Source organism: Periophthalmus magnuspinnatus, chromosome 13, assembly GCF_009829125.3.
Source record: "Periophthalmus magnuspinnatus isolate fPerMag1 chromosome 13, fPerMag1.2.pri, whole genome shotgun sequence".
Taxonomy (NCBI): Eukaryota; Metazoa; Chordata; class Actinopteri; order Gobiiformes; family Gobiidae; genus Periophthalmus; species Periophthalmus magnuspinnatus.
In genome coordinates, this window is record NC_047138.1 from 26,510,625 (window position 1) to 26,653,835 (window position 143,211).

General features: G+C 37.1%; 7 protein-coding genes across 7 annotated transcripts; 4 read left to right on the forward strand and 3 right to left on the reverse strand.

Moving 5' to 3' along the window:
* Positions 1-9,560: 9,560 nt before the first annotated feature.
* On the forward strand, positions 9,561-15,531 carry dmac2 (distal membrane arm assembly component 2). Its single transcript, XM_033977300.2, has 6 exons — positions 9,561-9,619; positions 10,779-10,966; positions 12,180-12,260; positions 13,535-13,665; positions 13,748-13,910; positions 14,921-15,531. Exons 1-6 carry the CDS (start codon positions 9,602-9,604, stop codon positions 15,090-15,092), a joined length of 753 nt encoding a protein of 250 aa, XP_033833191.1. The 5' UTR covers positions 9,561-9,601; the 3' UTR covers positions 15,093-15,531.
* A 497-nt stretch (positions 15,532-16,028) lies between these two features.
* On the forward strand, positions 16,029-21,042 carry sirt2 (sirtuin 2 (silent mating type information regulation 2, homolog) 2 (S. cerevisiae)). Its single transcript, XM_033977292.2, has 16 exons — positions 16,029-16,191; positions 16,332-16,381; positions 16,664-16,709; positions 16,799-16,915; positions 17,013-17,054; positions 17,138-17,244; positions 17,327-17,383; positions 17,471-17,539; positions 17,621-17,750; positions 17,837-17,896; positions 18,245-18,300; positions 18,367-18,443; positions 18,549-18,600; positions 18,689-18,756; positions 19,070-19,136; positions 20,849-21,042. The coding sequence occupies exons 1-16, from the start codon at positions 16,176-16,178 to the stop codon at positions 20,984-20,986; spliced, it is 1,152 nt and encodes a 383-aa protein (XP_033833183.1). The 5' UTR covers positions 16,029-16,175; the 3' UTR covers positions 20,987-21,042.
* Positions 21,043-27,537: 6,495 nt separating this feature from the next.
* Positions 27,538-44,139, forward strand: rinl (Ras and Rab interactor-like). The gene is made up of 11 exons (XM_033976571.2): positions 27,538-27,714; positions 28,258-28,423; positions 34,015-34,126; positions 35,790-35,862; positions 37,110-37,195; positions 37,279-37,361; positions 38,627-38,861; positions 40,384-41,034; positions 41,620-41,940; positions 42,713-42,844; positions 43,702-44,139. Coding segments are annotated over exons 1-11 (2,271 nt in total). The 5' UTR covers positions 27,538-27,712; the 3' UTR covers positions 44,112-44,139.
* A 12,941-nt stretch (positions 44,140-57,080) lies between these two features.
* Positions 57,081-79,677, reverse strand: meis3 (myeloid ecotropic viral integration site 3). The gene is made up of 13 exons (XM_033977305.2): positions 79,300-79,677; positions 78,870-78,972; positions 73,109-73,248; positions 69,755-69,932; positions 69,613-69,663; positions 69,480-69,530; positions 68,807-68,956; positions 67,388-67,496; positions 65,523-65,668; positions 61,876-61,952; positions 59,834-59,892; positions 59,498-59,584; positions 57,081-57,513 (listed from the first exon to the last, which is right to left on the reverse strand). Exons 2-13 carry the CDS (start codon positions 78,879-78,881, stop codon positions 57,314-57,316), a joined length of 1,260 nt encoding a protein of 419 aa, XP_033833196.1. The 5' UTR covers positions 78,882-78,972; positions 79,300-79,677; the 3' UTR covers positions 57,081-57,313.
* Positions 79,678-107,290: 27,613 nt separating this feature from the next.
* Positions 107,291-116,795, reverse strand: itm2ca (integral membrane protein 2Ca). The gene is made up of 6 exons (XM_033977298.2): positions 116,406-116,795; positions 113,053-113,196; positions 111,639-111,827; positions 110,928-111,038; positions 110,528-110,678; positions 107,291-109,305 (listed from the first exon to the last, which is right to left on the reverse strand). The coding sequence occupies exons 1-6, from the start codon at positions 116,496-116,498 to the stop codon at positions 109,214-109,216; spliced, it is 780 nt and encodes a 259-aa protein (XP_033833189.1). The 5' UTR covers positions 116,499-116,795; the 3' UTR covers positions 107,291-109,213.
* Positions 116,796-116,967: 172 nt separating this feature from the next.
* cab39 (calcium binding protein 39) lies at positions 116,968-137,925 on the reverse strand. The gene is made up of 9 exons (XM_033977294.2): positions 137,722-137,925; positions 131,707-131,867; positions 129,977-130,141; positions 127,299-127,417; positions 125,971-126,139; positions 123,868-123,927; positions 122,093-122,158; positions 121,063-121,206; positions 116,968-120,106 (listed from the first exon to the last, which is right to left on the reverse strand). Exons 2-9 carry the CDS (start codon positions 131,818-131,820, stop codon positions 119,918-119,920), a joined length of 1,026 nt encoding a protein of 341 aa, XP_033833185.1. The 5' UTR covers positions 131,821-131,867; positions 137,722-137,925; the 3' UTR covers positions 116,968-119,917.
* Positions 137,926-139,303: 1,378 nt separating this feature from the next.
* Positions 139,304-141,414, forward strand: her8.2 (hairy-related 8.2). Its single transcript, XM_033977307.2, has 4 exons — positions 139,304-139,639; positions 139,741-139,836; positions 139,918-139,996; positions 140,807-141,414. The coding sequence occupies exons 1-4, from the start codon at positions 139,577-139,579 to the stop codon at positions 141,142-141,144; spliced, it is 576 nt and encodes a 191-aa protein (XP_033833198.1). The 5' UTR covers positions 139,304-139,576; the 3' UTR covers positions 141,145-141,414.
* Positions 141,415-143,211: the final 1,797 nt, after the last annotated feature.

Below are 143,211 nucleotides of genomic sequence, written 5' to 3' on the forward strand. Positions count from 1 at the left end.
TTTATAAACTAGACTAGATGGGGCGAGATCTTATAACAATCTGTAAACATTATACTAAAATCGTACCATTGTTTCTTGTGGAAATGCATTAAAAAAGATTTGTGAAATAATTACATGGTGGACCCTTTCACAAGAAATTTACATGCTCATCACACCAGATTTGTGAAATTTCAGTGTATTGTTTTTGTTGTTGTTCTGTTTCTGTATATTTATGGATTGCATATTTATGGATTACGCATTGTTGTGCAGGAGCATGAGTGACATAGGTTTGTAGATGGAGCGTTGCACAGAATTGTACTGCTAATTGTAAGGACGGTTCAAACAGAGCCCAGGTGAGATCGCTAAATTACTCAAACATTCATGGATGACATCTAAAACCTCTTCAGGCATGTTTTTGATGAGAGAATAATGTTTGAACATGGTAGAAAGCTCTAAAAGGTAAATTTTGCTTAATACCCCCCTTTAATGAAAATTATTAATGAAAAATAAATTGCAAACAAGCATGTTGAATAAAATGTAAGAGGATGATTCATGTGATTTATTTAGTATGAAGCTTTCCCCACCACCCTTAATACATTTTTATAAATCTCATTTGATATAAGTGGCAATTCTTGACAATGTGTGATCTGATCGTAGACTGTGTAAAGAAGTGAACTAAGAGAGTGTGACGTCACCCATAGTGGCTTCAGTCAAATGAATCTCATCGAGGGTAGCAGTTGAATTTGGTGCTGAATTCCATATTAAGAATTCCAACTGCGAGTATCATGGCAACCAAAGAACCAATCTGAACCAAGGCTGTTGAAGGTAACGTCCCTTCACTCCTGCACTACTGGTTTAGCATGGAGCAGGCGCTTAGCAATGCTGTCAATCAGACCTGTTGCTAATGCTAGTTGGAGTGACCTCGGGAAAATAAGACACCTGATTTGACTGTTATTCATGATCATATCTTGATTTTTATGGACGAGCCTGACTTCAGCAGTTAAGGAGAGAGGGGTGTCAGTTTTTCAAAAGAAAGTGAATTGGAGCCAGAGTCGATGGAGCCAGAAGAGCTACCATGGTTATGATTATAATTGCCTTCAAATGAGTTACAGATTAGTCACATGGCAGACACAATATGAATGAAAGGCATTTGTGGACGATGAGAGAAAGAGGAGAGAACATCGAGACTATTATTTAGCTAATGGCTAACCACCCATCTAATGTTTAATGGATCTTTCACGTTTTCTTAATGAAACTAATTACAAAAGGTCATAGATACATTGTTTTAAGAGACATCCTTTGTACTTTCTGAGTCTTGTATTATTCATTTCAAGTTTTAATTTATGTAACACATGCATTATCCCATCTTACGCGAGTCACTGTGAATGTAAAGAATTGATTGTTCATTAATATTTGCTTTTCCCTTCAGCGTTCAAGTCCATCATTGTCCCCTTGTGGGAACTAAGCAACTGGTCCACCACTGTACCACTAATAGCTATGGTGCCAAGATAGAGAGGAGATTTACACACATTTCTATTGGGAATCGGTTAAAACAAAACAAGGCTGACAGTGCTAAGGGACTGTGAATGTAGCAGTGCATTTATGTGTGTGTGGACGGGTACTTGTCACTTTCTGGGGATTCAAAACTGTACACACACTCACATTATGGGGACCTACCTCACATATGGAGACAAAAACCAGGTCCCCATAATGTAACTTCTTTATTATTAGATCAACAACATGATTTAAAGTTCAGATATGGCTTAAAAAGGTCCTATATTACACAAACTCTACTCTTGTGAGCTTTAAGTCATGTTGTAATGTTGTCAAAAACATACCTGGAGTTGTGTTTTGCTTCATTCACTCATGTTTGAATAATCCTTTATTATTAGACCCCAAAGCCCAAAATGCTCTGTTCCACCTTGTGATATCATGAAGCTGTAGTTTTCAAATTAACAGCTATCTTTTTAATTCCAAGGTTGAAATGCTGTTACTCTTATGCTGCACTGTTACTCTTATGCTGCACTGTTACTCTTATGCTGCACTGTTACTCTTTTGTACATAATAAGAAACAGTGTGTTACATTAGAGTCTATTTTTAGCTTATTTTTAAATTATTTTAAGATATCATCTATTATCTTGTTTTATTGCATGTTACCATTTTCCTGCTGTTCTTGAACTGTGCGGTTCAATACTGGAATTTCCGCACTGTGGGACAAATAAAATCATATCTTATCTTAAATCGTCCAAATGATACTAGTGGATCACACCCTGTATTATTACATGACATCACAAGGTGGAACAGAGTGTTTTTAATTTGAAAGAAGAACACAGCCTAAACATGCAGGGTTTTGTGTTAAACGTGTTGATGAAACAAAACACGAATTCAAGTATGTTTTTGATGAGGAACATAGATCAGAAAATAGAGCAATATGGGCCCTTTAAAGTTAGGTTTTAGGTTAAGTTTAGGGAAGTAATGACTACGGTTAATGTTTAGATCAGTCTCTATGAAATGAATGTAAGTCAATAGAATCCTCAAATTGCATGGACACCGAACATGTGTGAGTGGACCAGTGAAAAGTAGTGGAGGAGGGAGAGGAAAGAGTGGCTAATGGCTCTCCCAATGGGCCATCACTTACCACAAATCACACTATAAGAGGTGAGAAGTCTCAGGAGACCAAGGGCTGTGACAAAACTGCATGAGTGGGTCTTGGATAAGGGTCTGCAATTGTCAATTAGGAAATGGGATTGGATCCCATGTATTCATTGGTTTCAGCATCCTGTTTAATGGTGCCATTTTGAGGACTACTGGCCATTCAAAGGATACATTGTGTTTGGAATTGTTAATCGCTATAGGAACCATGTAGTTTTCATCATTCTAAAACCCTATGAATACATTTTTTGTATAGCTAAGGCCAGTGGTGGAAGAAGTAGTCATTTAGTTAGTTAAGTAAAATACAGATAATGGATTAAAAAAAATACTCAAGTCAAACTAAAAGTATCAAATGAAAAAAATCTACTCACATAAAAGTATTAGTGCTCTTTTAAAAATGTAATTAAATAGTAAAAAGTAAAAGTGTTTTGCACAGATTTTGAGGTCCTATAAAGCTTCAAATGTAGTGATTTTGATAAAGATTTGTGCTGAATTTTGTTCAGAAACAGAAACAACTGAATCAATTTTTTTAGCTGTTTTAGTTTGTATGTTTTGTACGTTCAAACTACGAACATGTGAAAAATAAACCCTCAACCTTTTCAGGAGGTCTTAAACAATAAAAAAAAAAAAAAAAAACAACAACAACAAACTTTTACATATTAGCCCAGTTCTCAAATGTAGTGAGGTAAAAGCAAAAAGTATATTGAAGGGGTATTTTGAATTAACCACCACATATAAATTGTGAAATGTCAAGATAACTCTGACAGGGATGAAGGCATTCCATTGGGACTTGGTGAGAACCATGCAGAAAATCTTACACAATAGTTATGATGGTTCACTTTCATATGTTAGATTGGATTCATTTTCGTATCTAAACATTGTTAGTTTATATCAAAATTAAAAATTAAATTACTGTGGCCCTGATCTCTATTTAAATCACACGCAGATATCTCCAATCTGATTTGAAGAACAAGTTGAAATTTACATAAGGATTAGTTGATAATTCCTACCTCCATTCTCACTCAATTCAAATTTACTCAAAAAGGCATCTCTGTCACACCATATAATTCATCAGTATTATCAGTTTAATTCAATAATGTACCACTTTTGCTCTGGAAGCATCATTTTACTTCAGTGAAATATGAAACTTACCTTGCTGTTGTTTGTGGAGGGCTCTGGCAGGAGGTAATCAATGAAAATCCACTTAGCAGGTGTGGGATGGCAGAGGTAACAGCACAGGTCCAGTAGGTAATGAGAAGATCCTATCACTCTTCTCCAAACAAACAGGATTTAGAGCAGCTCCTGACCTTTGACCTCAGAGCAAAATGGCTGATTCAATTGTTCAATCTGGATCAAATCTATCCAAGACATTTTCTCTTTCCATTCCACTGGATTTGTGATTTTTCTTCTCTGTAACGCCCCCTTGAGATGAGGTTGATATTGAACAAAAAATGTATGTGTTTTTTTGTCTTGTTCCTTTTAGCATTTAGCAGCATTAGCAACAATGTATAATCTGCATGTTAGGCTATTTTTTTATTTATTTTTTTTAGTGGTGCAAATTGTGCAACTATGGGAACATCTGTATTGAAATTCTAGTATTTGACCCATTCTTGTAACTGGGTAAACTGGTCTATATATAATTTTAATGTGGTGGTGCTGGAAACCAGTGGAAAGACTATATTCGTTTGTAGGGCACCGTGTCTTGTCTTGAGGTGACACTGTCATCCACTTTGCCACTTTGTCGTCAAGGTGATGATTAAATTTTAACATTACAGTAGGAGCCCATCACGTATAAAGTGTACTCCAGTGTGCATGGTGGCAGTGTTAATGTTGTCTACTAAAACGTTTTAGCAGACAACATTAACACATTTTCACCAGTGTCATATTTTTGCTGACAAAAACTAAATAAAAAACGAAATTAAGGCAAACTATCATTGAAAGTAGCTATATTTATTGATTAGTATTTATTTTTTATTTTTTTTCAAATGATAAATACTCAACATTAATGAATGAATGAAAAGAGTAGCACTTTTCAATCCTAGAGCCCCAAACCAGACAAAAAACCCTGTACATCCAATTGTGGTTCGAATCCCGCTCTTGACATAAACATTGGTTGAACGGTCAGACCCACTCCACTGACCCACGGGCTGTGTGTGCAATTCCAGCTCCCACAGATGAATACTATCATTGTGTCCTTGGGCAAGACACTTGACCCCTTCACCCTCAGTGTCTGTGTACACTGGTGTAATAGGTGTGTGTGAATGGGTGAGTGGTTCCTTGCTGTAAAGCACTGTGATTGCCTTGAAGGTGGAAAAGTGCTATATAAACATATGACCATTTACCTTTTACCAGTGTCTTTAAAATATTCCATAGCCATGAAGCAATGAAACCTAACAGTTTATTACAGTAAAAAAAAAAGATTTTCTGGTTGACTAAAATAATTAGTCAACTACATTAGCTAAACTAAAACTATACAAAATTATTTGATTATTTGATAAATTTTGATAAAAATAAGTAAATAAATAAATCAACTAAAACAAAATCGCTTTCTTCTCAACATTAACATTGCAGCATAGATGTAACATTATTCCATAGCATGATTTTTCAACCAATCAGATGAGACCTCATGACCTGCGATGCCTTGAAGTATGCCCGGGGCTCATCACCACTTCAAAACCAGCAGATCTTTGCCAGAGTTTCATGGGTCCATGTTTTGAGATGACCCAGCTTTTCAAAATAAAAGTGAACATATATGACATACTGGGACTTTGAAACTCCATCAATAAAACAACAAGGCTATGGTTCAAAGAGAGGTACATTTGATATATTCACAGGGGAAGGGCACTCACTGGTTTAGAGGCGGTCTGATCAGAGCAACATAAAGAATATTAATGAAGGATAAACATGGAGATGAGAGGGACACGCTTGTAATGTCCCCCTTCTGCCATATCTAGTGACTTTCATACAAGCGCATATCAGGCCTGAATAATGGATAAGGTGACATTGAAAATATTGAACTGAAGTAAATTATGTCAGTAGTTTGAATCAATATTATTACGTTTAATCTTCTGCTTCATTCATTATACTCATGTAATAGTGATGTAATATGCAAACATGAGATGCATTTTTACTGCAGATGCCCTAACACATCTGATCTCCTTACAGTCTAGTAGTAGTAGTGGTAGCAGTAGTAAGTACAGATGAGGGAGCCAAAAATACTCAAGTAAAAATAAAAGTATCATATGAAAGTAGAGTAATGTAAAAAGTAAGTAGTAAAAAGTATTAAAACACCCCTTCCAAAAGAACAAAAATTAGAAGTATTCCATGCAGATTTTAAGGTCTCAAATGTAGTGATTTTGATAAAGATCTGTGTTGAAACAAATTACGAACATGTTAAAAATAAACCCATCAGACTTTTCAGCAGGTAATAAAACTACAAAGTATCCACTTTAAAATGCACTGTGAATTACAGATACCTAAAATGTTTACTTAAGTATGGTATTTTACTCCAATAGGGTAAAGTTACAATAGGTTCCTTTTAGATATTGACTCCATAGGATTTTTTCTTTACTGTTTATTAAGACTAGATATAGCAGGAAACTGGCTGTGTCTTTGGGCCGATTTTTTTCATTTTTTGGAACTTTTTCTGTAAAGTGTCACTGTGCACCAAGCCCTGAATAAGAAAAGTGTAAGGGAAACAATGTATAGCTGTGTTTTTGACATCCTGTTTCTCACAAACTTAAGCTTTGTGTGTTTTATTTAGACAGGTGGCAAGTTGGCATATGCTGCAACTTCAACAGTGCATATGATATAGATCCAGTAATTACCATGACAAAATATCTGCAGTTTGACAGTTAAAGACAAATTCTGTTCTTCGGACAGACACAATTTGGACAGGTCTGAGACAAAACTAAACAAGCAGAACTAAACTAGATTCAAAGGTCTTATCAAATGTACCATATTGCCCATTTTCATTCATGCCTGATATCATCCACTGATGTTCTGCTCCAGTGATTTTCTTCTCCAGTGATGCACCTCTGTCTTTCATTCAATCACTCGAGTTTTCCTTTGCTCTCACTTCACCAGGACTAAACCAGGTCTAAAACAGGACTAAAACAGGATTAAACCAGGTCTAAAACAGGATTAAAACAGGACTAAACCAGGAGTGAAACAGGACTAAACCAGGTCTAAACCAGGTCAGGTCTGAAGTGGTGCACCTCCATCTACCATCCAATCACTTCATTCATCCCTGGCCTTCATTCTCACTTCACCAAGACTACGCCAGGTCTGAAGCAGGACTAAACCTGGTCTAAAGCAGGACTAAACCCGGTCTAAAGCAGGACTAAACCAGCTCTTAAACAGGACTAAACCAGGTCTAAAGTGGTGTGCCTCCTTCTATAGCGTCCAATCACTCCATTCATCCCTGGCCTCTCACTTCATTGGACCATATCACTTCACTGAGACAAGCCCATGCCTCTAATGTGGTTTTCTGCACACAGGCTGCACACATCTCTGCTTTTCTATCAATCCCTCCATCAAAGACCAGCTGTTATGAAAGATTAAGTGAGTAGGTTTGGTTGCACAGTATTTTTTTTTTCATTTCATTTATTTTTATTTGAGCAAGTGGTTACACACTGTAAGAGAAACATTAATATTAGCCTATCACAACCCTATTATGAAGGGTAATAATAAGTGCATTATAATCCAGTAACTTGTAGAATTTGAAGCAGGAGGAGCACTGCCGTTAAACATTTGAACTGAATAACTAAAAAAAAAAGTAAAAAGTAAGTTGTAAATGTATCCAGGTATATGATTTACAGGAATTTGCCGAAATATTCCAATAGTTATCTGGCAACAAAAGTATGTCATATGATAAATGTGAAATCTACAGGAAATTTGTTATATTGTTTGCTTTCTTCTTTGCCTGGGATCCAGAACACATACGCCTTCAATGCTTTATGAAGATTTGAGTCTGGTCCATTGAATCTCCCCGCTTTCAGATTGGCATGATTGACAGGTGGATTCATGGTCCATCCTTATCAGAAAAAAGAAAGGAGAAAAATATCCCAAGGATCTGAAAAACATTGTAGATTTCTGCAGAATCAATGAGACAAGCACTAAACTTTGTTGATTTGAGGTGAGATCAATTTTATTTTATTTCTAAATCATAAGTGACCAATGAGCTCCTTCGTTTCACATGTCACTGAAAAAAAACTGGTCTGATTGGATAATTGCATTTCACCGGGCTATGAGGATATGGAGACTGATATCAATATGTCCAAAAAATACAGAGAGATATCATTTTGGATTTGCCAGGCAACTTTCTTGTATAAAATTATTGACTAGACAACTGTTTTAGGAGTCAAAAGTCAAAAGCACAACCCTATTTATTCTTGTATTTTTCAAATATTAGAACAAGAGGGATAACCACCTCATTCCCAATCGTTGCACAGAAAGAAAAATATTTGAAGTGGAAGAAACCATTATTTCAATAAAACAGGAACATCTTTTTTCTTCTCAAAACAATAGAAGCGCATTTGTCGTAATCGTGTTAGCAGGTGTAGCCGTCTGTCACCATCCCCTGAGCCTCTTGGGGATACGTGTAAACTTGTCAGAGCATACTCACAGGACAATTATAAATGTGATGTTGCTGTGTTTGTTTTTCAGCGACGCATCTGCCAGATGAGCCCTCTCTCCCATAGGCATTAAACAGTAAATCCATGTGGAAGATATTGGCAATTATAGGCCTATTGAGAGAGGATGACCACTTTAGATTGTAGAAAAAGAAGGATAAGTTGTTGACATGAAGGAACTAGGCTGACTAGACGTCTTTATTTTACCCTGGACAGTCCCAGTTTTCTACAAGAAATTTCCCATTTTGACCAGTCTGATCTCCAGCAACAGTAAAGAAGGGAATATAATGTAATTTGTTTAGCAAAAATATAAAAACGCATGCTTGAAAATGAGCATAAGGCAAAAAAAAAAAAAAAACAGTCCCGAAGATTATGACTGACCCATAAGTGTGTGTGTGTGTGTGGGGGTGTGTGTGGGGGTGTGTAGGGGTGTGTGTGGGTGTGTTTGTGTGTGTGGACACTGTTAGAGCTATTTCCACAGTTTAATTTATACCAAACATCCCAACCCGGGTGTGTCCCAGTTTTGAATTTTGAAAATCTGGTCACCCTAGGAGGGACTGATTTAAGTTCAGATGATAGCTTAAATAACATCATATGATTTTCAGTTTTTATCACTTACTGCAATCAGTAGGTGCCAAAATATAACAACCCTCAATGCCAGTACACTCATTAGGTCTTGATTTCATTCCAAATACTTCTAAAAACTTTATATAATTCATGCACCAATGAAAAATTAAGATCTTTTCTAAATAAGTGGGACCAGGGATATGGGACCAAATGGTTGTGCAGGACAACAAAAAGAGGAACATGTGAATGTGATGTACAAACATGAAATGCATTTTTACATCAGATGCCCTGACAACACTGGAAAAATGTTAATCTGTTCTCAAGTTTTTCTCTCATTCAAATAAAACCAAAACCAGGCTAACTGTCTTGTTGCAATAGTTTCCTTTTAGAGATTACCTAATATATTTCATACTGACTGATTTTCTCAAGAGCAGTTTGCCAATATTTTCAGGTCACTATGTTGGACCAAATTTGATGTATCAGACTTGTATTATATGGAGATGGAATTATAATGTAGGCTAGTGCAGATATTCCAATGGCCCGAAGCGTTACTGGTTTGAATATGTGTGATACTGTATTTAGCTTTTCCCTTTTGTTTCTAAAAATACCCCATTGTGGCTATTTTAAGGTTCTGAGGGCTGACCGAGTTCGTTGATAAACAGATGAATACGGAGTGCCCCCTTGTGGTGTTTAGGATGAATAACTTTTAAAAACCAAAAAAGGGAAAGCGCCTAGTTTGTCCCTCACGACGCTCCGTCACGGACAGCAAAATGGCAGCTCCCTTGTTGGTGAGTTAACCTTATTTAAACGATGAAAATAACATGTATTTATGAAGATTTGATTCTTACTATTAATTAATTCATTTAAAATAAGTAGTGACTAGCCATCCGTGCTGTGAAGTCTCTCATTTCTGTCTCAGATGCTGCTAGTCCGTGGTGCATGGCTAACTTGTTTATTGCTCTTTCAGTCAGACATGTTACTATTTTTATTTTTGTTATTTTTTTTATTTTTTTGTATAATTTCAATACCACTTTTTTTATTAATTCGTATCTGGATGTTTTTATGAGAATCCTCTAGCTGTTAGCCTCACCGTCTATACCAATGTATACACCAGCTTTATTATTTTTATTTATATTTTATTTTATGTATTATTATTATTATTATTATTTTTATTTTTATTTTTTTATTTTTTAACCAGAAACAATTAAAGATGCACTATGTAACTTTTCTGGTAGAGTCTGCAACCTTCTTGACTCCATAGAGGTATTGCTTAGCCTGGTAAGTTCCACAGTATTGCATTTAAGCTATCTATTTCTATGGTAATAAGCAGGTGACAAGCCCAGGCAAAGTTAGGTTGGTCTGACCTAACTTTGCGGTGGTGAGCCAAGGTGTTTTTTTTTTAGCAATGGGTGGTTTTCAGATTCTAGAATGTGATGATATCATACTCCCAGATGCAAGATAGATACATTTAATGCCATATTGGAGATTTCAGGAAAAGCAATAGAAAAGTTACATAACATCTTTAATGGGTAACACTGCTCCTCCTAGTGTCAAGATACTAAGAAGTACATTTTCAATACCAATGCAATGCCGATTCCAATACCACAATGATAATAAAAAACTCTTTTTATTTAGATAATGCAATTTTCAACAGTAAACCATAGTATTTTCTTTGATATTATCATGTGGCCTTATATCTGTGCAATCTCTCAGTCATCCAGGTAGGTTCCATAGTGTTCCACAGGCGTATGCTTGTCTATGTGGTGTTATACTTGTTCTGATACAGCTCAAGATCATTCTAAAGCTATATAGGAACTGTTCATTTCTGTCTGTGAATGTGTTTTTTAGTAGCGATGCCTGCTCAAATTTAGCATTTAGTATTGATTAGTATCTAACTTTTGATACTTTTGACAACCGTAGTTCCTTCTTATCTGTGTTTGTCTCCAGTCATTGTCCAGATGTTGCAGGCATCCTGTTCTTCTTCTCTCGAGATGCCTTTTGAGTTCAAGCACTGTGTCCAAAGCTCCGCTTCACACCCGCCTCCTTCTGTACCTCACCAAACGCTTCTACGATGTGGAGGCGCTACTCACATGGACATCCATGTTCAAAAAGAGAGGAGTCCGCAAGAAAAATGCGTAAGAAATAATACTGCAAATTATGACAACTGTGATAGTGTGTCATAGCTGTGGTTGGGTTTAGAAACACTCTGTCAACTAAAGGCATGTCCTGCTGATCCAGTAGTCCACTAACAGGGGAACTTGGCAAAAACTAAACTGCACTTACAAGACTACACCTGCACGGGAGTTCATGCAAAATCAAGTATTTAGGCATGAAAAATACTAGTAAACCATGTGTTTATATAAAGACAGATTAAACTGCTGAATTATAACTTTAATCTGCCTTTTTACATGTTAATACCCAAAACTATCAAATCTTCAGCCAACTCACTCAATAACTTCTCTTTTCTGCTTTTGTTCATATAAATCCATACTATCTAAATATAATGATTAGTTGCCTTAATACAAACCTTGGTCAACGAAGACAGAATCAACTAAATATGCATTAAATTACTTAATAGAATACTGATTAACACATAGAGCAGCAATAAACCCTGTATTAATATTCTAAACTTACCAAAGGCTTAACCACAAAACCACAAATAGAAAAGCAAGGGCGACAGATGTGGGCAGTACTATACTGGTGAGCAATGACTTATTGATATTATCAAAAAAGTGACATTTCAAAATATATAAGTAGACGGTCTCCCACACAGTTCATGCTTTGCCCAGAATGTTCTTCACTATAGTAGTATACTTCTATATCAATCTCCATGGAGACAAGCAACTGACCTCCACCAAGCCTTACAGGTCAGATCTGTGGAGAAGCACACAGTTTTCATGGTATGTTTAAGCAATTGAAACACCTGTATTTGCAAGATAGATTATTCATTGTGATACTGTGTAATATTCTAGGTGAAGCACTATTTTTTTAAAGACAAGAAGGTGGCAGACGCATCACCAGAAAAGTTACATGGTGCATCTTTAATTTCAAGTAACCCACAGCGCAGATGGATTTGTACTAATATTTGCTAGGCAAAAATATCTGAACTACTTACTCATATCTATACTTACTGAATATCATTATTGCAATACATTTGGCTTATTGCCAGATAGGACCATATTGCGTTTCCTGGTACAGAGATGACAAGATCAATGTATTATTTGTGTTGCTCTTGTGATAAATAATTCTCTTTTCATTTCATTGTATTTCATCATTTGCAGTATTATTGTCTGTGCTATTTTAAGCTGGGTTTGCCCTTCTCTGACATTTTCCCATTGCCTTTTGCAGTTACTATGGTTACACTGGAAGTTTTCATGGACCACATGTTGCAGCTGCATATTTTATCCTAAATCTAAAAGGAGGATTTAGGTAAGTATCAAAGTTTGCTTGTTTTTTGTTGTTGTTGTTATGCTAATTCATGATTTTACCATTGTTTTAAGGTACACTTTGTAACTTTTCTGGTGGAGGCATAGTCACTTTCTTTTTTCCATGTAGATGCTATTGCTTTAACTGGAAAGAACCGCACTATGGTATTAACATTATATGTAACAATAACGTGTGAATGTAGTTTCTGTTAGACTATATAGAGGAGTTTCAATATAGGGACAACATTTTAAAATATATATAATAGTATCAAGTCTTGTTTTGGAAAAGTTACATCAGAGTGTTTTTCTCATTAGCCACCTTTATTTTTTATTTTATTTATTTATTATTTAGTTATTTGAAGTAGATTAATGAACAGAAGAAGTCAATATACATGTATCCAGTATACTTAATATTTTTCATATTTACGCTCAAAAAGAAGTGGGAAAAAGAAAGGTTTTTTACGTTTAAGTATATGTATTTATACAAGGAGAGCCCAATGAGAGCACTCAGACTCTTCTTTTTATGGCTGCCCTGTTCAAATACAGAAAAATACAAATGAAACGAATAAGTATATAAGTCCATTTAAAACATTAAAAACAGATGCAAGTGTGAGTATAAGTCAGGGGTGGACAAACTACAGCCCGGGGGCCACATATGGCCCATTTTTCTTATTTAATCTGGCCCGCCGAGCATGACCAAATTATGGCGCAGCTACATCAACCTTGTATTACTCTCTTATTCTCTCATTAGCTCTTTTGCAAAAATGTGTTTATCAAAGAAAAGAAAAGTGGATAGTGAGCGCTGAGTGTGTAATACAGAGTAGACAACAAAATATTTTTTCACCGAAGTCTGATCAAAATACCAAGGTAAGTTTTTTGCTGGCATTAGCAAAATTAGCAAAAGCTAGCAAGCCTTTTTCTGAAGGCGAGTTTTTAAAAGAATGCATTTGGAAAACAATTTGTACAATGAACCTCACATAGTCATGCTTTGCTACATGTTACAGGCCAAATCTCTAATGTAATATATACATATATATATATCCTGGCCTGGCCCCTCTGTCAGATTTTAGAACCCATTGTGGCCCGTGTCTTAAAAACTTTACCCACCCCTGGTATAAGTGCTTGTTACCAGATCATTAAATTGCGTTTGTGGCACCAAAATATATACATTTACTTGTCCTTGAAATATATTCCATTTTTGTGAAGCAAAATAAGCTGTTGCATTAATTTATTGCACAATTTGTACAATTAACTTCAAATGCATCTTGACTTTATCAGATATCGTGGCCGCTCAGACTGGTTCCATGCGGAAAAGTTCGATTGGGACTTCATTAATCACAAAGACTGCCCTCTAGAGGAGATAGACTTGAGCTACACAGTGATCAACTGTGATGGACTTGGAAATTTCGGTAGCAAATATTTATTTACTAATACTATTTTGTTTTAAATGATCTATGCAGTTTTATTAATTACCTTTTTTACCTTTTACAGATGAGGAGAAATCATTGCGGACTCTCTCTTTAAAGGCGTGTCCTGAAGTTGACGATTGGTTTCTATCCAGACTTCATGTTTTTCAAGATTCTTTAGAGGAATTGGACATCTCTCAGTGTCCAAGGATCACAATAGGAGGATTAGCCGCTCTCAGAAATCTCAAGTATGACAACTGTTCACTATTAATACTCCTTGTTACAATTAATCTATTATAGGTCCATTGCTTTTGGTACATAAATAATTGTGTTATAAAAAAGCACTCTTTATTGGGGAAATCGTGAACTCAGCCAATGTTATAATTATGCATAGTTATTAAAAATGCTCACATCAACCATCTATCCATTTTCTTACGCTTATCTGGGTCGGGGTCATAGGGGCAGGGGCGCAGCCGTTCAAGTGGAACTCCCAGACTTCCCCTCACCCCAGACACTTCCTCCAGCTACCCTGCTGGGACTCCAGAGTATTCCCAGGCCAGCTGAGAGACATAGTCCCTCCACCATGCCCTGGGTTTCCCGCGGGACCTCCTCCCGGGTCATTTAGTACATAAATATTTGTCTTATTAAAAAAACTCTTTAATGGGGAAATCATGAAATCAGCCAATGCTATAATAATGCATAATTATCAAAAAGGCTCACATCAGCATTAACTCAAGTTTATTACATACAAGTCATTCAACTTTTTAGTAGACTCCCACAACTACTTACAGTACTGTGGGAATGTTTTACTCAGGTTCGAAATAGCTAAGAATCCAATATGTAATGTTAAAAGGGAATGTTTAAAATGGAACTAAAAGGAAAGTATATTTTTGCTAGGATTAGATCAGAGTTTTAGATCAGCTGAATCCCATAGTACTTCATTAAAGAGATCATGGACTATTATTACATATTACCAGATTTATTAATATGAAATAAGTTTACCGGTAATTTGTTTTTTATAGAGAATGTTTATTCTTGAACTAAAAGAAGATCAAGTTTAAGTCAAGTCTATCTGATTGCAAGCTTGGGCTAAAATGTTTGCTATTAAAATCAAACATATACATTATACCCATCTTATTTTTCAGCCTTTAAAGCTGTCAATAGACCTCTTCAGACTTCCACAGCACTATGCAATATATTTCCCAAAACCATTGCACTTGTTATCATGCAAATCTAATGCATTTTTGTATGTTTTTAGGGGGTTGAAGCGGTTAGATGTGTCTTCACTTCCTCGCATTGCTAACCCTGGGTTGGTGGTCATTCTGCTCGAGGAGATGTTGCCAAAGTGCCACGTAATAGCCGACGGATATGAATTTGATGCTCCACCAAAAGAGGAAGAAAGTGGCCACAGGGAGGAGATGCATAGGTAGGGAAAGGGGAAATACAAGAAGAGATAGTGACTGTATTGATACACAAAATTAAGATGCCAAAGAGTGCATGACTACATACTATTTATAATTATGTCCAACTAATAAATAAATTAACAGATAATTGGCGTAGTAGATAAGTGGAAAAGCCAGAGACAACCAAAATCCAGATGCAATAAATGTGGAATATACTAAATCAACACTATATTATCACAGATGCACATCTTTGTATTTGCTCAATATCAGGTCAAAGTCAGTAGTATAATTCAAAGTGAGCATTATTATAAACAAAGTATGCATACAGTGAGCTCTGAACGTGTATAACATTTTGTGCGTGTTTGTGTATTTACGAGAGACATACGAGAGACATTTTAAATTAAATATGTAAATATGATAGCAATTGTGATATTCTAAACTGTAACTATGAATAAATGTGTTATTCAAATATACGTTTTTGCTTGTTTGTTTAATAAATTATAATAGTTTCCATAGTAAGTGTCTGGCTATGTATCTGTAATCTTGAAGAGTGTGAAATCTTCTTTGAGCCATAATCCATTGTGAGCCTGGAGTATACTGTTGCTGTGTCAAGACTGTTGTTGCTAAAACAACGCAAAAAAAAAGGAACAACTTATGCTTTGGTATGTATTTCATTTATTTAAATGTGTAGGCCTACTGAATATATAATAACCAAGTGAGCATTTTTACAAAATGGTCTGAAGCCATAGATTATAATTAAAAAATGTATTTCCAAAGAAAAAACTTTTGTAACGTTTAGAATTCCCAAGTATCAGTTTTCAGATAATCATCTTTATCATTATTTTAGCTCTATTATCATATTTTTAAAGAACTGTAGTGAATTTTTAAATGGTAAAACAGACTTAGGAACCAAATTTTTGTGTGAACTAGGTCGCGACAACGCTCCGGACGTTTTTTTCTGACGGACCACAACACCACCGATCAGCTGAGCGCTTGTGCTTGTGTATGTGGATTATTTGTTAATAAAAAAAAAAAAAAATCAAAAACCCTCCAAAAACAGCATTAATATCCCCCGGACTCTTGTGATTTAAGGGTCCTATAGACGAATAAATGTCTGATGCACAAGGTAAAATTTTTGTCCCGTTTAAATTTAGACCATTTTCATAATTTGGTTTTCATTCCTAGCGCTGTCACGTTAGCCTCGCTGCTAATCATAGTTTTTGTAAGATTTGACATACATTTACTTATTCAAATTTGCGCTTCTAGAGCCCTCTAAAAGTAAAGAAGAGGAGGAGGGAGACCAACCACAAGAAGAGGTAAATTAAATAGAAAATTATATTGTAGTACAGTTATTTTGAGACAGCATTTTTTAGTGGGCGGGGTTTGTTGAGTTGGCCTTTAAACACTTCAGGCAAAACAACTTGGCAGACGGAATGGGGTGACAAGGATTGATTAAGATTAGATTGAAATCAGAATTTTATTAACTATTAAAAAATAAGGGAAGGGAGGGAGAAGGGAGCTGTCTGGTTACTTGCATATGAAACCTGCATTAAATGTACAAAAATATGTGACTGCTGATCAAATTCTTATTTTTGTAGGAAGACTCAGAGGACGACAGCAGTGAGGAGGAGGCACCTGGAGAAAGTTAGTTACAAAATAGTAAATACAGAACATTTTCACACAAATTGTTTTATATTTATATAAAGTACAACTGTTTTTGTTGTTTTTTTTAGTGGAATTCCTGCGTAACCTCTTCTCCAGCGCCTTGGGCCTCGGGTCAGGTACTGGAGAGAAAGTCCTGGATGAGTTAACGCTAGATGGAGTGGCAAAATACATGCTGAGTGGAAAATGTAAGCTTTCATTTAATACTTACATTTAATACTTATTGCATTTTTGATTACTGTTGTTTCCAAAAGTGCTCATTTTAAACTTATTTTCATGGTTTAGGTAAAAATATTATTTGCATGGTTGGAGCAGGAATATCCACATGTAAGTATAAGTACCGTATATCTTTTCTTTTACCTAATTGATTTGAATAATTGTTCATATTGTTGTTGTTTCTTTGTTGACAGCGGCTGGAATTCCTGATTTCCGTTCTCCAGGAACAGGATTGTACGCCAATCTGCAGAAATACAACCTGCCTTACCCAGAAGCAATTTTCCAGATTGACTATTTTAAGGTTTGGCTGAAGTGTTTGACAAGTGCAGTACATTTGTTTATTCTTTAAATAAATTTGACACTTTTTATTTTTATATTTTTAGCAACATCCAGAACCATTTTTTGCTTTGGCCAGAGAGCTGTATCCCGGACAGTTTAAGGTACATCAATTATTTATAACTTTTTAACTATAAAGGTTCTGGAAAATAAATGTTCTAACTTTACTTTGTTCATCCATTTGACAACAGCCAACCATCTGCCACTACTTCATGAAGCTGCTCAAGGACAAAGGACTTTTAAAGCGCTGCTACACACAGGTAACTACTTTTGCCTATCTGCACTACATTTTCACACAGTACCTTTTAATGCATTTTATTGAACATGTTTTTTTCTCATAGAACATAGACACATTGGAACGTGTGGCTGGTCTGGAGGGAGATGACCTGATTGAGGCCCATGGCACTTTCTACACATCGCACTGTGTGAGCTTCTGCTGTCGGAAAGAATACAACCTTGACTGGATGAAAGGTGGGATACGGAGGTCACATTTTCCACTTAAAATGCTAATTATAATTATTACAGGTGCAGCTTTCATGATCTTATTTTTCTTATAGAGAAAATCTTCGCAGATGACATTCCCAAATGTGAAAAGTGCAACAGTTTAGTGAAGCCAGGTCAGTTTTATGCTCATGTTTTCATTCAAATGAAGTTACTTGCAACTTTTATGGTAAAGCTAGTCCACCAACTACCTGTCTCCATGGAGATGGTATTGCTTTGCCCAGAATACTCCACATTATGGCATTAAACATCTCTGTCTCTGTTTTTATGGAGACTGAGTGGTGATGCTAAACTCTGCTCACAGTAAGAATTTGATATTTAATAAAATACCTGTATTGAATAAAGTTTAACACCATACAAAAGCAGGTGGCCCACCCTCCACCAGAAAAGTTACATGTTTCACCTTTAAAATGGATTATAACTATTGTGTTCCCTGCAATAATATGTTTTCCTTCTTTTTTTAGATATTGTCTTCTTTGGAGAGAATCTGCCTGTCCGGTTCTTCACCTCTATGAAGATGGTAGTCATTTATACACTCTAATGATTTTTTAAATTAATTTGAGTCCTAATAACATCTTTTCATCAGGACTTTCCTCGTTGTGATCTTTTAATTGTCATGGGAACATCTCTGCAAGTGCAGCCATTCGCAAGTCTAGTCAGCAAGTAATGTTATATTTGTATCTGCACTATATTTATAGTTGGTTGTTTACTTCTTGATTTACTTGATTTGTTGACATTCACATTTTGTTTTTCTTTTCCTATATCCAGAGTTTCAAGAAACTGCCCCAGATTGCTCATTAACATGGAGAAAACAGGCCAGGTAAACCTAATTGCATTCTTGAACATCTGTTATTTATCTTTTTTAAAAGCCTCATAAGTTATAATATATTTTAATATTTCTACTGCAGATGGATCCCATGTTAGGAATGCTTGGTTTTGGAGGAGGAATGGATTTTGATACTGATAAAGCTTACAGGTAAAACATAACTAATATTAACTTATGTTTATTTTAATATTGGAAAACTAACTACTTGTTGTTAATAATCTAACTGCATTCTGGAGTATTGTGATTATAATGGAGTTAAAGAAAGTACTTATTACTGGGACATGCCAATAGTATTGTGTCATCTGTAAATCTGAACTCATACCCTCATTGTGTAAGACATTAATGGTGGTTATGACAGAAAGAGCAATTAATGTAATGATTGGTACATCACCATATATCTGTGACCCCTTATGACAAAAGAAGCTGTAAGCTAAGTAAGTATTTTCTGTTGTGTTTCTTCCAGAGATGTAGCTCATATCAGCACCTGTGATGACGGCTGTCTGGCTCTAGCAGATCTGCTCGGGTGGAAGGTGAGATCATATGTTCTTTCACAAATACTTACAGATGTTAAAACAAACCAAAATAATTTAACATCTACAAATCCATATTTATCTCAATATTAAAAAAAAAAAATGTCCTCAGACTTGAGAGACTTTTTATTGTATTACCCGTATATCTATGCAACTTTTCTGGTGAAGTGAACTTCTCTCTATAGAGATGTTGTTGCCTTACCTGTAATGCTACACAGTGTGACATTACTCATAGATTTCTCCATTTAGACAAGCGTATGCCATACTCTGAAACATTTCAGTACAAAGCAATAACATCTCCACAGTAGACAAATATGTATTTGACGTTAGCAAGCAACCAAGCAAAGTATATTTATATAGCCACTTTTATAGACAAGAAAGTTAGACATTTCTTTAAAGTTAAAATACAGAAGTTATGTATTTTCCAAGAAAATATAACACATTATTACTATAGGCTACATATGGCAGTAATAGCAGCCCCTGAAATTGCTGTAAATTGACCAAGTAAGAGAGTTGTGAGTTGAGTACAGACACAGTTGTGTTGTTACACATCTTGACTTGAGACAAGGGAGTTTCTAAAGCACACTGAAAACTATTTATAATTTTCCTGTGTTAAACTGTTGCTGTGGCAAAAGTCTTCACTATGAAAAGATGTGTGCAGAAATGTCTTATTTAAGGCCTTGAGACTATGAAGAGCTTGATGATAAATCTAGCTAAAAACTATTCATTGGCAATTGGTTATTTTATTGATTCACTTCTCTCACAATTTTCTCTAAATAATCACAGAATTTCGGTTCAACAATAAAACATGATTAAAGCCTAGGTAGGTCATTTAGCCAAAAGATAAACAAATAATGCTTTTATTTGAGTCTTTCTTCATTTTGGTTGTGTTTATTGCACTGACAAAACTTACTGTGAGCAGGCTTTTGATTTCCATGTAGTTATGTGTTACCTCCAGAAAGTTACGTACTTGACCTTTAAGTGCATAGAATAATACACTTAGCACTTTAGAACTTGTGCAATACACTTAGCACTTTAGAACTCATGCAATACACTTAGCACTTTATGTGCAATACACTTAGCACTTTAGAACTCATGCAATACACTTAGCACTTTAGAACTCGTGCAATACACTTAGCACTTTAGGACTTGTGCAATACACACAGCACTTTAGGACTTGTGCAATACACACAGCACTTTAAAAGTTGTAGTAACCCTCCTGAGTTTATGTTTTTGACTTGGCTTCTGTCCTGCCCTGTATGTATTTGACTGTATTTTTTGTATGTGGTGTTTTATGTTAAATGTGACCATCAACCTGTCCAGGGACAACAGATGGAAACTAGCCTGTGGCTAAAATCTGGCATATTTACATATGTATCTTATGTTCATTAATATGCACTGTCCCTTTTCTAAATAAATAAATACATAAAATAAATAAAATATAAGTGAAAAAAGATATATCAAAATAAATATTACAAATATCTCTCTACATGTCCAAATATTGAAAAAGAAAATCCCCCTGTGTTGCATTCCCAATGTCTTGCTCTCTTAAAACTATTTTTGTTTTGCATAATGTCAAAATACAATTCTCTACTCATTTTTCCCACTTAAATTGTCTATTTTCGAATACATGCTGTCGTAGTTAGAGTCATCAACTTTTATTTTATGTTTTCTTAATGTGGTTTTAATGTGATATTGTTTTGTTCTTTTAGGCCGAGTTGGAGGAGCTGGTGAAGAAGGAGCATGCCCGGATTGACGGTGACGACAAGCGGAAAACAGAGAGTGAGAGCAAAGGGGCCAGTGCCAGTGCAAAGGCAAGCCCCACCCCAGAAACTAAAAAGGAAGAATAGTTAAAAACAAATACATAATAATTTTACTTTATCGGAGTGATTTTAGTCCTACTGGAGACATGTATTTCATATTCATTATTGGGCATGCAGATGGGTCTCGTTATGCCAGGCAGGTTTTTTAGGCCCGAGCCCCTACAGGGCGTAGGGCCTATTGCTTCCGCAACGATGAGTGCGAAGCACTCATCGTTGCAGACTGTCTTCACGAAGTTGCGCGCGAAGCGCGCAACTTCGTGGCAGCACCGCGACCTTGCACAGACTCCTGTGTCCTAGCAACCCATGCCGTAGGCATGGGTTTTCATATTTGTTGTTGCTAGCATGTCAGCGTCAACATCGAGTCAATGGGCGAAGCCCATTGACTCGATGTTGACGCTGACATGCGTTAACAGGAGTCAATAGGAGGAGTCGTCCCCCATCGCCCCCTGCACAGACTCCTGTGTCCTAGCAACCCATGCCGTAGGCATGGGACATACATATTTGTTCTTGCTAGCATGTCAGCGTCAACATTGAGTCAATGGGCGAAGCCCATTGACTCAATGTTGACGCTGACGCAGCGCGAAGCGCTCATGTCCCCAAACACACTCCTGACATCGAGCCCTATCCAAGCCCCCATGCCGCAGGCATGGGCCATACTTATAACTGCTAAAATGAATGGAAGTCAATGGGAGGTCAATGGCGGACCCCGACGTCATGGCGAATGACGAGCGCGTCAGCGCTCGTCATTCGCCATTGACCCCACGGTGACGTGGGAAAAGTCAAGAGCTTTCAAAAAACGTATAATATGTCATTCTAATGTTATCGGATATATTGTTTTTGCTAAAAATATTATTATTTTTTTTTTTTTTTTTTTTTATTCTTTCTTCTGCACTTTTAGCAGGAATTTGACCCCCTGAACATTTTCAAAAACTCACCAAATTTTGCCCAAAATTCAGGTCTGGCGAAAAATTTATTTTTTTATGGGGTGCATCATTGGGCATAAAAAAATGGCGCGACAGCGCCCCCTGCAAAAGTCAAAATACATTGCGTCAATGGGAGACGTCCCGACGTCAACTTTGCCGTAGAGCCACGAAATTCGGTACACGCATTCTTCAAGTGATGCCAAACAAAAAATGTTATTATGGCCACGCCCTCTGACGCACCGGAAGTCGGCCATCTTGGATTGAAAATTCCAAAATGCCGAGTCAGCGTTTTCGCTGACCTCGCATTTTCGTCAACTCCTCTGAAGGCGCTTCACCTGCAGGGCTGAAATTCACTGTACATCATCTAGACAAGTGGGGCATCAAAAGTTATCCAATTTATGATGATCCCTTTTGCGGTTTCCGTGCGGCGAAGCCGCAAATTTCCATCGGAATTTTTGCAATTTTCAAAAGTCAAAATTTGCTCCCGTTTGCGCATGCAAAGTCTGATTTGGCTCAAATTCGAATCAGTTGTAAAACTTTTGGGCCTAAAGCTACTCATTATGATAGAAACTAAATTGGCGCGATAGCGCCCCCTACAGAACATCTAATACATTTGTATGGAAGGCTGAAAATTTAGTTTTCCCAAATGTTACCAAATTTGACACAAAGTTCCTTTGGGTCATCCCAATCAATAAAGCCAATCAGACCTATGTCGTCTTTTGCACCGTGTTGCCATGGCGATGCGCCAAACTGCCAATGTTATCCTAATGGGAAACCTCCCAATTTTTCCCATTCATGGGAAAAATATTAGTTTCATGGAATAATGTGAAATTTGGCACCATGACTCTTCATGTCATCCTGATTAAAAAAGTCAATCAGACCCATGTCATATTTTTCACTGGGTTGCCATGGCGATGCGCGAGAGCGCCCATGTTATCCTAATGGGAAAATTTCCAAATTGTCGTCCATTTCAAAGTCTTATAACGACTTATTACCGTCAAAGACGGACATAAAATTTGGCACAGTGATTCTTCAGGTCGTCCCCGACAAAAAAGTCCAGGGGGCCAAGTTTGTATTTTGCACGGTGTTGCCATGGCGATGCCTGGAAAAACCCAAATTTAGCCATTTTGTGCATCAGCACTTCCAGTGTGTTTTGACTTGTTTGGTGACAAGTGCAGCCCAAAGCCGCAATAAAAAAGGGACAAGTGGCGCGTCAGCGCCACCCACAAGGAGTGCGGGGCCGGCCTAGTGCGAAGCACGGCCCGCGAGGGCCGTTCGATGCCGCTTGCGGCTTTAATTTTTTTTTTTTTCCATAAGAGCACTTTATTAATTTTGCTAATTAACATTCGCATTTGCATTTGACCAAATTGTATGGGTCAGATTGATCTTTTGTGTTGTGCAGAAGAACACAACTTGTCCCTGATTACACTACCATAAATTCACTAAGATTTGTATTATTTCTCCATTATAATTATCCATATGTTTTTTGCATAGACATTACTATGCATCCATACAGTCATAGCATTATAATTATGTCTACAATGACCCTAGGAAATAAGGAAATAAAGGTGGAGGCAATACATTTTCTTCAAGTCAATGCATTTGCAAATTATTCTTTCTATATTTTTAAATTGTAAAACCTTTCAACTATTATATTAACTTAATTTTTTAAGCATTATCACATTTTCTAATTGAGTTCTTCGTCTATACTACGTTTTGCTGTGGAAGTAAAGGAGCTAATAAACGGTTGTGCAAGGAAATATCACTGTGTTAAAAAAACAAGAAAATAGATTGATCTTCATAACTCATGCAATAAATGTATGTTTTTAATGCATATAACCTTTTGTTTGTTTATCATTTTTTATCAATACATTTAAACATCAGGCATAGAATTACAAGTACGTCATAACATCACCACTATTCCTTCCTTGGACTCATTTTATGGCAGGTCAGTAGCACCCCACGATCTACAGTTTTGGGTACTCTTGAAAATGTAGTTGTCAGATGTAGCCATTGGTTTTCACATGCACACCAAGATCTGATTTCTAGAGGTTTAAAATTACTTAGTAGGAATGTAAGCTGCGCAATATGATACAGGTAATTAGAGCGACCATGATTACAAAGAATTGAGAACATTTAGTATTTTAGTATAGATTTTTTGTGGGGATGTGTTAGTTTATCAATGGATTTTACATTTCATTTTAAGTCAAGGCAAGAGAAGTTTATTTGTATAGCACAATTTATAAACCATGTAAGTGAAAGTGCTTTACAGAATAAGAAAGACATCACAATACAAACAAATCAAACAAATCAAAACATAAATAATCATCAAAGAGATTGCACAGCTAAACTGAATCATTTTGAGCCTGATTTAATCATTGTCAAAGTAGAGGCTTGTGTCATCTTCAGAAAGACTGTTCCAGGTTTTAGCTGCATAAAACTGAAATGCTGATTCCCTAAAGAGTGCGAGATAGTTCATATGGCACTAAAATGGGCAGATGTAGTTGGTGCTAGGCCTTAAATGCAGAGCTGCCTTAAAGTCTATTCTGTGAGACATAGGAATCTAGTGCAGAGACCTGAGCACAAGAGTTATGTCTTCATACTTCCTGGTTCTAGTCAGGACCTGAGCAGCAGTGTTTTGGATGTACTGAATCTTTTAGCTAAAAAAAAATCTATACTACAATCCTAATAATGCACAGATTTTGAGTGTGCATGTAACCACAGCAATTGTTTTCATTGCATGGCCAGTAAACATCAGATGGAACTAGTATCAGCAGAGAACCCAATAGTTTGATCTGATTCTTGGTGTGTATTTACATTTTCAAAAGGCATAAATAATCTGACACCTGGGGATGTGTCCGTTTATCAATGGATTTTAGACTGTTGCATTTGTAAGACAAAGTACAAGTCATTTTAAAATAACTCCATATTTAACATTTGGTTTTAATTTTTGTCCTTGCCACATTAGTTTTCTCTTATTGCATAATTTCTCTTGAGTAAACCTGCCTGGGTGTGAACAGTCAGAATGAAATCAGGTCACTGTCATAAGATGTAACTGTTCACATGACAACAATCAGATACCCCTAGAAATCAGATAAGGATCAGATTTTTGGTGTGAGCATAAACATAAACACTGTGTCTTACCACATGCTAATTCTTTACTTGTGAGGTCATGTGGTAATACAGGAAGTGCTCTACTGTGTTTTTAAATTCCCTACACCTTCACTAGAATCATTTCGATTATTTAAGCCCTAGAATTGCCACTCTGTACTGAACAAAAGGTAAAATGACTAAATCACATCACAAGGTAGAACAGAGCATTTTGATCTTTGGAGATGTAATAAAGGGTTACTCAAACATATGTGAATGAAACACAAACACAACTCCAGGTATGTTTTTGATGATGGAACACTGTTGTAACATGGCTTAAGGTTCATAAGAGTCAGTTCTGTGTAATATAGGACCTTTAAACATGTCCATGACAACACACCATAAACAGTGACCAACTTTGGTGATAATAAGTATTAAAGTACCAGATCAATGCAAATTGCACTCTGCTCAAAGCCCACACTTTAACCTGAGCTGCTTACCACTTTCATTTTCTTTAGAGAACAGTAAAGCTAGAAGAGAGTGTTTCATGCATTGACTTGTGTTGCTGGTGAAAGATGACCACTTACCAACACCTCTTGCAGTGGTTTCCGTCAAACATTTGAAAGTCCAAAAAACCCATGTAAGAAATTACAAGCTCACAGTTTTATATGATGCATTGATATAATGAAAATAAAGGGAGACTATTCAGGCAAAACTCATTTTCTTCAGTTCTTAGTTTTTTGGTTAGTTTGGTCTCTTTGCATATAAACTTTAATGTGGAAACAACAATATTATCCACTCTGCTCTGAAAGATGTCCAAGTCTAATTTATTCAAGTTTTAACTCCAAAAGATTAGGTGAAATTTTAAATTTTCAGGTAAATTTTCAGTTGGATCTAGTTTGCTCAAATATTAAATAAGATATCCAAAATCCCCCCTATATATTTTTAGTATTAGATATGTCAAAAAAAAAGACACAAGTTGTTCAAACCTGGCTCTTTTCATGTTTCTGTTTTAAATGTGCAAAAATGGGCAATTTTGGCTGTTTTTACACATAAACTGCCTTATTTTATATGAAAACATTACATGATGAAAAACAAGTAAAACATTTTGTTTTTACATTTATGTGAGTGAACTACGAAGAAGTTTCAAATTGACATCTTTAAATTTAAGATTTTTTTCCTATTCACCTGCAATGTCTTGCTTAAACTTTAATCTTGTCAAGTAAGAATTAAAATTAGTCACAAATTTAGTCTTGGTTTAGTTCTTAGTTTAGACTTTTTTAGTCCTTGTTTAGACCCTTGTTTATACCTAGTTATTAAGTACCGTAATTGGGATATATATTGTGTTAATTTAATTTAATTTCATTTGCTCCATATTCAAATGCTGGATACTGATTAGTTTTGACTTTCTTCTTAAAGATACTCTTGTCTACATGGGGATGCTACTACTTTGCCTGGAATGTTCCACAGTATGGCATAAAACTTTTGTAAGTATCTCTATGGAGACAAGCAGGGGGCCAGCAGGCTTTTTAAGGTGTGAGCATAACTACATAACTAACTGAACCAATGCAAGATAGGTAAGTTAATACTATACTGTGCAACATTCCAGGTAATGCAATAACATCTCCTTGGAGACAAGCAGGTACAAAAGTTACATTGCGTACCTTTAACATTTCAAGTCTTTTGCCAATGTTCCCTATTAAAGGGCCCATATTACGGCATTTTCAGATCTATGTTATAATGTTTCCTCATCAGAAACATAGCTGGAGTTGTGTTTTGTTTCATCCACACATGTTTAACATAACAACCCAGAAGACTTAATTTTATATATATATATATATATATATATATATATATATATATATATATATATATATATATATATATATATATATATATATATATATATATATATATATATATATATATTTAGGCTGTATTCTTCTCTCAAATGGAAAACACTCTGTTCCACCTTGTGATGTCATGTGGTAATACAGGAAGTGCTCCACTGTGTTTTTAAACTCCATACACCTTCACTAGAATCATTTGGATAATTTCAGCCCTGGAATTTTGCATCCCTACTGAGCTAAAAGTAAAAGTTAGCTATTAACATGGAAACTACCACAACATGACATCACAAGGTGGAACAGAGCATTTTGAGCTTTGGAGATGTTGACAGACTAATAGTGCAGGATTATTCAAACATTTGTGAATGAAACAAAACACACCCCAGGTATGTTTTTGAGTAGGTAACAACATTGTAACATGGTTAAAAGCTCAGTATAGTAATTTTTGCATAATGTTGGACTTTTAACCACAATTTTTGAGATCTCCAGTATGATCCAGTGCAAAAAAGATGAGTTAACAATAGAAGATGCAAGTATCTAATCTAGAAAGGCTTTCTTCGTGCAGACACATAGAAACAGGGTTAACCGCAGCCGTCTTGAGGGGAGATGGTGACTACATTGCGCCAAACGTAGGTGGGCTACTCAAAGAACCGAAAGTGCATTAAATGTCACCAGAATACGAACATGACCAATGCACTTTTGTTTGTCTGCAACAATCTACTACAGTTGATATGAGGAAATGACTTGCACATGCAGAATGGGAGCTTCCTACTTTAGAGCTGTTTGCATTTAAAGCATTTAGCAACTTCAGAGCTGTGGCAGTTAGTGACATTACGACACATGGGGAAGCGTGCGTCTCTTGGAGAGGATACGAGAGGCTGACGTGGAGTAGAATGTAAGTATTCAGCTATGTTTTAATACGATGACGCATACTGTTTTGATCTTGACTTGGTTCACAGAAAATTGTACTAGATATTTATTCAACTATTTCAACTATAACCTCTTATTGGAATTTGACCTCCCATGCCAATTTTCTCACTTGCATCATTGTTACTGAATCACTACTATTACTGTTCAAGGCATGCTGTAGTCCTGTTTTAGACCTGGTTTAGATCTGGTATAGTTCTGAGTTATACCTGGTTTAGACCTGGTATAGTCCTGTGTTAGACCTGGTTTAGATCTAGTATAGTCCTGTGTTAGATCTATATCTGGTGGTACTCAGAAGATCAAATTTTTGTGATAATTTAAATGATTTTTTCAAGATTTATGCATCCCCTTAAAATTTTTCATCCATTATCCCATGACAAAAAACATGGGTGGTTCTATATACTTTGCTCATATTACCTCTTCTAATCTATTGAAATTCTCATTTAAATCTGTTACAGATGCTTTCTTTCAAAACGTACTGTGTCTAAATGTGTTCCATCTATGTGTGCAGGGCAGTTCACAGTTCAGTTAACGGGACCACAGCAATCCCATGGAGAACCAGCAGGAAAAGGCTGACCCTCCTGGAGAGGCTGAGGGGGTGTGAGGAGGCCTGGTTTCTCAAAGAACCATGGACCAGAGAGGAGGCAAAAGGGGCAATCAGCGGGACACCAGCAGGGGTAAGAACACGAGTCCATCTTAGATATGATTGGGCTTCTGCATTCTGTATAAGCAACATTTGAAGATAACATTTTCCCATTCAAAAGATGCAATATATTGTTTTAAAAATTGCCATGGCAACAGTCCTATTTTCATTCATTATTCATTATCATTCTGAACAAATGCAAGATACTTAAGTTCATACTATACTGTGCAACATTCCAGGCAAAGCAATAACATCTCCATGGAGACAAGTAGGTACAAAACTTACACTGTGTACCTTTAACAGTTTAAGTCTTCTGGCAATTTTACCATATTATGCCATACTCTGATCTATATTTTAATGTTATTTCCTCATCAAAAACATAGCTGGAGTTGTGTTTTGTTTCATTCACACATGTTTAACATAATAATCCTGCATATTTAGGCTTGTGTGTCTGAAAAACTTCAGAAAATTTTCAGACAGTAAGAAACTCCGGTCTATTTCAAGCCTGCAAACACTTTAAGACAGAAACTGGTTCACCAAAAGGACAAAACCCTGAGCCATAAACAAAGTAATGTAGTTTACTCCATTCAGTGTAGTGAAGAGTGCAGTGAGCATTATATTGGAGAAACAAAACAGCCACTCCATAAAAGGATGTACCAACACCGTTGTGAGAGCTCCTCTGGTCCCCATTCTGCTGTTTCGTCTTTTGCTATGGATCAGACCTGGACGACTGAGGGATTACACACACATATTTAGGCTGAGTTCTTCTCTGAAATTCCAAATTATTGTGGTGGTAATACAGGAAGTGCTCCACTGTGTTTTTAAACTCCATACAGCTTCACTAGAATCATGTGGATTCTGAAATATCTGGACATGGTAAAGTGGGGAATTTAAATGGTGGATTGTCCTAGTAAGCAAATAAGGACTTTAGTCAATATAACGGAGCAGAACAAGGTCAAATTTTTGGCTTTAGTTCATGTCTACACTTACCTTATAGTGTATGACACAAAAGTAGAATTTGTTAATTATTTTCTACTTAATATTGCATAAAACATTAAACATACTGTAAAACTTCATTAACTCACTATTGTGCATACCTCGCTTAAGACATATGACATATGTGTATGAAGAAGTGGACTAAGGGAGTGTAACGTCACCCATTGTGTTCGGCTCCACTCAAATGAAACTCATTGAGGCTTGCAGTTATAGGGGCAAATTTGGAGCCGATTTCCATATTTGAAATTCCGACTGCAAGTATCATAGCAACCAAAGAATCAATCCAGAACGAGGCTGATGAAGATAATGCCCCTTCCTGCCTGCACTCCTGGTTTGGCATGGAGTGTGCGCTTAGCAGCACTGTTAGCCTGTTTCTAACACTAGTGGGAGCAACGCTAGCAGGAAATTAATTATTACTGTTATTAATTTTCATATCTTCATTTACACAATAGCGAAATAAAAATAACAGGATCATGTAGAGTGGCTTAATATGAACATATTAAGACCAAAATGACAAACCTGACAGCAGCAGAGAGAGGGGCGACAGTTTTTCAATGTAAAATCAATTGGAGCCAGAGTCGATGGAGCTGGTAGTGCGTCCATGCTCACTTCCTATTTGAAACGTGGTGACTAGCATGTTAGCTATGTCCAATTATATATACAGTCTATGGTGTCAGCTCTATTTGTACCTTCTATTGTAAATGTCCAAATTACATAACTGAAAGGATACTGACTACAAAAAAAAGTGTTAGCCCGTTACACATCACAGTTGCATGAAAAGACAGTAGTTCCTTTTTATTGGTCATCTTGAGATTGGTGCACGATATCTGAGGGTTAAATGCAGAAGTAGTTTTATTCTGGATACATAACAAACACCCGTTAGACCTGCTCTGAGCGGAGAATGTGAGCAGAAAAACCAAACGTGCATGGCATTTTAAATATTAGTCTGAAGACACCTGACAGACAGATGTGTGGACGTGTTTTCAGCATAGAGGACACATTGTTTTGGACTAGGTAAGTTATGGTTTTAAAAAATTATACAACATTTTAGCTGTCTTCTTCTGGTCTTGCTAAGGCATATTGTAGCACAGTGAGGGCTTAGACATGGCAGACCATTGTCTTTGCTTATATAGTGCATTGGTTGAATTTGGTGTGTGTGTGTGTGCGTGTGTGTGTGCGCAGGATACTCGTGAAGTTAGACCTGGTTTCAGTCGGGTAGTACTCAGAGGACCATATACTGATATTTTCATAGATGGTATTTGGTGTGAATAGTTTGAGAACCTTTGGTCTAACATGTCAGATGTTGCCTAATTCAAATTCTTATCAAAATTGTATTCAGTTTCCCTGCTGTTTGTGTATAGATCCCATGACAAAAAAGATTGGTGGTGCTATAAACTTTGTTCATATGTTAACATGGCGAGGTCTGCAGCACATAGCAAACCATTGTATTGCTCATATAGTGCATTTGTTGAATTTGGTGTGGGTGTTAAGTAGCTTTTTGAAGTAGCTTGAAGCTTTTTTTTTTTTTTTTTTTATGGGCTTAAAATTTGTGCATGTTTTCTGTATGTATTTTATTGATCAAAATTTCTGTTAACAGTTTTAATTGGTATTTTGCATGATATCATATGTTATAGTGTATGCTATTTCATTATACAAATGCAGAAGAACTTGTGTTTGTTCTTTGGTAACTTCGTGTTGATACAATCTTCTATAGGCTTTAAAAGTGCACTATACAGCTTTGTCTAGAATGCTCTGCAGTATTGCATTTTACGATATAGCATTTATTTCTATTGACTGTTGTTTTTATTGCTCACAAAACATGCATTCATACTGGAGTGGGCTGACCTGTCCATAAAGTTTAATTAATGCCATAATGTGGAATCCCAAGCAAAGCAATATCTCCATGAATACAAGCAAGTTAGTTAGTGAATCTTTAAATAGCGTGGGTCAGATTGGAAGGCTTTGCAGTACAGTAGACTTGTGACCTCCATGGTGACCCCTTGTGCATGGAAAAAAAAGTATCGCTATTATTGTTTGCTGGGCATTGTGAAGTTAAGTTAGTGGCTCTTTAATATAATAAATAGTTTCTTGAGGTACTGCGTTTACTATAAATGAGTACATACAAAGTTGAGTTGCAGAGTTCGCTCTGTGTGAATATAGGGAGTGTTTCTTTATTGCGGTTCCCTTTCACAGGCCACTTCCTCTGACAGTGTAAATGCACTGAGAGCTCTGTTCAGTTCAAGTGACGTAACAGTACTAGTGTGCCTCTGTTCGTTTTTCTCTGCTGCAGCTAAAGTTACTCACATTACTACTCAAAAACATCAGATAATATTAGTAATAGCTGCACCTTGAAGGCCCAATATTACACTGTATTTTGATCTATCTTACAATGTTGTTTCCTCATCAAAAACATACCTGGAGTTGTGTTTTGTTTCATTCACATATGTTTAACATAAAATCCTGCATATTTAGGCTGTGTTCTTCTCTCAAACAGAAAACACTCCAACTTGTTCCAACTTGTGATGTGATGCAGTAATACAGAAAGCGCTCCATTATATATTTAAACTGCATACACTTTCGCTAAAATCATTTGGATGATTTCAGCCCTGTAATTTATTATCACAACTGAACAGTAAAGGTAAAAGGTAGCTGTTAACTTGGCAACTACCTCTTCTTGATATCACCAGGTAGAACAGTATTTTAACCTTTGGAGATCTAGACAGACTAATCATAAAGGGTTACTGAAACATGTGTGAATGAAACAAAACACAACTCTGGGTATGTTTTTGATGAGGTAACATTATAACGTGGCTTAAGGCTTACAAGAGTCAATTTTGTGTAATAGAGGATCTTATATGGCTTATTACTGATTAATTCATGAACTGTTTGTGTGAGAGTTTGTCTGCAATGATAGAAATGAAATAAAGGGAAATGTATAATTATTTGGCCAGAAAATAGCTTAAAGGTTGCATATTATACAAAACTGCAGTTTAAAAACACAGTGGAGCATTTATTGTATTACCGCAAGACATTGAGAGACGAACTCATTCTAAATTTACAGGGTTTGTGTGTTAAACATGTGTGAATGAAACAACTCCAGGTATGTTTGTGATGAGGAAACAACAATTATAAGCTAAATCAGAAAATAGCCTAATATCGGCTGTTTAAAATATCTGATTGTTAAATGGATTTTTCATGGACATTTTTGAACACATTTTAAGGGTACTCAAATGCAATACTTTACTTGCGAATAACTCATTTCCACCAGCGTAGCACAGAAAACCCTCTGCTCCACAAATACATAAGCTCCTCCTACATTAGATCATTGATATTTCACGCTCAGGAACTCACATTCAAAATAGTTCAGTGCCAGTAATACAAAGCTCTGGGTAGTTTCCACTAACAAAACGCAATGAGATGGAAATGTGCAGGAAGATTTTAATATGTATAATGAAGGCACAGCTTCAGTGTGCTTATCTGAACTGAGCATATTAGGAGATTATATAGAAGGAAGTTCAGAGTTCTTTGTGGATAATTTGATAGTTTTAATTCGCACTTCCTCGTAATGTCTTTTGCAGCAAATAAAAAATGTTAATTAGACTTTAGACCTTTCATTGTTTTCTAGTTGTTTTATTATGAAGTTAAAGGTGCACCGTGTAACTTTTTTCAGTAGGGAGTCCACCACCCGCTTTTCTCCATGGAGATGTTATTTCTTGGCTTAGAATGTTATGGCATGAAAGTAGACAAGCAAGTTACAGGTCAGCTCTGTGGGAGAGCTGCTCCCGCTCAAAGTAACAACACATGCATGTTTTTCAATGTATTTTACTAGCAATAAAAACACCTATCACTGCTTAAATGGAAATTAGAAAAGTAGAATGCCATACTGTGGAATCTGCTTGTTTTCCTGTTGTTTGATTTTTCCTGTTGGTTTTTGTGTGTAGGCAGCACGGTGGCTGAGTGGCAACACTCATGCCTCACAGCAAGAAGGTTTGGTTCGATCCCCGGGTCGCCCAGGCCTTTCTGTGTGGAGTTTTGCATGTTTCTCCCCGTGTCTGGATGGGTTTCCTCCGGGTACTCCGGTTTCCCCCATCAACCAAAACATGAACGCCCTTCAAGACAACTGTTGTTGTAATTTTGGGCGTTACAAAATAAAATGAATTGAATTTTCTTGGTGATACATTTAATGCCATAGTGCTGGACATTTTTATTGAGACAAGCAGGTATTTTCTCTTTAATCATTTTATCAGGTGCATATCTAGGGTTAACATGTGCAGCACTTTGGAGGCCATGTATCTGTTCACAAATATGCTGTATAAATAAATCTGACCTTTGATCAGAAAAGTTACATGTTACACTAAACAAATAGTAACTTGAGTAATTTAAAAAAAAAGGAATAACAAACAATACAATATAGAAGTATATTATTATATTGGGGCTCTCTTGTATCAAAAATCAAAGTGTAAAGTTGAAGTTGTTTGGTTTATAGGTTTATGGAGACTAAGAGAAAGTAAAAAAGTCTGTCTACCTATAACCACAATGACATTCATGGTGCATGATTTTGAGTATTTAAACTGGTTCCCCTGTGGTTTGGCTGGTTCTTACTAAAATGACTCATGTATTTCCCTGCAGAGTTTCCTGGTTTTGAGAGACCCTTTGACACGTGAGCCACACCTCCTCTGTGTGTCCTCTTCAGATCAGCATGAACCAGTCACAGAGCGCGACATACTCTGCACAGGCAAAGGTACAAGAGACACTCTATATGGGTTTCAGATGACATCACATTGTTCTGTAGGCCAATAATGTTTAATACAGATGGGGGGGAGTTAAAATGAATACTGTTTAAAGGGCCCGTATTACGCTATTTTCTGATCTATTTTATAATGTTGTTTCTTTATCAAAACATACTTGGAGTTGTTTTGTTTCATTCACGCATCAATTCTTCTCTCAAACAGAAAACACTGTTCCACCTTGTTATATCTTGTGGTAATACAGGAAGTGCTCCACTTTGTTTTTAAACTCCATACACCTTCACTAGAATAATTTGATTTGTTTCGGCTCTGTAATTTCCCATCTACTGAACTAAAAGTAAAAGGTAGCTGTTTTTTGTGCTTTGGGGATGTAGACAGGCCAATAATACAGGATTAGTCAAATATGTGTGAATCAAACCAAACACAATTCCAGGTACATTTTTCAGGAGCTAACAGCAGTCTAACATGTCTTAAAGCTCACAAGAGTAAATTTTGCATAATATAGGACCTCTAAATGCAGATTTATGTTGTAATAATGGGAGCTCTTGATTATAGTCACTAATAAAAAATGATCAGGTTCAACATTTGTAGGGACAACACTAGCTCAGTTCAATGTTTGTCCACTGATCTGAAGTTTGGCGGTTTGAATCTGGTTCTTGATTTAATCATCATTGGTTTAGCAATCAGATCCACTGACCCACAGGCTGGTGGTGCTATTCCAGCTCCCACAGATGAATATTGCCATTGTGTCCTTGGCCAAGACAACCCACCTTGCTCCCAGTGTTTGTGTACACTGGTGTATGAATGTCTGTATGAATGGGTCAGTGCTTCCTTGATGTAAAGTGCTTTGAATGCCTTGAAGGTGGTTAAACACTATGTATTAAAAAAGTGTGATTTTTGTAGTTTATCTTTTGGATATTTCATGACAAAGTACAATGTAATCAATAGGGAGAAGTGGCTCTTTGTTCTTCAGTTTTATAGTACAAATGGAAAAAAATCCACCACTCACTAGTGTGATCTGCAGTGATCCATCCGACAAGTTGACAACTCAACAGTTTTTTGTTGTGATGACAGTTACGGTGCTATCAGCTCCTATTGGACACCGCAGTTTTTGAACGCGGGAGTCAGCGAAGTCAGTGAAGTTTCTTTTATTAAGACATTTTAAATGAATATTGTGATTTAAAATTTGCAAATTATTACATAATGATCCGCAGGTGTCAGATTATAACTATATAGCAGACACAAGCACAGCAGTCTTCTTTAAGTAGTGACAATGATAACACACTCTAACTGACTGTTTGATGGGAGTGTATTGTTAGCCACAAAATTGGAAATCTACCTACATGTAACCATTAAAACCACTTATTCCAAATGCATTGTCTCTTTATGGCTTATGTTACGGTAATATAGACCCATGGGTAAACAATCAAGCTAGTAATACGAAATGGAACCGTTTACACTCAAACTGAAAATACCAGTTTATTGAGAAGCTTACTGTTACTGAGGTAAAATTACACATATTCCATTGTTGCTTTGTTTAAACCTCTGCTCTGCGAAGTTCATTCACTGTAAACGTCTTCATTTAAGTTTCATTTTTAATCTGAATTTCTTGGAACCTATTTAAATATTAACACAGCCCCCCTCTTTGTCATTCAGTTTTTCAGTTGTCTGGATCACGTCTGTCTTTCCCTGACCTAACACAATTGGTCCTCTTCTACTCATTCACCAGGTAAGAAAACATATTTTTGCTTTGGTTTTATATTTTAGTTTGTACTATGAAACTTGTATATATACACACACAAGTCAAAAGTGTGGGCACGCCCTCTCAATCAAAGTTGTTGTTTTTTTCCTTTACTTTTACTACTTTCTACTTTATATATACATACAAAAGATATTTGATTTGTCAAAAAATATTTAGTATAGTTATTTAAGTTTTTTCTTTACCACATAATTCCATATATCTTGCTTCATATATGTGATGTTTTCTATATGTATAAAATGCAGAAAATAGTAAAAACAAAGGGGGGAAAAAAACACTGAAAGAGATGATGTGTCCAAACTTTTAACTGGTGGTGTATGTTGAGGGGTCCACAGCTTGCTTGTCTACATGGAGATGCTGACTGACTCATTTGGCCTGGTAGCATCATCTGGTTGTGTCTAAGGGCTTGAATAGGTTTAATGCCCTACTGGCGTGCATTCCAGGCAAATCAGCTCAATAGAGATAAGCAGATGATAGCAGAAAAGTTACATTGTGCCTAGTTTATTTGTCTCATGGTGAAATTTCTGATATTTCATCATTTGTTCCACATTCGTTCTTAGTTTGGACTTAAGTTGCTGGTTGATACTTTTACTAAATTTAAAGAGCCCATATTACACTGTTTTCTGATCTATGTTATAATGGTGTTTCCTCATTACAAATATACCTGGAGTTGTGTTTTGTTTCATTCACACATGTTTAACACACAAACCCTACATATTTAGGCTACTTAGAAGTTCTTCGCTCAAACAGAAAAGCACCTTGTGATTTCATATAGTAAAACATTAAGATCTCCTCTGTGTTTTTAAACTCTGTACACCTTCACTAAAATCATTTGGATGATTTCATGCTTGGAATTGCCATTCTCATTCTCTCTCTGAACAAAAGGTAGCTGTTAACTTGAAAACTACTGCTTCATGACATCACAAGGTGGAACAGAGCATTTTGAGCTTTGGAAATGTAGACTAATAATAAAGAGTGACTTAAACATGTGTGAATGAAACAAAACACAACTCCAGGTATCTTTTTGATGAGGTAACAACATTCTAACATGGCTTAAAGCTCACAAGAGTCAATTTTGCGTAACATATGACCTTTAAGAGTTATTACTGGCAGAGAGGTGCTAGAATAGAGGTAGTGCGTGGTATCTTGTTTTTACATCGAATTATTACTTAACCATGTGAATACATCAGAACGACTAAAGCTTCCATTTTTGTCAGAGATGTGCTGCCTGTCTGTCTGTGCCTGCCTCAGTGCATTTACAATGTAACTGAGAACATGGACCATCTCTCACAGCTCGACACCAGTACGTTCATTGATTGATTTTACAGTTTTGTATTGAATTTCTTATTTCATGTTTACTTTAAAAAATTTCTCCTATTTTTACAGAAATGTGGCTGAGTTCATCTCCTGAGCAGCAGTCAGAAGAAGAAAGCAACAAAGGCCCAAACACTGTAATGTGCACCATACAGGTAATTTATCAAAAGCAATTATCTGGTTTAAAAATATGTTCTGCTTGAGTACCCTTATCTCAAATATAGATTTCTTCAACACTTCTAGTTCTATCAGTTGTTTTTATGACAGTGAAACAGCTAATTAGGTATCAGATGATAAGTAAATGCAATCAATAATAGGCTCTCTGCACAACAGCACAACTTCAATGTTAGCATACTACTTTCTGTCCAAGTTTATTTCTATGGGGTTCACCGTAAAATGAATAAATAATAAGGATCAGGCAGTGGACAGGGAGCTGTGGGTGGATGTCACTGACAACATGTTAAAAAGTACACAAATAAAATGATTACTTCACCTGAGGACACGTCTATGTTTAGAAAGATGTTTGTGTCTCAGTGCTAACGCTAAAACTAATTTTGAGGCATAATAAGCATTCAGTTTACCACATATCACAACAAAACCGAATTATTCTACATATAAAATAATCGCAGAGTCTTTACTTTAATTAATTTGAATTTTAATAAGTTGGGGGTTTTTTTTGTTTTTGTTTTTTTAATGTTTTCTGATTCTAAAAAAGTGACTGTTAGATTTAAGATACAGTGAGCTAGCTAGCATGCTACTGTGCACAGAGCCTATTATAGCACATTTGTAGTGAGTTGCAATTACTTGCGAGTAAAATTGTGTTATTAAGTTTTTGAAAAGAAATTAGATGGTAACAATCTCGCCTTGCCATGAATGTTATAATGTTATATCTTAAAATGTATAACTGAATAGTGTGTTTTTACATTTCTTGCATTGAACCAGCCTGTTAATATAATGCTGTTTGATGTCTGTGTTAAAGAAACAATTTTTGCTTCCTTGAACAAGAATCTGGCCTCAGGCTTCATCTTTCCCCTATCTATAACTCCATCCTCAGACCCAAAGCAAAACAAAGACAACAAAGGGAACAAGAGGGCTAGCCAGGATGCTAATAGGTGTGCAATCACTCATTAGTGGCTTGAATGACTATACTAAGAAGGACTCAGGAACAGTGCACACTTAGGTTAAAACAATAGACCTAGCCTACAAACAGAAACTGTAGACAATAGATGTTTTGAGTTTCAGTGTAGCTGGCTCCTCCCTTCAGATAGATAAGGCAGTGTTCACCAGTAATCTGACCAGAACTAAAGAAGCTTGAAGGCTTGGGTGAGCGGCAAAACGTCTTCACTCCTTCAACGTTTTGTCCACTTGACAGATTTTATGTTTCTTTTGAGATAATGCTGTTTGTCTTTCCATTCTGTAGCTGACATCTTCGAGTGGCGCCCTGTGTGTTATCAACCCCCTGTACCTCCAGGAGCACGGGGATGAGTGGCTGACCCAGCGGACACCCAGTCCTCAGAGCACCATCATCCCTTCTCAGTACAGCCGAAACTGCCGACGCCTAAGCACGACCAGGGCCTGGTCTGGGGCAGGTCTGCTCCCCAAAAGGGCCATCTCCCTCGAACAAGAACAACCTGATCCTGTTTTTGAAAATACAGGTAACGTAAATACAGGAGTTGTAATGTCTTCTTCCACTATTCACCTTTTCCACAGGCGCCACGATGATCATTTGGATTGTATTATTTTTTATGGAACTGCCGATCTTGACAGCAGATAACTTCTATAGGGACTACAGAGCCGTTTTAAAGCTTCCTAGACAGTCGGTGCAGTGTTGACTTGTTGTTCCACATAACCAGTGAACATTTGACACAAACCAACCTACTTTATATATTTGTAATATTTTAGTGCCGAAACTTTTCCCAAATTCTCCATTGAAAGGAATGGGATTTCTGCTTAAACGGTGTGCTCCTACAAAGAAAGCTCGGTTTAGTTGCATTTACATTGGTGGGCAAAATAAGATCAATAGAGCCTGAGTGCCTGGGTCATCATATCTTAGAGAAGATTTTAAAACACTAAATACTAAATTTAGCGTTCTTTCAAAAGTATTTTGTAAAAGTACTGACTATTGTGGGATAAGTGTATATACCAGTACTGACCCAGCAGCAAATCAGGTTGTTCCACAGCTCTTTTGTTTATTTTTTACATTGTTTTTGCTATTGTATCTCTATGGATGTTTTTCACATCTGGTCAGACATGTAGTTTTTGACGTTCAAACTGAGCTCTAAATATTCTCTTTTGGTCTTTCTCTAGACCTTCCACATAGGAAGTGATCATGGATGCACTTTGGGCTCCATCACCTCTGACTCCAATTCACTTTACACTGGTCTTTTTGGTCTTACACTGTTCATATTAACCTGCTGTTGTTATTCCCAGTGTTTTTATTTCGCAATTTTTTCCTGTGATGCAAGATTTGTTACATTATGTAATGTTGCTTTAACATGCAAGATAGTGAAATTAAGATAAACATCCAATAGTAGCAGCTCACTGATGCAGGAAAAGGCTTACTTCATAATTACATTGAAGGGATATTGTAAATGAAGTTTGTGGAAATGAAGCTCAAAAAGTTATGAAGTGTTGCTTTAACTTGTGCACGAACAATAATTGAGAAATGACCAAGAACTTGCAGTAATGAAGATAGTGAAACAACTAATATTAGCAGCTCACTGATCAAAGAAAAGGCTTAATCCATAATTACACTGAAGTGATATTGTAAATGAGATTTGTTGAAATCCCCCAAAAAGTACTTTGTGTACAAGTTACTTACTTGTACACAAATAAGATGTAATAATCTTCATGTATTGTTACGAATGCTTTAGTAAACAAGTGTGCAGTGGCAATGGACAGGAATAGCCTTGTCTGAGTAGGTACAGCACCTGCTTGTCTCTATGGAGATGTTAATGCTTTAAAGATGTACAGTGTGGCGCATCCCCACTCTGCAAAATCTGCATAGAAATAATAATAATTATTCACTGTGTCAGAGCAATATAGATAAGTTGTGTTATTTCTGTATAACTGGGCCTATCCACAAAATCAGAAATTAGACACCATAAAATTTAATATAAAAATTGTGGCCAGTTTATTTTTTAATTCAGTTACAAGTTGCTCTTTGTTGTCCTACAGGTCTTGTCCGAGCTTGGTCGACTGATTCCTCAAAGAACCCTGACCCTACCACACCTACAGCGCCCCCTTCTGGTGTAGTTCTTCGTCGCCCCAGCAAAGATTCCCCCATCGTTTCCTCCATTTTATCCCCCACTTCTGCCCTTGAGAACCGTTACAGCTCACCAGTACCCCAGTCTCCTCACCGCGTTTCCTGGATTGAGGATGGTGTTTGGCTGCCTCCTCCCAGACCCCACTCCCTTCTCCACCCACCATCTTTGGAACTTGACTCTCTGTCAATTAGCAGTATAGAGGAAGAGCAAGACCCCCAAACTCCAACATCAAGTCCGCACAACCCTACCACACATCGTTTGGCCGATAAAGTAAAAAATCGCTTCTCTGCAGTGGGCCAAGCTTTGGGAGGGTTTGTTTGTCAAAAGAAAAAGTTGAATTATAGAGTCCAAGAGATGAGCGAGAGAAGAGGAGGACATTTTGCAGAAAGCGTGAAAGTTTTTGTGGAAGCCACTTTGCAGAAAAGCCCAGAGAAAGATGGACTGACCGAGTTCTTACAGGAAGTGAGGTCATCACTGACATCGCTACGGGAGATGCTGTTAGACCACTCAGAGATGCAAGTGCTTCTGGATAGCATGATGGACATAAGTGATGCAGAGATTGGTAAGTTTGTATTATTTGTATTAGAAAATGTTGGCCATAAAAATATTATAGGAGTCGAAACTAAATCAGCTGGTTGTGTTTGTCCACCAATCCGGTTGAGTGGTCAGATCCACTGAATCATAGGTTGGCGGTGCGATTCCAGATCCTGCAGATGAATGCTGTTGTTGTGTCCTTGGGCAAGACATTTAACCCACCTTGCCTTGAATATGTGTGTGAATGGAAGAGGGGTTCCTTGATGTAAAGCACTTTGAGTGCCTTGAAGGTGGAAAAGTGCTATATAAAAGTGTGATCATGACCATTACATTTTGACAAGAAATGTGTTCATTTTCATCTATTTAGCTTATATATTTTAGTATCACTTTATAATAAAAAGTAATGTAGCATGGTATGGCATAATAATTGATATAATAATTATATTATTATTTAATTATTATAATATAATTGTCTGAAAAGTAGTTAAAACTTCCTTTTACTCATCTTTTAAGAATTGGCAAAAACATACTCATATTGCATAAATAAACAATATATAAATTATTAGTTTGTTTTTAAATTCACCTATTCTCATATTTACTTTTACTCCTCCAGACACATTTGTAGAACAATCCATTCACAAAGTGGCTCTCAAACCACTGTCCTCTCACCTGTACGGCTGCATCCAAACATCTCGCTCCGGTGATGGGACCCTGGACCGTCTCCAGAGCAACCAGCCTCGCCTCCGGGCCAACGGGGTGGAGCACCTTGGCGGGTCGCTCGGGGTGGGGGTTCCAGACTCTGCCACTTTAGAGCGGATCAAACAGAAGTGGGACATAATGCATAAGGCCTATTCCCCAAACAAGAAAGTCCAGATCTTGCTTAAAGTCTGCAAGAGCATCTACCACAGTATGAGCGCCAACTCCAACAACACAGGTGAGCGGGAGGCAGTGCTGATGTTTTCATTTCATTCAGGTCAAACATATTTGCCACTGAAAGATAAAAGTAAATAATGGACTATTTTAAGAGTTTCTGTCAAAGGTCTGTCAAAATCATCACTATATCAATTTATCATTCAATACATGTTAGATATTAATATTTATCATGGGGACTTTTTCTTAGTACTAATCAAGGACTTTTTGTAATTTTTTTCCTGTTCTGTGATTAGATTTGAGTTGCTGAGGCATGACTAAATGACTTCTATGACTCATTATAGATGCAAACAACTACCAAACTGTTTCATACTGCTGTTTATTTATTGCAGTTTGTTTTTACATATTGTGGCAGTGTCATAAATTTGATTCATTATTATTGTTTAGCATCTATATTTCTTCAGTGATATATTTTACTTCAAAATTTGTTATCGTGAAAGGCCTAGGTGGGCATGAGTTTTAGGTACATTTTATTTCACATTGGAGCTTTGTATTTGACCCACGCTCCAATGCCACTGAGGAACAAAGTCAGGAGCATTTTACCCATCTCCAGATCTTAGAGAAGTGCCTATTTGGAGGATTAGCCTATGGTGCATTTTTAGTTTATATTACATCTGTCTAATGCCAGATCATGTTGCAACTGGTTTGTGGTAGAACGTAAAAAAAGAGTGACTTATTGACCTTTTTCCACTCCACCCACTTTTTCCATAAATGCAACTAACCCGCACTTTCTTTGTAGTAGCACTTCGACTTGTTAATATTTCGTCTTATCACAGGTGCAGTGTTTGGGGCAGATGACTTTCTGCCCTGTCTGACCTGGGTGCTGCTCCACAGTGACATCATCACGTTACAGGTGGACACAGACTACATGATGGAGCTGCTGGATCCCATACAGCTGCAGGGAGAAGGTGTGGGCTCTCGCTCTGTCATTGTGTATTTGATAGTTAAAGTCTTAAAAGGTTTTCATTATTGTGTTATCGTGAGTTTTCTTGTGCACTCAGGTTGAATAGTGATATAATTACCATTGACACACTTTACTGTAAATATATTTGCTTTGATCAAATGATTTCAACATTCACACAAAAAAATAATTTTAAAGTAATGTGTGAATTTTCCTGTTGAGTAAATATAAAACATATTATACTAAAAGTTTTCTTCAGTCCCCATGGAGATGTTATTGTTTTTGCATGAAATGTTACACAATATAACATAAAACCCATATAATATCTCCATGGAGACAAGCAGGTAGCAATAAAAAGTGCTTGCAATTGAATAAATGCTAGATGGATATGTGTAATACAATACTATGGAACATTCTAGTCAAAGTCACATCAACATCAACATCAACATATCCGTGAAACAACCAGATGGCCAGAATACTTCTATAGTACTCTTAATACCTTAGCTCTCTTACTTCAAGTTTCCAGTTAAACTTATCAATCAAAACTTAAATGTAACACTTCTGATTCCTCAAACAACCCTGTCCCTACTGCACCTACAGTGCCCCCTTCTGATGTAGCAAAGATTTCCCCCGCTATTACCCCATTTTACTCCCCTCTTCTGCCTCTCCTTCATCTGAGGATTTTAATTTTAACACTTCTGATTCCTCAAAGGACCTGTCCCTACCACACCTAGAACACCCCCTTCTGGTGTAGCAAAGATTACCCCCTCAATTTCCCCATTTCCCCCCCTCTTTTGCCTCTCTACCATCTGAGGATTTTAGTTCTAATTCTAATTCTAATCCATTCTTTTCCCATGTTCCCAGGTGGCTACTACCTAACCACCATGTATGCCTCCCTGTACTACATCAGCAGCTACAGACCTCGACTTGCGGCTCGTCAGCTCAGCATGGAGGCCCAAAATTCCCTGAACCAATGGCACCGAAGACGCACTCTCCACTGCGACCAACCGAGGAGGAGCAAGCACCGGCAAACCATACGGAGGCAGTCACGTTGCAAGAGAGAGGAGAACACTGATATGAGCTCAACAACTTCAAGTCAGTGTGATGGTGGGACAGAGATGATGGAAGGAGAAGAAGAAAGTGAAGAAGTGAAAGAGAAGAGAGAGAGAATGAATGGACAAGAAAAGGACAAATTGGTGACTTCAGGCCAAGACTCACAACCAAAATCACAAGAACATGTGAAAAGTGATGATCCTGCTAACATACAGAGATAAGAGGCTGACACTGTACTTTCTTACTTGCATATGTTTTTTTTTGTTGTTTTTTTTTTTTTTTGTTATAATTTTCAATAATTTATTAAGATTGACTTGTAATTTTCCTCTAAAATGTATCAATAGTTTATATGTATTCTATTTCTACTTCACAGATGTAAAAAAGTATAAAAGCTTATTTAATATATGGAAAGTATTCATTGTATTTTTTTAAGTATTTTAATTATGACCAATAAAGCGTCTTAGTTGTTTTTTAGCAATATACCACTAGAGGGCAGTGCTACACCTCATTTGCGAAATAACTACAATACTGTAGAATGACGTGTAAGACCTACTGAAGATTTAAAAACAAAAGCTAGTATCTGGAGACAGAGATAGGTCATGCTTATGTTTATATTATTATTATTATTATTATTATTATTATTATTATTATTATTATTATTATTATTATTATTATTATTATTATTATTATTATTATTATTATTATTATTATTATTATTATATTCTACATACCCTCTCTTAAAGGTGAATTCGTTTTAGTATTTCAATGTTTGCATTTGGCGTTACATTTGAGCACTAAAACTTTGCAAAACGATTTCAAACATGTAGTGAGAAATTAAAACCATCATAATGTCATGTTTATATATCTCCTCCAATGTATTTTTGTCACCAACATGTAGGTGCCTGTTGTACATGAAGCTGAACACACAGAACACGTGTGAATGCTTAGACAGGGGCCGCTTATGTAAATGCATGTATTCACATATGGAAGCGTCTATTCACTGCATCTGAAATGACCGAGCCAATCACATTTGCCTAATGAGACATCTGGCATCCTGCATGTGGTGGACAACAGCTGGGCCTTCTTCACACAACAACACAAACAAACCAAGTCTCATGCTTTTGTCCGAGGAGGGATGGAGACAGAGAGGGAGAAAGGCTTTACAGCGAGGTACAAGGCTAAGGTGGGTGTTGGGAAGGGATTCTCATCTGTTCACCTCACATAGTACAGCAAAGTACAGCAAAAGTCAGCAAAAGACAGCAAAAGACAGCAAAAGATGAAGTTTTAATCTGTCAACTGGACAACGATTTGTCCAGTTGACAGATTTAAACTTCTTTTTTTGCTCCGCATCAGAACTGGATGAGTGAGGGACATCTCACAAAGTACAGTATTCATGATTTTAAAAGAGAAAAAGATGTAGACTATCCTAAATCTAAACCAAGAATGTAAAAAACATAATAGCTTAACCATAACAACATGAAGTTCACATCCAAAGTAAATGTAGGTCTGCAGCGGTTAGTGCTTTTGCCTCACATTGCCTGTGTAGCTGTCCTCCGGGTGCTCCGCTTTCCCCCACCACTAAAAAGTTATATAAAAGATTCCCTTCTGTGGCAAGGACTCAGTTGAAAAAGAGATTCTTAATCTTAATGGGACTGTCCTGGTTAAATAAACACCTTTAAGTATGATCTCACAAGGCCAAAACCAGGAATAACCCACATCTAGTCCAAGTTTAGAGTAGGTCAGACCAATTTTAATCAAGATTAAACAAACCTAGAACCTGCCCATCCGTGAGACTGGCCCAAGCTACAACTACACCAGTAATAAACCATACATTTAATGATAAATAATACCATTAAATGTGGCAGGATGATGTGAGACTGGCGAGAGGGCCCTGGGTTCGAATCCCAGGCCGTTTGCATATTTCTCCACATGTTTGAGTGAGCTTCCTCCACACACTCAGATTTCATATACACATGTACAAAATATGGAAAATTCTCCAGCTACGGTAGACCTGACCCGTCCTGTCGAGATCTGGAGATGGACACTGGTCCTGATTGGCTTGGCCCAGTGAAGGATGGGTCAAATGCAAAGAACAAATTTCACTACAGGGACATAAAGTACCTTAACCTTAACAAAGACTAAACCAGGTCGAAACTAAAATACAAATATAGGGTTAAAGTAGGACTAATGAGTAAATGGAGCCTAAATCAACAAAGTACACCTGATGTGCTGTATATAGCTGATTTAAGCCCGTCCTGAACCAAATGTAAATCAGATCTCAACCAAGACTTAACAACAATATCCTTATACTTAAACAAGAATAAAATGTCTCTATCTTAACCTAACCCTTTACCTAAACGGCACGCACCACAATACCACATACCGCCCTCACACCACAGCTTGAGAAACTCGACGGCTTCTCCTCAGTGCTCCTTCACACGTGTGATATATTATGCATACATGAGAGTGTGTAACGCACTCACCATAGCCATAAATTAGATATATGGCAGTTGTGCAGAAGGTGGGGGCCAGTTTGGAGTCTAGTGTGTTACTGTGTATGTGAAATGAATGGTAGTTTGTGGGGTGAGGGTGAGAGCGGGGGGAGGGAGGGGGAGGAGGGGGGCACAGATGGCTATGGCTCGAGGCGTTGGAGGTACCACAGCCAAACACGGAGACACACAGATCGGGATTAAGGCAGAAAGGGCTAGCTCACATATGCAAACAGTAAAATATATTAGTGTTGTATATATTTTTTCACCTTTGCTATTTATTTTATGTTTTGGGTAATTTTAGTATTTTTTCCTGTTGTATACTAAATTTGGTGGATTTATTCACCTTCAAAAGATATAGGCTGTACATTTTATAATTGTTAATCACTATGGCAATGGGCCTCATTTTTTTTATCATTCCGAAACCCATAGATAGACACACTCAAGTTCACGTTTTGTACCCAAAATTCAAATATATAGATAGTACGATACATAAGCAAAACTGTCCTTTAAAATAAATTAACACTGCTGGTTCGGGTTATTCACAAGGTTTATTCAAAAACTATGTGGATCCTCACAACGCCTGAAGTATTCAAGAAAAACACATACATAGCCTATCCAATACACTTCAAATTTCTGTATAAATAAACTTAAAGAGATGGGGAAGTTTGCTAAAGGATTACTCAATATTTTAGCTATTATTTAATTTTTTTTAATCAGTGATCAGAATTTCAAAAGATGTTCAGCTTTTTTGTAAGTATTTTTTTTCAGAATGCCAAAACTTTTACATATCAATAAGCATGCTTGGAAGATAACAGCAGATTAATTACAATAAATACAACCTAGTCACATTGTATTCACAGTTGAACGCATGTCTAAGCTGTCTGCCCTGTATCTTTGCATTAACACAACTCTTACTCTCCCATCTCCACATTGCATTACACTGTATGAGCTGTGGTCATATTTTCTCATGTTGCCAACCCTCTCCCATTAGCCCTGTGATTATTCTGTCTTCTGCGCCCTATGTATCTGCCTCCCCTGTCCCACTCAGCTTTGTCCTCATCACTCAACTGCCCCATGCAATAAATGTGACCGTGTTTCTACCCCTGCGTCTCTGTCGGACCCCAACAGCTTGCCTCTGTCTCAAAAACTCAATAAAACTACCCCTTGGTTTTGTCTTTTGCCCCCATTATCATCGCTCTTCTGTCATTCAAATACTTCTTGTGTTTTTACCCTTTTTTTTTACATTCCTTTCTCTGCCCTCCACTCCTCCTCCACCCCGCTCGCCCACTTGTCTGAACTCTGACAGGTGTGTAATTGGATGATTAATGACCCTATAGCGCCCCCCACAGCCCGAGCCCTCCCCTCTCCTCGAACAAACACACCCACTTATGTTAGAATGAAATTGTACATATTTATGCGGCCTCGTATTCACGCACACATTTTTCACATTACACACGTGGGTTCATTTTGCGCTGCTCGCTTTGGTCAAATTCAAACCAGTACAGGACCCTAGATGGAGACATTAAGAGGAATGTAGCACTGCTCTGACTTCAATATGTATGAAGGAAAGGCAGTAGTTAAAAATGATGCAAAAATACAAACCAAATGTTGAAAAGCAAATAAATTATTGTTGGATATGGTGGTAAAATGGTAACGTAACCCATAACACCTGCATGAATTTAAAAGCTACACTATGTAACTTTTCTGGATCATAGACTGTCTTATACAAATGGACATAGCTAACCTGCTAGTCACCGCTTTTTATATAGTATAGGAAGTGAGCATGGGAATGGCTCCCATTCACTTTCTATTGTAAAAAACCTTGGTCCTCTCTTCGCAACTGCTGCTGTTAGGCTCGTTGTAAAAAAAAAATGTATTAACCCGCTCTACATGATCCTGGTGTTTTTATTTCACTATTTTGTCCATAAATCAAGATATGAATATTAATATCAGGCACCTTCTTTCCCTGCAGTTGCTAAGCGCTCGTGCTTTGTGCTAAGAAGTGTTACTTTTAACAGCCTTGCTCTAGATTGGCTCTTTGGTTCCTATGATACTTCTGGCTGGAATTCCAAATATGGAACTCTGCTCCAAAATTCCCCCTATAACTCTTAGCCTCGATGAGCTTCATTTGACTGTAGCCGAACGCTATGAGTTATGTCACAGTCTTTAATCCACTTCTTTACACAGTCTATGTTCTGGATGTGGCTGATTGTCTCCATGTAGATGTTATTCCTTTGCTTGGAATGTTTCACACCATGGCATTACACATACATAATATTGCATGTGTTATTACAGGTGTTTGTCTCTATGGAGATAAGTTTAATGACATACTGTGGATTATTCCAGGCTATGCAGTAACTTCTAGATGGAGTCAAGCAGGTGAGGATGCTCAATCAGAAAAGCTACAGTTACAGTTATTTTGAAAAAAACAGCCAAAAAAAATGTGCATAGTCATCAATTGCAATAGCCAAATTTTGAATAGTTTATATTTTGAACCCTTCATTTTAGTTTAAAGGTCCTATTTTACACAAAGGTGGAACAGAGTGCTTTCTGTGTGAGAGAAGAACTCAGCCTAAATACACAGGGTTTGTGTGTTAAACATGTCTGAATGAAACAAAACACAACTCCAGGTCTGTTTGTGATGAGGAAACAACATTATAACATAGATGAGAAAATAACAGAATGTGGGCTCTTTAGTTGATTCAAATCTCATTGTCAAATATGATAATCCTCCGGCTACATACTCCTGTCAAAGATCATGGGTGACATTGACAGTAATGGCTTGAATCATACGTCAAATGCAGACAACACTGTAACTTTAACATATTTATGACTGGTTTTGGCTTCCTCCATAATGTTATCTCAACCTCCTTCACATAAACCCCCAGTGAACACAGTAGGCCCTCTCTCTCATTCATCACATATAACACAGAGGCTGGTTTGATATGGTGTAACTCCTCCTCAGACAGATCAGGCGGTTCACTCTGTCTGAACCAATCATGAAGTGGGACTGTGAATTATGACAGAGAAAAGGAGGTTGGACACTGGAGGGTTGTAACAAGGGGCCAGATAATATATTGGACATGCACCTGTTGGACTGGACCATGGAAGGACTGCAAAAACAGGGACGATAACTGTTCCCCAATTCCAAAAAACAGGTCATGCATTGAATCATTTATTAAAGGGCCCATATTACGCTATTCACTGATCTATGTTATAATGGTGTTTCCTCATCAAAAAAACATTCACACATGTTTAACACACAATCCCTGCATATTTAGTCTGAGTTCTTCTATCAAACTGAAAACACTCTGTTCCACCTTGTGATGTCATGTGGTAATTACAGGGAGTTCACTGTGTTTTTAAACTCCATACACCTTCACTAGAATCATTTGGATAATTTCAGCCCTGGAATTGCCAATCTCTACTGAGCAAAAGGTAAAATGTAGCTGTTAACTTGAAAACTACCACTTCATGACATCACAACGTGGAACAGAGCTTTTTGAGATTTGGAGATGCAGACAGCGTAATAATCCAGGGTTACTCAAACATGTGTGAATGATACAAAACACAACTCCAGGTATGTTTTTGATGCAGTAACAACATTATAGCATGGGTTAAAGCTCACAAAGGTCAGCTTTGCATAATATAGTTCCTTTAAAACACAATTATTAAGGGCAATGTCAAGGTATACTAACTGCCTAAATGGAAAGATTGAATAAAAGTTTTTTTATTTTATATTCACCGATATTTAGATAATACAAAATTCAAAGTCAGAAAGAAATAACCACAAGTCTACAAATTATAGTGAGCACTGATCTTGTTGTAAGTAGCAGCCTCTCAGATATAAACAGTTGCTTCATTTATATGACGTGGTGTTTCTTCTCTTGTTATTGCGTTATAAACCTATAACTACTGAACACAAATCTTGTTTTAAGGAACCTAGAATGAAAGAAATGAACGCTCAATGATCAGTGATACCTCATTTATAGACGTAAATAACATAAACAAAGGTGGGCAGGACTCAGCTACATTTAATTGAGTAACTTGAAATAGTATTTTTCCATCCATGTTCTTCTGCTTATCCGGGCCAGGTCTAAGCAGATTTCCCTCACCCATCTATTTGAGTAATATTTTTATTGAAGTAACTTTACTCTTACTTTGTTTTTTATTTCATATTTTATTCTTCAAATTACATTAACTTCAAATAAATTAGATTCTGTGAAAGTTACTCTTTAAATTACTCTTACCTGAGTAGTAGTTTCCAAGTACTTTTTTACGCTTGCTGGTGTAATTTCCTGGACCACTACTTTGTATTTCTACTTTAGTAATATTATTTTGAAGTAACATTTCTCTTACTGGAGTAAAGATATTGGCTACTTGGCCATGTCTGAACATAAATCACCAAATGGACACTGTTTGAGCACATATTTCAGATACTTTTTACACTTCTTAAACTTGGCACACTCGTAAATAAAAGTGTGTTTACTTGTGAGGGAGATTCAGTTGAAGAATGGCGCTCTTTTGGCTGTGTTCTTGTTATAACTCAGGTCTATGGCCGATCTCTGGGCTCTGACCGGAGACCGCAGGGTGGAGCTGGGCACATCTGTCACAGCTGCCTGGACTATCACACACAGAGGAGATGTACGAGAGCTGGAGGTGGTGGGTTTCAAATAGAAATGTAAAAAGAACATAGTACAAAAGTAAGCAAAGGAGGTTGTACTAATGGACCCAAGAAACATAAATGGTAATTGTAAAATGCGTGAAGCTCTAGACCTTGGACAAGGTATTGATTTTGGATTGGCAGTTACAGCTTTCTTGCGTGAAACCCTTATTTCTCAAAACGGAATGTAACAAAGTAAAAGAAGTAAAGTACTGTACTTAAGTAAAAATATTAGGTATCTGTATTTTACTTATGCACATTTTAAAGTGGATACTTTTTACTTTTACTTCACTACATTTGAGCGCAGGTATCTGTACTTTCTACTCCACTAAATTTTTGAACTGGACTGAGAAGTAAAAATATTTTTTATTATTCTTTGAGGCCTGCTGAAAAGGCTTTTAACACGTTCATAGTTTGGCAAACAAAAACAAACAAATAAAAACAGGACAGGAAAAGCACAGTTGAATTGGTTTTGTTGAACAAAATCTTTAGCAATATCATTACATTTGAAAATTTCTTAGATCTGAAAATATGCACAAAATACTTTTCCTTTTTACTTTTCAAGTACATTTTGAAACAAGACCTTGAATACTTTTACTTAAGTAGATTTTTTAATGTGATATTTTTACTTTTACTTGAATGTTAGTTTTTTGTTTGTTTGTTTGTTTTTTTTTGTTTTTGTTTTTTGCTCCAGCATCTGTACTTTTACTTAAGTAACAAAATTGCATACTTCTTCCACTACTGATGGTAAAAATATACATTTTAAATTTGCTTAATGAAGTTGTATCATCAGTAAAAATAACCCCTACATGTGCTTATAGAGTAAAAATTAAAAGTGATTTTTAAATGTTTAAATTGTATTTTTACTACATTTTGATAACTTTGAAATGTAAGGGTGGCAGTTTTGTAACTCATTAGAAATGCCCTAAAAATGAGACTGAATTATTGGCAGTTAAAGATTTATTTATTTATTTATTTATTTATTTATTTATTTATTTATTTATTTATTTATTTATTTATTTATTTATTTATTTATCAAAACAGTAAATGCAACATTAAAAATATTAGTTAATGAAGTTATATCATCAGCAATAATGCCCCCTACATGTGCGTATATAGTAGTATTTATAACAGGTGAAATCATTTTATGTTTGCACTTATTTTTTTTATGTCCCTCTGTTTTTATATCACTTAACAAAGTTCATAGATTCTTCCAAAATTCAACCAAAATCTTTTTTAAATCCTCAAAAATTTTGTAGAAATTGTTCTTTCACTTTTTGAAACACACAAAGGGTCAAAAGTTGGTTATATTTTTAGTAAACACACTTTATTTTTGGAAACCTGTGGCATTTTCTTGACAAAACACAACTCTTTTATTTACTGATCTGCTTTTCTTATCCTTAACCTTTTAGCTGTGTGTTATCTGCCCAGCTCTAATCCGACATCAACAACATGCCCCAGTAAGAGCCTAAATACCCCCCTTGGGCCCTGCTCCTGCCCCCTGCTGACCCCAAGCTTCAGGGGTCAGAGGGTAGAGTTCACACGGAGGTCAACAGGATATGGCTTTTCTCCCTGGGACTGTGGCTTGACCTCAGCGACACTACACTTTTCATTTTCTCTTTGTCCCGAGCACACAAGGGCGGGACGGACCTCCAATACTTAAGCCCCCGCTGACTTTAAGCACGAGTTTGTGTAGGATTAGGGAAGTTTTGGCTACTTTGTGAAAGAAAAAATAAATAAAACATGAAACTGTGTAAAGTAAGAGAAAAAGTGGCCAGTTCTGTCACAGGATAATAACAGGATAAAAACATTTGGATGGAAATACACAAGTTTCTGTAGGATTAGGGATGTTTTTGCTACTCTGTGAAAAAATAAAATTGTGCAAGGTTGTTTTGAAATTTAAAAATCGCAGGACAAAAGCAAAAATGTTTGGGGGAAAAACAACTTTCTGTAGTATTAGGGAGGTTTTGGCTAAATGCAACATTAAACTGTGTAAAGTTTAATGTTGCATTAAATGTTGTTAATGTGTGTAAAGGTGAACATTACAAATTCTGTCTAATTATTTTGAAATTTTAAAATTACAGGGAAAAAAGCAAGAATTTTGGGAATGATTTTTATAGAAAACGCCACTACTGTAGTTTTTTTCTATTTAGTTGGTGACAGTAATCCAAATCTGTACTCGGCAAAATATCCACGAGTTTCAGAATGATGAGAAAGGATGGTTACCTTGGCAATAAACAATTTAAAACAAAGTGTTGCACATAACAAGCAGCTGAAACCCACAGATAGGCCTATACATGACTGTTATGTTACACAAAATGGACTCTTGTGAGCTTTAAGACATGTTATAATGTAGCTACCTCGTCAAAAACATACCTAGAGTTGTGTTTTGTTTCATTCACACATGTTTGAGAAATCTTTTATTATAAGTCTGTGTACATCCTGAAATCATCCAAATGATTTTAATGAAAGTGTATGGAGTGAAGAATGTCGCGTATTGACACATGACATCATAAGGTGGAACAGAGCGTTTTCTGTTTGAGAGAAGAACTCAGTCTAAATATGCAAGGTCTGTGCATTAAACATGTTTGAATGAAACAAAACACAACTCCATGGATGTTTTTGATGAGGAAACAACATTATAACATAGATCAGAAAATAGTGTAATGTAAGCGTAATTTAATAGGATCCTCAACAGCCTATTTTGGACCAACCCACTGCTACTTTCACTACAGTCTTTTCACTTTGAGAGTTTAAACTGCTTTGAATCTATGACTAAAACCTGTGTAAATTAAACTACTTTTATAAATTTGGAGATATTCTGTAAAAAAAATAAAAAATAAAAGTCTGAATTTATCACATACGGTAATACGGATCGCCTATAACATTTCAATAAAAACTTCCATGCTCATTTTACTTAAGGTCAGTGGCCCCTAATGCATATTTAACATTAACATTAAGTAAAGCAATGGATCTTAATGTGCTATAAGGTGGGCCCTTCTTAAAATATTCAGGTTAATGTTCTTATCGCTACATAAACTGCAATGAGAGACTCTTTGCAAGGCAGTAATAACAGCTATAATACAACTCGTACAAAGTGCTCACTGTTTTGTTCTATAGAAGTTATCATTTAGAAGGGGTGGAAAGTCACTAATTATAAACAGCCTACTTCAGTTACTATCTGAACTTGAAACTGAGCTAAAATTGTAGTTTAATACGTGTGAAATGATAAGAGTTGCAGTTTTAAAACAAGTTAATCCATCCTTAAACAGTTGAATAAAGTTTAGTACAAGGGACTGATTTAAAATGCTACTAAAATGGCATTTGGTCTGAAAGGTTAAGAAAACTCCCGCACACTGTCTCACTCTTGATTCAGTTTTATTCTCACAACGTTTGGGTCGTTGTGGGAGTTTTCTTAACCTTTCAGACCAAGTGCTTCTCCTCCTACGCACCTGTCACCCTGCCAGGTGTGCCGAGTCTACACAGAAACGAGTACTAAAATGGCATTAAAATGTAACTAGTAACAACTGCTTTGCATAGTATTTTTCATGTGTACTTTTTATTTAAAGAAGACCTATTGTGCTTGTGTCTGCTGTATAGCTATAATCTATGACACCGTGGATCATTATGATAGAATTTACACATTTTAAATCGCAATATTCATCTAAAAAGACTTAATAACAGAAACAAGAAAGCTGATTTCCATGTTAGAAAAGTGCCATGCCCAATGGGAGCTGACGTCGCCGTAAGTCATCACAATAACGAGACATGTAGTTGTCGTCTCCTCCTATGGATAACTGCACTAGATCATACTAGAGAAAAGCGGATTTAAAAAAAAAAAAAAAACTGTACCAAAATCAATATGCAACGCTGCCGAAACCTACGAGTAACATCGATTAAGAAAATACAATTGGAGAACGAAGTAAGTACAGAGCAGTGGGCGTGAAAACATGGATTGATTGGCAATATGGCATCTTGAAAATAAGAGATTAAAGATTGTTCAAACAAGCACAAATCACTCCAAATATAACTATGAGAGGTTAAATGAGAAGCAGAAACAACTATTACATAGTTAAAAGCTCTGAAAAGTCCATTTTGCATAATAGGTCTGCTTTAAGTAAATATGTGTGAGCTGAGCAGTACGTGTGTGTAACTGAGTACATTTTTACCCATGTAACTACTTCCACCAATGTAATTTAGCATAGGAAAAACATTGTAAAGCCCATGGTATCGTGAATCGTGCAGGTAGTGATGAAAGTAGACAGGTGTTATATAAAACATTTTAATACTTTAACCATAACTGTATTTCCCTTAATAATCATTCAGAAATGCTTTAGCAGAGTCTTAAACAGAGCAGAGAGGGACCGAAGGTTTAACACATCCTTTGGCTGCGGTCGGCCCCTCTCTCTCAGACAAAAACAATAAGAATCGCTACAGAATCCAACAGCATGTGAACAACAGAAATGGCTTATCTAGCTCATGTTGCATGTGTTTGGAGGAGGGATGCCCAGCAGTGGCATCTTAAGGAGGTCAGTGAGAGAGGCAGACTGGAAATCATTCATAGTGTAAAGTAGCCACATGCTATAAGGAAGAGCACTATGTGACGCTGCATCACAGTAATATAGAAAAAACAGAAGGAGGAAAGGCGAAACACTGCAGGAGAAAGTGATTTTTTTTAAGGTCAGGGGCGCTTAATGAGCTGACAAGATGTGTATGTTCAATGTAAAGCCCCTCTTCCAAATTTTTCCCATATGTATTTGAGCAAAATGTGTCTTACCTATGTACAAATATATTGCATAAACAGCTCTTGAGGTCAAAATAAGTCTGCTGCACACTGTCTGCATCTTTTATTGTCCCATAATTAGGAAGTGCACATTAGCATGCTACTTGTTGTTAGCTTTAGCCTTTGAAAGTTGTGAAAAGCGCAGTGAATAATTAGGATGCTCAAAATGCATATGGTAAGTGAGGAATAACTTTGGACGACTGCAAACTGTTTAAAATGAACTAAATCTGTTTTTAACACGGTAAAAAAAAAATATTATCTGATTTACTGAAGCAAAAAGTCCAAAACAATTCCCCTGTAGTGTCTCGCCTTAATACAAATAGTGGTTGATGTATATAATTTTGACAGTAAAATGTGGAGGAAGACAGGAAGTAGTGAAGAAGGCGAAGTGTTCACAGGTTCAAGTCTGGTCCAAAAATCCAGCAAAGACTCCATCTGTGGCCAGTCATCTCCAGAGGCATGATGGGAAGTGTAGTTTTAAAGCATAGGTCTCACCCACAGGGCACAGTGGACATATTTGGAGAGGAGGAAGCACTTGACTCTAGAGTAAAAGAGGTATGGCTTAAACCTGTGGGTCCAGACTGGGACAGGACTAGACCAGTGGCTCTCAAACGATTTCAGATCAAGTAACATCGCTGAAATGATCCCTGTTTTAAAGGTGCACTGTGTAACTTTTCTGATGGAGAGTCCACCACCTGCTTGCTTCCTCTGCCTTCTGTAGTATGGCATTAAATGTATTTACTTTACATGTATTAATTGCAAGTGTTTCATCTTTTCACAAATCTGACCTGGTAACGTCACCTGCTTGTCTCCATGGAGATGGATATGTTTAATGCGATACAGTGGAACATTCCAAGCAAAGCAATAACATGTACATGGACACAAGGAGGTGGAGGACCCTCTACTGGAAACTCTTACAACATTTTGTCCAGTTGACAGATTTTACTTTTGGCTTTTACTCTACTAGAAAAGTTACATAGTACAACTTTAACTCCAAGTCACGGGGTAAAAGAGATTATTATTTACATTATTAACAATGGATGAACGGCACCTACGTCTATACAGAACTAAACCAATCTGGGCTAGCCTGGATAATGATCTGGACTCATTCTAAACCAGGTCTATTCCAGGTCAAAATCTGGATTGAACCAGTACTAAACTAGGACTAAACCAGTGATATACACCTTTGAGTTTAAGCAATGCTAAAACAGCAATAAAACCTGATTTGAACAGCAATGAGTTGTATCAAAAGATTGTTACGCAGCCCACAGTTTGAGAACCACTGCTCTGGTCTGTACAGTGAAGCAGGGAGGCTACATTGAGGTCTTTAAGTGGGGAATGTAAACTTTGTGTATTTTCTTCTCTTTAAATATTGTATGCGTCATTACACATACTCCACTCACGCAATGCACAGAATATATTTCCATAGTCTGTCTGTGCATTCCCAGGCATACATCAGTCTGTGTGTCCCATTCAGGCCTGCAGCTAGTGTGCATGAATGTCCAGTCCTTGTGCCAGTAGAGGTTCGGCTGGGTGGGCGTGGGGGGGCGGGTGGAGGAGCATGGCGGGGTGCGGGTGGGCTCCGGGGTACGCGTGGAGGGAGGGGCCAGGGTGAGGAGGGTACCCGGGCTGGGACAGGAGCGACCCCGGGTATTCGCCTTGAAGAGAGGACATCCCCTGTAGACCTAAAGGATAAGAGGGGAGAGTGCTAAAAGACTGTAACTTGATTCTCATTTGAGTATCGATATCAAAAAAGTCACAGGACATAAAAGAGCCTTTCGTGAATAGCTTTAGAATGATCTTGAGCTGTATCAAAACAAGTATAAGACCACATAGACTAGTATATGCCCATGGACCACTATGGAATCTACCTGGAAGACTGAGGGATTACGCAGATATATGGCCACATGGTAATATAAACAAAAGTACTATGATTTAATGTTGAAAATGACACTTCTACTGTCTAAATAAAGACAGAATTAGTAAGTATCACGTCTATTCCTTAGTATTGAAATCTAGTTTGAAATTTTAGCATCATAACAATAATAAAAGACTGTGGATATGACGGTTTTGATCTATGTTCTTTTGCTCAGAATAATGAAATGTAGTGAAATGTTGACTTAAAATAAATGTAAAATGCCCCTCATCCAGACTCGAATCATGCAAACAGACCAAAAACCACACAAACACATTAACATATGGTGCCCATATTTGTCCATGTATATTATCATCCGGTATTATGTCACTATTATCAATGTAATTATTTTATGATGGTCCAAAGCAAAAACATTTTCTTGGTTTGGGAAGGCTTTGGAAAATGCATGATGGTAACATAAATGGTTTACAGTATGAGTTATGTTTTGTGGAGATACAGTGAAATCCAAACTTATATTTTGATCCCTTACACAATCAGGTTTATTAAATTTCAAAGAATTAGCCTTTTTACGTTCTGTACTTGTATGTATCATATTTATCGTGTTTTTTATTTTATTTATTTATTTAGAGAAACGGACTGTACTTTTAGCTTTTTGCTTCATATTTAAGTACTGCTTCAAAAGTGCCCTCTCCTTTACCACGGTGATTACTTAATTTTTCATTAATATGTTTAATATAGCAAACAAAAATAGCAGCGTCAAAGTGCCTGTTTAAACATTTAAGAGGAGCGCGGGCTGTGACCACTCTAATGCACTCCTTACTTTGCCTTTTCTACATTAAGCAGTTTTCACCAGCAGTTTGACCTGGTGCTGTATATTTGATGTCTCTATAATGGGGTTAAGGGTATAGCCCGGGTACACTGAAGTCTTTATAATGGGGTAAAGAGTATAGCCTATGTGCATGGATGTCTTTATAATGGGGCAAAGGATATAGTTGGGCACACTGCTGTCTTTGTAATAGGGTAAATGGTACAGCCCAGGTACATTGATGTCTTTATAATGGGGTAAAGGGTATAGTCGGGTATATAAATGTCATTATAATAGGGTAAAAGGTATTGCTGAGTACACTGAAGTCTTTATAATGAAGTAAAATGTATAGCCCAGGTACAGTAGTACAGTGTATATATAGGTACATAGATGTACTTATAATGGTGCAAAGGGTATAGTTGGGTACATGAATGCCTTTATAATAGTGTAAAGCAGACATGGGCTAACTACGGCCTTAGCCTTATTAATCCGGTCCACCAAACGTGACCAAATGTTATATTAAAACAGGTAAGGGTAAACCTTGTTCAAAGTTTTTCTGCTGTCTATTTAACAGAAATTTAATAAATTAATGATTCATTTAATTAATGCATTTGGAAATCAATTTGTACAATGGGCCTTTCATACTCATGCTTTGCTACATGTTACAGGCCAAATCTCTAATGTCATATATATATATATATATATATATATATATATATATATATATATATATATATATATATATATATATAATATATATATATATATATATATATATATATATATATATATATATATATATATATATATATATATATATATATATATATATATATATATATATATATCCCGGCCCGGCCCCTTTGTCAAATTTTAGAATCCGTTGTGGCCCATGGTTCAAAAAGTTTACCCGCCCCTAGTTTGAAGGGTATAGCTGGGTACATGGATGTCTTTATAATGGGGTATTGGGTATAGCGCAGGTACATACCTGCTGTTCTGAGCCCGAGATGGCCCTGTCCGTCCAGGCCATACCCTCCAAGAGCTGCTCCCTCAGGGCTATAAGGACCTCCTTGACCTATGGCATAAATTAAGTAATTATATTTTAGAGGCATATTTTAAAATTATGCTAACTGACTTAGTAAATTAATCAACAATATTTGTAAAGTAAAAGTACTACTACTGCTGTGACTGCTGCTACTTTGACTACTACTACAGTTAACCTAGATTGTGCTTAGATGAGGTTGTTATGTTGCACACAGTTGAACATAAAAATGTTCACTGTATACGGTATTGGACAGGACATAAAAAAGCCATATCCACCAACCTGAGCGATTTGATTGGTCGATCATGGGCTGCACTATTCTCCTCCTGGCGTTGATGAACCTGCATCAGACACATAAAGGAAAATACAATGAGAAATAGAGATGGTGAACGAGGGAGAGAGAAAGAGAGGGGGAGTGAGAAAGGGAGAATAAGAGAGAGGAAGAGAAGAGAGAGAGAGGGAGAAAAAGAGAGGGATGGGGAGGAATAGGGAGGGACAGAAGGAGTGGAAGAGAGAGATGGGGAAAGAGGGAGGGACATGAAAGAGAGAGAGCCAAGGAGAGTGGGAAGATGGAGAAAGATACAGGGAGGAAAGGGAGATTGGATAAAGAGAGGGAGAGGAGGAGGAGAGAAGGGCATAGGGAGAGAGATGAAGAGAGAAAGGAGAGAAAGAAATAAAAAAGAGAGAGAGAAAAAGAGAATGAGAGTGGAAGAGAAGGGGAGAGAGAGTGAGAGAGAGAGAAAGAAAGAGAGGCGTACAAGGCCACTGTATAATGGAGAACCAGGCTTAGCTGGAGACTATTAACCTTTTCCCTTTTTACAAGCACTTAACCCTGTGAGGGGCCAGAGTAAATCAGCGCTAAGGCCACAGCCACGATCAATACGGCCCTGCTAACTGATCTGCATCGACTCAGAGCTACAGTGTGATTTGATATGATATTACACCAAAATGTGAGGGAAATTATTTGTGTTAAAATCAGAATATAAAGAATACAATAAGGGGCAATGATGATACATTTTTACAGATAAATTTGATAATGAGGGATGGCAAAGATGTAATTTCAGTATTTCAATTAAAAACAGGACTAAACTAGAACTAAATCAAGCTTGAAACCAGGTCTTAACTAGGACTGAACGAGGATTTAACCAGGTCTAAAGGAAGGCTAAAACAGTACTAAACTGGGACTAATCCGATACTTAAAGTTTCGCTATGTAACCTTTCTGCCGTCTGGAGTCCACCACCTGCTTGTCCCTATGTAGATTTTACTGCTTTGATCCATGTTGCACAGAACAGCATTAAATATATTTTGCATGTATTCAGTTACAGGTGTTTGTATTGCACAGAACTACCTTGGAAACACATACACGGTACAGTGTCATCTGCTTGTCTCCACGGAGATAGATATAAAGCTATACTGTGGCTTAAATAATATATATTTTTCACTTTGAAATGGATTACTGAAATAAATGAGCAGATCTGTAAGTGATTTATGAGTAGGTGTATCATTTCTGCCTATTTAAGCAAGAGCACGAACCATCACTTTGGCTGTTGAGATAATTTGATTATTGGGTATGGATTTGCCATTCTGGTTTATGAGTGCAGAGCAAATTGATTTCTCTAAATTGTGACCCTGATAAATATACCCGCCCCCTTTTGTCCTGTCGTAAAATAGATTATAATCTTGTAAATGTGCAAAACCGTTATTTAATTTCAAGCTAAAATTAAAGGTCTTATATTACACAAAACTGACTCTTGACTCAAGGTTTAAGCCATGTTAAAATGTTGTTACCTCATCAAAAGCATACCTGGAGTTGTGTTTTGTTTCATTCACACACAATGCTCTGTTTCACCTGGTGATGTCATGAAGTTGTAGTTTTCAACAGGTACCTTTTACCTTTAGTTCAGTAGAGATCGTCAATTCCAGGGCTGAAATCATCCAAATGATTCTAGTGAAAGTGTATGAAGTTTAAAAACACAGTGGAGCACTTCCTGTATTGCAACATGTAATCAAAAAGTGGTTTTCTGTTTGAAAAAAGAAATCAGCCTAAATATCTAGGCTTTGTATGTTAAAAATGTGTGAATGAAACAAAACAGATATGGTTTTGATGAGGAAACAACATTATAACACATCAGTAAATAGCATAATATGGGCTCTTTAAAATCAAATTGAAAATAAACTAATTCTTTTTTGTGACTATAGATTGTACTAGTATTGTACTGGTGTTAATTAGAAAGTTGAAGGATCACGTTTACCCTGACCCCTAACTGAATATTGATAAGGCAGAGTATTAGTGTATTGATTATTGATTGGGGGTGGCACTGACCAGTTGTTGACCTGTAAGATGGTCAGCCCCGTGTCCTGGGAGAGCTGCTTCTTCTGTTCCTCTGAGGGATAAGGGTGCTGGAAGACAAGACATACGTGTTCATTTACATTGTTGATTTTGTGAGCAGGTATTTAACTCATTGTGGGGATTGAAATCTGTATATATAATGACTCTATGGGGATATGCCTTCATTATGGGGACAAATCAGGGTTCCATGAGGTAAACGCTTTATTTCGATTCATTTAGATGAGGGTATAGGCAAACTAAAATTATGGTTAAGGTTAAGATCAGTCTCCAAAAAATGAATGTAAGGCAGTGCTATGTGCATGCATGTCCCCACAAAACCTAACAGCAATGTGTGCAAGTGCATTGGTCCAACTATGTTATACAGAGGATATTTTTCTTTTTTTGTATTTCTTTACATAATTTATTAATGGAACTATTATTAAAATGAAAAGTAAATTTGTTCTTTACTATTGCAGAAAACATTTTAGCACATAGTGGTTAGAGTGGTCAACATATCAACATGTGAATCACATTTGTATAATAAGTACAATCAAAAGTGGGCAATATATGAAAGAAATGATGTTTTTGAGACACGCAAAATGAGAATATCAGAATACAGTGGTGGAACATAACAAAGTACAAGTAGTAAAATACTGTATTTGTGTGTAAGTATCTGTACTTTACTTACTCAAAACTACTACTACTACTACTACTACTACTACTACTACTTTGATAATTTTACTTGAGTATTTTTTGCTCCAGTATCTGTACTTTTACTAAAATAACAAAACTGAGTACTTCTTCTACCACTGGGTATATAATACAAAAACTTAAATAACAGAAGGCGCCAGCGTGATCTTCCACATAAGGTTAAGTAATAGTTCTGCTCTTTTGTGAAAACTGCTTTTACAGTTCATACATGTTTTGTCTGATAGCTGAACCTCAACCCCACCATTTACACAGTTTAGTTCATTATGATGCATTGTCCTAATATTGCCTAAATATTGTCTTTGGGATAATCAATAAATCCCCTTTTTTTAAATCAATTTTCCCTTGCTCCGGTTGGCCTGTCATGATAAGCACTATATCGACTTACGGTTCAATAAATGAAAGCGGGAACAATACATATTTTGGGGGTCAATATTTATCGTGTGCACAGTTTCTTTGTGAGTGGGAAAATTTGGGGTATTTTTGTTGTAATACAATCACAGTTGAGCTGTAAAAGGTTGAAGTCACTTCTATGGCTAATTATTGGCCAATAATTGTGCATTATATGTTGCGGCTCAGGCCTTTTAATGATACTGTCTATTTGAAAATGGTTTCCTGGGATTATCTTGCTTTAATGTTTTTTGTGTCAGTGGCATAAAGGTCCCTTATGCAAAATGTGTGTTTTGTTCCATTCACACATGTTTTATTATTAGTCTGTCTCTATCTTAAAAAATGCTCTGTTCCACCTTGTGATGTCATGAAGCAATATTTTTCAACTTAACAGCTACCTTTTACCTTTATTTCAGTCGAGATTGGCAATTCCAAGGTTGAAATCACCCAAATGATTCTAGTGAAGGTGTATGGAGTTTAAAAACACAGTGAAGCACTTCCTGTATTACCACATGACATCACAACGTGGAACAGATTGTTTTCCGATTGAGAGAAGAACTCGGCCTAAATATGCAGGCTTTGTGTGTTAAACATGTGAATGATCTATGTATATAATGTGAGGAAACAACATTATATACATAGATCAGACAATAGCATAATATGGGCCCTTTAAAGTAGTCTCAGTATTACAGTTTATCGCTGTATGTCTCTGTACCAATATATCGTACTTCAAAATCTGTTATCGTGACAGGTCTAAACTCCATTTGACAATGAAATGAATACAGATTACAATATAAATTCAAAAGCGCCTAATATCCTCCTGCTCTGTGTGTGTACGCTGCTAGCTCCCACACTCACATAATGTAGTAATTGCAGTGATGAAACATTTGACCTGCCTCATTTCATCGCTAATTACCAATCTAATCACCTCACCCACAATTACTCTGTCCATCGCAGCCACTTCCTCAACACTCAACATATTCATATCATCGCTTAATCCCACTATTTCCCATTTCATTTAATTGACCCCATTATAAACCCAGGGCTCGCTCTCTGTCTGTTATAGTCAATGGGGTTTGGCCTTGCACTAAACCCTATTCAACTCATTACTCCATTTTACGCTGCTCTGCACAAGGTTTCATTGTTTGGACCAAGTGGTAATTATTGCAAAAATATATTTTCTTGAGCTTTGTGTAGAAATAAAGGAGAGCAGTTACGTTTATATGCAGTGGTGAAGGAAGTACTCTTGTTACTTAAGTAAAAGTGCAGATACCGGAGCAAAAAAATACTACTAAAAGTAAATGTATCACATGGAAAAACTACTTAAGTAAAAGTATTAAAGTCCTTGTTTAAAAATGTACTTAAAGAGTAACAAGTAAAACTATTTTGCGCAGATTTTGAGATCTAATAAAGCTTCAAATGTTGGGATTTTGATAAAGATTTGTGTTGAATTTTGTTGAACAGAAACAACTGAATTTATTTTTTTTTCAAGGTGTTTTTTATTTGTATATTTTTGTTTGCTTAAACTCAAAGTGTGCTAAAAAAATAAACCCTCAGCCTTTTCAGCAGGCCTCAGGCAGTAATAAAAAAACTTTTATTTTACAGTCCTGTTCAAAAATGTAGTCGAGAAAGTACAGATGCCTGACCTCAAATGTAATGAAGTAAAAGTAAAAAGTATCCACTTTAAAATGTAGTGAAGTACAGATACCTAAGATTTTTATTGAAATGCAGTACTTTATGTTATGTTTATGTTTATGTTATGTTATGTTTCAACACTTTTTATAAGTTAAGCAGTTTATAATAATTACTATTCCTGGCCATTATAATTAAGATTGATCATGATGTATGTATATCCTCTTCTTACCTGCTGTCATTTACCTGTCACTACTAGACAATCACAACCTGACACTTTTAAATAAAGTAATCTAAGTCTAAACAGGACTAGTTTAAGATTAAATTCTAAACCAAACCTAGGCTAAAACATGACTAAATCAGGTTAAAACTACACTGAACCCAAGTCTAACCAGGATGTTTGGTATATATGTTCTAAATTATGAGTGAACGGGGACTAAACCAGAACAAAACTTTTAATACACATTTATTATTGTATTTCTGTCAGCTAGGCTGTTACACCTTAAATCAATCCTTCTCAGGTCTCTCATATAAATGCACTCCCCCCTCCATCATTTTGCCTGTTCAGCTAATATCCATGGGTTTCACATTGATGGAAAAAAAAAGATTGTTTCCATAGCAATTAACAATTTACAACAAAATAATCTATATTTTGAATGATGAATGATGATGAAGAGTCAAAATGTCGTCTGTAACAGGAAGTCGAAACCCATGAATATGTTCTTCAACCATCTGACCTTTCTACACTTCAGCAACAAAAGCAAGAGCCACCTCAGCCTCTTCATCTCCTCTTCTTCATGTCTAAACAACTCACTTTACTTCATGCAAATGATCAAACAAACAGAAATAGTTACGTTTCCAACAACAAACTGAAAAACATATCTATTTTCAGTTTGTTTTATGTTCTTTACCGACAGGTGCTGGAAAAGCCACGCTCTCATGATGTTCGTAGCGACTTTGGGGAAGATCCCTCTCTTCTTATTGTTTCGTCGGTCTCTGTCAGAGTCGTCATCGTCTCCTGTGCTCGGAGAAGCCACAGCTCCATCCAGACCATCTCCTAAACACACAATAAACAAGAACTTTAACTTAATATTTATAAAGATGCAACAGCAACACATTTTCCATATTATATTTTTGTTTTGTAAATATTCTTAAGGTGAGACACTACAGGTGAATAGGGAAAATATTTTAATTTAAAGATATAAATTTCAAACTTCTACTGTAGTTAACTCACATAAATGTAAGAACAAAATGTATTACATGTTTTTCATCATGTAATGATTTCATATAAATATTTGGTGTTTTATGTGCAAAAAATAATTTTGGGAGATTCAAAACAGAAAAATGGAAAGAGCCAGGTTTGAATTTCTTGGGTCTTTTTGTTGACATATTAGATACTAAAAATATATATATAGGGAATTTTTGATAATTTAAATCCTTAAATCCTTAAACTTAAATTAATACATTGGAATTATATATATAAATATATATATATATATATATATATATATATATATATATATATATATATATATATATATATATATATATATATATATATATATATATACATTCATAATTTTTATTGCATTTAAAATTTTTTTTAGCCCTCCCACCCCTACCGGGTAAGCACAGGAGCAGATGCACATACATCTCAATACATGCACCCATGTCAATTTAAAAGAAAAAAAAAAAAATATATACATATATATATATATATATATATATATATATATATATATATATATATATATATATATATATATATATATATATATATATATATATATATATATATATATATATATATATATATATATATACATACATATACATACATATACATACATCCATACACACATATACACCTACATATACATACATGCATACATAATAATAATAGCCAAGTATAGTAACCATAATAAGTGATGCTAATAATGGAAATCAATATTACAGGCATAAAAGTTGACCAGAAAACAAAACACAAACCACACCGAGTATGCAAAAAAGGATAGAATAAATTAATTAATTAATTTGAAAATAAAATAAAACTAACAGTAGAAAAAACAAAATAATAATTGATTTGCATATTTCCTTTGGTTCTCTGATGGTCACCATCTGCCCCCTCTCCAACATACAATCAAGTCAAAATACATTTTGAGAAAACACCTTTGAACTTACAATGTTCCATATAACTCTATGCATGCAAATTGATTAAATTGAATATTAAAACATCTTTCAGTGTGGAGTGGATCATTTTGTTGTTTCCACATGAAAGCTTGCTGCTAAGAGACCAAACTGACCAAAGAACAAAACACTGAAAATGTAAAATTAAGTTTAGAATACAAAACCACAGCCTATTTCGAGGTTCTGGAACTATGTTTCTCATACATTTTTCCCATAGAGTTAAAAAAATAAAATAAAAAATTGTATTATAAAAAATGTTAAAACTTGCTGGGGAATTATCTAGTCTATGGTAATTAAGGCTTATAATTTTATTTAAAATCTATTTCTGAAACCTCTAAATATAAAACAACTTTGGTTTCTTGCCAATAAACTCATAACATGTACATTTAAAAAAAAAAAAAAAGTCTATGGGGAAAATGAAGATGATTTTGGAAAGTCCAATCTGGGAAGGTATAAAAATAGCTACAATCCAACCAAATCGGAGCCCCTGGTTTTAAGACACTTGTGTACCATCATTCATCCCTGCCCCTCAGTTTGAGAACCACTGTTTTTCCCAATATTAAGTGCATAATAAGCAGTTTGTGTTTACCTGTGTCACTGCCATTGTCCCCTGTGCTTTGGGAGGGCAGGCCGCAGGTGCCGGGGGTCCCCAGTGGAGTCGTGGCGCACTCGTCCGGTTCACGTAACCATGAGGCGCCCTACGGGGAACAGAAAGACACACGCCAAATTAAAACAAGGAGGTACTAAGCTGTTTTTGTGTTCTATGGGCTTGTAATGTGAGACTCATGTGGGGGAAGGGGAGATCTATTGAAGAATTTGCTTGTTTAGGAGGTAGTGAGTGTTTTTGGAATGGTTTATGGTTTGTTTTTCATTTTTTCATGTATCTATATTTATGCAGCCCAATGAGAACACTCAGACTCTTGTTTTCATGGGCGCCATATTAAAATACAGAAAAATTACAACAACAAAAAAACTACATAGATCCAAAACATTAAACACTGGAGCAGGAGTGATTATAAATATTTATCACCACATTATTACAGCGCATTTCTGGCACCAATGTATCAAGTTTTCCATGTCCTTGAATTCCATTTTTGGGAAGCAAAATAACAAAAAGCGTTTTTGCGCTCTAGTCAAAGTCAAAGTTCAAAAAGCAAGTGAGATATTCAGGCAGTTTATCAAGTAGTTCCTTATAAATACATTTAATACAGTGTTGTTCTCTTCTGACAGATAGTGATGAACCTACTTTTCCATAGAGTGTTAGGTTTTAAGTTCATCGCCTATTATGAAACGAAGGGCTGAGTGGAAGAGGGCATCTAAAGGTTTCAAAGTAAAGGCTGAAGTCTGCATTATATCTCCATAATCCAGTACAGAAAGAAGGATTGCTCAAACAATTTATTTTCAGTAACTCAATGGGATACAAGATTTGTTTCTGTAATAAAATGATCATTTTGATTTTAAACAGAACATAATTCTGAGGTATGTTTTTTAAAGAATAAGTTTTCGTCAAGCCAAAACCCAAGATATTTATTTAAGTGTTGACTCTTTCAATTGCTGCACCAATTAGTGCACGTCACTTAAATGTTTACTTTTATTTGCATTGAATGGTAATTTAAGATTTTAAGATTTTGGATTTTATTCAAAACTTGCTTTAAAATGGCCTGATCAGAACTGAGTTTTTCTTTTTTTATATAATACAAAATCTGGCACAATGTTTCTCTTCCATGTGAAATAATGACATTTTCAATGAGATTCAGTCACTTCTAACTGTCAGTGATTTGTGGGGTCTTTTTAAACAAGTGGTCTAAAGCTAAGAAAGGCTCTAGCACAATAAAACTAAAGATTACAATTGTAAAAACCTTCCTTTTGCATAATAAAGCATTTATAAAATACAGGATAAAATAGTAAGAAAACAATATTAACGTTCATCATTCAAATCCATGAAAGATAAACCTATGATTATTATTTAGAGGGATTTAGGGGAGTTTTGAATGGGCTTGGGACTGACCTGATCTGAGAGGTTGGTACAGGACCCTCCAAAGTCCTCCATGTCGGATTTCGAGCCTCCCTCTCGCTCGTCCAAAACCAGGTCTGTGGGCATTTTCCCCTTCAGACAGGTGATGTAACGGTGACAGAAGTTATCACACAAATCATGGACCTAAAGACGAAAGAAAAGCATGGTATTTTAGACAATTGAGAACCATTATAATTAATGGTATAATTAGATTTTTCCTAACATTTAATAACACGGGGTAATTTAGATGTGAAGACTTCCAAATTATGAAAAAAATCCAGTATGCCTGTGTGTGTAAGTTTGAAAAATGGTTATTGGTGGTTTCAATCCTGCTCTCGACATAAACGTCATTGGTTGAGAAGTCAGATCCACTGACCCACAGTTTTGTGGTTGGGGCGAAATCTTGAAACTGTTATTAATTCTAATGACATTTCAGATATCAATGACTTCATATTCTTACTGCTTGCTTTGTCTACTGCTATCAGCAAAAAAAGTAAAATTATATATATATATATATATATATATATATATATATATATATATATATATATATATATATATATATATATATATATATATATATATATATATATATATATATATATATATATATATATACACATATACATAAACATATACATATACGTGTGTGTGTTAAAAAACTCACCTTCTCCAACTCCAGCAGATGAAATCGTAAAACTTGAATTGCTTGGATCATCTGGGAAGGGAAGAGAAATATACAAATAATTCATACAAAACACTTAAAACATAACACATAGCATTATAGTGATTAGTCTTACCAGGTTGTCTAGTTCGGGATTGGAGGAGAAAATCGGCTTCTCAGAGCGAATCTACAAAACATGAATCAAGTAGCACTTTAAAATCCATTCAGAACTCCGATAAATCTCTACTCTGTTATTGGCTGAATCAGTTGTCACTCACCTGTTTAGCGAAGGCCGCGATGTCATCATTGAAGGATTCCGAGGAGCAGACGTCGCTGTGATTGGTCATTCCGGGCATGTGGGAGGACCCTGAGAGGGAGGAGGCGGAGTCACGAGGCGAGCAGGTTGCAAGCTCACACTTCTCGAAGACTAAGGCCAGTAGTGGGAACAGCGGGTGACTGCAAAGAACACATAGACATACACACACAGAGTTAGACTGCATATAAACTGAGGTAAAGGGTCCTAGAAATTCAAGTATATTCAAGTACTCTTAAGTAAAGACATCATAAATACTCCTGCTATAGGGCTGCAAAATCGTGAATATTGCAATACATGTATAAAAAGTAGGGTTCTATTCACTGTGGACATTGTAAACAACTCTAGATGCATTAACATTGAGACAAGGGATCACAAGGTATCATAACTGAATCATTTGAAAACATGGAAAGGAAAAATACAGTGTCCACTCAAGATCTCCATCCCCTCGTCTTAAATATCCTGGAAGTCTACGAGTCTACGAAAAGTTATAAAACTCAAACAGGACAAATCTGGAATAACCTTAACCACAAATATGATGAACAAATAAATAGCGTTCAAAATTCTTGGGAAAATGGTTTGTTGAAATGGTTTGCAATTTACAGTGATCAGCAAGGAGTAGAGCCTGGGTTGTAAAAATATCTGCAGTTATATAAAGGCAAAATTATGCATGGAAACTATTGGTCAAATTCTTTTGCACAACCTGGATACGTGCAGTTTTGTTGGAGAGACTGTGAGGAAATTAATGCTGATCAGGTGCAGACTCTATACACAGGCCCAAAACTGCAGCCATATTGGACACATGTCATAAAGCAAATCAAGCAAATTTGTGGGTAAAATATAAGCTTGGTAGTCAGTATCCAACCAATTTGGATATATGTTATGCTATATGTTCTGGGTGCCAAGGGTCACAGCCATAAAACAAATATCAAAGAACCGGAAATGAATCAAGGCACATAGATACATAACTATATGGCATGAATCAATAATCTAGTTTTATATTATTATTGTTATTTTAATCTAATTATATTTAATGTCGTATATGCATATGCATGTATGTATGTGTATGTATATGTGCATGGATATACGTAAGCCTACTTAAGACATAACTGTACATGTGGTGTCACATGTGTCTGTGTATAGATGAGATTATGTCTATGTACCGTATTTTCCGGATTATAAATGGCACTTTTTTTCATAATTTGGCCGGGAGTGCGACTTATACTCAGATGCGACTTATATGTGAAATTATTAAAATATATAGCTTCACATTTTCGTTACTGTCACTCTGACAACCACGCAGGGCACTCTAGGCTTGTATACCAGTATGACAGCCACCTCAGTTCAGAAGCGACACCGATGAAGAATTCAGTGGATTTAGTGATATGGAGTGAGATCGAGAGTAAACTTGTTAGCTTGTTTTTTATGCTTTACTTATCTGATTAACTGTTAATATCTTACGTTAACATACCAGCAAACCATTCAGTTTGCTGTCTCTGCTTCATGTAGCTGAATACATGTGTTACATTAGCGTGTTGTACTGATATTCAGCCTGGTGTTCTCTATTTTATTGTTATTATCATAACTCGCCATAAAATGTCTGTTGTTGGTCTCGGATTTTGTAAAATACATTTCCCCCAAAAATGTGACTTATAGTCCAGTGCGACTTATGTTTTTTTCCTTCATTATTATGCATTTTTTGCTGGTGCAACGTGTACTCTGGAGTGACGTATAGTTCAGAAAATACGGTATATGTTTACAGGAGTGCATGTATTTATCTGTGTATGTAATATTTGTATAGCAAGGGGGGTAAAAATAGTGTATTATAAGTAACATGTATTTTTTTTTAAACATACCTCATTGGTAAATGACATAAAGAATTTAAAAAAATTGAGAGAAGACTGAAATATGAACAGATAAAATTATACTAGAATCCTACACATTAAAGAATGCACAGAGAGGTTAGGGTTAGTACAACAGGGGACAAACTAAAGAATTACAGCCTTTGCTCTTGATAATTGTACTATAATAACAAATAATAATAACAATTCAAATTTTAATTCTTAGAAGATGTCATTTTTGATACACCGTCTGATGTGTACAAGTTGATACTGGTGCCAGAAATGAAAATACTCCAGAAAACATCTGGTTCAGTGTCCATTGAACACCCAAATGCATGTGAACATATGACATAATCAAATCTACTATTATTACAACTGATATCTTCAAATGAATCAAATAAAAAAATAAAGTAACCAATGGCTTTGCTTTACATCTGAAAATTACAACTTTTGAATATTTTGCCTATGCGTTCTGAAGAAAAAAAAAATCTGTGCATTAGTAAACAGCAAACCCATGCATGTTGTAGCCCCACTCATATAGAATCAGTTAACATAGCAGACATAAACAGGCTAGCAGTTGACAGAGAGCACGAGGGATAGACTTTCAGACAGTAACTTTAGTGCGGACAACTGGCCATATTTCACATAGAGCAACATTCACAGTGTACAAATACAAGTGTAAGCTAATCTGATAACACTCACATGAGGCTTAAACACATTTCAGAACTGCATAAAGAAATCATTAAGTTTTCCTCAGGGGTTCAAAGTAAAACAGGACTTTAGATCTACAATTTTTATTTTATGTGTTATTTTAGGGTAAATAAAGAGTACTTCTGTTGCATTTCAGAAATCAGATAGGACTAGGTAACACTTTATAATAATTACACTTGAATTAGTCTCAGAAAGGTGTGAACAAAGATGAAATTCATAATGTACAAATAGTTTAAAGGTGCTATATTACGCAAAATTAATTCTTGTGAGCTTTAAGCCATGTTATGATGTTATAGCTCATCAAAAACATAGTACCTGGAGTTGTGTTTTGTTTCATTCATGTGTTTGAGTAATTTAAGTTTACATCTCCAAAGTTTAAAATGCCCTGCTCCACCTTTTGACCGGTAGTTTTCAAGTTAACAGCTACCTTTTATCTATAGTTCAGAGATCGGCAATTGTAGGGCTGAAATCAACCAAATAATTCTAGTGAAGGTGTATGGAGTTTAAAATCACAGTGGAGCACTTCCTGTATTACCATGTGACATCACAAGGTAGAACAGAGTGTTTTGTGATAGAAAGAAGTACTCAGCCTAAATATGTAGGGTTTGTTTGTGAAACGTGTGAATGAAAGAAAACACAACTCCAGGTATATTTGTGATGAGGAAACAACATTATAACATAGATTAAACAAATAGCGTAATATGGACTCTTTAAGATTGATTCAGGCTAAGTATCTACCTCATTAATATCCCTCCCCCTCTTCTTACCCATAGATCTGGTCCTTGTGGTGCTTGAGTGAATCCGGGATGGGTGCTCCGTACTGGGGCGGAGGCAGCCCCCTGAGGTCGTCTGCGTACCCCCCCACCGCCATGCCCTCGGTTCCGGAGTAGTGTACCAGATCTTCATACTGAAACACAACAAAACACATGAAAGGAGAGTTCATACTATAAACAATAGGGTGATAGATGGATAATTTTTCCACATCTGGCAACATAGGACATTTTGAAACTATAAACGCTAATATAAACCTACACTGAAACGTGTCACCTTTTTCTTTTATATTCAGCGTGAAAGAGCGATAACAGTATGTAAAAACTGTTATCACAATCGAACCTTAGTTGCTATGGATACAGTGAACACCAATAATAAATTACTGAATGTTAATACTGAAACGTAATTAGTGGCTAACAACAGAGACATTGACTTGTGGGCTGGTGGACATCAAAATCAGGTCAGATTTTATTATGAAGAGAGCTGGACGTCTGGTCTATAACTCTGTGTGTGTGTGTGTGTGTCTCTCTGTCTGTGTGTGCGTGTGTGTGTGTTTGGTCAATGGAGCGTCTGTGTGTTGTGAATTAGTTCACAATTACATTTCAATGCTTTGTAACTTGAGACACTGCAGTGATAAAAGCCATAAGTAAATGTACGTCTGGCCAAGATTTCTTAGAGCTTATATAGGTGGTTATAGGGATGTATAGATTTTGTATTGTATTCAGTCAGACAAGTAGACTCAAATTTGAATTATATTTTGGGCATGGTAAATGTATAGGAAGATATCAAGGTATTGCAAAGACTACATTATAAAGGTTTCAAAACAGTCGGTCAAAAAAATACATAACTTGGTGTATTTTTGAACACTGAAAAATGAAATATTGGCTTTAAATAAATGTATTATGTATAACAGTGCTAATGGTAAATGGTCACAGACTTATATAGCACTTTTCCACCTTCTAGGCACTCACCCGTTCACACAGTGTACGCAGACACTGGGAACGTGGTGGGTAAAGTGTCTTGCACAAGGACACAACAACAGCAGTCATCTTTGAGAGCCTGTATCACACCGCCAATTTGTGGGTCAGTGGATCTGACTGCTCAACCAATGATGTTTAGGTCGAGAGCAGGATTCGAACCGCCAACCTTCGGATCAGTGGGCAAACACCAACACAGATACCGTTGCATGTTTGTGTTTATCAGAATAAATCCACTTGTACATGTCCAACTAACATAACATTGATAGTCCTAGATTAGATCTCAGATTTTCAAATTTGCAAAATTATTAACATAGAACAGACTGCCCTCTGCGTTTTTATACAAACAAACGTAAATGCGTTTGATTCTTAAGTCTGTTTAATCGGTTCATCATTTTTCAGTATTTTAAATTTCGCTTTAAAAACGCTCCTGTAGTTGCTAACAATACGCAGTCTGAACAGAATCCTACTTTTTGTATATATATTCCGAATCTAATCCCAATACTTTGCAGAAAAAACATAGATTTTTTTTTCCAAAATCGTGCCGGCAGCCCTAATGTTAAAACGTACCAGTAGTGCTATTTGCTTGTTATAAATGATAAGCTGGAGAGGACATATTAGCTGGTATCTGATGGTGGGCGTTGATGACTGTTGCTAATGCCATCTCCTCCTCCTTATACCAGAGCGGAGTCGTGCTGAGTCGGCCCTCACTACCCGCTGTGAACAGGCTCTACAGGGTTGTACACACTTCAACACCACGCAAACATATTACACTATTATGAAAATACATGCAGAGGTGCGACTCACGATGCTCAAATCCACAGAGAGAAGGAGTTGGTTTGTGCATAAGACACACGGAAGGATAGCACTTTTGATAAAACTGCATTTATAAATATTTTAACCTATTTTTTAATATAAATCATTATCTACTGCACGAACTGTGCTATAAAAACTATTTACTATTGCTTACATCGTCTTATCAATACTTTTTCATTAGGAGATCATTGGTTACTTCAAACTGAATAAGTAGCACAGAAATTTCCATATTATGCAGAAACAAAAACGATTCAATTTTTTACTTTCATTTCATATTTTGGTATATTTTTTAAGATTTATGTTTATGTTTAAGATTTTTATTTTTGAATGTTTTGTCTATGTGATCTCAATAAGTAATTACAGAAATCTCACTTTGTACCTTTATCTGAAAACTTAACTCTGCTTTTAAAATTTCTATTGTTTTAAAACCCTCTTTTTGAAGGGTCTTGTAATATGTTTTTAAAATAGAATATATGCTCAGTTTCTTAATTATTTCTAAAACAAGAATCGTGATATATCATTCCATACATCTACATCTCCCATCTCTATGTAAGATTAGGTTTACCACAATAACAAATTTTTAAGTGCAATATATTGCTGAAGTAAAGAGACAATAAACAATAATACTGAAACCAAATCAAGTGGAATCATGCTCCAAAAAGTATTCTAAATCTACAATATTGTTAAAAAAAATTAGCTGGAAAAAATAGACAACAGAATGCAACTCTCTCTGTTTGTCACAGAAGTTCATAATTCACCCCCCCCCCCCCCCTCCCCCAAAAAAGGTGTGGTTCCATCTAACATACAATAAACGTTATGTGGATATAGTATTTATCACATCGTGTATAATATGGACATGTATATATAAAATACCATAGTCTACATTCACCATTGCTCTTTGAATATATTTTGACTATCCTATGTTTGCACCCCTTATACCATTATAAATATACAATGACCCCAGACCTGCTCCCTGGCATCCCATCACACTTGTCCCTGTGTGTTTTGTTATGAGTTAATTTGTCCAGCCCGTGTCTCTAAGGCCTCTACAGAAGGCGCTATGCCCAGGTCAGCACATCTCGCCCGGGTTTGGGATTAAAGGAACACCCCTGAAGGACGGTCCTTTGGGGATTGCTGGGATCGCAGACAGACATAGCAACTGCCCGGTGCCCTTTGTTATTTTAACCAAGCTGTAAAAGATGTGCTGATCAGCTACGGGAGCTTTTTTTGGCGCAGACCGTGTTCTTTCAGCGGGCAAGAGGTTATGATTTACAGCTATGTGTGTCCATAGGTCAGGGGGAAAACCCACTGTGCCCAGATAAGATTAGTCTAAACATGTTTGAACGACGCCTGAACCCACTCCTCACCTAAATATAACTGTAGACAAAGTTCTGTCTGTATATCTTCTATCTGTAAATAAATAAATAAATAATTAAACAACAATGTAATTTTGCTACATATGTTTTAAACTGACCCGAAATGTATAACTATAACATTTTGGATATATAAGACTGAATACACATTGATGTCCGAACCCGCTCGGACCTATAACTAAATATAACTGTGGACAAGTTTCTGTCTATATATCTTCTGTCTGTAAATAAATAAACAACGATGTAATCTTGCTACATATGTTTTAAACTAACCCAAAATGCCTTATATAACATTTTGGATATATAAGACTATGAATACACATTGAGCTTACCTAAATATAACTGTACACAACTTTCTGTCTGTATGTCTTCGATCTGTAAATTGCCAAAAAAAAAAAAAAAAAAGAAAAGAATAAATAAATAAATAAACAACAATGTAATCTTGCTGCATATGTTTTAAGATGACCCAAAATGTAAAAATATAACAAATTTGGATATATAAGACTGAATACACATTGATGTCTGAACCCTCTCGGAACTTTATCTACATGAACTCTTATGTCTTCTGTCTATAACTTACCAAAAAAAAAAAAAAAAAAAAAAGACAAAGTAAGCTTGGTACATGTGTTTTGTTTTTATTTGGCAACCTAAAAGGCCTTATAATATTGGTAACATATTGGTCAAACCTGAAAATCATATAGACTGAACATTTACATTCAATACACACTGATATCTGAATCTAAATCTAAATACAATTGTACACATAAACTTGTCAACCGTTTGTCTGTGCATTGCAAAAAATTAAAAATGTATTTTTGCTACATATGTTTTAATCTGGCAACCCCAAACACCTTATAATATTGGTAACATTTTGGTCAGATCTTAATATTAGTATCGTATTATATTTTGCAAGGCTCTGACAAATATTGACAAATCTATTGATCAGTTTGCAATGTGGATGGAACTTTCACAGACAAAAAGTACAGAGTGCATACATTTCATAGCAGGTTGCACTCAACACGCATAGATATAGGAACATTGAAGGGCCCTATCAAATCCTTATACTCCTGCCCCATATGGTCATCAAGATCACAAAAAGCACCTGCTCTGAGAGGCCCTCGCTCTATACACACCTTCTAGTTTTATGTGCGCTGGCTATTAACACAATCACCGCTATCGGATTGCACGTCTCCCTTTACGCCAGGACCCTATCGTGTTTCCGTGCGTCACGCGGATCAAAGCGGGGCACGTTGAGATGACAAATAGCGCGGATTTCCCCCAACTTTTTGTCCGAAGAAAAGTCACGTAAAAGAGGGTTCAGAGCGGAGGGAAGGACAGCGGCACATCGCGAGGTTTAATTGTGTTGTTTCAGCGGCGGCGTATAACTTTTTACAGCTTTAATAGGCGTGTGTGCGCTACTGCTAACAAGTCCCAAGGGCCAGTATTAACAGAGCAGCGGGGACAGAACCTCCAGAGAGCAACAACCGATCCTTGACTAAATGTTTTTTACCAAATATTTAATTGGCACAACCAAATGGACTGTTTAATTGGCACGACTTCCCTTTTCTAGTGCGTAAAGATCCCCAACTACTGCCACAGGCTAAAGTGAATCAGTGGTGACTAGATTTATTCTAAAGCTTCATATTAATACACTGAAAATTACAATAAAATAAACTAAATTAATGACAAATAAGTATGTAATCTTCTTACTCTTCAGTGTCAAAACTGACTGAGAGAAACAGTTGAAGAAATCTCTGTGCGTAATGCGTAAAAGTTTGGATAGCTGGTCAAACCGAATAGACCTATTTATAACTGCGGAATTACCTGAATTAAAAACATATCTGTATCCATTGCAAAGAGTTGATTTTAACATCATATGGATAAATATGTTAAATATGCATATGTTAAACATAACTGATTGGTCAAATAACCTTAATTTCTGGCTCAACGAAGAAAATTAAAATCCCAGTGTTTTAGAAAACCACATTCCTTGCTTATATGTCAGCCTATGTATTTAAATTATAGTTAGGTAGTACCAAACCATACTCTTACACACTACCACTTCTCAGAGTCAGTAAGATGCCAGCCAGCCTCCCTGCTCCATCCATCCATGCCTCTTGTGAATCACTGTAGCAAAAACACTGACCTACTTACGGAGTTGCATCTCGCCTTTGCTCTTAATGACCTACGCTGCTCCCTCTAACCCTGATCTCCACTTGTCACGGCTCAGTGGTGTCACCAAACAACAACACTCGTACTCACAAGGGAGGGTCAAATTCGGGACCGTTTAGCTCGTGTGAATGGAAAAGTGGACGTAATTGACGTAAAAGCGTGTTCAGAAAGTGTGTGTGTGCTTTTGACATGCTTTCTCTCGTCTCAGTCCATAATGGTGACTTCATGGGCCTTGTTTTGCGCTTCTCATACTGACCACTCATGTAATAACCAAGCAATAGGCGTCCATTAATGCTTTTAAAACCACGCTCTGCTCCTTACTGGTATAACCCAATTATTGGCGTGTGCATCTCACCCACCCTCCCTTCTTAAATTTAAAACATCTTTTAAAAAAAATAGCTTAACAACATGGGACCTACCCTCTTCTCCATGCGGCTCGACAGCCAATCCTACTCGGGGGACGGAGATGCTCTGCTCGGCTACTCCACAATGCTTTTGCCGCTCTGCTCCTTTGCGTAAACCCTGAAAATGCAAGTTAAGAAATGAGCATTTTTGACACTTATTTGATGTAGAAGTTGATAAAATAACCTCATAGGTGAATAAACAAGAATGTAAACAAAACAGTCGCCTCCCCAGTGGACCATCACAGTTACAACATTATGGGATTATAGATTTTATTGGCGTAATAGTCTTACTTAGGGGCTAATGGTTAATAATATGCTTATCTTAAGAGGTAGTAAGACACTTATAACAATGAAATCCGGAGGGCAATTAAATGGTATTAGCTTTAAGAGCGCAAAACGGCTGTAAACAACGAGGCATTGGCGGGCAGAAGGATTGCTCTCTTACCGTAAACACCGATAGTCCCGTGCGAGTCCGGAGGTAGTGTCCACAAAGAGAAGAAAGGCGGCGGTAAACAGCGAAGTGCCTTCCCGTAAAGAGCTCTCCGGTTACGGGCTAATAAGTGCAGGTCGCTCGGTATTACGGGGAGACTCGATAAAAGCCGAAGCAAGCGAGAAGGCAAGCGGCAGGCGATCGTCCCTCTCCTTTTTGGCTCCTCTCGCTCGCTGTCCGTCCGTGCTTCGCTGCTTAGGATGTGTCAGTGGCTGGGAATGAGCGATGGAGCACGCAGCCTCTACAGAAGAAGACGAAGAGCAGGAGGAGGAGTGGTGACGCGCGGGTCAAAACGCGACGGGGTCTCTCTCTCTCTCCGTCTCTCCCCCTCTATCTCTCCCTCTCTTTCTCTCTCTGTCCCTCTCCCTGTGTTCGACCCCTCCTCGTTTGAACCCTTGCATTGGGTTTTTCTCTCTCCCGCCCCCTGCCCACTGCTCCTTTATCACCAAAGATGGGTCGAGTTTTATCTGTTGAAAGCGCACTCCATAGCCTTTGGTGCCTCCGCCCGTAGGTACATTACTTTCAGGCAGATTATGATCGTCATCTTGGGGATAACTCCGGGAGAATGGTGATAACTGGCCAGCGGGAGTGGGATATGATGTAGTCCGAGTAATATAGGACTCCGGGCAATCAATTAATGCGATAAGAGCAGGGCGTATGAAGACACAAGCGCGCATAATGTGGTGGGCTCATACAGAAATGACTAATGAGAGAAGATGCTATGAATTTAATTAAAATAAAGGACACTCACTGATCAATTACAACATTAAACAAATGCATTCAAGGTCTCAGCTTCCTGTTATATACAACATTTTGACGAGTTTTTCCCGTTCAAAAGATCAAAAGATGTAATATTTTGTTTTAAACTGTTAATCACCATGGAAACTGTCCACTTTTTTTTTTTCTTTTTCCCATAATTCTGAAATAGACACCAAACAAGGATGCTGCAGTTTAAAAAACAGGGTATCAAACTTGCCTGAAATGAAGTTAATTCTTGCAAATACAAATATAAAAGTTAAAAAACAATTGAAATCATGAAAAAATCTATTGCGTTCAAACTAATCACCAATTCTGAGGATATGATACTGTTTTAAATTGTTAATCACTATGGCAACAGTCATATCCCATTGATTTAACTTCTTTCCTTTTTATCCATCCTATCCTATATTTCTAACTTACAACTTAACGCTCTTAGTTCTATAGTAGGCTACTGTGCTACATATTTGTTTGTAGGCCTTCCTTTTAAATAACTGAGAGTGATAAGACAGAGAATTGTTTTTTGAATTCTGGGCAGATCTAATGACTCCCTCCCATTAATTACTGTTGTATTGTCTCCCACTCATGGAGTTAAAAGCCATAAGAATCAAAGGTGTGAGGGGATCGACGGCTGTGATTTTGTTATGGGTGAATCTCCCTCCTATTTGAAGTCACATAAGCCTCATTGTGTTCCACCTGGGCCTTTTGTGTTCTCTTGTGACAGCGACAACAGTGAAGTTTGCTCTGAAGCAACTAAATACTTTTACTCAAGCACTTGGGTGAATCTATACTTTTTAATTCATAAAACCAGCCTTTTTGAAATGTCCTGACTAACTTTTTCCCTGTTGCAACAAGTGGTGGATGAAAGTAAAAAGTTACTCAATTAAAAGTGAAAGTGTCACATAAAAAAGTGTACTTTGAGAGTAAAAAGCTAAGTTAAAGTGTTAAATGTAGTGATACTGATTTAAAACTTATACTTAACTTCTATTTTGGTCAACAGTTGCAATAGGAATCCATTTCTTTCTTTCATTTTTTTATGAATTTTGTGTATTTATTTTTGTTTTGAAAGTTGAAGCTTGAACTTGAAAACAGGATGTTACCACAAACAGGATGTTACCACAAAAGTACTTACTTTACTTTTTAGTTCAGTTCAAAAATGTAGAGGAGTATAAAGTACAGATACCCACAATTGAATTAAAAGTAAAAAGTACCCACAGTAAAATTTTAGACAGTTCTTACACTACTTTTACTTTGTTACCTTCCACCACTGGCTGCAACTGATATTATTAAAATGACTGGAGAGATGTTATAGACCTATTTTCATTTCATCAGCCCACATATGAGGTTTGGTTTAATGTTGTAACCTAACCAACTGGAGTTTTTCAGCATATACAACAACTTGATCCAAAAGTGATTAAAACCTAATTCAACAAGTGCAATAAAAACACATTTCACCAAACACTGGAGTGATAAATCTGATAACATTTTGCCTGTGGACTTGCAATCAACTTCATTATAACTTCTACTCTTTAATGAAGTCTGTGTGCCCATAAATAACCAGGGAACATGTGTGATGACAAGAAATTCTCTGGATTGTAATAGCTCTTAAAGTGTTTTATTGTGTTTTCTTTTGCCACAACCCAAATGTCATCAATAGCCCACCTCTATGCCATCATGTTGTGGATTGGTTTTGGAGAGAAAGTGTGAAAACTCGTCCATTAAGCGTGAAAGTTTAATTTGAACCGAGGGGCGAATTGAGGAAAGGGGCGTTTTGCTGTACGCGTAGCAGGAATATCTATAAACTGGCAGTCTTGTGTTGTAAATTACACTTCAGTAACATAATAATTATTCAAAACGCTTCCCTTGTGCCCGTCCCGCTGCGAAGGGCTGCACTTCAATCAGCAGCGGCTTGGCGGGGAACAGCAGGCCGGGTTAGGCAGCTCCGTGGGCGGCATGCCGTGTGTGACTGTGTGGGTCTTCCAGCGCTTCCAGTCGGTGCGCTTTGTACTCCCCAGGGGGCTGCTCTTCGGCCGGCCAGATCACAGCGCTCTGCCCCCCTCCGCTGAGCCGCTAACACAGGCTTGAAACGGCTCCAATGGGCTGGAAAGGGCCATGCAAGCCGTGTTTTCACTTTGTTAACAAGGTGAATGAAAAGGATTATCATTTAAAACGTGCGTCATCTGGTGGATTCGTGTTCTCGTGGGTTGCTTTCTTCCTTTACGCAGTCATTCATAAAGTGGGGATGTTACGGTGGCAGCTTTATGTGTTAGATCTCAACCTGTTTTGCGATCATTTTTAATCTAATCATACTTTCTTAATGTCATTAGGTGAATAATAGGCTTAATATAATGACACGTTACAACTTAACTTACGCATTCACAAAGTTACGGTGTTACCATGGCAACTTTAAAAATTAGATCGTATACTTCGTGATTATCTTTACAAAATCAAACTTTATGGTCAATATTCGGCTAATATTAGACCTAATAGGCCTAAAAATAATACAAATAACGTCATAGCCTACTTTTACGCACGTCATTCGTAACCTTCACTTAGCCAAATCATACGTTCTGAATAATAATAATAATAATAATAATAATAATAATAATAATAATAATAATAATAATAATAATAATAATAATAATAATAATAATAATAATAATTGAATACTGAGTAACTATATACGCCTAGTTTTTTTTTTTTGTTTTTTTTTTTGTTGTTTTTTTTTTAACTACTATCCCACTCTTATCTAATTGGTATACCATAAATCTTATTCTGTAATTGGCTAGTTAAAGTATGTTAGTGATAATCTAAACACATAGATTAGGCCTATTTGCATCACAAACACTGGGAGACGTGTTACTTTTATCACTTCACCTCATGTTTAGGGGAAAACACCGCACTTTATAGCTGCTGGGCGATGCTAATGAGACACATTTAAATACAACATATGTTGGGAAGATGGTGCTAAACTGCGATGCACAAAGTTGAACGCAAATGTTGAAGAATAACACTCAAACACGTGATCCAAACAAAACATAGGAAACAAACACTATAGAGCAAACAAAGTGCAATGAGGAAGTAGCTAGAACTTTATACATTTTATTTATATAGCCCTCTCATGATAATTACTAGGCCTAAATCTACTTATCTTATTATTTTCATGAGTACTTTTTCTTTGTACTAGTGGGGCACTTTTTGTTATTTTTTATTACTATGGTCAGGTTTGAGCTGGAGAGGGTTTAATAAATAACCTGTATGTCTCAAGTGTTTCATTGATGTACTGAAGCTTACATTCTTTAACAAAACTGAATAGAATTGTTTTTTGGGGATAATTCTGCTTTAGGGTTATGGTGTTAGTGGCATAAATTTGTTTCAATATTATCATTTATTGTCTATATTTTCTTCAGCAATATCTCGTTTTTCAAAATTTGTTATGGTGACAGGTCTCTATTTACAAAGTATCCAAAATATCAAACCAAATATGTAAAAAATATGTGATTTAATAACTGTATAACTGAAATAACAGGGGTTGATATGTGGTATAAAGTGCACTTGAGTGGTACAAGATAGTGATTTTACTTTTTGTTTTCATGTTCTTTACAAGCCTACTAATGGCGGGTCTCTACTACTAATAATAATGATAATATTGCAACTGCATAATTAACCAAATAATTATTTTGCCACTGCCCTTTGGCTAGTACTTATTGTGTTTATGTACAAGGGTGTATCAAGCCTCATTCAAAGTTGTTTTGTGACTAAAATGTGTGATTGTAAACAGTCGAACAATAGAACAAAGCATGCACCCTAAATTAAAGCTGCACTGAGTGACTTTTCTGGTGAGGGGTACAATACTTGCTTGTATCCATGGAGATGTTATTGCATGCTGAATGCTTCAGTATGGCTCCAAACTTGTCTATCTTGCAATACTTTGAAATGTATGTGTTCTTGTGAGTGGTCTTGCCATCTGCAAAGATCTGACCCGTAACTTGTCTAATTTGGCGGCATGATTGTCCTTGTCTTGCTTGTCTCCATGGGAACAGATATGTTTAAAGCCATACTGTAAAACATCCCTGGCAAAGTGATAGCGTCTCCATGGAGACACACAGAGAAGAAATATTAGGCAGTTCACCTTTAACATGTGCATATAAACAAAACAGAAATTAATGCATAATATTTGAAAGCTTGTTTTATTCATTTGCAATGAGTTTTTTCTTAACTCCCTACTGCTACTACTACTACTACTACTACTACTACAACTACTACTACTACCCTGACAGTGATGTGGCTACGAAACAGTGCCAACAAGTGACCAGCCCCTATCCCTCCTTTCACTCACACTACCCTGTCCTGAGTACTTCTGCCTGTATTTTTCACCAGTGTTTCTGAGGCAGTTCCCCCTCTCCTCTTCCATCTGTCTCCTGGATCACTGTCGGCCATTCAGCATGTCAAGGGTGCTGCAGTTATTTGTCACTGCTGTCAGGGCCTACAGCACCTTCCCTGCACCCACCTCTGCCCCCACTTCTGCACTCACCTCTTACACCCACCTCTGCACCTATCTCTGCACCCACCTCTGCACCCACCTCTGCACCCACCTCTGCACCCACTTCTGCACCCACCTCTGCCACCACCTCTGGACAAAATATTATAGCTTTTTTGGCTTTAAACAGGAGACTGAAACAGATAAATTGTTGCAAATACTGAATGTCGCCATTGTGTCTTTAGGCAAGACTTTATCTTGATTGACTTATCGGTAATGAGTAGCATTAAACAAATCTATCTTGGATTTATTATGTTTTTACGCATTTGGAAAACATTCAAATTGTATTCTTATGAGTAGAGTCGCCTTTCCACAATCTGACCTATTACTAGCTCAGTTAATAGAGTGTTTGTCCACTGATCTCACGGCTGGCAGTGTGAATCCATCTCTCGACATAAACATCATCAGAGGTGTGGTTAGATCCACTGACCCACAGTGATTACAGAGAGATGAATGCTGTTGTTGTGTCCTTGGGCAAGACACTCAACACACCGCACCCTCAGTGTCTGTGTACACTGGTGTATGAATGTGTGTATGAATGTGTGTGTGAATGGGTGGTTCCTTGATGTAAAGTGCTTTCAGTGCCTTGAAAGAAGAAAAGTGCTATATACATACAAATGTGACCATTGACCATTTATTTGCTCTGGTGATGCCAGATTTTCTACATGGAGATATATAGGTTTAATGCCATATCAAGGAACATTTAAGGCAAAGAAAATATATCTCTATGGAGACAGGCAGGTGGTGTGTCCTCTATCAAAAAGTTACATGGTGCACTTGTAAAGAAAACAACCCAAACATTGCAGTCCTAAGACTTGAATGAAGAGAATGGAGTGTATCTGTCATAAACCCACATTGTGTACTTCAGCTTTACAGTTATAAGTGTATACTTGGTCCTTGTACTGGCTTGTGTGCACAGGGTCAGCATCGTGTGCGGCTCTTCTAAGTATGGCCTCACTGCAGGCGATGCCCAGGGCTAAAAACAGGACAAGAGGGAACTGCTTCACTTCACAGCGAAGATGTCTGATACATGATGCTGAAAACCCAGTAGAAAGGCTTATGTTAAGTTGTTATAAATCACTATAATAATAATGGTTTACTTAGGTGAACACTTGGTTGGTTCCTTAAAACAACATCAGAATGATATCATCTCAAGTTACATTTCTAAAGATTTATTTTAAAGCAGACATATTCTGCACAAGATCTTTTAACCAAGTTATTGTTGTTTCCCCTTATGATTTATCGACTTGAAGTTGTTTTTGGAGCATGAATTCAAGCATGTTTGAGCAGTCGCTTATTTTCAAGATGCCATATTGCCGTTCAATTCCTGTTTCCACCACCACCAGCACACGTCCACTGCTCTGTACTTACTTTGTTCTTCAGTTTTATTTTCTTAATGGTTGATATGTGTAGGATATGGCAGGGCTGCGCAGTCATTTTGGTACAAATGAAAAAAAATCCGCTACTCGTTAACATGATCTGCATCTATCCATAGGAAGGGTTGACAGCTACACGGCTCTTTGTTGTGATGTGAACGTCAGCTCCAATTGGGCACCACAGTTTTCTAACACATTACACAAGTGCAGTAGGTCTTCTTTTATAATTTATAACATAAACCCAACTTTGACAAAGAAAAAATCTAATTAAAGTCTGATTTTTCAACAGGGTAACACAAATACACAAAAATACTAAATGTGTGGTATATATAGTCACATTTTCAGACTTAAACTAGCATAACGTGAATCCTGAAGCAGTCCAACCAGTGCACTTGTACCATTCCCAGTTCAAAAAGTCAGCAGTTCAATCACATATCAAATTCTTCTCTCCGGGTTTGACAAATATCCGTTATTTAAGCTCACATGAGGGGGATACGGGCCCACCCAGCCTTGTTGACTCCACTGACTTTACCATTAAGAAAATATGGCGTCCGTGACCTATGAGCAACCTCACTCAAACACCTTAAACATGCCGGAGTCGTGCCCCCAACCACCTGCACTGGAAGAAGTAGAGGAGAGGGGGGGAGAACAGGAGGGCCAAGGGGGCTGCAGAGTGCACTTTTATGGGCTGTACCTCTCCTGTTACGGGGTCGTCTGGTCATGTCCACATAAATTTCGCACCCTACTTCCATTTCTTCTGCCCTGGCCCTAAATCGACCAGCTTTGGCAGTTTACAAACTTTTTTTTTTTTTTTTTCTCAGTCCAATGGAACGAGATTTAATGATGGACTGATGAAAAGTTTGTGGAGGTTTCATCAGTTTAAGAATTACTGATGATTGTAAATTATAGTTTGAATCTGGCAACCCTTGTTCATTTTGCCTTTCACATCTCGAGTTATGTTTAAAACTTTTCTGCTTGTACAGCTACTGCCCCAAACTAGCAATAAGTTCACAACTTCTAAAGTCTACTTTTTAATTTTGATAGTTTGTATAGAGTTTTTTTCCCCTTTTGTGTAACTATTTTCCCTTTTGTGTAACTATATTAACAACACTTAACCAATAAAATCACATTTTTCTTTTTAAATTTAAAGGTACATTATGTAACTTTTCTAGTGGAAAGTATGGCATTGACTTGTCCCCATGGAGATGTTATTGCTATACCTGTAATATTCCCCATAATGTTACTGAACTTTATTCAATTCAACTGCAAAAAATACCGTGACAAACATGCATTCTTACTGTGAGCAACCTCACCTCTCACCTCTCCACAGACCTGACCTGTAGGCCTTGTGGCTCCATCTGGTTGACACATGAAGATAGGTACTTCTAATGCCATAATGTGGAACACAAAGCCTTAAAGAGCGCATATTGTGCTATTTTCTGATCTGTGTTATAATGTTGTTTGCTCATCAAAAACATACCCTGCATAACTCTTATATCTCTCAAACAGAAAACACTGTGTTCCACCTTGTGATGTCATGTTGTAATACAGGAAGTGCTCCACTGTGTTTTTAAACTTCATACACCTTCACTAGAATCATTGGAATAATTTCCAAGCTGGAATCTCAAATCTCTACTTAACAAACGGTAACTGGTAGCTACTGATTTAAAAACTACCACTTCGTGACATCACAAGGTGGAACACAGCATTTTGAGCTTTAGGGATGCAGACAACCCAATAATGCAAGATTACTCAAACATGTATGAATGAAACAAAACACAGCACCAAGTATGCTTTTGATGAGATAACAGCATTATAACAAGGTTAAAGCTCACAAGAGTCACTTTTGCATAATATAGGACCTTTAACAACTGCATGCAGACAAAGTGGCATACCCTCCACAAGAAAAGTTAAACAGTGCACTTTCATTAGATTTCTTTGTAGGTTTTTAAATAAATTACAACTTAGTATAGAAAAATATTATGATACTTGTATTGTGTATTCATGTACTCATGCTCATTTTATCAGGTATACTATAATGGACTAGTCTTTGGGCTAGTTCCAAGCCCAGACAAATGACTTCACACTTGGAGACAGATTTGTGCTGTTTTGAGTTTATATGACCAAAACAAGACATTGCAGATACTATAATACATTTACAAATAGGTTTTTCCTCAAGTTACTTATTTTATAGATAACAACTTGACACCTTATTTTCTCTTTTGGCTATTTCCATTTACCATTTTGAAGGTGCCGATATCAACAAGTAACTAATATTTGCAATAATACACAAACTCAGATGAAGCAGTAGACTAAACAACAATCAAATGAGACAAGGGGGTTGCTGGGTGAAGTAAGGTCAAGTTTAGGAAACACATTTTTACTCAAACCCCAACCCATAGTTTTTCCCTTATCTTAACCATCTTGTTTTGTTTATACCACAAGCCTCTCTACCTTTTTCTGTTATTTTCTTCCTCCTCCCCCTTTTGCTCCCTCCCTCTCTCCTTCCCTCTCCCCTTATAGATGGAGATTAACTGTAGAGTGCCGCGCCATCCGTCCTCCTGACTGTTTGTTGTTAAGGAGATGGATGGGGGCTCCCTGTGCCAGCTCTACGCATTCGCAATTACACCGGCGGCCATGATGGATGTACCGAAAGGGGGGAGGAGGGAAAGGGGAGGAGGGGGAGAGGGAGAGAGAGCGAGATACAGGGACGAAGCATCTATCAAGGCCCTTAATCTACCTGTCACTGGACTGTAGATGGGGTGGGGAGCGCTGGGATGGTCTTCAGGGGGAAAAGTAAGAAGAATTATTTGGTTTTAGCTCGTTGCTTCGCCTTGTTTGTTGTTGTTTTGTTTTAAAGAGAGTTAAGGGCCTCGAAGCTACACGCTCATTAAAAGTCCTGGTCGTGGAAATTGATTCGCCTACAGCTTATTGGATTCTGCATCTGTCTCTGCGTAAAAGCAAAGGGTGAAATATAGAAGGAAGAGGAAGGCAGTTGAAAAAGTTGTTGAGAAATATTTTGTTTCAACTTGTTTGCTGTAGGTTGGTTCATTTGGTCTTATTTTTACTTTTAGGGTTGGTATATGTACCTATGTCCTGGGATTTGTAGATTCCGTGTACTCGCTGTCTGTACAAGACAAATTTCCCCTGGGGCAGTATTTTTCCCTCATTCATTTGTTGGTTTTGCATAGACGTACTATATCTTAAACCAGATGCCTGTTCTGTTGAAGACTTGATGGCAATTAAAAGTCTTCTGTCTTCTCCATTTAGCCAAGATTTCAAGAAAGACAGTACACTAACCCTTAATGTAACAATGCATGTATAGGTCTAACCAATGCAAAAGGTGAAATAAATATTTAAATTATAATAAAAAAATAAATAAATAATATGTGGGGCTGACAGTGGCACAGTGGCTGGTGTTCACCCTATAACTAGAGGGTAGCCAGTTGAAATCTACTCTACTCTATGTACATACACCAGACATGGGCAAACTACGACCCGGGGGCCATGCATGGCCCTTTGGCCTTATTAATCCGGCCCGCTGAACGTGACCAAAATATATTAAAATAGGTAAGGGTAACCCTTGTTCAAAGTTTTTCTGCTGTGTTTATTTAACTGAACTTTAATAAATTATTAAATCATTATTCATTTAAATAATGCATTTGGAAAACAATTTGTACAATGAGCCTTGCATATTCATGTTTTGCAACATGTTACAGGGCAAATCTCTAATGTAATATATACATATATACATATACATATATATATATATACATATATATGTATGTATATATATATATATATATATATATATATATATATATATATATATATATATATATATATATATATATATATATATATATATATATATATATATATATATATATATATATATATATCCTGGCCCAGCCCCTCAAATTTTAGAACCCATTGTGGCCCGTGTGTCAAAAAGTTTGCCCACCCTGACATACACACTTTTAATTTTCTATTTTAATTCTACTGCAACTTCCCACCCAACACACACACATTTAACTGGTTTTACTTATATAATTGTTAAAGGTCCTATATTACGCAAAATTATTTTTTCTGAGCTTTAAGCCATGTTAAGCCATGATGTTGTATACATCACAAAACACACCTGGATTTGTGTTTTGTTTCATTTGAGTAACCCTTTATTATCAGTCTGTCTACATCTCCAAAGCTCAAATTGCTCTGCTCCAGATTTTGATGTCATATAGTAGTTGTTTTCAAGTAAACGGCTACCTTTACCTTTAGTCCATTAGAGATTGACAATTCCAGGGCTGAAATTGTCCAAATGATTCTAGTGAAGGTGTATGGAGTTTAAAAACACAGAGGAGCACTTCCTGTATTACTAGATGGAACAGTGTGTTGGAACACCTAAATATATAGGGGTTGTGTGAATGAAACAAAATACATCTCCGGGTACGTTTGTGACAAGGAAACAACATTATAACATAGATCAGAAAATAGCGTAATACGGGCCCTTTAACAAAGTATACCTAACAAATGCCATTCATTTCTTACAAATTGCTCATAAGACTGTTAGATATTTTTAGTTATGGTGTCCCTTGAGGATCAGTTTAAGTCTAACTGTTTTTCAAAGTGAGCTTAGAATGTTTATAAACTACTACCCCTGTGACCCAGAAAATGAATGGATGAATGGATGGATGTTTTGAAAAGTCATCTGGACATTTTAGCGTTGATGTCTCCTCCCTCTTTGTGATAGAAAATTGGTTCGGAGACAAAACCTTGCTCTAACTTACAACTACATGCAGTGTGATCTGGCATCTGTTCCTTTTTAGACATCATTTGCCTTCACAGCATGAAAACACATTTGCATGAACAAACAAATTATGACAAAGCAATGTTTGCCCAGACCCCCACCATATGATCCTTATCACTGTTATTATTACCATCTCAACCCCATAGCCCTTTGACTTCAACGCATCTGCATACATTACACCTGTCTCTCCACAACACTGCAGAAATATTATGAAAAGTAATCTACGCTTCCCTCTCCTCCTGCACCTCCTAGCCTGTCCGCGGGTTTTGAAAGATGGGAGCGCGGGATTAATTCTCTTCCGCCGGTGCAGCCCTGGGAATGATGGATGGATGGACACAGGAAGGCAAGAACGAGGGAGAGGAGGAGGCGAGGAGCGGAGGAGAGCAAGAGGAGAGGGGCCAGGAGATTAAAGGAGAGGACTCTGGGGTTCATAAATCCACAGACCTGCTCGCCATCACACGCTAATAAGATCTACAAGAAAAATCCATGATGAGGGAGAGAGGGAGGAAAGTGGGAGAGAGGGAGAGAGGGAGGAGGGGAAAGAGGGGAGCAGTGTAATAGCATTAGCAGTAATCTAATCATGGCAATAAGATGTGAATGTATGAGTGTGATGGTGGTGATTATGCACAGAAGGGATGGAGCGGCACTGATGAAGCTGAGGACAGGAACGCTTATGGGGCAAACACAAGACCAGAGTTAGTCCACAGACACGAGCAGGGTCCAAGGGCAAAGTTACACTGTGAATTTTTAAAGACACTATCTAATTTTTACTGTCCTTCCACTACATGATATTGTGAGGTGGAACAGAGCAATTTGAGCGTTGGAGATTTAGACAGACTAATAATAAAAGGCTACTCAAGCATGTGTGAATGAAGCAAAACACAACTCCGGATGTTTTTGGTGAGATAACATTCTAACATGACTTGAAGCTCACAAGAGTCAAATTTGTGTAAAAATGTGAAAAACAGAACTAGTTGATTTTAATGAAGGAGAACAGTTTTGAGCCCCGTGTCCCATGTCCCAGTAGATTTATGCAAAACCATTAATTTGTCCCGGTTTTATACAACAGAAATGTCCCCGGTGTCCATATTTTTGACAAATTTGATCCCGCCAAAAATTTTTTTAAAAAAAATCCAAAAGATCATATATTGACCCACAAGCTTTTCACAACCATCCCAACCTGTGTCAGCCTTTTTTAATGTTCATTTTAATCGTTTTGCAGTGGTCCCAGGTTATTCCTCACTTACCTCATGCATTCCGAGCATCCTAATTATTCACCACAATGAGTTCATAAGCTTGTTTCACAACTCTCAGAGGCCAGAGCAGAGTTTTGCCATCTCGGTAAAGCTAACAAGAACTAGAATGCTATGAAACCCTTCATAATTAGATACAGACACTATACACAGCAGACCTACTTTGACCTCAAGAGCTGTTTATACAATAGATCTGTACTGGGGAAAGACAAAATGAGCTCAAATACATGGGGGGAAAATCAGGCTCTTTAAATGATTTGAACATTTGTATTTCTTGCACCGTTCCTTCAGATATGATTTAGTCTGTCTCATATTTGTGGTCTATCCTATGCACCTTTTGGGACATTTAAGGGGCAAAGGGAGGTTAGTGAGGGGACAAACTACTGTGGATAGCATTTCAGAGTTTGGCCAATCCACAAAACTCACTGTTGATGATAAAAAACATATATTTCCCCCTTGTTTCCAAAACTTTTTCAAATGGAAATACCTGAAGGATTGGTGCAAAATGACAAAGGCACAGTCCAGTGATCCAGTGTAACATTTCATAGTTCCATGGACACGAGTCAGGTGAAGTTACAGGACCAATCTGTGGAGAGGCGAACCTGCTCACCGTACAAATGCATGTTTATTAAGTTTTGTTGTTTTGTTTTTTTGCAATTAAACTGTAATTGGATGAACAAAAGATACACAGGTTTAATGCCATACTTTGGACAGGTGCTGTCAGGAAGAGTGGTATCAGTCAAATTCTATTTACTTGTCATTCTGAGTTCACCCCCTTTTCCCGTCGATCTGAGCACATTTCTCCAATAAAACAAAGGTGAGCAAAACATAAATGCTACCCTTGAATATGATTATATATATTTATTTATGTTTTTATCATTCACACCAAAGAATTTAAGTATTCGTCACTTTTTCTCCTGGTTTGGTCCTAGTTTGAGCTGAATTTAGTCCCTTGTAGACTAGTTCTACTCCTGTTTTAGTCTTGGTCTAGTCCATATTTAGCTATGTCTCAATTTTGATGTGTAGTATTTATAAGTTTGAATGCACAAAATACAAAGTAAAAATAAGACAGATTTTAGATTGGGTTTTAGTAGTGAATATTTTGTCATCCATCTTTGGTATTGGCACAAGGGAAGTAGCAAGTAAGTTAGGGTGAGATAACGTTTGGAGGGTTCACTTTCAATGCTTGTTTTTCTAATGCACAAAAGGCTATAGAAAAGTTGTTTAACGCAGTCTTTTTCCAACAATTCCGCACTTCTGAGTGAACAGCTCACTTCCAGAAAGAAAATACATCAGTCTCAAACAAATGCGTTTAATACACCTTCAGTTCTCCTGCCCATGTTAGGAATTCAAAAGTGCAGTTGTTGAACCCCCACCTCTTCTTCTGCTCTGAGCACCCCCTCTCCACCTCTCCCCCTCTCCGCTCGCTCCCCCAATCCGCCGGGCCACATTTTTCATGGGCCCAGCTGTCGGAGAGCCGTGATTGGTTGGCTCTGCAGACAGATAGCCGATAGGGCCTGATTAATAGTTGAGGACCAAGAACTTCCCCATTGATCAACAGGACAGGCTGCAGAGGGAGGAGGAGGAGGGGGGAGGAGGAGGAGGAGAAGGGGTAGAGGAGGAGGAGGAGGGAGAGAGAGAGAAAAAACATGGCCTGTCGCTCTGCAAGTGCTGCTGATAACCCTGAGATTGGCTGCAGAGAATGTATGGGAGAAGTGTGCGTATTCACAATAAGGAGATGGCACTATAGAAAAACAATGGCTTTTGGAATCACTCCATATATGTGTATTTGTAGTACTGATACTAGTTTGAATATTTGTACAAAAATATCTTCATCTCTCTTTTCTAACTTTAATTTGATAGTTTACAAATAAGAAAAACAACAACATACATTTCCCAACTCGTTTATACTCAAAAAGCTAAAGGAAACTACTTGCTTTTTTCACCTCAGAGGATCAGAAAAAAATATGCAAATTGTTTACATATTGCTGACAGTTAATTTATGACAACTCCTTTTGACAATTTTTATTATTCTGTATATAATTTCTTTCAGATCTTTGGTAAAATTAAGTCATCCAAAAACATTATGCTACTTACATAGAAGTAGTTTGAAGGCAAATCAAGATAATAAGCAGTAACTTCAGTCTAAAACATAAAAATTCAGTTGTGAAACTGTTTTTTTAATTGTTTTTTTTTATTTTTATTATAATTTCGAATTGCAGAATGTTGTAGCATATTGATCATTCTGGCATCACACTATATTCACCAAAATTTATCTGAGCCTGAAACAAGACTTTTCATGTTACAAACATTTTAAGTAATGGCCGGTTGTTTCCCAAATCACTGCAATATTAAGTAAAGTAATATTAAGTAAATATTCATTAACAACAGTGGTGGAAGAAGTACTCCATTATGTTACTTGAGTAAAAGTACAGATACTGGAGCATAAAAATACTCAAGAAAAAGTAAAATGAGAAAAAATCTACTTAAGTAAAAGTATTAAAGTATCTGTTTAAAAGTTTACTTAAAGAGTAAAAAGTTAAAGTATTTTGTGCAGCTTTTGAGGTCTAATGAAGCTTCAAATGTAGTGATTTTTAATAAAGATTTGTGCTGAAATTTGTTCAACAACAAAATTCTTGAACAACAATTTGTTCAACAATTTTTCTAGCTGTTTCTATTTAGATTTTTTTTATTTGCTCAAATTATGATAACTTTAAAAATAAACTCTCAGCCTTTTCAGCATGTCTCAAACAATAATGAAAAATACTTAAAATTTGAATACCTAAAATGTATACTTAGGTACAGTACTTTACTACTTTTACTTGGTCACGTTCCACCATTGATTAACCCTATATACATGTGGTCGTGTACATGACCACCGTGCAGCTCAGACCTGGTACATTTGTAAAGCATTTGTGTTACTGTATCTATGCGTTTGTGTGTGTGTCCCGGGACACCCCCTCTCCTCTCCCCTCTCCTCCCTCCTCCCTCCCCCCTGCTGTTCTGTCCAGCCTCCAGTTGATTGATGATCTCCACTCCCACAGGGTCACCAGGTCATGACCTCCCACTTTTGACCCCCCCACAGAGAGAATACCCCCCTCCCTGCACCACACACACACACACACACACACACACACACACACACAAACAGCAAGACCGGCCCATTCGGAAACAGATGGCTTCAGGACAACTGGCGTTTCCTCACCTTTTGCACTGCTAATAAGTTACATGATGAATACAGCTACATACAGTGTCCAATGATGCAATTTATATACAGAAAAACTGTATAAATATTCACATGTATTAACTCTATAAGATAATTCAAGTTACATACAATTCTTAGTCTCCAAGGGTCAAATGTCATTGTACTCTTTGTGCGGGTTGGGCCAGGGAGGGCATCCGGTGTCAAAACCTCTGCTAAAACAATATGGAAATCACTGGCATAAAAAAAAACAAAAAACAAATTTGTTGATGTGACCCAACCCTTCCCCCTAAAAAAAAAAGAAATAAAAATAAATTTTAAAAAGCAAATAAATACAAACTGTCCAAATGCGTTGCTAGTAGAAGTAGTTAGTAAAAATCTTAACTAAACTGACATTGTAAAATACTGGAATCTCTTAATCTCTTAAAACGATCTCATAGTTAATGTTAGCTTCATGAACCAGCAGCTAGCTTGCTAAACATAACTTATTATGATGTTAATCTTTTTTTTTTATATAATGTCGGGAGTGTGTGTAGGTGAGTGCAGCACTTAAATATGCAATTTTCTTGTTCACAACAACGTGCCAGTATAATATAATTAAATTACTACTAATAAAGAAGGAAATAAAACTGATAGAGTATGTATCTCTCACTGCACATAAGTGTTGAATGACTTAAACGCTTTCTACACCACCACTATGATATGGGACGGTTTCGCCCCCCAGTGGCAGGACGAGGCATTAACCACATTGTAAACAAAACCAACAAACCACAAAACCATTAAAGTTTATTGGCCCATATAAAAACTAATGAGCGCAGGACAGTAGCCGACAAACAGCATATTTAAACTGTCCTTGTAAAAATGGAAAAGAGTTAAACTTATTCAAATTAAACAAGTCTGGATAGTATTATGTTGTGTTACTGAAAACATGGGTGAATGGTGAGATAACATTATGAGAAGCAGCAGCGTGCAACAGTGTGAGTGTCCCGGGTTTTTATCAGGCTCAAATCTCCAAAGCAGGACTCTGTGATAAGGACTGAGGAGGTTATCTGCACGATCAGGTCGAGAAAAGGCCATTCTGAGCCAGCTGGACATGCGGGCGCATCTACTGACAGATGGAGGGACAGAATACCTTAGTGCAGGGATAATGGTGAGAAATATAAGGCACATATAAGGCAAAGTAGGAATCACAAAAACAAACAAACCAAGTGCATCTGTTTTCTTTAGAACATAATGAAGTACAATTAGTAAAGTACTGTACTTAAGTAAAATTTTAGGTATCTGTACTTTACTCAAGTAGATTTTAAACTGGGTACTTTATACTTTTACTTCACTGCATTTGAAGCAGGTATCTGTACTTTCTACTCCACTACATTTTTTAACTGGACTGAAAAGTAAAAGTAATCTTTATGATTTGTGAGACCTGCTGAAAAGTGAGCATTTATTTTTAACACGATCATAATTTGAGCAAACTAAAATATAAAAATAAAAACAGTCAGGATAAACGGTTGATTTAAGTCTTTATCAAAATGATTACATTTGAAGCCTTTTACTTTTTACTCTTGAAGTACTTTTTTAAATTGGTACTTAAATACTTTTACTTAAGTAGATTTTTCATGTGATACTTTTTTGGTCCGGTATCTGCACTTTTACTTGAGTGACAAAATTGAGTACTTCATCTACCACTATCTATTTCCAAGGAGAAAACTTGGTAAAGTGACAAGGCCAAGTTAGATCAGTGGATTTTTGAGCATTAAAAGCATGAGGATTTGAACAAAAACAGACAAGATGCTGTAGATGGTTTAGTACATGTTTTTACTGTCTTATAAACCTGAACAGGTGCTTTTACTTAAGTATATTTTTCATGTGATACTTTTACTTTTAATTGAGTATTCTTTTGTTCAAACAAAATGAAGTACTTCTTCCAGCAAGGGTACAGAGGCAAAACGAATCTTGCTCTAAGACACGACCCTTTAATGCCATGTGATAAAATATTCCAGGCAAAGCAGTAACATCTTTATAGAGACAAGGTGGTGCTCCAGAAAAGTTACATAGTGCACCTTTACATAAACAAAATCAATGTTGCTGTACAATTATGATGAATTTTTACATCCCGACTGAGGTTAGAGTTGCCAGAAAAAAGGAAGCCTAGAGGAAGGCCACAGAAGAGATTTTTAGATGAAGTGAAAGAAGTGAAAGCAACCACTGGCATATGTTGCAACAGATTTCCAAGATTCGTCTGCTCCATGCATGTTAGTAAACCTGATGTGATGGAGCAGGAAATTCAGCACTGAAAACGGACAACTGCAGTCTTCACAGGTTTGGTCTGGCCAGGGAAATATTTTAAGTAAGACAACAGGCCACCTAAAAAAAATATTGTCAACTGAAATGGTGATAGAAAGTGAATCAAACTATGATGAACCCATTTTCCATAGAAATCTACTCTCTTGAAAAGGGTTATATAGAAGATGGATGATAGACCTAAGTGCTATGATGTAATGGTAAAGATGCACTATGCAACTTTTCTGGTGGAGGGTCAGCAACCTGCCTGTCTCAATAAGGCAATAAGATTAATACAAATGTTTTTACTGCTCAAATATACCTAAAAAAAAGCCTACCTTCTTACTGCAAGTGGGGTTACCTCTCCGCAGATCTGACCTGTAACCTTTTCTCCATGGAGATAAAGAAATGTAATGCCATACTCTAAGACATTTCAGGCAAACCAATATCATATTTGTGAGACAAGAACACAGAAGAGGCTTTACCAGAAACATAATTATGTTGTGAAAAAAAACTTGATGCTTTTGTTCAATATTTTCTTCTTTATTTGATGATTGGAGTTTTGATTTATTTTTTTGATAAATTGTGAATTAATTAGCAATTTACAGCTTCAAGTAAATGTTACAGGGGTGGGACTGAATAAGTCTTCTTCCCACTCCTTTTCGAAATTAAATAAGAAAAAATATGTGAAATGTGCATTAAGTGTGACACATGAGTTCATTAATCTGCTCGAAAAAAAAATTAGAAAAAGAAACTGTAGGCCTATTAGCTCATCGCTGCCAACTGAAAATCACAGGCCCACTCAACCCTGTCTATTTCTGTCCTTGGTGCATATGTTGTTCTCTTGTCTCAGCATAATAGACTGTCTCTCCTTCATAAATCTTTCACACTGAGTTATGTCCAGTGAGTGTGTAGACAGATATCTTACCTCTCCCCTCTACCGCCTGCGTGCTCACACCACGTGCCCATCAGGTCTCTCACTGCAGCCTCATGGGAGACCTCCAGACAGCGCACGTCAAAGCTGGATGGTGCATCTGGGAAGAGCACAGGACCAAGGGAAGATATAGTATGAAAAACAATGGCGACATCTTGTGGTAAACTGTAGGTAGTGCAAAGTTGAAAGGGAGTGTATATATAGCCTGTGCTTTAAAAAGTACTACAATCCTAACTGAACCTGGGTTGTCAATGTAGGTGTCTTAACCTGCATAGAAGATACACAAAAGTTCTATTCATTCCATTCTCAGTATGAAGGCAAACCATGGCTCATGTGAAAGCTCAGAACCTTCAGAATTCATTCACTGAGCTGGAGAGGGTGCACTTGCACTGATTAATAATTTGCAGCAGGCACTGGGGTTTAGATTAGAAGGAGTCCTTTTAGATTTAAATCAACTGGATTTAGGTTGGAACTGGACCAAAATGAGAGATTCATGTGAGGCTCATTCTGTCTTGAGAACCAAAACATCAACAAAAACAACTTGGCCATCATGTCCAATGTTTTTGTAGGCCTAACTAAGAATAAATCAGCACACATACAGGTCCTTTAAATCTTGTTTCCTCATCAAAAACATAGCTAGAGTTGTTTTTTGTTTCATTCACACATGTTTAACACACAAACTCTGCATATTTAGGCTAGGTTCTTTTCTCAAACGGAAAACACTCTGTTCCAAATTTGTCATGTGGTAATACAGGCAATGCTCCACTGTGTTTTTAAACTCTATACAGCTTTACTAGAATCATTTGGATGATTTCAGCTCTAGCTCTATTTCCATTGCAGCTCTACTTCCAATTTCTACAGAACTAAAGGTAAAAAGTAGCCATTAACTTGAAAACTACCACTACATGACATCACACAGTGGAACGCAGCATTTATAAGCTTTGGAGATATAGACAGACTCATAATGCATGTGAATGAAAACAAAACATACCTCTGGGTATGTTGTTGAGGAGGTAACGACATTATAACATGGGCTTAAAGCTCAAAAGAATCAATTTTGTGTAATATACGACCTTTACATTTGTATTAATTTACCCATACACTTGCCATTAAACTTTAGTAATGTGAATTCTTTTGACAACATGGAAAGCTGAGACCTGTATGCTATATGCTACATGCTAACTATATTTTATTAGATGTGGAATTTTGTCATGTGAGTGTCCACAACTGGCATAGCTATTACTGGAGAGAACCAAAGGTATGAAACTGAGAGCCAAGTGCAAAAATGTCTCACACCTGCTGACTGCTAAATTGAACCATCCTCTCGGTTTGTAGGGCGTATGGGGTAATGCTGTCGCCATAGAAACGGAGCTCAATAAGCCAATAAGAGCGCCCTGTGGTCCTTTGTAAGTTGACATGGTGACCTGCTCAAAGGAAGACAGCAGTAATAGAGGTGATTTTCTGTAATCTGTAAATACTGGACACTAAAGCTGTATTTTGTGGTGTTTTACAATGGTTAAAAATGAGTTTTGTAACTTCAAGGTCAAATGTGGTACTGATCATAGTGGTTCTATTGCAGGAGTGAAGAAAAATCCAATTCTGCCAAAATGTTTTTTGAAAGAAGACATTTCACTGCTCATCCAAGTCACTTCTTCAGTTGTGGTCAGATTGCTAGTGGACACTGCCTTATATCTATTATTGCTAACTTATAAATGGAACAATTTCAACAGAAGGCATTGATCTCTTTTCCAGACACTCCATCCACACATTGGTATTGCTACTTGCATGATAACCACACTAAAATCATGTAGCACATGTTAATGCTGTGGATCCAAACATCAAGTTCACATGCGAAGAGGCCAAGGAGAGCAAACTGGCCTTCTTAGATTGTGCAGTAACTATAGGAGAGGACTGCAGTGGCCACCAGCATTCTGACCAGAACTGAAGAAACGGCTTGGATGAGCAGCAAAACGTCTTCACTCCTACAAGGTTTGTCCAGTTGACAGATTTAACTTCGTTGTTTGCGATATAGGAGAGGACTGGTGACTTCAGGTAGAAGTCTTCAGGAAGCCCACACACACTGACCAATACCTGCTTTTCAATTCACACCATCCACTGCAGCACAAACTCTGACCTATTAGATATAAATATAAGGCAAGGTCCACCAGCCCGGAACTGAAGAAGCAGATTGGGTGAGAAGGAACAAAAAGGCTTTGAATTATGGTACTGGTATAATTTACTTCCTCTTAAACATGTGGTCTAAAATCATAAACAAGTCTTTTAAACTCTACAAGTGATCTCAAAGAGGTGATAAGTGGTGCATTCAAATACCTCTAGTATGTTCTAATCAATGTTCAAATAGGTTTCTTCAATAATAGGACATATCTAGATCCTAAACATATAATTACTAAAATTATTATTTAAACTTCCTTATCATGAGATTCTCTTCCTGAAATAACATGAAAACAAAAACAAAACCTCTGCTGACAGTAGCTAAAATGGGAATGGTCTAAATTAGTTCACAGATTTCTAGCCTATTTCTGTCACGTAGCTATAGCAACGGAAGTGAAAATTATTCCATTAAATTACACTTGAGTTGACCTCCCCTCATCAAACTGAAGAGCAATAATCCAGACCAAGATCTGAGACAAAATCATGTTTCTAAAGTCAAATAAACCCAATAAATACCAGCTCACCTCTGGCTGGCCTCATAATCAGTGTTCTTTGAGAGTAACCTTGGACATCATCACAGTTCAAATTAAAGCTGCACTATGTAAATTATCTGGTCTTGTCTCAATGGACATGTCAATGTCTTGGGTTGTTCCACATTATGGTAAAAAAACTGATCAATCTTTTAGTCAGTTAAAGCTGTAAAGTAGAATATTATGGGCAATGCAGTAACATCCAGCTCAAAAAGTAGTGCATGGTACCACTAAATAATTACTTAAAAGCATAGTTTGAGATCCTGAATAATCAAAACCTGTTAAGTATGATATCTTGCCACTTTCAAAGATATAGGCCAGTAGTTACAATGTAAGTCCTAAAAATATATACTTAAAAAGTATCCTTTTTTAAGGGACTGTAGAAGTTTGGCCCTATGTCTATAAAATATAAAACCTTACATTAATATCTCAATCAGGTGGTGCCTAGACTATCATAAAAATGTGATTAATATGAGCAGTTTTACTTCCATTTTAGAGATTAGCCTGATGTTTACAAATGAGTTACTAGAATGTAGTTAACACGTTTTCTTAAGATGCATGCAACTTCTTCTTCAGCTAAAGAAGGAAGGAAGTGATGCTTGTTCTTATCTTTAACCATATTTTTTCTATAGGCCTACCCTTAATGGTTATAAAAGAGGAAGTGAAGTGGCAATTTTTTACTTTTACTCACTTGAAATTTTGGTCAGCTTGGTTGTTGCTATTTTCGTGGTTCTTGCTCTTTAGTGACAACTTTACACATAAATAAATTAGTTTTCCACTATGAAACCACAATATAAGAAGAATGCTAGAAATATCTTAAAAACGACTTTATAAGTTATTTTGACTTCAAAAGTTGCTTGTATAATATATATGTACTGGGGCAGGCAATTAAAAAACGTGGTACCATGGTAAGCAATGTTTTAGCATCTAACAATAGGTCTATTAGCACTTAATATTTTTCTTTTTCCCTTCATTTAACCTTGAACTGTAGTGAAGAAACCAGCCCAGTGCCCTAGCTGCTCTATGTTGTACTTTTTGGATCTATAATATAAATCGGAGCAAGGTTAAATTTGTTTTCATACCTGACAGTTTGGACTGCTCACTAGCGCTCTTCCTCTAAGCGGTCACGTGATGGCGCGGTGACTTGTCCGGTCAGTTCAGTTAAGCAGGTTTGGGCGCTGTTTTCCTCCCGGTGAAGGCAGGACGACAGCGCCATCTGCAATTCGACTTCTTCAGGGCAGTATCCCAGAGACAGTGCAGAAGGCGATGAAAAAATACAATAGGCTGTACAGGAAACTCAGGCAACTACTCGTCCACTCAAAAGATAAAATAAGCCTAGAACTGGAGCACAAGTGTAATGTCATATCTTCCTGGGACCCAAAGGGGAAAAAAAGTGTATTGTAACATATATTTTGTGATTTTCTATCTATTTGGGCATAAATAAACATCTTAGCATTTGGATATTGTTAATTTTATTTTTATTTATAATTTCAAAACATGTCCTGTGTAATGGACACTGGGGACATTTTGGTGTTAAATCCAGATGAAGTTAACAACTCAACAATAACAACTTTTTTGATGTCCAACATCTCTGAAAAGCCCCTACATTTGCCTCAGAAAGTTTTATTTGTTTATTCAATTTTTATCATAGTGCAGCCACAAACAAACTCCTATTGAGTTCCTTTTTCATCCCAGCCCTATTAGTCAGAGGAACCAAGTCCCCTTGCTCATGCACACAAAGCCAGCTAACTAACTTCTTTAAAATTAGCAGCTGGATTGCTTGGTGTTGGATCCTATGTTCCCCGGTACCTTCCCCCATATGTAGTATATGGGGGACTGGGCACGCCGCCTTGCTGGTTTAATATTTAATTAAGTCGGGATAGGGGGAAAATGTACTTAATGCTTTCAGTTTTGATATTTGTCTGTAAACCAATGCACATACAAGTGTTTAAATAAGCAAATATGAAAGAATGAAAGATGTGTTAAGGCCATGTATGAGTTACATACAATTCTCACTATGCAGCCATATCACCAAACAGGCACTTCCTGTCAAACCAGAAACAATCTCAATAAAGAATACAGTTCCTCTGCTGTGCAAGTATGTATATTTATATAGTATTTAGTTATCTTTGCTATACTGTGTTTTCACTGTGTTTTTAATTAGTTTTTAATGCCTATACTTGGTATGAGTTGGCTGTTTTAAATGTGCTTTATAAATTAGCTTGATTTGATTTGAAACTGATAGGCTACTAAAAAGGAACTGCAAAAGGTTTAAACAGTACAAACACCCGAACTGCTGTGATTTTCTGCACCTTCATTAGAGTCCCTTTGTGGTGAATTCTGCAGATTGATACTGATTTTGAAAGATGCAGCCTCTCTATAAAAGCCACTGGAACAAACCTAAGCCAACCAAGATCTGATTTAAAGGGAACCATCAGAGAAGAATGGCCTCAGTTTCAGAGGGACAAAGATGAGTGCAGCTTTACACTGTTCAGGTATTTCTCAAAAGAATGATTCATGTTTTAATGCATGACATGTGAAATCCAAAACTAAATGTCCAAACTAGTTTAGTATGCCCCGAGCCACTTTCTTTTGGCTAAAGCAAAACTAGAGCGTTGTTATCTGAAGTCCACAGTGTAAAGCTGTCCACCATCTGCACATGGCTTTGAGGAGTTTAGCCACTGTCACCACTAGACTCCTGCTCTCTGTCTAAGGCTATTCTTCTGCGGTGGCTCACTTTGGTTGGAGAACCAACCCTTTTAATAGATTTTTATGTAATTAATAAATTGTAGATTGTTTAAATATTTATTTTATTTAAATATTTTATTTTCTAAATTAGGCTAATCAGTGCTGAGTTTTAGCAATAAAATGAAGATAATCAAGATTTAGGCTGCATCTACGTCTATCATAATCACTGAAAGGTTCTGAAAACGTTCTGAATTCTAAATCTCAGGTTGGTGTGCATCCTCATCTTTCAAATCAGGCATACAGTAATTTAGTGGCAAACTCTTTGTGCTTCAGTTCTGTCAGCTACAAAAAGAAGGCCCATCAAATATAACACAAGTGTCCCAGCATCCATTATAATGGACATTTATAAATGAGTTATTGTTTTAAGACACAAATATTAAAATTATGGAAATAATTACTACATTTACTGTTAAAGAGATAAGAAATACAAATACATATGAAAATATGTATTAAAATTGTATAAATAAAGGATATTTGATTTACCTTTCCTCGAACCATAAAATGTACCATTTTGAATAGCGGCCATTTTGGATTTAAAGGAAAAGGCGATTTCAAAAATACCAGCCGAACAAAGGATATATCAACAGAAAGCCCTAGATATGCTCCACAAAGTACATCCGGAATTAAGAGATCTCAAAACACTTAAAGGATAGATTGGGTAACTCAGTGCTCTTTATGAAGGACACAAATGAATGGGCCAGGTCTCAGGAGGATATATGAAATACCTTGCATGTCTATTAAATAAAACTTACATCTGGGAAACAGGGAGGGCTGTCAGTACTCTATGGAACATAGGACAGAATGTGAGAAGGAAACACAAAACACAAAGCAGAACAGGAGCGACTCAAATCAGCCATTTCTGACCATTGCAAAAGAAAGAACCATATTATGGACTAGGATAGAGCAAACATCAGTGAGACAGAGGACAGCAAACATCACCACTGGATTAAGGATGCACGTTTCCGAAATACGGAAACGTGCCCGCAGGACTTGAAACTGGGACGAGGGAGCCTTTTTACTCTCACACACCTGGGATACTGTCCTGAAGAAATCAGACTACAGATGGCAGGTGGTCATACCAGCTTGTCAAAGAATGATCTCATCAGGCCGGGCCTGGTTAGTACTTGTAATGGGAGACCGCTGGGAATACCAGGTGCCACAGTTGCGCAGTGGCAAAACCTGTTGTTGTGTCCCTAGGCAAGGCACTTCACCACCATTGCCTAGTATGAATGTTTTGTGTGTGTGAGTGTTGGTGGTGGCTGGAGGGCCAATGACGCAGCTTGGCAGCCTCACTTCCACCAGTCTATCCCACGGCAGATGTGGCTACAACAGTAACTTACCACCACTGAGTGCGGAGTGAATTAATAATGCATTGTAAAGAGCTTTGGGTGTCTTGAAAGGCACGATATAAATCCAATGGTTAATTAATTCATGAATTAATAAAACCTGAGGTGCTTCTACCAGACTGCAGCTTAAAAGCTGATTTCCATCTGTTGTTATCCAGGGGAGGCGTCATATGGTATAGTATATACAGTGCATACATTCAACTTAAAATATAAACTCCTAGATCCCAAAAATACATGCTTCAGCACTATACAGATCCTGTAATTCTCTTAATTGCCTCTCAGTTGGACGCTGGATACATGGAGCTAATCTTGAGCAGATGGAGCAGACTGGTGTAAGCCCAGAGCAGACTGTAAAAGGCTCTATGACCTCAGCCGCAGACTGAGACTGATCCACCAGTAAACAGGGATCTGGCAACATGCACACAGGCTCTGCTAAATCATATTACGCTGATCAGCCATAACATTACAGCCCATGACGGGAAGAAAAGCATATGCAAAAAAGGAGCAGTATCTTATTTGTATCTATGCTTCAGGGATAAAATAGGCACTATTGCCACAGCAAGGGACAATTCAAAACACAATATTATATTTTCATAAATGGTCTAAAGTCTTCAAATGGCTGTGTAGATGCATAAAGCCATAAATAGTTCTATTTTTTCCCAGGCGTTCACAGGATAGCCCTACAGCATAGTCCCTCCAGCATGTCCTGGGTCTTCTCCGAGGCCTCCTTCCAGTGAGACATGTCTGGACACCTTTCCAGAGAGCCATCTAGAAGGCATTCGGAATAGATGCCTGAGCCACTTCAGCTGGCTCCTCTCAATCTGGAGGAGCAGCGGCTCTACTCCAAGCTCCTCCCTTGTGACTGAGCTGCACTGATCTGCCAGTCAAATTAAATATTTTATGTAATTAAAGCTATAATTGTATTTTAGATTTTTTTAAAAAGATAATTAAATGGAAAGGGTGACATAATACATTTCAATAAGGTCAATATTTAATAAAAAAAAAAAAAACAACAACTTGTGTATATCTTATTTGTTTATTTATTTTTGAAGCAGTGTTGTTTGACATGAACTGTGATGGTTACAACTGGGTTAGAGCCTTCTGGGTTAAAGCAGACCCTGACAGAGAGGTGCCATAACGTTTTGCCTGATTGATGTAACGGGACAATCTGTTTGAGTGTTTTTAGGGGAGGTTTCTGCAATACAGGGATAATGACACAGTAAGTGGGACAGACACACGTAAACAACATGATGCAATGACTAGGAGAACAATTAACAGCCTGATCGGATCCCAAAAAGGCAAAGATTAAAAATTACATATTCACATTTGTTTAGATTACATAAATAGTGTTTAGTAACCTGCAGTGTATTACGTTGAGTTTTGTTTATTATATACAATTTACACAGTGTACACACAATAACTAGAGCAATGTGTTTAATATGGCCTACATTTTGCAGTGCTTATAACACTAAGATAACTAAAACATTTCTTAATCCTGCATAGCACCTGCTTGTCTCCGTGGAGAAGATTTAGCTTTGCCTAGATTTGATTGTTCCATAGTATGGCATTAAATGTATCTACCTGTATTGAGGCCACCAACACAGGTGTTTTTTTTAGCAAATAAAATCACCTGTATTGGTTTAAATACAAAAAAGGTATGTTTAACAGCATACAGTAGAACATTCCAAGCAATGCAGTGACATCTCCAAATGTTAAGAGTCTACAAATTCTTTAGTCTTTAGACAGTGGAGAACTGTACTAAAGCCTATTTTTTAACAGATAATAGAGCCTTTCCACCTTCATGCGCGTTACTTCATACACCAATGTACGCAGATACTGGAGGTGAGAGGGGTGAAGCGACTTCCACCAAGGACAGAACGGCATTATTCATCTGTGAGAGCTGGAATCGCACCTTAAACCTATGGGTCTGCCATCTACCAATTTCCATTTATAAACATTTTTCTATGCTTGGGACTAGCACAAATGAGACATGAAAACATACCTTTATTACTACTTTATTCACAGACAAATTCCAATGGCAGACAAAATATACAGATCAGAGTCGAGTTGTAACTAACATGTTTTACAATAATAATTAGCCCCTTTTCAGAAGTATTGACTTTAGCCCGAAATCTGGACTAAGGCTTGAGCATAATTTTACAAAACATCCTAACATTGCTGCTTCCTCTTAGGGACGAACAACATGCAAGAAATTAGGGCTTTTAATTTACAAATGCATTACGATGACAAGTATGCATCTAAATTATAATCATTAGGCTAACATTTTTCAGTGTTTAAATTTACAAAATGTGCTTAATAATATTAGCTTAACCCTGTTTAACTCAATAGAAATTGTATAAAAAGAAAAGCTGAAAAGCCAAGCAAAAGCATATAAAGCAAGCAAAGCAATATGTCATCAAAAGTCACTATAAGTATGACAGCAGTGGTTTTCAAACTGTGGTGCAAGTACGGGGCTCTGCTAGTAGTAACATCATGTTATTTAGTAAATCTGACAGTTCCATCATGGCCAGTAAAAATAGAACTAGAACAGACGTATCTACTGTAAGTTCTACTGTAACTGTTACATTTGGGAGGCAAAGTACAGTGAATTTTAAAATAACTTTTTCAATCTTTAACTATTCTTGCCCAATGAGGTTCATCTGGTCTTCCATTTATTTTAATACATTCTTTTTTCATGACAAGGTTTAGTTTGTTTTCATACCTGACAGTTTCGGCTGCTCACTAACAAAACCTTGGTCTGAAAAAAAACAACTATATATTTTTTTTTTTTTTTTTGTCTTTGACACGTCAGTTAGCCCTGCCCTTGTCAAAACCCGCACAGGTCAGAAGGAAATCAGATCACTCTCATCAAAATATATAATATAATATGTTCACATGGCATTTCGGTAATCCCATAACCCCAGAAATCAGATAATGATCAGACGTATGGTGTGTGTAAACATATGACAGTGTTATTTGATTCAGACCATTTGCAGACATTTTAAAAATCACTATACATAGGTTTGGTATGACCCCAAATTGGTTTATCCGTGTAAATCGCAACTGTCACGTAATAATCTGCTTCATTAATTCACCCAGGCAGGTTTTGAGATGGTTAAGTCCAGGTTTAGCCTTAGTAAATTTTTGTCCTGGTTGACTAAAGACCTGGTGTACTTCTTGTTTATAAGTGATTTAGTGGTTTAATCTGGATTTGCCCATTTGGATTTCCAACTGGCTCAGATCAGTTTAAGTCCATTATAAAGCCCTGCGTGGAAACAAGGACAACCAAGATTTTGAACAATTTCTGCACATAGATAGAGTACATGTATCCAATTACACCTACTCAATATTTAGTATACTATGCCCCAAATTCAGTTACACTTTATAAAACAATTGTAATGCCATCTTAAATCCAGTCGTACTTGTACTATGTGTGAACAATTGACAACCACTGTACAATATAATGAAATACATAAAATTCTTATTCAAATCTATGTGCTTGGCTTGTTAAGCAGAGAAGTATGCCTTGCAAAAAGCTGAGAAGTAGCACGGAGAAAAGTTAAAAAATCTCATGAGAAATAAAACATACAACACAACACAGTCACCTAAACGACGCATGGAGCCTTCTCTTAACAACAGTAACCATTCACAAATCCCATTGAGACATTGTTAAACCAAAACGCATTATTTGCCTTTAGACTTTGCTACATGGAAAAATCCTGTGATAGAACCATTTGTTAAGTATTGCATCACATTGGAAGTAGGCTATTAACCAATGGAAATTATTACCCAAGGAAAAAAACGGATTAAAACGTTATAGTAAAGTGCAACTCAGACATGTTCCACTAGAGGTTGCTACAGTGGCTTGGGAAGTGACTGGCGATGCGCTTAAACAGCGGAGTGGTAAGTATGATTTTTTTTTCTTCTATGGTTCTTCGCAGATGGCGGTCTCCACCACAAACGTGTTCTCAAAATGGCGGATGTGGTGGCAGTCCTTGGTGTCACGCTTGTTCAGGCCTGTAAAACAAAAAGTAGTGGACTCATTTTAAAACTCCAGGTAGAAATGTTATGAAGCACAGCAAAATCCCTTTCGGACAAATTATCCCTTATTCCAATACACACTGTCTGGTATAGACCTAAGTCCATTTAGGTCCTCTATATTTTCAGTTCTAAACATTTTGGTGCTCAAATTGCCTTGATTGCGCTGCTTAGCAACTCTGATACTTGCTGCCATTGTGTTAGCTTCATATAAAATGCTTTACTCCTCAGTGTGCCAACAGATTCAGTCTAGTGCCATCTGCTGGTGATATGCATATTAAATTTCATGGCAAGTAAAGCCTTGTTTCCATAGAGGCGCTGGAGGCACTACCTTCCAAAGGGGTCTGGCACATTTAGGACCTGCGCCTAGCTCGCGGAAGGCGAGGCAAACGCGCCTCCACGCAGTCATTGAAAGACCAGCAGGTGCCAGTAGTGGCGCACGTGTGGTGAAACAAATAGTGCAAACCTGGTTTTCAACTGCTCCAGGTCTGGGAACGATATCAACTCTGGGAGCAGGATTGTGCATACAGCCTCACAAAACCCCTGTACACACTGCAAACAACAGATCTGCTGACGCCAAACAAATGGTCCTGTATTCTGCATTGGTGGCCAGCCTCCAAAGAGCAACAGCAACTCTTTTGCGCAGGGGCACACAGTGTCTGAAGCGTGTGTTTCTTGTCTCCAGCTGCGATTTAACCCTGACACACAGGTACTCAAAATTCTGGCATTGTGTCTCTTCTGACATCTGAAAATTTTCCAACCACACTACCTCAGTGAAAGCTGGGGCTATCACATCACACCATCTCTGACTGCGCAGCATAGGCCAAGGTCTCGGGCAGCTATGTGGCTCTACATTTGCTGCTTCTGACGCTCGGTGACAGACAGCAGCGTGTTCAGATTCATGAAGAGAAGCATGATGTGCTTAAACTCTTCATCACTGCTTATTGTTGTGTCACTAATCAGTGTTGATGCTCCTTTAGCACCTGTCTTTTTATAGCTGTTCAGCTCCTTGTGGTGGACACGCCCAATGGCATGTCATGTCATTGGGCGTGTCTTGCTGGACCAGTATCACACCCTTGTGGTCTTGTAATGGAAACGCTCCCTGGGACTGTTTTCTCATACTTAATTTCTCACTTCCCTTTTCTGGCTCTAAGCCTGACTTGTATTATCTGAGTGATCTGCATGGCAGTGGTCTACTCACGTCTGTGTGTGAGGCGACGGCTCAGGCGGTATGTCTCTTTGCCATTGCACAGGCGATAGATGAAGGGGCCCAGCTGACGCATGTTGTGCACTTTCCCCGTCACCACCATCTCCTCGTGGATGATGTAGGTTTGAGGCAGGTACGTACCCTTCTGCAAGAAATACTTATTATTTTAACTTGGAAAACAAAATTTTAACTTTCTATTTTTATTGATGTTCGATAAATGGCCATGTTATGCTGCCAAGTTTAATTACTGTAATATTTTTGAGGTGATACCTCCCATGTTACAGCAACGAGACAAGATTTTTTCCTGCTTGAGATCACTCTTTAGTTTAGTTTAGCTTTTTTCCCCTTTAGATTCTTAGGCAGGTGAGATAGTCATTCAGAGTCCTTCAGTTACCTTGACATTAATGAGAAGTTCCCAGAGGTTTCGAGGTGGCATCACGATGGTGGTATTGAGCTCAATCACATAGCACTTGTCCAGTGCAATGTCATGGTAGGCGGTCAGTCCCTGCAAAGAATAAATCATTATTTATTTAAATTTTAGCTTTATCACACTATAATCTCATTTACTTCTACTTGATCAATCTTACTTTGAAGCAGCTCGGCATCTTTTGTCTACTTTTACCTCTACATTAAAAGCTGAAAAATTAAATGTATCTAAGTATATTGGCCTTTTTATAGTTTGTAAGAATGACCAGATTGGCACATTATTGTGGGCCTCTGTAATAAAACACAAATCAGATTTTTTTGTCCAACACTTGAACTTACTTTGAAGAACATGTTGGCTAACTTTTAAAATATTTTTGGATCTTTAATTTTATAGGACAGTCCACAAAGTCAAATTGTGGCTACAATAACAGATTTTTTATTGCTCAAAAATACCTTGAATATCATGCTTTCTAACTGTGATTGGGGTCGCCTCTCCACAGATTGTAACTGTAACTTGGCCCAGTAGCATCACCTAGTTGTCTCCATAGATACAAGTGATACATTGGAACATTCAAGCCAAACCAATAACATCTCCATGGAGGCAAGCATGTATAGGACCCCTCTGCCAGAAAAGGTACGTAATACAGCTTTAATTGAGGATCAGTAGTGCCTGTTTTACCCTGTGGAAGTCGTGAATGATGTCTGCTGGGTCACTGCCTCCGAAGTGTGGCACGGGTACAGAGATCTTTTCATAGTTGTCGCCAAGGTAGATGCCAACGTTTTCCTCCAGCTCCTGACGGCCGCGCAGAGGGGCGTACACAGAGTCCTCATACAGCACCCTGCAGTGAAACAGGTTCTCCTCTGGGATCTGATTAGACAAATGGAAAAACAGGACTGCTCATAAACAAACAGACAAAGGTGTAGGCTACAATCATTTAAGCATTTGTGATGTTATTCTTGAATGTGTATTTCTGTTGGGTGTTACAACATAGTATATATTGTATTGAATTCAAATGCGTAAAAATAAATAAATAAAACAAAAAAGACTATGAGTTAAAAGTGATTTAACGGTGGTGTAAAATCAATTTTCTCAACTCTTACAAGCATTAATTTGCAAAAAAATGTCCAGTAATGTAATATTACTCTTCTCTCTGCTCCTTTTAATTCATTATTTACTTTAAGACTTTAAGTTTTTATGAATGATTTAAATTAAAATAAATAGAAAAGAAAAGAATATTTTAAAAAATGTGTGTTAGAAAATGGCTTCTTTAGACGAGGAGGCGTGTTACCCAGCAACCATAATGTTAACGAGGGCCAAAATGTTCACATGGTAAATGGTCATATTTTTATACAGTGCTTTTCCACATCTCAGGACACAACAGTATTCATCTGTGGGAGCTGGAATTGAACGGTCAACTTGTGGGTCAGTGGATCTGACCACTCAACCATTGATGCTTACATTTAGAGTGGGATTCGAACCGCCAACCTTCAAATCAGTGGCCAAACGCTCTACCAATTGAGTTACTGTCTAAGTAACTCATTAGTTACAATTTGACAAATAAAATGTTTAAACTGTCAGAAAAATGCCTTTCTTTTAAGTAAATTGTCTCCACCCAGGTCATCAACACACAAAATTCCACTGAAAATGCAGAGGCGTTAGGTTTTAGAACTCAGCGCTACTTCCTGTATTTCCCAACTTTTTGTTTGCTACACTTCTTCACAAACTGCCTCTTAACTAATGCAAAATTATGATGAATATTCACCTCAGGTACTATCCCATCAAACCAAGTAATAATTAGAAAAATATCTGAATCTGTCAGATGTCTTTTTAGTTAGTTTAGATGTTACAGCCCTAATCTTAACTCCATCTCACAACAACCGCCTCTTTGAAGTCAATTGTATTTCATAAAAAACACATTATTGTTGTAGACTAGTTTGGAGTCCTGCTGTTTCACTATTGTATCCCAGAGAAAGGTGCGGTGCATAATGTCAAAGCTTTTATTTCTCAGGTACGGCCCATTTTGTTCCATGAAATTGCACTATTTGTGTAATTTAGGTGGATTTGGAGGTGATTACGCTAAAGTGGTTCTTACGTGAGGGATGAAATAGTAGCGGTAAACATAGATGGAGGCCAGGACCAGACCAGCCATGAAAACCACCAGGCCGAAGGTCAGGCAGCAAAGCCCGTTCAGAGGGGACTTTTTGGGTCGCAGAGGCAAAACCAGCTCCTCTTCCTCCTGGAGAAAACACAGCATGCACAAATGTTAGGTAAAGAGTGTTATTGTACAGTAAGAAAGCCCAAACAAGCATTACATGGTAGGGCTGGATGATTTTTTTAAACAGAAATCTAAAACCCACACAATATACCTCTAAATATTACAGATGCTAAAATTATAAACCCAACATCACACATAGGAATGGAAAGACTTAGGCAGACCAATAAACCAATGGCTTTTCCCCTTTTGAACCAGATTAATGCCTGGTAAGTTTAAAGAGATCTGACGGAGCTGACCTTGGTATCCTGGCGATTTTTCCGTATTGCGATCGTGATTAGATAAGCGATTTAAGTTTAAAAAGTAGGGCTCTGTTCAAAGTGCACATTATACACAACTCCAGGAGCAATAATAAAATACATAATCCCATGAATATCAGAACATGTTTGTAGAGGTGTAAACAAAACAAGGTACGACAAGATCTTTCTGCATAAAAAGATAGAATATTTAGTTCTTCAGAGAGTTCATCCTGTTCTGGGAATAATTACAGTCTTTGAGATGCCAACAAAACGGCATTTTTGATTTGATTGCAATACATTGTGTAGCTCTATGCACAAATGAAACAAAACATAACTCCAGGTATTTCTTAAAGGTCATATATTAGACAAAATTGACTCTTGTGAGCTTTAAGCCATGTTAGAATGTTGTTACCCCTCAAACAACATAGCTGGAGTTATGTTTAGTTTCATTCACACATGAAACAAAACCCTTTATTATCATTCTGTCTACATCTCCAAAGTGCAAAATGCTCTGTTCAACCTTGTGATGTAATGAAGAGGTGGCTTTCAAGTTAACAGCTACCTTTACTTTTGTTTTGTAGAGATTGGAAATTCTAGGGCTGAATTTATCGAAATTCTTCTAATGAAGGTGAATGGAGTTTAAAAACATAGTGGAGCACTTCATGTATTACCACATGACATCACAAGGTGGAAAAGAGTATTTTCCGTTTGAGAGAAGAATTAAGCCTAAATATGCAGGGTTTGTGTGTTAAACATGTGAATGGAACAAAACACAACTCCAGGTATGTCTGTGATGAGGAAACTACATTATAACATAGATCAGAAAATAGAGTCATATGGGCTCTTTAATATAGCCAGTTTCACAGAATATGAAATGTGAGAAACAACTGGAACATGCTAGAAATGTTTACAGGAAGTTGACAACTTACACAAATCTTCCCACTAACTTCCTGCTTACTTATCACTACGGCCTTATCTGACAGACATTTTATAAACTGCATAACTGCACATTGATACAGTGCAGAGCCTGGACGGAGGAAGAGCTGTCAGACAGTGGAAGTGAAACTACACTGAGACGATGAGTAATCTTCCCAAACGCCTCCAGTCTCACAACCCATCTGTGCGTTGGCAGTGGCACTACGCGCTCCATAGTAAACACTAGAAATCAGCACCAATGGAGGAGCAGACAGAACAGAGTGTGCCTACTGCTTTGTACAGACACAGCTTTTGTTTAAGAAAATAATGATGTCTGCTCAGAAGTTTCTTCAAAGGAGATGATGACAGACTTTGAACATAAACCTGCTTAGAAATCTCTTTGCTCAATGTGCTTTGTTAAATTTCAAGATGTCAACAAAGGTATACTTCAAAACAACTACTTATACACCTACTATTGCACTCAATATATGCTACGATTCAGTTAAAATAGTTCACTATGTAATTTTTGGAGTAGGCACTTCAGCACCTGTTTGCCTCCATAGTGATGTTATTGCTTGGCCTGGAATGTTCCACAGTATTTCTGATCTAGCATGCATGTATTCAATTACAGGAGTATTAGAGCTGAAAAAACACAATGAGGAACATGCAGTTGGCAGATCTCGACAGATCTGACCTGTAAATTGGGCTAGTGCCATCAACCCTTTTGGGTGGTTAATGTCATACTGCGGAACATTCCAGGCAAAGTAACTACATCTCTATGGAGACAAGTAGGTACCCTCCAACACTAAATGTAAGTTTAGTGCAACTTTAAGTAAAACATATACTCATCCAAATAATTGCTATATTATATTATATTATATTATATTATATTATATTATATTATATTATATTATATTATATTATATTATATTATATTATATTATATTATGTGAATACTGCCACTGTGTCCTTGGGCAAGACACTTCACTGCCTATTATAAGAGTTTCTATTTTAAGAGCCACTTACATCACAATGACTGGGTTTGCTTGGCACTTATTGAGTGAACTGAACTGTTAAGAATTCATTCAATAAAAATGTAGTTTCATATTTTGCAGGCTGCTTATTCAAGTCAAAAGTATGCTGTGACAAAGTAATTCAGAGGATTTATTTTAAAAAAGTTCCTCAAGTAAATGTATTACAACATAGATGTGTCTGCTCGTGCTGCAGGTTGAGAGTTGATAAAGCGCTGGTGTCTCAGCCGCGCGGTGACATTTGGAGGGCGCATAAGGACAAAACTGTGAAAGTGCGAACGCTTCTGTCAAAGTCGGTTCTTTGTGTTCTCAGCCCCTCACGAGCCCCGCGCACCAGCTGAGCGCGTGACACACCGCCGGCCTGTCGTCTCCACAGATACATTTGGACGACCAGGTGGGAAAGTCTGACGGACAATCTGCCCCATAACTTTGCCGAGGCCTATCAGACTCTGTGCATGCAAATAGACTGTATCTGTGGCTTGACATTTGTGGTCTGTCTCCTTTTCACAATCGATTACTCTCGTTACTCGTTACTCTCTCTCTCTCATTCTGAATCCCGCTTCACTGTTCCCGCTTTTCGAGCTGCACAGAAATGACCCCGCACAATGCTTCTACCATTTTGTACATTTAACCAGACATCTGAATTCTCCAACATCTTTAGCACTTTTACACTTGTGTTGCAAATGAAACGTGATAATGAGAAGTAGGTGTCTAATTAACTAACAAGAAGCTCATTACATTCACTTGCATTGGGCTGTGAGTGGCGCACTGGCGCAGAGGGAACCGTCTCAGCAGTGACATGTTTTTGTTTGGAGCCAAATGGCGATGGATGCTGTCAAACCCCCCGCTGCTGCTGGAGCTGCGCAGGTGCAAGATGCCCTAAGACCCGCTCAGGGCGCTGCACCTGATTATATAAGTGTCATTGAAGGAAATGAAGGAAATCAGACAAATCAAAGGCGCACAATAATATGCACTATAGCCTACTCACCATTGGATGCGGGATAAGTATTTCGGTTTTGTCGCCATCGCCCTCCTTCTCCCCCTTCTGTCCCGCGACAGTCTGAAAGCTGATCTTCACCATGGTGCTGTGTCAGTGGATGCAGCCGGAGCGCTACGTGCTTCTCTGGCTTTGCGCTAAATGTGCACCTTGCGGAACAAACTGCCTCTCTGCGTCAAAGCGCTGCCCTCTTCTCTCCGCTGGGACGCCCCTCTGTCTGTTTTTGTCTTTCACACCGGAAGTGGGACGCTTCCCTTTTTTTCTTGTCTTTAAAGGACCAGCCCGCTGCGCTCTGCGGGGGCGCTATGGAGGCGCGCTGGAGAGGCTTAACGAGTGCGTCTGTGCGGTATTTTGTCTATAGTGTTCTTTTTTTTTAACTGCGCAGGAATAAGATTAAAGTATTGTGTGTATTCTCCTCAGCTACAGTGCACTCCTTTGCTGGCACCTGCTGGACGCCTTAAAAAGGTGTCAGACTGAACTAATTTGCATAAACAACAATTTGAACGTGTGGCACCTGACCTGTCTTCTGAGTGAGACAGACAAGAGAATCGTATTATTCCAAATGTTTTTTTTTATTTATTTGAATTGCAGGGCACAGGCCTTTGACACTTCTGAAAGCACCCACACACTGCTCTGTGCTGTAACTGGAGCCCAGTCCGCACCAGGCCACGTGGTCAGAGGAGATCAGTCATTTCAGTGTAATTAAATACTGGGGCAAATGAACAATTCCAGTACAACGATTTGAGTACAGCATCATGCACAGCCAACAGAGGAGCATGCGAGTCCAATGAAGTTATATTAGAATGAATCTGACCGAATAGTCCCCACACCAAACTGTTTGAAAGTAAAGTATAGTGACCGTGCAATTCACTGCAAATTATCTATAGTAATACTTAGTTGCACTCATGCCCAAAGAACTCAGCTACCCACAATGCTTTGCACTTGTAATTGTACTGGAATTATAAAACCCTTCCAAAGCTTGAATACTGCAAGTAAAGGGAAACAAAATATGGCATGCCAAATTGCCACAGCACAGGCAACCAGCTAAATAGTAAAGTTTGCACCTCAAAAAGTTCAGATGGCAAGCTTTGTTTTTAATGCTCTCCCAAAATATGCCCTTCACCCTCAATAAGTCAAAATGGAGAATAAAATTAGGATAACAGATTCAGAGCATGACATTCCTTTGCTGTACAATTGTTAATATCCTATAGGTTAGCTAATTGTTGCTGGCCCTTTAAGTTATATACACGAAGAACCCCACAAGCCAGCAACAACCCCTTCAGCAGAATATGAAAATGTAAAATGACATACCAATTAAAGCTGCCCTGTGTAACTTTTCAGGATAGAACACCTGCTTAGCTCCATGGAGATGTTAATGCAGTTCCTATAATGTTCCATAGTATGTTCCATAGTATGAAACTACATGTCCGTGAAGACAAGCATTTGGCAAGTTACAGGTCAGATCTGTGGAGATGCGACCCTGCTCACAGTAAGAAAGCATGCTTTTGAAGGTTATTCAGCAATTAAAACATCTGTAGCTGAATAAATACAAGTTTAAAACCGTAGCGTGAAACATTCAAGGTAATGTAATGGCATCTCCATGGAGACAAGTAGTTGGCGTATCCCTCTACCATAAAAGTTACATAGTGCATCTAGTCTTTGTGCCTAGGTTTGATACAATAAACCAAAAATGTGATGTTGGTAATAATAATGTTAATGTAAAACAAATCTACAAAGCGAAAAGGCATATCATATGTACATGTTAACCCTGTCCCAAAATTACAATTAAAAAAAAAAAATCTAATTCTGATAAGTTCATCATTTGCAAAGTCAAAACAGAGCAATCCCCACATTAGAGCTGCACAATATGAACACAACAAAGTACAGAATAGTTTTTAAAAGGCCAAAAAGTAATATAAACTAATATAAACTCAGTGTCACTTCTTATCCAGTGTTGCTCAATTTAGATAAAATTTGAGAGCAACAATAATAAAATTATTTCATTTTAGTCTTGGATTTAAATCTTGATTTGTGTAACCATCTGAATAAGTTCAAACCCCTTATTCAGACATGGTAAAGCCAAGTTTCATTTAGGCAGTGGTCACTCTTGTGCACACACACACACCACATCAAAAATTGGATTTAACCAAACCTGGACTAGACAAGGACTAAACTGTGACTAGAACAGGCCTGAACCAAGTCCAAGTCAGGATTAAACTGGGATCAGACCTGAACCAAACCAATTTGGATCATACCAATAACACAAACTTTTGCCATGTTGATTTTTAAACTTCCCCTATGCTTTTTGCAGCTTTGTTTGTTCTTAAATTGCTTATTTCTCCATACTACCCATTAAATGCTGTTTTAGCCCTGATTTCTGTTATTTCAACCTCTTTCTTTGTTTGGCCCTGTTTTTTTTGTTTTTTTTTAACCTAAATTAGCACTTACCACTTATTCAGTTCTGGTGAAATCATGTTTTTTTTTACTTAAGATGTGTTAATTCTTGCATACACAGCACACATCAAAACTGGATTTTAACCTGGATTTGAACAGATCCAAGTCCAAAATCAAATTAAACTGAGCTCAAACTTATAGTCACAATACTGACTTAAGTTTTGTCAGTTGAAAGTAAATTCCCAAACTTCTCCTACTTTTTGCAACCTTTGACACAATTGTTGGTTCTTAAATTGCTTATTTCCCCATACTGTGCAGCTCTACCCTTCATGACTTGATTTGATTGATGTCTCAGTGATGCTTCTTAAGAGCCCTTTCCCATAAATCACTTAGACTGAACCTCAGATGCTGAACAAGATGAAGGCTTTGATGGACTGTAGTGGTGGGGTGGAGCGCATGCGTTTCAAAGTGGTACTGGAGACTGTAGATCTGATAGTGCATTGGTCATTGTAGACCAAATAAAAGTATGCAACCAAAATATATAGTTCTTGGTACCATGTTCTACCCAGTACTGTGTGTAAGGGTGAGTTCAGTACTGTGTCAATATTTGGTAGCAGAATTTTTTGTAAGTCTATATTAATATTTAGCAAAAAGACTATAAATAAAAAAGTGGTGATATCAAAGTGTTAAAAACTAAAACTATCGATTTCAATTATCATAGAAATTATGTATATATTTTATTTTAGTATTTATTTATAGCCTCATTGAAAATCCAAGCCTTTGACACAGTACTGAATATCATGTGTTGGATTTAAATTTATTTTTACCATTTTAACTAGCAAACTCTGGTATTTGTTAAGTTTTGTGAACCGGTTTGTATACCTTACATGTATCATTGTGCAAGAAAGCAGCAGTATCTATATTTAAAGGAAAACAGTTGCAAAATGTTAAAATAATGATCCAAATTGAAGCGGTGGAGCTGTCGGCTTCCAATAGGTTGATTTGGGCATGTTTGACGTTAGTTTTTGTTGGGAGTAAGTCTTATCCAAAGCCAGACCAGCTACTGCATTAGGGTCCCTGGCTCTCCCTGGTCTCCCTTGGGTCCAGTTTTAAGTGTCCTGGGGTGGAGGCCTTTTGAGGTCCCGGATCTGTTTGATCAGGTAAGTCTTTTCATCATTGAATTGCTCATCTTCCGTTCGGTCGTTTTGAAATTTGGAGAGAAACTCGATGAGCTTCATCTGGTTCTTCAGCAGGATGTCCAGGATCGGCTGTGTCTTGTTTGGGTTGGCCACAAAAACCTAAACCACGAAGCAAAATAGGTTACATATTTTATTTCATGATGTACCATTGAAAAAAGTATTTTATTTTTGCTTTAGCTAAACTGTAGACGTAAACAAAACATAATATCCAGTGAATTTCTAGTGCTAGTCCTGGCTTGGTCCATTATTTATTTAAAGGTACAATATGTAACTTTCTGGGCATCACCTGCATGATTCCATGGAAATAGAAAGCTAAAACTGTACTTCAAAAGATATCATAGATACGTTTTATGCCATAGTGCAGAATATTATAGCTAAAGAAACAGCATTTCCATGGAAACAAGCAGGAGGCCCTCCTCCCAGCCAAATAAGATACAAGCCTCACAAAAATGTTTCAGTGTAATGAAACACAGCCAAAAGGAACAACATGCTTTAATCTTTGTCTATTTTTACCTGAAAAAGTTAGATCCTGTGGATTTAATTTGTACCATTTATTTATTTTACTTGGGAATAATGGTCTCATGGTAAATGCCGCTTTAAATATAGTGTTTTTCCACCTTCAAGGCATTCGAAATTCTTTACATCAAGGAACCACTCACCCAGTCACACACATTTAGACACACTTTCACTCACACTTTCATACACCAGTGTACGTGGACACTAGAGGCAAGGTGGGTTAAGTGTCTTGCCCAAAGACACAACAACAGCATTCATCTATGGGAGCTGGAATCCCATCGCCAACCTGTGGGTCAGTGGGTCGGACAGCTCAACCAATGATGTTTATGTGGACAGCAGGGATTCAAACCGCCAACATTCCGATCAGTGGAAAAACATTCTACCAAGTGACCTACTGTCGCCCTAATCCAAATAATCTGACTGCTTTGACTGACTTTCTATTTTGATCTCCATTGCGTTTGTACATTGCTTAAGTACATTATTAGTAAGTGACTTCTTTAACTATGACAGAACACATGTAGGGTGTGCTGGAGTTGTACCTTAAAAACATGGAAAGCCTCAAACTGGATGTTACGGCTCTTGTCGCGGAGCAAGTTCATCATGAGTTTGAGGTTGTCTGATTTACTGATGTACTTCGTCATTATCGTGAAGTTGTGTCTGTCGAGAAGCAACTCCCCCAGTAACTAAAGACAAGAGAAGAAATATTACATCATATTTATTATGATTCTGGTCACAGCGCACTTTTCAAACACATGAAGGAACAGTAATATTTGAGTGTAGATAAAGAAGCAAATTTAAATCAGATACATTTATGTAGAGGTTAGACGAGGGGATAACACATCGATTACCAGAGCAAAACAAGTAGTCTACTGTGGTTAAGTAAACTAGGATAGGCATGCAATAAACTGAAATGAACTTCAGACTATTCCTTCCCAATGACTTACTTTGGTCAATGGTAAATAGTCAGGTGATAGGGGTATATGCTGAATAATAATAATAAATTCATGAAATAAACGCTACTTTTTCACAGACTATCAATATATGAAGCTGCTCCAATGTGTTTTTAAAATCCATACATCTTCACTAGAATCTTTTGGATAACTTCATCCCTGGAATTGCCAATGTAAAGGTACAAGGCAACTAAATTTTGAGCTTTGGAGATGTAGACAGACTAATAATAAAGGGTTACTCAAACATGTGTGAATGCTCACAAGAGTAAATTTTGTGCAATAAAGGACGTTTAATACCAATTATCATCCCATCCCTGCTAAGCACATTGAAGTGTTGTGATTATCAGTTTATACAAACAGCAATTTCCAGTATATCATAACTGTCTTAATGCCTTTCTTCATGTTGTAGTAGGGAATTGTGTGTTATAGTCCAGTCCACCTTTTTATGTCAAACAACCTCTCATGAGTCATCTGTGAAATACGTGCTCCGGCCACTAGAGGGCAGTCATGACGTAGTGATAGGGGTTTAGGTGTAACTCAATCCTCCACAGAGCGTCTTTAAATGGCTTTAAATAGCTTTTTGAACGAGTTGCACCACTGCACGATCTCTGCTCCTTACCTTCAGGGACTGCCTTTTAGTCACGTAGTTTTCAGAGTGGAGTAACTTCTCGTATTCACTGAAAAACTGGGAACAAAACAGCAAAATATTAGAGAGACAAGGGAGGAAATAATCATATTTGGATACATTATAATTAGGGATGTCACAATGTAATTAATTTGGATTTTAACATTATATATTTTTTTATGATAAGAGTAGAAGAGTAAGACCGAGAGTTTTGGATTTAAATGCCTCAATAGTTAAAGTGATCAAAGTTTATTTAAATCACTTCTCGTGTCACAGGCCTGGCAAAAAATATCATTGAAATCAGAAGGTTTGATTTAATAAAGTAGGGGACAAGGCATTGGAGCAGGTAGGGGTTGTAAGATGATTTTAAGGTACACTAAAAATGACAAATGGACACATTTTTAGATCGTGCTTTTCCACCCTCAAGGCACTCAAAGCGCTTCACATTAATCAACCACTTACCCATTCCCACACACATTCAAAAACCAGCGTACACAAACACTGGGGGTGAGGTGGGTCAAGTGTCTTGCCCAAGGACACAACAACAGTACTCATCTGTGGGAGATGGAATCACACCACCAACCTGTAGGTCAGTGGAACTGACTGCTCTAACACTGTATTCAATACATTTTAATGTTTGTAAAGTCAGACCAAAGAACAAATTTACCAGTTAAAATAAATATTATAACATTAGTTTTAAATGTTTTCAGGTTCTGAGTCCCAGGTTATTCACTTTGGCGCTTTGGAGTTTAGAGCTTCAAAAATGTTGAGAGCCCCCTGTCAGATATTGTGAATAAATATTTTCACCTGACTAATTTTACACATTTTGTCAATATTAATGTATTGTTTTTTTGTTTGTTTGTTTTTTACACAATTTATGATCAAAATACACAAATTTGACATTGTGACTTTTGTGGTGGTTATACAATTATATCAGTGTCTGTACTGCGATGGAAAAAGGAGCAGACTGACAGTTACTTTGTGCTCACAGAGTGCAGACCCAGTGCCTGATTACATGTTATGAAAGAGGCAGAGCTCGCCAAACAAGCAAACCCACACACAGTTTATTGTATCAGGAGGCAATACAAATGTCTGAATAATAACAGCATGAGGGATTTTGAGGCTCTGTATTTTAATTTATTATGATTGGATGTAATATTATAAACATAGACACAAATAGTCATCAGTTTTCTATGTACTACGATCTTATTTGGAAACCAACTTTTGACATGTTTTTTTTCTTACTTTTGACATGTTTGATAGATACTTTTGTAACTATACATGGTAAATGGTCACATTTGCATATAGCACTTTTCCATCTTCAAGGCATGCAAAGCACTCAACATCAACAAACCACTCACACACACATTTATACACCAGCAGACATTGGAGGAAAAGTGGGTTAAGTGTCTTGCCCAAGGACACAACAAACTTTATTCATCAGTGGGAGGTGGAATTGCACCACCAACCATATTATATATATATATATATATATATATATATATATATATATATATATATATATATATATATATATATATATATATATATATATATATATATATATATATATATATATATATATATATATACATACATACATACATACACATATACATATACATATATATATATATATATATATACATACATATACATACATATACATACATATACATATACATACACACACACACACACACACACACACTATGATTATCCATATTTCACAGACTCAATTTTGGCCAACAATCTACAGTTGTACTCACTCTGTCGTAATGCTGTTCCAGAAACTCTGCACTCAGTAGCTTGTGTCTCGTGAGGAGGTCCTAAACAGAAATTTAAACAATTTTAAATTAGTCAAGTTTTTGTACAGCCCAATTCATACACAAATTCAAAGTGCTTTACAGGATAAAATTTAAATCACAATACAAACACATCAAAACATAAATAATCACCATAAAATTAACATTAAAAGAGAAGTGTGCAGAATCAAAACCTTTCAGTCATATGCACATCTAAACAGAACCTTTATGAGCCTAGATTTAAACATTGTCAAAGTCGAGGCCTGTCTCACATCAGGAAGACTGTTCCAGGTTTTAGCTGCATAAAACTGATATGCTGATTCCCCATGTTTAGTCCTGACTCTGGGCACCTGCAGGAGGCCGGTCCCTGAAGTCCTCAGATTGCAAGATGGTTCATATGGCACCAACATGTCGGAGATGTACTTTGGTGCTAGGCCAAATGCACAAACTCTTAATAGAGGGAGATGTACAAGTAGTACACTGGCTTCTTGACCATCAGTCCTTCCCACACCAACTATACCAGACGGGTATTCGGCCATCAGATGTTACCCTCGTGGGTACCATCTGATGGCCACTAGATTACCAAATCATGGATGTTATTGTACTGTCTTAGTGTCATATTACTGTCTTGTTTATATTTATAATACCAATAAGGTACAGAGCTATCAGATGCTACCCTCGTGGGTATCATCTGATAGCGACTATACTGTATTTATTTTGATATTTGTTGCATATGTCTTGCACTTTAATAACTTGTAGTTTGCACTATGTATTGAAAATTTTGCACACTTGTATATTGTCTTTTGTATTGCACTTTTTATATGTATGTTGGGTTTTTTTTGTGTTTTTTTTTTTTTAAGGACTACAGATGGAAATTAGCATTTTGCTAAATCTGGTGCAGCCATCTTTTTAATGTATCTGCACACTGTCCTTCAAATAAATAAATACATAAATAAAATAAGTATGTGCAAGTAATATCTTGCCAAATCTGCAATGAAGCAATATTTCCCATACATTTAGTTCAGACTATGGTGGAACAAGTACCTTCTTCTATTAATCATTTTTGTGGAGTTGGAATGTCACTTACTGTCTATATTTAAGTATTTTTGAACAGTGTAGTTACTTTTTTTGTTATGTATAGAGCAACAAAGTGAAATTTTGTCCATGTTCTTTTAAGACTATGGGAGAGAATTTTAGACTATGAGGGGCCACCATAGTCTCTTCTGTTAATGGGAAACAGATTGTACAGTCACTATGTTCACATGCACACCAAATAATGCTCATTGTCTGGGTTATGGACCTTGTAAACAGAAAACCATGTAAACAGAAAAATCTGTTGAGTTATCTCATTTATTTCTTTTCATGGTTCCTCTGATATGTGTGTGTTTGTGGTTTGCATGTTATTTAAATTATCTTAACAGTCCAGACATCAGGTAATAATCACATTCTCGTGTGCATACGTAGCCACTTTTTATCTCATTGTACAGGATAATCAAGATTATTTCAACCTAAAAGTAGAGTGCTTATTTGTATCTAAAAGTGAAGCTTACATGAAAAATACTACTTTAATCCATATAAATAGTATTTTATACTAGTAATATTTCCACATTGGCTGCATCAATAACATTAGTAAGATAGGAATCAACTTAAGAAATTCCAGCTGAAAGACCAGCTGATCGCTTAGTTGACGAAAAAGGGGGCGGGGCAAAAGCTCTCAAAACTATTACTAATCTATGTGTCTGACCCAAACTGTATTCACAAGACTACAACTGCATAGGAATTCATGCAAAAACAATTATTTATCCAAAAAAAGCACCAGGAAAGAATGTATTTATATAAAGACAAATAAAATTTGTGAATCATAATCTGCTTTGTTACACTTGGTTGTGGTTGCCTGTGGTTCTCCTTGAGGTTTCTCTTTTTACCAGTTAATTAACTCAATCACTTCTTTCTGCTGTTGTCCAATATAAATCTTTATAATCCAAATAAAATGTTTAGTCAACTAAGACTTCATCGACCTGAACAACTAAAGGATTAAATGTGTGAATAACACTGTTGTGGACTTACTTTGAATGTGGCAAAGGCATCGGAGGCGATGTCAAACGTGGACATCTCAACGTATCTGAAAAAGTCATAGAACTGCTCGGACCACAGTGTGATTTTGGCCAGAGGTTCATGCCGGATGCACTCCCGCAACATGATGCCACAATTTAGAGCGATCTCTGGGGACTCGTACCTGCACACACCCATTTAAAATACATTAACAGGACAATAGGCAAGACAAGGGAAGTTTATTTCTATAGCTACTGGTACACAAAGTAATTCAAAGTCCTTTGCTATGGCCAACAAAGTGGATTCTTGTATATTGTAGCATTCAGGTGTAATGAAACATGCCAAATTTCTTCTGGTTGTTTATTTCCTTGACACAAGGGCTACTGTATTCCATAACCCATGTCAAAACAAGAGCAACACAACAGCAGTCTTAACTCACTAAAGCCAGTCTCCAAAACAGTCCAGTAACTGATGAGTAGAACATTCACATCAACTTGTCGGCATAGCAACCAAGTGTCACATACAAAAGCAGTTACATTAACAACAACTCTGAACTAAACACAAGTTTAGTTTAAAGTAACTAAAAGGTTAGTTCAAAAGGGATCGTATTAGGGTTAAAAAAAAAAAATCCCATTTTACTTATTGTGATTTTAATAATAGTATGATTCAATATGTTTTAACAGTTTAAAGTTTACATTTCAAACTAACACAAATAATCACATTTATTTGCATTATATTGCATTTATCTATTCAATGGTAGGTGGTTTCATTGCTCAAAAATAATTAACCAGACTAAATGTGCATTTTTACTGAGAGTGGGCTCACCTTTCCACTGATCTAGCTCTAGCCTGTGACCTGGCCTGGTAATGTGTGAGCTTTAAGCAATGTTATAATGCAGTTGCCTCCATAAAAACATACCTAGAGCTGTGTTTTGTTTGATTTACACATGTTTGAGTAACCGTTTATCATTAGCTTGTCTACATCTCCAAAGCTCTGTTCAACCTTATGATGTCCTGAAGTAGTAGTTTTCAAGTTAACAGCTACCTTTTACCTTTTGTTCAGAAGAGATTGGCAATTCCCGAGCAGAAATCATCCAAATGTCTAGTGAAGGTGTATGAAGTTTAAAAACACAGTGGACGACTTCCTGTATTAGCATATGACATCACAAGGTGGAACTGTTTGAGAAAAGAATTCAGCCTAAATATGCAGGGCTTGCGTATTAAATATTTCTGATTGAAACAAAACACAAATCGTGGTACGTTTTTGATGAGGAAACAACATAGATCAGAAAAAAGCCTATATGGACAACATGTATCCAGGACAACGGCTAAGTTGAGACTCACCCTTTGAGTAGCATGAAGAGTATGTTCTGTTGGGTGCAGAGGTACTCCACTGTGGGTGTCCGAGTGCCAATCTGACGCCGCAAAATGTTATTAAAAATCTGCGCCACATCCTTCTTCCCCTGGAAAGGAGAGATGAGAAGAAACAAACATTTATTAAAGGACCTGTACCTACTTTTTGCCATATATTTGAGTAAAAGTACAAACTTATTGTATAATCAGCTTTTGAGGTCAAAATGTGTCCACTCTGTACTGTCTGCATTTAATAATAATGCACTTTATTGTCTGATAATCAGGAGGTGCGCTTTTAGCATGCTGGTTGTTGTTAGCTTTACCGTGACGGAAAACCTCTGGTCTCTGAGTTGTGAAAAGCACTTATAAACTCATCACTGGGAATAATTAAAATGCCTGAAATACATACCTAGGTAAGTGAGGAATAACTTTATACTACTGCATGAACTAGTTGTTTTTCACATTTTGTAAACAGCTAAAAGTGTAAAAATGAATTTTATCTTTGTCAAACTCATAAAAGACATTGACAAGATAAAACATAATAATAGGACATGTTTACACCGGATGCCTTTCCTACCAACCACATAAGACTTCATTAAACATCACACATTTTATTTCTGTGGCTTTCTTTGTGTCTCAGTTCCTGCTGCAATCAAAACATTTCCTGTGTTCACAGTTTCATCACCATACCCATATACTGATTTCATCCCATGAGGTTTTTATTTATTTTTGGACAGACTAAATTTTATTCAGACATTGGTCCCTCTAGAGAATTTACAAAACCCTTTAATTTACATAACATTGTGATGTCTCTCTGCAGAGGTTGGTAGAATTTATTTAACCCAAGTAACTTTATAATAACAATTTACATATCTGATTATAGACATCAAATTTTTACTCCTACTGGAGTTATAGCCTAGCAGTAGCAGTACTCCTACTTAAATAAAGGTTTTGGTTACTCATCCCACTGTGTGTCTACAAGTGACAAAAGCTTCTTGAGATCTTTATTTTCTCATTTTTCCCCCCTTCTTAAATGCAAATTACAAACCAGACATCTCACCAAAACAGCTACTCTTACAATTTTGCTCAAGTAGTGCCTACTAATATTTAACTGGGGCACTAATTAGTTTGAACCTACTAGAGTAATATCATTTTTAAGCAACAGTACTTTTACCTATGTACCTATTTACCAACTATTCCACCCACCTACCCATTAATTCCAATGTTTATTTATCTTGCCATTTTTCATTTCAAGTATCTTTATTCATACAAAAAAACTGCAGGTGTATAAATGTTAGTCACAAGATTATTAGGTTGCATTTGTGACACCAAAGTATCCAATTTAACTTGCCCTTGAAATATATTCCATTTTTGGAAAGCAAAACAGACAAACTCACTTTTTCCCCATCTCATTCATTTTAATCACAAAACAAGCTTGCACACACAATCCAACCAGAGCTTGCTATTTTAACAATCTCACAGATAAGGCGTCAGAGAGGGAAGCTGACACAGAGCGATGACTCACGGTTGGGTTTTGAGGTGAGTCAGCCTCTGCATCCCCTCTGTCTGACATATGCATCAGAGACCAGTTTGTCCACATACACCCACACCTCCTCCTCCTCTCAAACAAACACACACACGTTCATTCATACATGTTTGGACATATTGACTGAGTGCCACTGTGAATGTGACTCAGTGGGACTCAGTGGGACCACTCCAGAGGCTTCTGCCATTTCCCATTTTCACACAACTAAGAACTTAAGAATTCTCTGGCCACATACTATTTAAAGGTCCGATATTACATAAAATTGACTCTTGTGAACTTTAAGCCACGTTGTAATGTTGTGACCTCATCAAAAACATACCTGGAGTTGTGTTTTGTTTCATTCACGCATGTTTGAGTAATCCTTTATTGTTAGTCTGTCTACATCACCAAAGATTAAAATGCTCTGCTCCAACTTATGATGTCAATTCCAGGGTTGAAATTATCCAAACGGTTCTATTGAAGGGGTATGGAGTTTAAAAACACAGTGGAAAACTTCCTTTATCACGAGGTGGAACAGAGCATTTTCAGTCTGAGAGAAAAACACAGCCTGAATATGAAAGATATGTGTGAACGAACAAAACACAACTCCAGGTCTGTTTGTGATGAGGAAACAACTTTATAACATAGATCAGAAAATAGTGCAATATGGGCCCTTTAAAATGTATGCAGGCTATGCTCAATTTAACTCATAAACAGGCCCACGTAGACTGTGTGTGTGTGTATAGGCACACAGAAAGCGCTGTTGCATGCATTGGTTTTGTATTAGTATTGGATGCATACAAACAAACAGCTATTATCGCAAATGTGAATTGGGGTAGGCTCAAATAATCGGTTTCCTTCTGACTACTCTTTTTGAGCAATGCTGTGTCACTTTCTTAATACTATATTTTAAAAGATATGTGGCCCATGCTGCTACAGATAGAAGAAATCAAAAATGGCTACCCAGGAATCCCAATCATTTCCATTCAAAATATGGCCATGCGAACCTCCCACATACATCAAGCATAAATCAAGCTTCAAGAAAATTGTGAGATCAACTCCTTTGGCATGTTGCTCACCACTAATTCCGCTCATCTTTCACTAGTTGAAAAATAATGTCAAATAGTCATAGTATTCCGCTCACCTCAAAGTCTATAAGCTGCAGGTCTGCGATGAGGGTGCTAAGGAGGCCGCTGTTGTAGAGCTCCTGAGCCAGTTGAGCCACAGCTTCAGTCTGAGGCTCCTTTTCATTTGTGCCATACAGTATTTCCTTCATGGCCACAAGGCTTTTAGACACATCTTCTGTCGCCTGTAAAAAGCAAAAACATATAAATTAGGGATGGGACAACAGTAGGGATGGAGACCTTTAGTCATTTAGTCATACAAATATGCAATTTACTAGGTTTCTTGTCTTGTCAGAGCACTTGGTGTCAACAATGTATAGTAAGATCATATAGTTTTGAAAAGTGCTAATGCCAGGCCCCACTTTTATTTGACAAATCGATACACGGGGCAAGTCTTTAATCAGCAAAGATTTGTAATTAAAATCATTTGTGGTTTATTTTCTATGTAACTTTTCTTATCACCTGCCTCATGGTATCATAGTAATCAATTTCAACGGCTTAAAACTTCATTACAATTCAAAGTAAGATTTAGTTTGAGATAAAATGGATGCCTTCTCTTCCGGGAATCTTTCTTTCTTTAACAAACAAACTCACCACCCACAACTCAAACAGCGCTGGTGGCATTTGAGCTTTTTTTAAAACATTCTTATGATAACATATGGCTCCAATGTATAAACAGAAGAGAGAAAACCCATTGTAAAAATAAAATGCAGTACAAACTCTAATGATATTAAAGATATTTGTGTCAGATGCCCTTCATGACAATGATATTTTTCCAGGATTGGGTATGAGAAAACACGGGCATTTAACCCTTTACAGACCATTGTCCATTCATTTCACATAATTATTATATGCCATTATAAGAGAATTAAAAGCATGTCTTGACTTCTTAAGAATACAAACTGCTAATGCAATACAAAAATCACATGCATGTCTTGCAGGGGCCTTAACTACAGGGTTAGGAGGTTAACTCATAATGGAGCTCAACAGTCCCATCCACTTGGGACCCTGCTGCAGCTCTGGAAGTAAATTTCTATTCATTTTCCCCATATAGTTCCCAAATACTAAACGTTTAAGGACACAATTGCATTTTTAATTCCAAATACAACTTAAAAGTAGACATAACAAATTTTGAAGTGCGATATATTGGGTCGGAGATATACTGTAATAAACAATAATATTGAAACAAATTTTATAAGAATAATGCAAGATAATCCTTGTAAACCATTTTTAAATAGAGGCACAGTGGCATGAGCTGCAACAAATAAACAGCAGAATGAAGTGATAATTAGCCATAGAAGTTATTTATTCAACCCTCTACAGCTCAAATCGTATCGTATTACAACAATAATGCCCCAAATCTCCCCACTTTTGCAAAGAAATTGTACTTACAATAAACTTTAAGCCCCACAATATATTGTTCCAGCTTTCATATATGGAATGATAAGTCGATATATTAATTATCGTGACAGGCTTACTTAAAGTTTCTGATATAGATTTTAAGTCATTAGTTACTATATAGCTGATAAACCCTGAGCAAGCCTTTAAAGTTTAAATATATATTTTTTTACTGCTTATGTAAAAAACTAATGAGAAATCCCATTCTAGAACCAAGAGTTGGGCGGTCACTGTTAGACCTCATTAAGACTCAGTTACTTGCAGAGGACGTTACATCTCCTAAATAAATGCGGCCTTTGTGATTTGCCCCTTAAGACTATTCAAATTTTGATTCTCTAGCATTTCTATTGACCTTTTCTGCCTTCTTGTCGGAGATGTCGTGCTTCTCCAGGACCGTCATGCTGTCTTTCAGGTTTTTCACAATGTCGACTGGGGACTTGTGCGACTTGCCGAAGGGGAAAGGCATGGTGAAGGTGGAGCGTTACCACGACAACCGGGCAGCAGCCAGTCCACCTGCAGAGACAGACCACAACAAGCAATCAGCAATGTACATTCTGTTTTATTTATTTATCATCATGTATTGGAACTTTTAACCAGATATGTTCACCTGCTTTGTAGTTAATATATTTTTTATTACTGGGTCTATCAACATGAAACAAAAACTACCACAAAGCTCAAAGTCTTCTCTGTGAGCACAAATGAAGTTTGCAGATTTTTTTTACATTATACCATCAAACATTGGTGCCATTATTCAACCCAAAATGCGGCTGCTGTGAGTTGTAATGACTTAAAGCCTTAAGATTAATATGGCCACGGTATGTGGAGCAAATTCCTAACAAATAAAGGTAAGATTCAACATTTGTAGATCATAAGTTTGGATATTTCCTTTCAAAAACTCCTAAATTTCCCATTGAGGTAAACAGGCCCCTGCCCTCCATCTAAATATATTACATTAAGAAATTCTAACACTTGAATGCAACCTATGCTAACTAGTACAGCTATACATGTGATTCAGCATTCTGTTAGTGGCTCCATTTTGAGGACGTTTTATCATTCAAGAGATACTATATTTTGTTCTAAAATTTTAATCGCTATTGCAACTGTTCTAATATTTAATCATTCTGAAGCCTATACACAAATAATCATTAACGCCAACTCCTGCTGCTCCGTCTGACACAGATCTGGATCAAGGCCACATAAGGCGTCAGCTAAAACAGTAACAAGCCATTAAAGACTTGTTACACTGTGAAGTTTTATGACTCAAAGGTGTAATGCGGGTGAAGCAGTTTGTGCAGCGGAAATCATTACAAAAAATGTAGCCAGTCAAAGATATAAAACTCCCGTTGCTGGCCTATTTTATTATAGTCTAACCTAAAGTTTATATCAGGTAACTACGGTGAGGGGGAGTTGGCATACAAACATTTTACAGTTGATTTTGATAATAAGGAAAATACTCGATACCCATTCTGATTTTGACATATAGAAGAAGACCATTCTAAACCGTTTCATCAAATTTTGTCAATACTTGTTGAAATAATCTACTTCCATTAGTTTTTGTATCAGTTAGTATGTGGGTATTGATATATTTTTTAACAACCTTGGAAAGAACACTTCTTTTCACTGTAAAAATACATAGGTTTTAACTAGGCCTGGGCCTGGATTTAGTCTTTTCAAAAACAACTAAACTAAATAAGAGATTACTTCAAAAACTACCAGAATACCTCACCTGCTTGTTAATTATTGATACCGGAACATTTAACACCAGATCACATGACTGCATAAGGCTAAGGACGAGCCACACCAGAACTGAGATGGGAAAGAGGGCTTTTAGCTGTTTTGCTTCACAAAAATCGAACATGCTCCAAGGAAAAGCAAAACTGGACACGTTGGTGACACAATTGCAATTTAATAATCTGATAACAAACTTTTATACACACACCTGCACTTGTTATTGATGTTTTTTATGGACTTATTTGTTTTGATTGTTTTTTCGGTTTGTGTTGTATTTTAAACAGGGCACCCATGAAAAAGAGAGCCCAAGTGCTCTCATTGGGTCCCCTTGATTTAAAAATAAATAAATAAAAATAAATAAACTAGGTTTTAAGGCAAAAAACATAGTCCAGCTACTTTCTCCAAGGTCTTCGTCTGCCTTTACTGGCAGAGAATTGGCTGTAGACCACTCAATTATAAACACAAGCTGATCATTGATGATTAGAAATGAGTGGATCTCGATTAAAAATGGATTAATTGCCCAGTCTTATCTTAACAATATAAATTACAAACACAGTTGAGGTATACGAGTATCAGGCTTATTATATTATAGTAAAAATGTACGGTATGTAACTTTGTAAAATCATACTTGGGAATATACTCGATGGAGATAGATATGTTTTATGTCATTCTGTGGAAGATTATGGCCAAAGGAACAACATTTCCATAGAAATAAGCAGGATGAGCCTCTCTTTCAGGCCAAATAAGAGTCAGATTTGTGGAGATACAAGCCCACTCACAGTAAGGACCCATGTTTTTTCTGTGTTGTTCAGTGCAATAGACACACCTACATAAGTGCATATATTACATTGGCCATGTTTTTAAGCACATTTCCCCAAATTATTAGCTTCCCAAAGTAGACAAAATAGACTTCCTTTTCAAATCAATCTAGGTGAGTCAGTCCATTTCTAAGTGGACAGATGGACTAAAAAACAGGTCTTATGACATTTATGAGATCATTCTGCTGCCTACCTTTAAGATCACATTTTACAAAAGGTATAAAAGATTAACAACACACTAAACACATCCAGCACAGCCCTGCCTGCGTCACATTTATTACACAGAAAGAGTCACCACGGTTACCGTAAATTCACTGCACCTAGATCCATGACGTCAATGTCCCTGATAAATATGAATCAAATGACTTAAAATGGATCAAATGGTATGACTGTTTTTCAAATACTGATGAATTGAATATTTTAAGCTGTCCTATTAAACTTATATCTAGCCGATTATAAAATACTGGCACAATCTGCATTTCTAAGGAAAAGGTGATACCACGAGGCCAAGTTTCAAGTGAGATCTGCGGAGAGGTGAGTCCACCCAGTAAGAATGGATGTTTAAAAAAAAAAAAAAGATATTTCAGGAATAAAAACTGTAACCTGAATAAATGCAAGACAGATAATGCCATATTGTGGAACATCCCAAGCTAAGCAACTCTGTGGAGACACATCAGCAGTAAACCCCCAGAAAAGTTACACAGTGCCCCTTTAACACTTTTACTTAGAATTGCAGGGCTTCAAGTTATCACCAAAATCGTTTTAGAGTTGCGCAATCGAACAGTTCCTAACACAACATAATGGGCTATTGTCGGCATTGGGGTGTTGCGAAAGGTCCATTATTTTAACATGTCCATGGTTTAGTTAAAGGGTCCTTTATATGCCATTTTCTGATCTATGTTATAATGTTCCTCATTATTAACATACCTGGAGTTGTGTTTTGTTTCATTCACACATGTTTAGACTGTTCTTCTCTCCTGCTCCACTGTGTTTTAAAACTCCATACACCTTCCTTAGAATCACTTGGATGATTTCAGCTCTGGAATTGCCAATCGCGACTGAACTAAATGTAAAAGGTAGCTGTTAACTTAAAACTACCACATCATGACATCACAAGGTGGAACAGAGCGTTTTGAGTTTTGGAGATGTAGCCAGACAAATAATAAAGGATTACTCAAATGTGTGTGAATGAAACAAAACACAACTCCAGGTATGTTATTGAAGAGGTAACAGTATTATAACATGGCTTAAAGCTTACAAGAGTCAACTTCGCATAATACAGGACCTTTAAGCGTGTTAACCAACATGTGTGCCAAGTTACTCATTGACTGCTATTGGTTTACTCTAACAGGGGTCCCCATGGGTGGTACGTGCTCCAACTTCAGTCTCTTATTTGACCTCTGTGACCTCTTTTTATCTATAATCACTTCTGATAATTCCCTTCACACTGTACAAGGTCGCAGTTCCCAACATGTTTTATTCTCTTCAATAAACATGCCCTGATGCAGTCAAGTACTCCAGGAAAACCTTTAATCCTAGATAGGACTGCACCATAACATAGGGATGGGCAGAGTACCAAATACATGTTATGACACAACAATATCTCACTCTTCACTAGGTTACTCAACAAGGCCCCTTATCTGCTGCGCAACATGCCCCACCCATGCACCTTAAATACACCATATGAGGCGAAACTGGGAGCAAAGTTTGTCAGAGATAGTAGCGTGTGACTTAAGGGCCTCATCAAATGCCTGAATAGCAAGGTGTCTGGTTCAGTAAAGCACCAGTAGTACCAGAATGCAGGATTCTCTGAGCAGTTTGGCAGTCACTATTGTTCACATGGTATAACTTTATAGTCTATAATACTATACTATATAGGGAGTAAAGGTATAGTTGTGATATGTAGTCCCCCTAGTTCAGCCCCCCTTCCAGTTCAGCACTGGTCCTGCTTTGGTCAGATTTGACCTTGGTTAAATTTAAGTTCTGGTTTAGCGCCAGCCCTGGGTCAGTTCTATCTAGTTTAGTCTGAGTTTAGTCCTAGTTTAATACAGAACATAGTTTAGTAATAGTTTGATTTAGTCCAACATCCAGGTTTCAGCCTGGTTTTAAATTTTAATCTATTTGGATAATACAAGTCCACTACTGCTATGCTGTATTCAGTTTGAAAATATCTACTCCAAAAAGTTCCTAAACCTTTAATCCTCAAGTTAGTGATGACACATATTCAAAGGTTGCTTTTGCTGTGAAAAGTTTGAAAGGGTCAGACACAGGCACACCTCAGTGTGGCCAGGTGGCTAAATCCGTCTTTTAGCACAGGCTAAAGCTCGTTAATTTCGCCAGCAGGCAGCACAACCGCTCAGTTTGAGTGACGCAAGTAAGAAGTACAAACACATATGGCAGGTTCAAAATCAGAAGGTTAGGACACTGTTCCTGGTTTGAACTATCAGGGTGAGAGTGACAAAGTGTTAAAGAAAATACAGATAATAAACAATAATATTTAAACTAAAATATGTTACAGACACAATAACCTTAAAACAGGATTATCCCCGCAAAAATATTCTAAATGTAAAATAAATCTACCGGTAGTTTAAATAGCTAAATGAAGCAGTAGTAGTTACTTTTGTATCAGTGAGTCATAAAAATTATTTATTCAGCTGCTTAAATCTTATCGTAGCACAGTACAGTTCATCAGTAGCACAAAGAAAAAGTACCCACGACAAATATTGAAGGATAATTTGATATCGTAATTATTGTAACAGGCCTACCAAGTAAATAATGTGATTAAAACACCTTTAATTTGATCTGCTACATACAATACATTGTAGGGTGCATCTCCAAACTAAGGACAAAGATAGAGAGGTTCTTGGAACAGGCTTATCTAAACAAGGCTACTACCTCAGGTCTAAACTGAGACTAAACTAAACCATGTCCAAACCAGGACATAACAACTACAAAAGGAACTAAGACAGAACTTACCAATGCTTAAAACAAAATAGGGACCCCTCAATATAGACAGACCGACAGCTTTTAATAGGGATATAGTCTCAAACAGGATGCCACCCATATACAATTATTTCTACGCTGTTTATTCTTTTCAACAAACATTTCCAAAGCCATTTAAATTAATTAATATAACTAAAATACCAGATCATGTGCTGTAGTCCCCCAATGAGACCCACACGAAGCAGCTGGGAGCACCGCCCCTTTGGTTTGTGATGGTGCGAAGCTTGCCAACTTTGCGCAATACTAAAACAATGACCGCTATTCTTCGTCTGGTAAAATTACAAAGAGCCCAAATTATATTCTTATTCACAGCTTCAATTGCATAATAAGATCGATTCATGCATCTGTGGAGAAAATATGGCCTCTCGTTTAATCACGCCTCTTCAAATAATACTATTCCCATGGTGAGCTTTCCAAATGTTTGTGTGTGGTCGCGAAGGGCCTATCTTAAAATAAACCTCTGGAATAGACAATCTTTACGTAGAAAATGAAATATGCTCACGTTTATGATTTCTCTTGTTTGTTTCCTCTACAGTGATTTGTTATTTTTAGTGGTAATGTGGGTGGTAGGGGCTAGCATGTTAGCATGTTAGCACAACCAGGCCTGGGAGAAGTGGCGGCGCAGTAGCCAGCCCATGCCCGACTTTAGTGAATCACTGTCGGCCTCAACTACTCACATTTACACACAGTCTAGAGTCATGATCTGCAGGTTAAATCTCATCACTCATATGTCTAGCTATATGCTCACTATATAAATTAAGACTGCACAACAACAAATCAATTCGTAGCATGAAATTTAACACACAATATGTTACCTTTAATATGGCGTTTTCACCAGTAACTCCTGATTTGGATGTAGGGCTTCTGCGGTAGTATTTACAGCTAAAATTGTCTGTATCTCCTCGGTGCGTGGCCTCCCCTGGTCCGTGGTGTAGTTAATTGCACAGCCCCAGTTTCCTAGTTGTTTGAGAGCAGACAGGAGCAGTCTGCTGGTAGTGGTGGAGGTTCAGTGTGAGGCAATAGAACAGCGTGCGGCGCCCTCTCTGGACATCCGTTGCACCAGCAGCCGGGTCTGTCACATGTCCACCAGAGGGAGCCATTGCTCAACCACAGGATAGGTTTATTCACTTTTATATTTCAGTATTATAGTGTTGGGTATGTTTCAGATGATAACACAACATTCCAATGGCCAATAATATTTCATACAGATGGTCAGGTTCAACATTTGTGAGGGTTTTTTTCTATTTATTGTATGTATTATTACCATGTAATAAAAAGTGCACTTGCCCACAATCTGAGTATGACATCATCAGATTAGAATCTGAAAAGGACCATGACCCAGTAAGATTTGGATACAGTTGTCACTTTTCTGTCTTCAGTGACGTAACCAAAAACCAAATAGGCTGTTTACTTATCCAGTATTGTACAAAGGCAGTGTTTCGTGGAAAAGAAGGAAAGAAAGATTTGTTTTGCACAGTAGTGAAGTTAACAGTTTTACTTAAATTAATTAAAGTACCATACTTCTAGCCTTCAAGTATGATGCAAATTACCTGTTGAACTTTAGGGGTTCTTAAAAGTGTAACAGGGGCGTGAAAGTTGTAGGTATACATATACTGAGTAATTTCAGTAGCCCAATCTTATTTAGAAAAAAAGTGACAGGATCATTACAAGTTAAGCTCAGTGGATCATATCGAGATAGCCAACATAATTTTGTACAAAGAAGGAGAACCTGCCACCTGAGGCAATGGGCACCAGCCAGAGTCTCAATGTCCCACCACACTGAGGGTTACCGTTCTCCTGATTAGGTTTAGATGAATGGGCTTTTTGTGGGGCCTCTGTTCCCACGCCCCAGCGCTCGCCTGGCAGTCGCGTGGCCCTGAAACAGCGTGGGCCTGGCCAAAGGTAAAGGGACATCTGGTCAAGCTTACATCTGCTGCTAACAGCTACAAGCAGATGTCCACTCGTGCAAATCAATACGTACGATCAAAGGCAAAGCAAATACCCTTCATGAATGTTAAACTGAGAGCATTTAGTCTCCTTAGCTCCTGAGGGTAAGTTTGAAAGACTTTACCATAAGTCAGTGTTCTACTACAATATTCTATATGACTGTGGTAAGTTTGTGTAGGCTTCTATCTAACTTCAATTAGAAAGAAACTAAAAAACATTAACACAGGTCATCTGTTAGATTAACAAAGAAATTGGTATATTCTATGCCTAGAGGCCTACCCCATATTCGGTCTTATTTTACAGATTTGGCCTATGTGGTGTGTAGGTCTTTTTATCGGGAAACAGTCCCCATATGACTTGTGTTCACCAATAGGGCTCCTTGTAGATCAGTACATCGCGGCAATACGCTCCTATTTTGACGCAGGAAACTGCAGTTTTCAGTTGAGGGCGGAGAGGGGGCACTGTGGTTTCAGGCCGGACATCTGTCGCTTGAGATGTTTCTTTCTCTCTGAGCCGGGGTCCGCATTTATTGAATGGAGCCAGTGACCTGTCAGTCTTGACTGATGGGACCTCTTGTGTGGGAAAATCGCACAGCCAAAGCGCTTGACCATTCACATGCTAATTGTGCCCTATAAATACGGGGACCGTGCCGCGCCGTGAGCCCTAGAGACGCACACAAACCAGAGAAGTTTCACTTTTACGCACGACCCTCAGAGGAAAGATATGACTGCCTCATCCGTGGGACACAACGTGGCCAAACACCCCACTGCCAAAGAGGATAGAAAGGTAAAATTTACGGGATATGAACCATACTTTTCCATTTGGGAACTATAGAACGTCCACTAAAGCTGTTGCTACTTTAACGTGCGTAACTTTCTTATTTACAGCTTCGGAAACCACTTATCGAGAGAAAGAGGCGCGAGAGGATAAATAACTGTCTGGATCAGCTAAAAGAGACGGTGATTGGAGCATTCAGACTCGATGTTGGTGTTTTCCACATGTGTAAATGACACCTATTATTATATGTGGGCGAAAAGTTAACTCGATCTGTTATCATTTTACAGCAGTCTAAACTGGAAAAGGCGGATATTCTTGAGATGACTGTGAAACACCTGCAAAACATTCAGAAGAGCAAACTCAGTGGTAAGAAAGTATAAAATAAGAACGTTTAACTCAGATCTGGTGTTGTTTTATTGTTAGGATACTATTTGGAATTATTTCACTGGCTGGTATAAATTATTTTTGTATTGCTCTGTAGATGTTGGGGAGACATTAACTATTCACATGTCTTCTACAACACTCGAACACGTGGGTCCAACCTCCAACACTGAACAAAGATGCACTTTTTCGCCACTGCTTGTCATTGTACAAAATGACCAGCAGAGGGCAGTATCTTTGCATTATTAGACTTGTGAGCAGGACCAGTTACCTTTAGCTTGTATGATAGAGGAGTACACTAGCCTAATAATTATACATACTTCCATATGTCTTCATCAGTGTAGCACTTTTATACATATTCAGAATCTGTACAGAAATGTTTATTTTATGATTATAGTTTATGTTATTAATTGTTTTAGATTTCATTTTAACACGTTTCCTTGACATTCAGATTTTTAATAACATTTCAAACATTAGTATGTTTGACCTTTCTATGGTTTTCAAATTTATAAAAAAAAACCAAACAAAAAAACAAAAACATTGCAGTGATTTAAAAAAAAAATAGTGTGTAGCAAAATTAGTGTGTGTCTTTTGAATTGGGAAAGTTCAAAATTATCAAAATGTTGCAGTAGTTATAACATCAACCTTAAACCCATGATTAGAACAATATGAAGAAAGGGAGAAATGGATAATGTAACAATAAGAGTATAAATAACCTGGAATTGCACTTTTTTATCATAACCACTAGAGGTGAGAGTGCCACATTTGACTGTATTTTCCCTGTCCCCTCTCCAGACCCCCTGTTAGGCCTAGAGGCACAGCAGAGATACAGCACTGGGTACATCCAATGCATGCACGAGGTCCATAACATGCTCCTCACCTGCGACTGGGTGGACAAAAACCTTGGGTCCCGTCTTCTCAATCATCTCCTCAAATCCCTGCCCAGATCTGGAGATGAGCCAGGCCTACTGCCCCCTGCTGGTGCCAGTCTCCCTCCTCCAATCAGCAGCCCAAGTCGTGCCCAAGTACTCCCAGGTTCACCATCCAGACCAGACCACCCCACGCCTCCTACAAGTGTCCAGGTTCAGAGCCCTCATATTGGGGGCGTGCTGGAGATGTGGCGTCCCTGGTGAATGTTTGGTGGATAATTTAATGATATCTGTTTTGTTAGACTATCCTCTCATATGTATCTTATAGATATGTTGTTCCTAAGAAACTCTTGGTGCGGTTTGTGCTCCATTGATGGTTATAAATAGGTTGTTTTCACATGATGTCACTAACTTCATATAGGATCAGATCAAAAACATTTAAAGGTGCACTATGTAACTTTTCTAGTATTTCACAGTTTGGCATTGAACATATCTATCTCAACGGAAACAAGCAGGTTAAGCCACCAGGTCAAGTTACAGGTCAAATCTGCAGAAAGGCGAGCCCGACCACAGTAAGAAAGCATGTTTTTCAGGGTATTGTTGAGCAATGAAAACACCTGTAACTGAGATAGATATGTTTAATTACATACTGCGGAAGATTCCGGGCAAAACAATATCTCCATGAAGACAAGCAGGTATTGCTTTAATATTGATAGTAAATAATACAAATATAACAACTTGTTTTTTAAATTTGCATTGTCTCAATCTCACCCATGGCATCATGTAAAAACATACTATTTTTGGTGTTGTAAAGGCATGAGACCTCCTCGCTGTACTTCCCTACAGAAGTCGACTCCATTGTAGCCTGCTTTATAGAAGGCTTTTATTAATCTTTCATTTATTTATTGTATTAACATCTTTATTTATTGATTATCATGACACTTAACTTTATTTTTAGAATACTTGCATGTAACTTATAGATATTTCCTTTTCTGCTACTTTATATTAACCAAGACATAAACAATAAATATTATGAGCATTAAAAATGTCATGTGATGTTTTGCATACATACATATATATATATATATATATATATATATATATATATATATATATATATATATATATATATATATATATATATATATATATATATATATATATATATATATATATATATATATATATATATATATATATATATATATAAACATATAATTTCAACTTGAAATCACACTGAATAAGGTGACAAATACTTTAGTACGAACTCGAATTGGCCCAGGTGTCAATCACTGCACTGCTGACTATATAACCACATGTATTTAGACAGAGGTTAAATCCCTGTGGTTGGCCTGATAGCTGTGCGGAGCTTCTTGCACTCTGACAGAATAGCTTCAAGCGCCCCCTAGCGTTACAGTGGACCTTGAAACTTTTGTGAATTTTTAGGCATACAGAGGACTTTTACACAGACTTTATACAGCTTCCTGGCTGATCTTTTGAGCAAAGAATATAAAATAACAACCAATAGGAACAAGTTGAATTAAAGAAAGTCAATTTATCAGCGGTCTTTAACTGTCCCAGTACATATGGCTCTTTCCCGGGCTATTATGTCCGTTATGAGAGGCGCAGAGTGGAGGGGGTTCGCTCACACAAAGGCGAGGCGAGACAGCTGCTCCTGCACAGCGCGCACCATTAAACACGAGAACTGAGACTGTGGCGAGCTGCCAACTCGCACTGGCGTGTACAACAAAGCCCTCATACACTGTCTACTTCATGCGGGTTTGTGGCAGTTGGGTGTATGGGTGACATTGCTGCGTAAAACTGAAAGTATTGTGCGTAAAATGTGCTGAAGCTATACCTGGCTGTGCAGGACTGAACATATTTGTGTCGCGCGACTAATGGGAGTCTAATTTGCATAATAATACAACGTACAACATAAGGGGCTGCGCTGTTATTGGACATAAACAAATAGACATTGTGCTCTGAAAGAGCGTCTCTGCAGTCTAATTAAGCAGGCAGCAGTCGGTCTCATTTGGGCTTTTGTGATTTGCTTCAAATGATCAAATCTAAACTCAAGAGCAGAGGCAAAAACACCAGGTTTAATGAAGTCTACTCGGCACAGGACACAGCACAGGAGAATGCAGCCGCACACAAAACACAAGTCACCAAAGAACGAGCAGAACAAACGAGGCGTAGGGCAACACCTGTCGCTTTCTTTGGACAAGGGCCCTTAATTCCCCCGGCTGATTCAGTTTGGGCCGAGGGGCCGCAGCAGCAGCTGCCAACTGATGGCATCGCGTTACATCCGCCAAAGCGTTGGTCTGTAGAGCA

Bases quoted from the DNA above. Each gene is read 5' to 3' on its own strand.
- her8.2 (XM_033977307.2), top strand. From the start codon at position 139,577: ATGACTGCCTCATCCGTGGGACACAACGTGGCCAAACACCCCACTGCC. The intron at 139,640-139,740 runs GTAAAATTTACG...TCTTATTTACAG, and splicing joins CTGCCAAAGAGGATAGAAAG to CTTCGGAAACCACTTATCGA. The intron at 139,837-139,917 runs GTTGGTGTTTTC...ATCATTTTACAG, and splicing joins TTGGAGCATTCAGACTCGAT to CAGTCTAAACTGGAAAAGGC.
- cab39 (XM_033977294.2), bottom strand. From the start codon at position 131,820: ATGCCTTTCCCCTTCGGCAAGTCGCACAAGTCCCCAGTCGACATTGTG. The intron at 130,142-131,706 runs GTCAATAGAAAT...TGCTTTTTACAG, and splicing joins CCGACAAGAAGGCAGAAAAG to GCGACAGAAGATGTGTCTAA. The intron at 123,928-125,970 runs GTAAGTCCACAA...ATTTCTGTTTAG, and splicing joins ATGCCTTTGCCACATTCAAA to GACCTCCTCACGAGACACAA.
- meis3 (XM_033977305.2), bottom strand. The intron at 68,957-69,479 runs GTGAGTTTTTTA...TTTCGTCTTTAG, and splicing joins ATCTGCTGGAGTTGGAGAAG to GTCCATGATTTGTGTGATAA. The intron at 59,893-61,875 runs GTCAGTGCCACC...TGTCTGATGCAG, and splicing joins ATCTTACAGGTCAACAACTG to GTTCATCAACGCCAGGAGGA.
- dmac2 (XM_033977300.2), top strand. The intron at 12,261-13,534 runs GTAAGTATCAAA...TGACTTTATCAG, and splicing joins AATCTAAAAGGAGGATTTAG to ATATCGTGGCCGCTCAGACT. The intron at 13,666-13,747 runs GTAGCAAATATT...TACCTTTTACAG, and splicing joins TGATGGACTTGGAAATTTCG to ATGAGGAGAAATCATTGCGG.
- itm2ca (XM_033977298.2), bottom strand. From the start codon at position 116,498: ATGGTGAAGATCAGCTTTCAGACTGTCGCGGGACAGAAGGGGGAGAAG. The intron at 113,197-116,405 runs GTGAGTAGGCTA...TGTTTTCTCCAG, and splicing joins TACTTATCCCGCATCCAATG to GAGGAAGAGGAGCTGGTTTT. The intron at 109,306-110,527 runs GTGAGTAGACCA...TTTGTTTTACAG, and splicing joins CCGTCGCCTCACACACAGAC to GCCTGAACAAGCGTGACACC.
- rinl (XM_033976571.2), top strand. The intron at 37,362-38,626 runs GTAATTTATCAA...TCCATTCTGTAG, and splicing joins CTGTAATGTGCACCATACAG to CTGACATCTTCGAGTGGCGC. The intron at 38,862-40,383 runs GTAACGTAAATA...GTTGTCCTACAG, and splicing joins TCCTGTTTTTGAAAATACAG to GTCTTGTCCGAGCTTGGTCG.
- sirt2 (XM_033977292.2), top strand. The intron at 16,710-16,798 runs GTTAGTTACAAA...TGTTTTTTTTAG, and splicing joins GGAGGAGGCACCTGGAGAAA to TGGAATTCCTGCGTAACCTC. The intron at 16,916-17,012 runs GTAAGCTTTCAT...TTCATGGTTTAG, and splicing joins ATACATGCTGAGTGGAAAAT to GTAAAAATATTATTTGCATG.